The sequence below is a fragment of the Oncorhynchus mykiss genome, chromosome 2 (genome assembly GCF_057628025.1).
Source record: "Oncorhynchus mykiss isolate SJ-2025 chromosome 2, ASM5762802v1, whole genome shotgun sequence".
NCBI lineage: Eukaryota > Metazoa > Chordata > Actinopteri > Salmoniformes > Salmonidae > Oncorhynchus > Oncorhynchus mykiss.
The window spans coordinates 43,055,469-43,165,959 of record NC_143023.1 but is presented as its reverse complement, the minus strand read 5'-3'; the positions used below and the strand labels follow the sequence as shown (position 1 = coordinate 43,165,959).

Sequence of the window (110,491 nt, the reverse complement as noted above, 5' to 3'; positions counted from 1 at the left end):
GGTTTCATGTAATGGACATACACAAAATAGTCAATTGGTGAAGTGAAATGAAAAAAATGACTTGTTTCAAAAAATAAATACTAAATTTAAAAGTGGTGCGTGCATATGTATTCACCCCCTTTGCTAGGAAGCCCCTAAATCAGATCTGGTGCAAACAATTACCTTCAGAAGTCACATAATTAGTTAAATAAAGTCCACCTGTGTGCAAGTGTCACATGACCTCAGTATATATACACCTGTTCTGAAAGGTCCCAGAGTCTGCAACACCACTAAGCAAGTGGCACCATGAAGATCAAGGAGCTCTCCAAACAGGTGAGGTTTGGGTTATAAAAAAATATCAGAAACTTTAAACATCCCACAGAGCGCCACTAAATCCATGGTTTAAAAATGGAAAGAATATGGCACCACAACAAACCTGCCAAGAGAGGGCCGTCCACCAAAACTCAGGGACCAGGCAAGGAGGGCATTAAAGCATGTGGGAGACTCCCCAAACATGGTAGAAGGTACTCTGGTCAGATGAGACTAAAATTGAGTGTTTTGGCCATCAAGGAAAATACTGTCTGGCGCAAACCCAACACCTCACATCACCCCGAGAATTACCATCCCCACAGTAAAGCATGGTGGTGGCAGCATCATGCTGTGGGGATGTTTTTCATCTGCAGAGACTGAGATACTGGTCAGAATTGAAGGAATGTTGGATGGTGCTAAATACAAGGATATTCTTGAGGGAAACCTGTTTGTCTTCCAGAGATTTGAGACTGGGACGTAGGTTCACTTCCAGCAGGACAATGACTCTAAGCATACTGCTAAAGAAACACTTGAGTGGTTTAAAGTTGGAAAAAAATGTATTGGAATGGCCTAATCAAAGCCCAGACCTCAATTCAATTGAGAATCTGTGGTATGACTTAGATTGCTGTACACCAGCGGAACCCATCCAACTTGAAGGAGCTGGAGCAGTTTTGCCTTGAAGAATAGGCACAAATCCCAGTGGCTACCTGTGCAAAGTTTATAGAGACATACCCCAAGAGACTTGCAGCTGTAATTGCTGCAAAAGGTGGCTCTACAAAGTATTGACTTTGGGGGGGGGGGGGTGAATAGTTATGCACCCTCAAGTTTTTGGGGGGTCTTATTTCTTGTTACACAAGAGAAAATATTTCTTCAAAGTGGTAGGCATGTTGTGTAAATCAAATGATACTAACCCCCCCAAAAATTATTTCAGGTTGCAATGCAACAAAATTGGAAAAAATGACAAGGGGGGTGAATACTTTCGCAAGCCACTGTATATACACGGGGTACCAATACTGAGTCAATGTACCTGATAAACAGAGGCCAGTTTATTAGGTACACCACCCTGTTCACAAATGGTGAGTCACGTGACTGTGGCTTGCTATATAAAGCAGGCAGACAGGCATTGGGGTATTCAGTTACTGTTCGGTTGAACATTAGAATGGGCAAAATGAGCTTTTCACGCACGACAGTGTCTAGGGTTCACCAAGAATGGCGCGACAAACAAAAAAGTCTGTGGGCGCTAACAGCTCGTTGATGAGAGGTCAGAGGAGAATGGCAAGAATCTTGCAAGCTAACAGACGGAAACAAATAGGGAAATAACTGCGCCGTCCAACTGCAGTGTGCAGAACGCCATTTTGGAATGCGCAACTCATCGGCCCTTGTCACGTATGTATGGGCTATTGCAGCAGATGACCACACCGGGTTCCATTCCTTATCAGCTAAAAACAAGAAGAATAGTCTCCAGTAGGATGCGCGATTACCAACACTGGATAATTGAGGAGTAGAATCGCCTGGTCCGACAAATCCCGGTTCCTGTTGCGTCATGCTGATGAGAGTCAGGATTTGGCCACTCTTCCCTGGTGTCAACGGTACTGGCTGGTGGTGTAATGGTGTGGGGAATGTTTTTCTGTTTGCTCAATTGGTATCAAGGGACCTATGTTTCCATGCCCTGAAGAATTCAAGTTGTTCGGGAGACAAAGGGGGTCTGACCGAGTGCTTAATAAACTGGTCACTGAGTGCAGGTAGGGGTGAAGTGACTAGGCAATAGGTAGATAATAAACTAGCAGCAGCATATTTCATGAGGAAAAATAATTATTGCTAAAAGGTCAATGCAGATAGTCTAGGTAGCTATTTGGTTAACCATTTAGCAATCTTATGGCTTGGGGGTAGAAGCTGTTCAGGGTCCTATTAGTTTCAGACTTGGTGCATTGGTACCGCTTGCCATGCGGTAGCAGAGAGAACAGTATATGATTTTGGTGGCTGGAGTCGAGACAATTTTTCAGGCCTTCTGGCACAGCCTGGTATAGTGGTCCTGGATGGCAGGGAGCTCGGCCCCAGTGATGTACTGGGCCGTACTCACTACCCTCTGTAGTGCCTTGTGGTTAGATGCCAAGCATTTGCCATACCAGGGCTGTGATGCAGCCAGTCAAAATGGTCTCAATGGTGCAGATGTATAACTTTTTGAGATTCTGAGGGCCCTTGCTAAATCTTTTCAAACTCCTAAGGGGGAAGAGGCGTTGCCGCTTCTTCTTCATGACTATGTTGGTGTGTGTGGAACATTCCTTAGTGTTGTGGACACTGAGGAACTTGAAGCTCTTGACCAGCTCCACTACAGCCCTGTCGATGTGGATGGTGGTATGCCTGGCCCTCCGTTTCCTGTAGTCCACGATCAGCTCCATTGTCTTGCTGACATTGAGGGAGAGGTTGTTGTCCTGTCACCACAATGCCAGGTCACTGACCTCCTCCCTATTATAGTCTCGTAGTCGTCGGTGATCAGGCCTACCACCGTCATGTCATCAGCAAACTTAATGATGGTGTTGAAGTCGTGCAGCCACACAAATGGCAAATCCTAACTTCCATGGGTGAGGGAGCATGAACAGGGCGGGACAAAAGTTGGGGAAAGCTGAGTATGCAAATACTCTGCCACATCCTAACGCTGTTGACCAATCTAAGCTCATTATAGCTTCCCCACTACTAAGTGCCTGTTTAGCCAGTACATCAACTGCCTCATTCCCCTCCACCCCAAAATTGGCTGGGACCCAGCTCACCTGAGCCTTTATGATCTCTGCTTTTGTCACGAACGTCGTCTTGAAAATGACCGTACCGAGGTGCAGCGTTGTGAGCGTACATTTTACTTTATTATAAATGTCGCCAACAAACAAAGAAATAACAAAAACGAACGTGAAGCTTACTAGGGCTATACAGGCCACTAACAAAGACAACTACCCACAACTAAGGTGGCAAAACAGGCTGCCTAAGTATTATTCCCAAACAGAGACAACGATAGACAGCTGTCCCTGATTGAGAACCATATCTGACCAAAACATAGAAACAGAGCGAGCGTAGAGCCTGCACAACCCGTTCTGGCTGGATGGTTATCTTCGCCCGGCAAATGCGGGGCGCTGGCACAGGACGCACTGGGCTGTGCAGACGCACCAGAGACACAGTGCGCAGAGCCGGCGCAGGATATCCTGGGCCGAAGAGACGCACTGGAGGTCAGGCGCGCTGAGCTTGCACCATCCGTCCTGGTTGGATGCCCACTCTAGCCAGGCCGATGCGGGAACTGGAATGTAGCACACCGGGCTGTGAACGCGCACTGGAAACGCCGTAACACGGTGCCTGACCAGTACCACACTCCCTACAGTAAGCACGAGGAGTTGGCTCAGGTCTCCAACCTGACTCAGCCAAACTCCCCGTGTGACCCCCACAAAATATTTTGGGGGGCTGCCTCTCTGGCTTCCTCGTGTTTCGTGTCCATTCTCCGGTATCCCTCTTCGCACTGCTCAATTGAATCCCAGGCAGGCTCTGGCACTCTCCCTGGGTCGACCGACCACCTCTCTACCTCCTCCCAGGTTGACACTCGGTGTCTAATTTGATTTTAGCTCCTGGTGATGGGCTGGAGGTATGTTTGCAAATTAATTTGATTAAGCTATTAAGCCTATTCATTCCTTCTTGATGAAACATAAACAATGTTTTGTTTCTCTATAAAACGAGTCACCTAGCAATTTTATAAAGTTGTCTTTAGGTATCCAGCTAGATAAATTCCCAATCAATCAAACTCATGACTTGCAAGTAATTTCAGGCTATCAATCAAGTTAGAGTAGCTTGTCTAACTAGCTGGCAAGCCTGCTGGCAAGGTTGCTAGACTTTAGAAAAGCAGGCAATAACTACATGTTATTGGCACAAATTCCCCGATATCAGGGTACTCATGTCATAAGACATGCATTCCTTTAAATCTTTTACCCAGATTTTAGCAGAGAAACACCATTTACTTTATAAAAAATAAATGAATAAAAAACACTGGTCAGGAGGGTACAGACATCTCAAGCGGTATGATTCGATATGCAGAAAAGCTGTTTCAGGTGCTTCCCATTCTTAAGTTTTGTTCTTATTTTCGTTTTTTTGCACTAGTTTACAACAGCTGAAAAATACAATATTTTTGCATATTAAAAATATACACTGCTCAAAAAAATAAAGGGAACACTAAAATAACACATCCTAGATCTGAATGAATGAAATATTCTTATTAAATACTTTTTTCTTTACATAGTTGAATGTGCTGACAACAAAATCACACAAAAATTATCAATGGAAATCAAATTTATCAACCCATGGAGGTCTGGATTTGGAGTCAAATTGAAATTAAAGTGGAAAACCACACTACAGGCTGATCCAACTTTGATGTAATGTCCTTAACCTCTAGTGACACCCCATCCCGTGAACGGAACCGTTGTCATCATCTGACACTAATTAACATAACGCAACGGACATAAATCTTCCTAGAAAATCTTCCTATTCATGAAAATCACAACTGAAATATATTGGAACACAGCCTTTTGTTAATCACCCTGTCATCTCTGATTTTCAAAATATGCTTTACAGCCAAAGCTAGACAAGCATTTGTGTAAGTTTATCGATAGCCGAGCATAGCATTATGCCTTGCTAGCAGCAGGCAATCTTGTCACGAAAAGCAATCAAATTAAATCGTTTACCTTTGATGAACTTCAGATGTTTTCACTCACGAGACTCCCAGGTAGATGGCCAAAGTTAATTTTTTCCCAAAATATTATTTTTGTAGGCGAAATAGCTCCGTTTGGTCTTCACCTTTGGCTGAGAAATCGACCGGAAATTGCGGTCACGACAAAACATGGCAAACGTTTATAATCCAGCCTCAAGGTGTTTTTCAAATATCTATTCGCGATTGGAATAATGGCTACCTCTGTATTTTACACGAGAATTTCTCTGGGAGCAATGAAGCCGCCTACGGGTATTCTTCAACATAAATGCGTAAAACTACGTCACAATGCTGTAGACACCTTGGGGAATGCGTAGAATGCGTAATCTGGTTGATAGGGCATTCACAGCTTAATAGGGACGCATCGGAACGCAGGGCTTTTAAAAGATGAGTCACTTCCGGATTGGATTTTTCTCAGGCTTTCGCCTGTAACATCAGTTCTGTTTTGCTCACATACAATATTTTTACAGTTTTGGAAACTTTAGAGTGTTTTCTATCCTAAACTGTCAATTATATGCATATTCTAGCATCTTGTCCTGACAAAATATCCCGTTTTAATTTGGGAATGTTATTTTTCCAAAAATGAAAATACTGCCCCCTAGTACCAACAGGTTTTAAAACAAGTCCAAATGAGGCTCTGTAGTGTGTGTGGCCTCCACGTGCCTGTATGGCCTCCCTACAATGCCTGGGCATGCTCCTGATGAGATGGCGGATGGTCTCCTGAGGGATCTCCTCCCAGACCTGGACTAAATCATCCGCCAACTCCTGGACAGTCTGTGGTGCAATGCAGTGGATGGAGCGAGACATGATGTCCCAGATGTGCTCAATTGGATTCAGGTCTGGGGAACGGGCGGGCCAGTCCATAGCATCAATGCCTTCCTCTTGCAGGAACTGCTGACACACTCCAGCCACATGAGGTCTAGCATTGTCTTGCATTAGGAGGAACCCAGGGCCAACCGCACCAGCATATGGTCTCACAAGGGGTCTGAGGATCTCATCTTGGTACCTAATGGCAGTCAGGCTACCTCTGGCGAGCACATGGAGGGCTGCGGCCCCCCAAAGAAATGCCACCCCACACCATGACTGACCCACCGCCAAACCGGTCATGCTGGAGGATGTTGCAGGCAGCAGAACGTTCTCCACGGCGTCTCCAGATTGTCACGTCTGTCACGTGCTCAGTGTGAACCTGCTTTCATCTGTGAAGAGCACAGGGCGCCAGTGGCGAATTTGCCAATCTTGGTGTTCTCTGGCAAATGTCAAACGTCCTGCACGGTGTTGGACTGTAAGCACAACCCCCAACTGTGGACGTCGGGCCCTCATACCACCCTCATGGAGTCTGTTTCTGACCATTTGAGCAGACACATGCACATTTGTGGCCTGCTGGAGGTCATTTTGCAGGGCTCTGGCAGTGCTCCTCCTGCTCCTCCTTGCACAAAGGCGGAGGTAGCGGTCCTGTTGCCCTCCTACGGCCTCCTCCACGTCTCCTGATGTACTGGCCTGTCTCCTGGTAGCGCCTCCATGCTCTGGACACTACGCTGACAGACACAGCAAACCTTCTTGCCACATCTCGCATTGATGTGCCATCCTGGATGAGCTGCACTACCTGAGCCAGTGGGTGGTTTGTAGACTCCGTCTCATGCTACCACTAGAGTGAAAGCACCGCCAGCATTCAAATGTGACCAAAACATCATCCAGGAAGCATAGGAACTGAGAAGTGGTCTGTTGTCCCCACCTGCAGAACCACTCCTTTATTGGGGGTGTTTTGCTAAATGCCTATAATTTCCACCTGTTGTCTATTCCATTTGCACAACAGCATGTGAAATGTATTGTCAATCAGTGTTGCTTTCTAAGTGGACAGTATGATTTCACAGAGGTGTGATTGACTTGGAGTTACATTGTGTTGTTTAAGTGTTCCCTTTATTTTTTTGAGCAGTGTATTTCACAGTGGTTTAGATGGTACAATGATTATCTACACTTGTTGCTTGTTTTGTCACACACTGAAATTAGGCGAACTATTAGAATTTTAACAACCAGGAAATGGCAAAGCGATTCCTTCATATAGCACCTTCAATATTAATATTATACTCCCCTACTTCTTACTACATTTTAACACCACTTAATTTTCTTACGTCTGGAGTGACTGCTTGTTCTTTGATAGAGCAGTACCACTAGATGTCACTACTGATTCACATAGAGATAAGGGATGTTTGCACTTCTCATTTCTAGCTGCCTTGCTTGAAGTTTGTACTTCAGCATGGGTCTGTTCCCCTGCTCCTGCCTGTTTCTTGCTCCTGTTTTTCTAGTCCTTCTCGGTTTTTACCGTTCTGCCTGCCCTGAGACTGCCTGCCGTTCTGGACCCTTTGCCCTTTTTGGGCATATCCAAACATACCGATTGAGCTGTCTGTATCCTCCTGACTGGTGGTTCTTTTTAGCAGCTCTGCTAAAAATCTGGGTAAAAGATTGAAAATAATTTTAATCTTATTCAGTACATTTTGTAATTGCTTGCTTTTCTAGCAACCTTACCAGTAGGCATGCTAGCTAAGATTGTTAGACAATCTACTTTAACTTAATTGATTGTGCTGTTGTCTGTGGCCAGTAATGCTTGTACCATGTTTTGTGCTGCTGCCATATTGTGTTGCTACTATGCTGTGTTTTCACGTGTTCCTGCCATGCTATGTTGTCTTAGGCCTCTCTTTATGTAGTGTTGTGGTGTCTCTCTTGTCGTGATGTGTTTTTTCCTGTATTTTTATTTGATTTTTAATCCCAGCCCCCGTCCCTGCAGGAGGGCTTTTGGTAGGCCATCATTGTAAATAAGAATTTGTTCTTAACTGACTTGTCTAGTTAAAGGTTCAATAAAACCTCAAATAGCCTGAAATGGCATAAAGTCTAATCAGATCCAATTGTATATGTCACATGCGCCGAATACAACAGGTATAGATAGACCTTATAGTGAAATGCTTACTTTACAAGCCATTAACTTGTTATGGCTGCAATCCCGTTAACGAGATAAGTGTCATCAACAACCGCTGAATAGCATAGCGCTACATTCAATAAATATTACTACAAATATTTATATTCATGAAATCACAAGTGTAATATAGGAAAACGCAGCTTAGCCTTTTGTTAATCCACCTGTCATGTCATATTTTGAAATTATGCTTTACAGCGAAAGCAATCCAAGCGTTTGTGTAAGTTTATCGATCGCACGACAAAACATTAAGTACACTTAACATCAAGAAGCTTGGTCACAAATCAGAAAAGCAATCAAATTAATAGTTTACCTTTGATCTTCGGATGTTTTCACTCAAGAGACTCCCAGTTACACAATAAATGTTGCTTTTGTTCCATAAAGATTATTTTTATATCCAAAATACCTCCGTTTGTTTTTTGCGTTATGTTCAGAAATCCACAGGAAAGAGCGGTCACGACAACGCAGACGAAAATTCCAAATAGTTTCCATAATGTCCACAGAAACATGTCAAACTTTTTTTATAATCAATCCTCAGGTTGTTTTTAAAATATATAATCGATAATATATCAACTGCAAATGTCTTTCACAGTAGGAGAGGGAAAAACAATACCTATCCAAAGTATGTTGTGCGAGCAAAACTCATGTGACCACTTGACGCGATGTTATCTTTCTGGCTCATTTTTCAAAATAAAAGCCTGAAACTATGTCTGAAGACTGTTGACACCTTGAGGAAACGATAGGAAAAGGAATCTGGTTCAAATCCCTTTAAATCCAGCAAAGGGAGGCTATGGAACATGGAGTTTTCAAAATAGAAGCCACTTCCTGTTTTGATTTTCCTCAGGGTTTTGCCTGCAATATCAGTTCTGTTATACTCACAGACAATATTTTGACAGTTTTGGAAACTTTAGTGTTTTCTATCCAATACTAATAATAATATGCATATATTAGCAACTGAGACTGAGGAGCTGGCCGTTTACAATGGGCACCTTTTCATCCAATCTACTCAATACTGCCCCTGCAGCCATAAAAAGTTAACCTACAATGCAGCATTAAGAAAAAAAGAAATAGAAATATAACACAGAATTAGTAGCAACAATAAAATAACAGTAGTGAGGCCATATACAGTGGGTTCCGGTACAGAGTCAATGTGCGGGAGCACCGGTTAGTCGAGGTAATATGTCCTGTACATGTAGGTATAGGGAAAGTGACTATGCCTGGATAATAAACAGAGATTAGCAGCAGTGTAAAAATGGGGGATGGGGACAATACAAATAGTCAGGGTAGCCATTTGATTAACTGTTCAAGAGTCTTATGGCTTGAGGGTAGAAGCTGTTAAGAAGCCTTTTGGACCCAGACTTGGCCCTCCGGTACCACTTGCCATGCGGTGGCAGAGAGAACAGTCTATGACTATTGTGACTGGAGTCTTTGGCAATTTTTGGGGGCCTTCATCTGATATCGCCTGGTATAGAGGTCCTGGATGGCAGGAAGCTTGGCCCCAATGATGTACTGGGCCGTACGCACTGCCCTCTGTAGTGCCTTGCGGTCGGAGGCCGAGCAGATGCCATACCAGGCGGTGATGCAACCTGTCAGGATGCTCTCGATAGTTCAGCTCTAGAACTTTTAGAGGATCTGAGGACCCATGCCAAATCTTTTCAGTCTCCTGAGGGGGAATAGGTATTGCCGTGCCCTCTTCACGACTATCTTGGTGTGTTTGGACCATGATAGTTTGTTGGTGATGTGGACACAAAGGAACAATCACAGTCCACAATCATCTCCTTTGTCTTGATCACGTTGCGGGAGAGGTTGTAGCTAGTGAAAAGGTTGGGAGATGGGGAACCTAAAGTCAACTTCATAAAATGGCTAGGTGGCCAGTATGACAGAGAAACAACAGAACATTTTCGTCCAGCCCATCACCGCAGCTAAAATCAAATCAAACGATGTGTGTGTTTGTTCCTTTGTGCACCTTGGAAGGAACCACTTACTATGGAGAAGAGGGGATGGGTCTGCTGCCTGGTCCAGTCAGTGTGCCCCCTCCGCAAAATACAGCTGACAGATATTTTTATAAATAATTATGATAAAGCGTGGCCTTAAGTTGAGTAATTGAAGTAATGAATTTAAAATGAAAAATCTGAGGGGGCATGATGCCTCTGCAGACAGAGGTTATGAGTTCATCCCATAAGGCGCACAACCCGTCTCTTCAGCAGCAACACACCACACCGCAGCTGCCGACTTCAAATCAATAACAATGGAGTGTCTGCAAGTCAGGGAAAAGCAAGATAAGCAGTTTATACACTTAGCCCTCTGCTCTACCTTCTAGACAGAAGGGGGTGAGTCTGAATAGTCTTTCAGTCCTTGCTGTTGGTATTTTGTCTTTAATTAGCTACCACACCCCCATGCACAATTACTCATCTTTAATAAACTCCCCAGCCCAACATCCCCTGCTTCCCTATCGGTCTCTGAACTTTGACCTCCTCTGCACACTACCGTGGAGGAGGTAGCGAGTAATTCATAATCACTTCTTCCCTTCTATTTGGGACATGAAACCTACAAAATAGGGTGTCTCCAGATGTTTTGTGTGCAAGTCACTAAAGTATTCCCCTTTTTCCCTTTGATGTGCTCTGTCTGTTCGCAGTCTGTTTGAAGTGTAGATAATCCTACTGAAGTCTCTATGTAGATTTGTGAATGACCAAGAGTGGATGGATACAGTTGGGGACAACAGGGGTTGGGTGGGTAAGCAGTGGTGTGAAGTACTTAAGTAAAAACACTTTCAAGTACTACTTAAGAAGTTTTTGGGGGTATCGGTATCCATTTGCTATTTTATATTTTTGACATATTTTACTTCACTACATTCCTAAAGAAAATGTATGTACTTTTTTACTCCATATATTTTGCCTTGACACGCAAAAGTACTCGTTACATTTGGAATACTGAGCAGAACAGGAAAATTGTCTAATTCACACACTTATCAAGAGAACATCTCTGGTCATCCCTACTGCCTCTGTTCTGGTGGAATCACAAAACACGTGCTTTGTTTGTAAATTATGTCTGAGTATTGGCTTGAGCCTCTGGCTGTATGTAAATAAATAAAAACTAGAGAATGTGGCCATCTGCTTTGCTTAATATAAGGAATTAAAAATTATTGTTTACTTGTACTTTTACTTTTGATACTTAAGAATATTTAAAACCAAATACTTTGACTTTTACTCAAGTAGTATTTTACTGGGTGACTTTTGATTTTACTTGAGTCAATTTCTATGAAGGTATCTTTACTTTTACTCAAGTAGGACTATTGGGTACTTTTTCCACCACTGTGGGCAAATCAGTGCAGTCACTGCATTTATAAATGTATTTATAAATGATTGTCATATCAGATAATTGCTACAGTGATGGATGTGTTAATTTTTAGACAGAGTGATAAAGTACGATGCAGTATGAATGTGTTGACATAATAAAAACATAACTGGAGATGGCACCCAGCTCTTTACCCATAAACTATCAGAGATACTGAGATTTATTATTCTGTTCCTTAAATCTTGAAGGCTCTTTATGGCTCTGGGATGACAAGCATAATCTCCTTCTGACAAGTCAGATGAGGAGCACTAGTGACCTCTGCTCTACTGTGCCTCTGCACTTAGAAGACAAGCCATGAGGTTTCTCTTCTCGAAGTCAAACAGCCCAGCTCAGAGAGACACTTGCCGCTGTAGTAATTGCAAACAAGGCAGCTAGGAATGTGAAGTGCACACATCCTGTATCTCTGTGTGAATCAGTAGGGACAACTTGTGGTACTGCTCTATCCGAGAACAAGCAGTCACCCAGAGGTTGTAGGTAAATGAAGTGTTCAAATGTATTAAGAAGTAGGGGAGCCGAATATGAATAATTCAGATAAAATATTAACATGTCCTACCTCTAAACATAAACTGGCCGCATGCACAGATGATGGTTAGAAAGTAGGAGCAGGGTTTATTGGGAGCGTGACTGTGTCTCTAACCAGAGTCAAACGAGACACCACGGACTGGTGAAGTTATGTAATCCCTTTACCACCGACAATGCTTCTGTTTAGTGAGCTTGTATGGCAGTGCTGATATTGAGACTGTTATTGGTTCAAATCACATGGTAAGCCTATCAGTGCTTATAGGACCAGTACCACATCCTCTTCATGCACAACTTAATGAACCTCCAGATGAGCTTCAATGCCATACAACTCGCCTTCCGTGGCCTCCAACTTTTCTTAAATGCAAGTAAAACTAAACGCATGCTCTTTGATCCTGCCCGCCCGTCCAGCATCACTACTCTGGACGGTTCAGACTTAGAATATGTGGACAACTACAAATACCTAGGTGTCTGGTTAGACTGTAAACTCTCCTTCCAGAATCACATTAAACATCTCCAATCTAAAATGAAATCTAGAATCGGCTTCCTATTTTGCAACGAAGCATCCTTCACGCATGCTGCCAAACATACCCTCGTAAAACTGACCATCCTACCGATCCTCGACTTTGGCGATGTCATAAAATAGCCTCCAACACTCTACTCAACAAATATGTTGTTTACATACTCATCTCATATGTATATACTGTACTCGATACCATCTACTGTATCTTGCCTATGCTGCTCTGCACCATCACTCATTCATATATCCTTATGTACATATTCTTTATCCCCTTACACTGTGTACAAGACAGTAGTTTTGGAATTGTTAGTTAGATTACTTGTTATTACTGCATTGTTGGAACTAGAAGCACAAGCATTTCGCTACACTCGCATTAACATCTGCTAACCATGTGTATGTGACATAAAATTTGATTTGATAGACTGCATCATATCACAGTGCCATCCATTTTGTCACCAAAGCCCCATATACTACCCACCACTGCGACCTGTATGCTCTCGTTGGCTGGCCCTCACTTCATACTCGTCGCCAAACCCACTGGCTCCAGGTCATCTACAAGTCTCTGCTAGGTAAAGCCCCGCCTTATCTCAGCTCACTGGTCACCATAGCAGCACCCACCCGTAGCACGCGCTCCAGCAGGTATATCTCACTGGTCACCCCCAAAGATAATTCTTCTTTTGGCCGCCTCTCCTTCCAGTTCTCTGCTGCCAATGACTGGAACGAACTGCAAAAATCACTAAAGTTGGAGACTCTTACCTCCTTCACTAGCTTTAAGCACGGAGCAGCTCACAGATCACTGCACCTGTACATAGCTCATCTGTAAATAGCCCATCCAATCTACCTCATCCCCATACTGTACTTATTTATCTTGCTCCTTTGCACCCCTGTATCTCTACTTGCAAATTCATCTACTGCACATTTTACCATTCTAGTGTTTAATTGCTATATTGTAATTACTTCGCCACCATGGCCTATTTATTGCCTTACCTCTCTTATCCTACCTCATTTGCACATGCTGTATATAGATTTTTCTACTGTATTATTGATTGTATGTTTGTGTATTCCATGTGTAACTCTGTGTTGTTGTGTTGAACTGCTTTGCTTTATCTTGGCCAGGTCGCAGTTGCAAATGAGAACTTGTTCTCAACTGGCCTACCTGGTTAAATAAAGGTGAAATAAATAAAAAATAAAAAAAATTGAACAGAGGCGTGGCCCTAGGACCAAGTTTGGGAAACCCTGCACTAGAGTATCTCATGTCCTGTCTAGTCATCTCTGGTAACACTTTACTTGACACCCAGTGTCATAACACGTTAACACTGCATAACCATGTCATAATATGTAATAACAGCTGACATAACTTGTCATAACCTGTCATAATATGGTCATAACTGTCATGATCCATATATTTACTCCTGTTGTGACACGTGTTATTTTATGGCTGGTTATGAGGCCCACATAAGAGTGTCAAAACCCACATTTATTTATATTAGTTTTTTCCCTGCCAAGAAGTTTCCTTTCGTTTGAAAGTGTGTTTCTTAAATCATTTGTTGTTGTAATGAATTCTTCACTGTCCTGTTTTTTTTCATCATATTTTAAATACCTTTTAGAAAATACACTTCATGACACAGTCAAGAAGCATTATGACCATCCTGTTTCACTTTACTTTGACTAAGAAAATACAAGTTTAGTAAAAGATGTAACATTTGAAAATGTTTAAAACAGGACAAATCTAGGAAGATGTGACCCTTGAACAAGATGGCCGCATGAACTAAGAGCTTCGCACAAGTAGTTTCCAATTCTTAATCTTACCTCCAATTCAAGTTAACTCATTTAGCTTTAGTCAAAAAGTAATGGCGGCTACAAAAGGCGACCATTACAGGTGACATTTTTACTGAAGCATTAGCCACGGAAAAAGCCTCTAAGAAATAGCTAGCTTCAGAAAAAGCTAGTGCCAGGAGCAAGAGGACCCATCCCCCAAAAAATGTCAACCTCTAACTCTGTTGAAGACATCCTTTCTGAGCTGAGATCCCAACGTACAGAACTCACATCAAATTAGATTACACTAACTCTCAGCTCAGTGCAATAGGGGGCAAGGTGACAAACCTGGAATCCTATCCATAGAAAACTCACTGACAGACGCCATGGAAACAATAGCTATGCTAAAAAGAAATAGAGCATCTGGAAGAGAAAACAGAGGACCTGGAAAACAGGGGGCGAAGGAATAATTGTGTTCTATTAAATCTGGGCGAAAAATAAGAGGGGAACATGCCATTGTTCCGCTACCTGCAAGACAAACTTCCCGAGTGGCTCCGCCTGTAACGCTCGTCGTTGCATGCGCAGCGTGGTATAATCATGATAATTTATTTAAACTGAACACTGAGACAAAATGAAAATAAAAATGAAACCACGCCCTGGCCTAACCAAAATTGAGAATAAAACCCTCTCTATGGCCAGGGCGTGACACCACCTGTCGAGAGAGAGAGAAAGAGAGAGAGAGAGAGTAAGTAAATAAATAAATAAATAAATAAATAATTAAATAAATAAATACTCAAATATTTAGGGGATTCAAATACCCAAACAAGCTCAGGATTCTTCACCAAGGAGCTCTGCGACACTTCAAAACTCTCAAAGAGGCAAAACGTTTTTTGATGGACAATCCTGGTCACTGAGAAATGGACCAATGACTAAAAGCGGTTACTGTTATTACTAATGGAGGTAAGACAACATATAGCCGCCATCAAAAGACCCACCCGCCCCGCTAAATGTCGTTATAGCCGTCTAATTTATATTTATTATTTATTTCAACTGCACCCATGGTCCTGGTGAAGTTTGACAGACACAACACGGAAGCGCTATTGGACTCTGGAAGTATGGTTATGCTCGTAACCATGAGCCTGCTGAACCAGGAGAACGAAAGGGGTAGGGAGATGTCCATTTCCTGGCCTCACGGTGACATAAAGCGGTATCCAACAGTATGGACCACCATCGTGACACCACAAGGGAGCTGCCAGATGGTGGTGGGTGCCGTGCCAGAGTTGCCGGTACCTCTCCTAGTGGGACGCGATTATTCGCTGTTCGTGGCCCTATGGGGGCACGAGTTGAGGAAGAAGGTACGAGCCGGCCGAAGAAGAGAGCGGGGACGACCAATAGCCTGTGCGGCCCGGAAGCAACCAGTTAACCAGCATGGGTCTACGGCTCTAGAGTCGGAGGGGGCGCCGGAACCCGAACCCCCTTGGGGAACCCCTGCAGGAGGAGCCCATCCTCCCCCTCCTCGATTTGAGGGGCCAGTCGAGACCCCCGCTGAGGGCCAACTGAGGGGACAATTCGGGACGGCCCAGTGGGAGGTTCCGAACTTGAAAGCCGCCGCAGCCCAAGTGATAGCGGTGGATGGACAGCTACTTCCGGGGGTGAGTGACTGGCGATACCCCCATTTCAAAATCAAGAATAACCTTTTGTGTCAGGTGTCATGCCAACAGGGGGAACTTCGAGAGGTATTGTTGCTGCCACGACGGTACGTGGGAACCGTTCTTCAGCTGGCCCACACCCACCTGTTGGGGGAGCACCTGGGAATGGAGAAGACCCAGGAACGGATCGCCGCCCGGTTCCACTGGCCCGGGATGAGGATGGCTGTGGAAGACTACTGTCGCAGCTGCCGGGAGTGTCAACTCACGACCCCGAAAGCCCACTTCCGAAGCCCATTGGTCCCCCTACCAATCATCGGGGTGCCCTTTGAATGCATCGTCATGGACGTAGTGGGACCCCTGGTAAAAACGGCATGAGGACACCTGTACATCCTGGTGATAGTAGATTATGCCACCCGGTATCCCGAGGCCAATCCACTACGTGTGGTGGTATCCAAGGGAATCGCCCGGGAGCTGTTCTACCTATTTAGCTGGGTGGGCATCCCGAACGAGATCTTGACAGACCAAGGTACAGAGTTTATGTCCCGCCTCATGAAAGAGTTGTGTGCCCTCCTGCAGATCAAGCAGATCCGTACCTCCGTTTTTCACCCGCAGAAGGGTGGGCTCGTCGAGTGCTTTAATAAAATGCTCAAACAGATGCTGCGGAAGGTCATCAAGCAGGACAGGAAGAACTGGGACCAGCTACTACCCCACCTAATGTTCTCAATCTGAGAAGTACCCCATTCCTCCACTGGGTTTTCCCCGTTCGAACTCCTCTATGGGACGAGGTAAAGCGGCCTACTGGACCTCGCAAAGGAGGTGTGGTAAGCCCAACCGACCCCATTACACAGCGTGGTAGAGCACGAGGAGACGATAAGGGAGCGGATGACAGCCATATAGCCCTTCATGAGGGAACATATGGAGAAGGCCCAAGGCGCCCTAGCCCAGGTCTACAATCGGGAAGCCCAGCCCCGAGAATTCCAGATGCGAGACAGGGTGCTGGTCTTAATCCCCACGGCCGAAAGTAAGTTCCTGGCAACATGGCACGAGGTCGTCGAGAAGATGGGTCCTGTCAATTATCGCGTACGGCAACCAGGAAGATGGAAACCTCACACGTGAACCTGTTGAAGAAGTGGCACGAGAGGACAGCCAGTGGTGGTCCCGAGCTATGAGGACCTCGACCCGGCCCAGAAGCAAGAGCTCAGGGAGCTTGTCGATCGGAACACGACGGTGTTCTCCGAGAAGCTGGGCTGCGCGACCTTCATTGAACACCACATCCATACCCGGCCCGGCGAAACTGTAAGAAAGAGGCCATATCGGATTCTGGAGGCCCGAAGGAAGGCCGTGAAGCAGGAAGTGGAGGCTATGCTGAGGATGGGGGTTGTTGAAGAGTCCCACAGTGCATGGTGCAGCCCCATCATATTGGTGCCCAAACTGGACGGTAGCCTCCGCTTCTGTAAAGATTTCCGGAGGTGAACGGTATCAGCTTATTCGACGCATATCCCATGCCAAGGGTGGACGAGCTCATCGACCGATTGGGAAAGGCCCAGTACATCAGCACCCTTGACCTGACCAAAGGATATTGGCAGGTACCGTTGGCAGCCTCCTCCCGGGAGAAGACAGCGTTTTCGACACCAGATGGGTTGTATCAGTACCGGGTGCTCCCGTTCGGTATCCACGGAGCTCCGCCCACATTCCAACGGCTGATGAACGAAGTACTTCGACCCCACCAGCAGTACGCAGCGGCCTATTTGGATGACATCATCATCCACAGCCAAGGTTGGGAAGAGCACTTGAAGCACATCCAGACGGGGCTGGACACGCTCAGACAAGCCGGGTTGAACGCGAACCCCAAGAAGTGCAAACTAGGTTTCGACGAGGAGGAGTACCTGAGGTATTTGATCTGATGGGGGAACGTCAAGCCCCAGGAGAGGAAGGTTCATGCGGTTCGTGACTGGCCCGTTCCACTCACCAAGACACAGGTCAAGTCCTTCCTGGGACTGGGAGTATACTGTAGCCGATTTATCCCCAACTTTGCGGCTATAGCTTCCCCCCTCACCGATCTAACCAGGGCCCGCCTCCCAAAAACAGTGAAATGGACGAACGAGACAGAAGCGTCATTCAGCCGTCTGAAGGAAGCGCTGTGCTCCCAGGGGTGAAGCATGGAAACGCGGATGCCCTATCGAGAAGGGAGAGGGGGGGGGGGGGTTGTACAGCAGGTCACCATGTTGGTCTTGTCTTCATGGACAATTTGTCTAATACAAAAGATTTGTGTAGGAAAAGTACCAGTTTAAAGAACTTGTACTCTTTTAGATTCCATTTTAAGGTGTTAAGTCTCACAGAAGTCATTTCCCAGCAGGCACGCACCAATTTCTTCAAAACATAGTACATGTAGTACTCACAGAGAGTTGCCATCCCTTTGACTCAGGGAACAAATCAAGGAATATTTGCACAAATATTAAGAGAGGCAGAGGGTTGCAGGTTCAAATCTCTGTGCTATACTGGGGCTGACCATGTGCTCGTCTGTCTGTGTGTGTGTGTGTTATATTTGTCAACAGACTGCATACTAGATGCAGTACTGGTAAAGAATAGACTATTTGAAAAAGATAACACATTTTTTCACATCCACAAGAACCGTAGTATAAGTATATTATAATCCTATATAATCAGAAATGTTCAGAAGGGCGCCGAGACTCCTATGGTCATAAAATGCACATGTAAAACTGATTCAGATTTACACACATGCCTAGACAAAAAAACACACTCAACTCTTTTTCACTTTCATCATACTCTAGATGTGTGTGTGTTTGTGCGTGTGTGTGTGTTGTCGAGACACGTGGACCCCAGTATCTAAGTCTGACAGAGCTCATCACAGCCCACGCTGATGTTGATGACTGACAGCTGTATCCATGCAGCATTTCCATACACATTTGCCATATTTCCCTATCAGATAATTGACCATCCACTCATCGGCCATGCCCCGGTGGCTTTAACCAACACCTAAGCCACTTTATGGCATTAGTGATAAAATCCATCTTGATTAACCTGACTAATCTGAGTGTGTGGGGAGATTAATGCCGCAGTTCATTTGCATGAGTGAGTGCTCCCATTTGGCTATCTGCATAGCAGTGGTAAGGTTCCCCCCTTGGCTCCTGTGCCAGTCACTCACTGGGCACTGTGTGGGTGGCACAATGCACTGGGAGCACCAGTACCCTGAGGCAGGGAAGAGAGCTGTCGGTTTATCTGTGCATGGGCTAGTGCCAGCCATCACGGAACAAGAGACGAAGGGATATTTTTTTCTCTGGAATACACCAAGAATATTTTGATCAAATGTAATTCCAGAAACAGTTTAGCAACTTCTTTGACAGTGCAGTTGTCCAAACAATCATAACGTAATAGCTGGCAATGGTAGTAGAGATATTTCTGTTGGTCTGTAGCCTTCATTTTCAAAATACTGCTTCTGTATTGCATAAGATGTTTTGTATTGTACGTTGCTGACTTTGAGGTAGTGTGTCATAAGGGTTGGCTCGTGATTTACTGTGAGTATTGTACCTTGGCCTTAGCCTCACATCTATTGTCTGACTCTCTTCAACCCAATAACCATTTTTAGATGAAGTGTTCATCACTACCACATCCTTTAGATTAATTGATAGAATTGATTGGATAATTAAAAGTAGTAGGCTGCTCCAGCTGGAGACAAAAAATCCGATACATCAAAAAAACGTATTTCCATTCTGGTCTTCAATTTCCATTGGACCCCAGTTTATCTTGTTCAATGACTAATCAGATGAACGTAATACTCTCAGACATCAATAACGCATCATGTTCTTAAAACACATATTGCCTGACTCATTTATTGTACAGTGCCTTTGGAAAGTATTCAGACCCCTTGACTTATTCCATATTTTGTTACGTTACAGCATTATTCTACAGTGGATTAAATACAACATTTTCCTCAGCAATCTACACACAATACCCCATAATGACAAAGTGAAAACAAGTTTTTAGCAATTAAAATCTGCAGAGAAGAATGGGAGAAACTCCCCAAATACAGGTGTGCCAAGCTTGTAGCGTCATACCCAAAAAGACTCAATGCTGTAATCACTGCCAAATGTGCTTCAACAAAGTACTGAGTAAAGGCTCTGAATACATATGTAAATGCAATATCTTTTTTTTCTATATATAAATTAGCAAACATTTCTTAACTGTTTTTGCTTTGTCATTAAGGGTATTGTGTGAAAGCTTGATGAGGGGAAAAAAACTATTTAATACATTTTAGAATAAGACTGTAATGTAACAATGTGGAAAAAGTAGGCACTGTAGACTGAAGGCACTGTAGACCCACAACTGTGTATGATTGAAATTTTTACTCTGTGGCGCCTGTAATGCTCCGGGTGTCGTGGGTGTGGAGTCAAATGCAGGAGACAGAGAGTTCAATGCTGCGCGTCTTTTAATCGCACCAACGCATCTTGGAGGGATCCAAGATGTCCCCCACCGGCACCCAGCACCTCTCCTCCGGACCGTACCCCTCCCAGTCCACGAGGTACTGCAGGCCCCTCACCCGGCGTCTTGAGTCCAGAATGGCCCGGATCGTGTACGCCGGGGACCCCTCGATGTCCAGCGGGGGGGGGGGGGGGGGGGACCTCCGGTACCTCACTGTCCTGCAGGGGACCAGCTACCACCGGCCTGAGGAGAGACACATGAAACGAGGGGTTAATACGATAATAGGAACGGAGTTGTAATCGATAACACACCTCGTTTATCCTCCTCAGGACTTTAAAGGGCCCTACACACTGCGGACCCAGCTTCCGGCAGGGCAAGCGGAGAGGTAGGTTTCGGGTCGAGAGCCAGACCCTGTCCCCCGGTACAAACACGGGGGCCTCACTGCGGTGGCGGTCAGCACTCCTCTTCTGCCGTCCACTCGCTTGTCGTAGAGATTCCTGGACGGCCCTCCAGGTCTCCTTGGAGCGCTGTACCCATTCCTCCACCGCAGGAGCCTCGGTCTGGCTCGGATGCCATGGTGCCAGGACCGGCTGGTACCCCAACACACACTGAAAAGGGGACACGTTAGTAGAGGAGTGGCGTAGTAAGTTCTGAGCCATTTCAGCCCAGGGAATGTATCGTGCCCACTCCCCTGGCCGATTCTGGCAATACGACCGCAGAAACCTACCCACCTCCTGGTTCACTCTCTCCACCTGCCCATTACTCTCGGGGTGATAACCGGAGGTCAGGCTGACAGAGACCCCCAAACGTTCCATGAACGCACCCCGTAGTGCCGGAAGACATGGGTGAATAACGCCTCCGCAGTCTGTAGGGCTGTAGGGATACCGGGCAACAAGGGGACGGCATGACTTAGAGAACCGATCCACAATCACCAGAACCGTGGTGTTCCCCTGAGACGGCGGGAGATCGGTTAGGAAATCTATGGACAGATGTGACCATGGCCGCTGTGGAACAGGGAGGGGTTGTAGCTTCCCTCTAGGAAGGTGCCTAGGAGCCTTACTCTGAGCGCACACTGAACAGGAGGAGACATAACCCTTAACGTCCTTAGCCAACGTAGGCCACCAATACCTCCCCTGAAGGCTCCCCACTGTCCTCGTCACCCCAGGGTGACCCGAGGAGGGTAGGACGTGAGCCCACCGAATCAGTTTGTCCCGAACACCAAGCGGCACGTACCTTCGCCCCGCTGGACACTGAGGAGGCGCGGGTTCAGCCCGTAACGCCCGCTCGATGTCCGAGTCCACCTCCGATACCACTGGGGCTACCAGCTTCGAGGCGGGAAGGATGGGAGTAGGTTCGGTGGACCCATCCTCCGTGTCATAAAGGCGGGACAGTGCGTCAGCCTTCACGTTCTGGGAGCCCGGTCTATAAGACAAAGTAAATCGGAACCGGGTGAAGAACATGGCCCACCTTGCCTGACGTGGGTTAAGTCTCCTAGCTGCCCGAATATACTCCAGATTCTGGTGGTCGGTCCAGATGAGAAAGGGGTGTTTAGCCCCCTCAAGCCAGTGTCTCCACACCTTCAGAGCTCTAACCACCGCTAGCAACTCCCGGTCCCCCACATCATAGTTACGCTCCGCTGGGCTGAGCTTCCTTGAGAAGAAAGCGCAGGGGCGGAGTTTTGGTGGCGTACCCGAGCACTGTGATAGCACGGCACCCACCCCAGCCTCGGACGCGTCCACCTCCACTATGAATGCTAGAGAGGGGTCCGGATGCGCCAACACGGGCGCATCAGTAAACAGCGCCTTCAACTTGTTGAATGCTCCGTCCGCCTCTGCTGACCACTGCAAACGCACCGGGCCCCCCTTCAGCAGTGAGGTGATGGGAGCCGCTACCTGGCCAAAACCCCGGATAAACCTCCGGTAGTAGTTGGCAAAACCCAGAAACCGCTGCACCTCCTTTACCGTGGTCGGAGTCGGCCAATTACGCACGGCCCGAATGCGGTCACCCTCCATCACTACCCCCGAGGTGGAAATGCGATATCCCAGAAAAGAGAGAGGTAGGTTTCGGGTAGAGAACACGCATTTCTCAGCCTTGACGTATAGGTCATGCTCCAGCAGTCTACCAAGCACCTTGCGCACCAGAGACACATGAGCGGAGTCACATGTGAGTGGCCGAGTAGATCAGAATGTCATCGATATAAACCACCACTCCCTGCCCGCACAGGTCCCTGAGAATCTCGTCTACAAAGGATTGGAAAACGGCTGGAGCATTCTTTAACCCATACGGCATGACGAGGTACTCATAGTGGCCTGATGTAGTACTAAATGCGGTTTTCCACTCGTCTCCCTTCCGAATACGCACCAAACTATACGCGCTCCTGAGATCCAGTTTTGTGAAGAACTGCGCTCCGTGGAATGATTCCACCGCCGTAGCGATGAGGTAGAGGGTAACTATACCCCACTGTGATGGCGTTTAGACCTCTATAATCGATACACGGACGCAAGCCTCCCTCCTTTTTCCTCACAAAAAAGAAACTTGAGGAGACGGGTGAAATGGAGGACCGAATGTACCCCTGTCCCAGCGCCTCCGTGACATATGTCTCCATTGCCAACGTCTCCTCCTGGGACAGCGGGTACACGTGACTCTTGGGAAGCGCAGCGTCTACCTGGAGATCTATCGTACAATCCCTTCCCGGTCGATAAGGTGGTAATTTAGTCGCTTTCACTTTACTGAAAGCGATTGCCAAATCGGCATACTCGGGGGGAATGCACACCGTGGAACCCTAGTCTGGACTCTCCACCGACGTGGCACCGATGGAAACTCCCAAACACCTTCCAGAACACTCCTCTGACCACCCCTGGAGAACCCCCTGTCTCCACGAAATTTTAGGATTGTGCCGGGCCAGCCAGGGAGTCCCCAGCACCACTGGAAACGCAGGCGAATCAATAATAAAGAAACTGATACGCTCCCTATGATTCCCCTGCGTCACCATGTCCAGTGGGACCGTGGTCTCCCTGACCATCCCTGACCCTAATGGCCGGCTATCTAGGGAGTGCACGGGGAAAGGAGAATCTATCGGCACCAGCGGAACCCCTAACTTAAGGGCGAGTCCGCAATCCATAAAGTTCCCAGCTGCGCCTGAATCGACTAGCGCCCTATGCTGGGAAGAGGGAAAAAAGCGAAGGAAAAAAGTTAAGACAAACATGTGGCCAACAGGGGGTTCTGGGTGAGTTTGATGCTGACTCACCTGGGGTGACTGAGAAGCGTTCCGCCTGCCATCTCTACTCCCAGACGGACCCCCCCAGCACCGATCAGACGTGTGTCCTCTCCGACCACAGTTGGTGCAGGGAAGGCCTCCTCCTCCGGTACCCCTCGGCGCAGCCCCTCCCAACTCCATCGGAATGGGAGCGGAGGGGCTGGGTGGTGGAACGCACAGGACCCTCTCTGAACGCCCGCGGGCAGCCAGCAGATTATCCAGTCGAATGGACATGTCAATCAGCTGATCCAGTGACAGAGTGGTGTCCCGACACGCTAACTCCCGGCGGACGTCCTCTCGGAGACTACACCTGTAGTGGTCCATGAGGGCCCTGTTGTTCCACCCAGATCCGGCTGCCAAGGTCCGGAACTCCAGCGCGTAATCCTGGGCGCTCCTCCTCTCCTGCCTGAGGTGAAATAGTCGTTCTCCCGCTCTGGGTAGTGCTCCCGCGCTGAGTCTGGACCATTCCAGACCGCGTTCGCCCATTCCAGGGCACGACCCGTGAGGCAGGAGATGAGGACACTCACCCTCTCTGCTCCTGAGGGAGTGGGTCTGATGGTGGCCAGGTATAGCTCCAGCTGGAGCAGAAAGGGTGAAGCGACAGAAACCCCTGGCAACCCGCCGCCGCTCCATCATAAGCCCTTGGTAGCGTCCGGACTCCCCATCTCCCGACTCCGAGAGGAGTCGGGAGATGGGGAGTCCGGAACCGTGGGTGCCGAAGGTGGAGAGAGGAGCCCACTCCTCTCCCATCTGTCCATTCTCTCCATCACTTGATCCATCGCGGATCCGATCCGATGAAGGACGGTGGTGTGGTGGAGAACCCGTTCCTCCATCGATGGGAGAGGGTTGGCTGCTGCTCCTGCTGACTCCATTCAATTTGATAGGTGCGGGGTTCTGTAATGCTCCGGGTGTTTTGGGTGTGGAGTCAAATGCAGGAGACAGAGAGTTCAATGCTGCGCGTCTTTTAATCGCACCAACGCACCACACGGTGCTCACAAAAAAGTTACGTTCCCAAAACACAGGGAATCAAAATGTACAAATGGGGAAACAATCCCGACCGGACACTAACACGTGCCTATACCACAGAGCCGAAGGTTACATAGAAATAATCCCGCACAGCAACCAGGCGGGCCGGCTGTCTAATAAAGACAAACTAATTAAACATCCACAGGTGCTACCACTCAACATACAAGGAGGGGAAGGAAAAACAATCAGTGGCAGCTAATAGGCCGGTGACGACGAGCGCCGAGCGCCACCTGCCCGGGAAAGGGAAACACCCTCGGTCGGACTCGTGACAGCAGCGTGTGGCCTAGTGGTAACACTCACAGCAGTATTCAAACAGTACATGTTACAACTGCAATCTTCGGCACTGTCTATACTATAAATAGAGCTTGAGTAAATAAGTATCGTAAGGATGGTGGAATTCCATTCTTCTTTAAAAGAGAAAACAAATTAAATAATATTGTTCGGTCAACACACCATGGGGAATTAATTTGTTCTGTCAATCAATCCCGAATTGAGTCAATTGTCACCCAATGCACATCTGCTCCACCACCACAATCTGCCAACCCCCCTGTATTGGATAATGTTCCCCCTGATCATTGTTTCCACAGCACCCTGGCCTTCCCTTGCAGACTCCATGCAAAGCAGGCAATCAGGAGCCATCTCTTTCCTTTTCCACATGGTCTTCCACTCCCGCCCTCTCCTTCCCTCCTACCCTCCCCCTCAGGCTCTCGCCATATGTCAAACATCACTCAAAATATGACAGCAAAAGTACATGTCACACAACCAAATTGCATGTGGAAAGTGAATGCAACATGCTACAGGTGATAAGTACAGATGTTGTCTGCCCATTGACCTGCAGGCTGGAGGGTTGGTGAGTTGTGGTGGGGTGGAGTGAATATAGATTCCTATGATAATAGGAATCTCAAACCCTCTGAAGGAGTTGTGTAACATTGTAGCAGCAAGGGGCAGGACTTCCAGTGTGACATTATGGGGAAAGAGGACTATAAATTGAGGGCCACCTCTCAGGCACCTGCAAACAAACAAGCAAGCAGCAAAGCAGAAGACGGCTGGGATAATTTGCCAAAGTGCATTTAAGGATATTCTACTTCACCGTGAGTTCTACAAACAGACCAACAGCAACCATGTCAGCACACACCAGCCTGCTCCTTCTCATCACTGTGTGTGTGTCCATGCAGGAAGGTGAGTACTACAGCGCTATTACTATAATAAATTATCTTACGAATTGTTATGTCTTCCACAAGCAAAAATAGACTTAATCATGTCATTGAAGTATTGAAAAATAATGGTCAAGTGTCTTCCACTGATCATTTTTTGAATGCATAACTAAATATAAAAATATCATAAAAATATTACTTTGGAATGACACACTATATAAAAAATGATGTAATTGTATTGAGGTTCTGCATCAACAAAACACTGGCTGACTTTCTATTTAAACGAATGAATATCCCTATACAATGATGACATGGTGCAGCATTGACTACATGTTTTTATTGTCCAGAGCAATGTAAAGATTTACTCATAAGCACACTCATTATATTCAGTGACAAGATATGCAAAGCAACAAAGAGACGCGTTTCACCAAGCCCCGTTCCAACTGTTCCATCATCAATGAAGATTTATCGTTAACACATTAGGACCCGTGTTACATCTCACTTCAACCTTGCTGACTAGCTCAGGGGTACACATTCTCAAATGTTGATTCTCTGGAGAACCTCTTCATCTCACACAGCGAATGGATTATCTTGTGTTTGAGTGATCTTGGTTGTCAAAAGCACCTTAAACTTGAACTTGTGAGAGCATTACAATGTTTGTTTGCTGGTTGTAGACTTATCATTGTACAATCATAAAATACCAGAGGCTGTGTTTCTCCATATTCTGGTCATCTCTGTATCGGGACAAATGAGATGTACTGACTCCACTGAAACACTAGTACACATTCCCTTCCTATCGAGGGACCCACTTACTTACTTAAAACGGTCAAAAAGAGGTGAAGTCTCCTCCAGATGTCCGTTTGCCCTTCACTATTGGCATTGGCACTCCCTTCAGAATGTTTGAACAGACAGATAACAGAGATTACAGATGATTACTAGCTTTCCACAGAAAGGATTGATTAGACTGGTGTGATCGATCAAGGCAAATAGCGGAGTACCGGTAATAATTCATTTGTCTAGTGTCCATTTATGCTGGTGACAGGGTTGGGGAGTAAGGGATTACAAAAAACTGTAATCCGTTACATTACCAGCAAAAATATTGTAATCAGATTACAGATACTTTTGAAAAACTAGATGATTACTTTGAGAACTACTTTTAAATTCAGAAAGGATGTTTGCGGAAAAAAAATCTTTGACACTTCTCTGTTTTCTCAATGACATTCAAATCAGCATTGAAAAAAGGCACACGTTTAAGTTTGTTCCATCTGAGCGAGTCTGACCACAAGTCAAAGACCACTATGATGACACACCAAATGTGTTTGATGGATCGCGGGAAAAGAGCAGGAACAGGCTTTTGTAGGCTACAATCTAAGCTATTCTTTCCAATGGTGCGACTGCTGTCGGCATCCAAAGATTATCCAACTTGAATCAACGCTTGGAGGTAAGGATGACAGCAGTGGGTTAGTCTACAGTGATACAGATATCACTTATTATTGATATCTGCATTGATGTAATTGTGAATCACAGTTCTGCTCTCTCATTTAGCTTTTTGCGTGTTATGGATTGTGGTTGTTGTGGATGGCTGTTCACAAATCTAAAATGTGTATTTGAACCCAATAATGGTTGAATTCAAGAAGTTTAAGCTGCCTATCAATCATTGTTTTTGAAACCAGTGGACAACCAGTGAAAAATGCGCTCTTGCAACAGCTGCATAGTGCGGATCCAAGCCTATGGAATAAAAGTGGGGCTTTTATTGCTCAATCTAATTCAGGCTGATTAAAAAATAAATAAAATCCATAGGCCTAATGGACACATGCTCAAACTCACACACTTTTGATAGACTTATAGGGGCAATCTGTAGTTGCTACATCCATTTTTGGACATATAAATGATATATCTATCCATTTATTATTGAGGAATATAACTTATAAATGCCCCATGAGCTTAGTTCAAATGGCACACTCCATGAGAAACCAAAATATAAGCTTGTTTTTCTCCAATGTTTGTAAACATTATAAATGTAATCAAACACTGTATAGCCTCATAATATGGTTAAAACAATACTCTTGATATCATGGATGGTCAGTCCTTGCAACCACAGCTCTGTCTGTTAATCTGAGAGTGATTACATTTCTCCAGGCCCATCCCTCAGCTTTTTACCAAAACAGAAGGTGACCGTTTTGTTATTATTTCATCTGTGGATTTGCCCTTTAAACAGCTGCATATTATCAAGATATCGAAGTGTCACCAACAAAAAGGTCAACAATAGGCCTATAGAAAATGCAGCATATTGCATTCATTTTTCACATGTAAATAGCACTTTTCAGTAGCGCTCAAAACATGCCATTTAATGAGCGCAGCATTTACTTTTCAACTCGAATCAATGAGCCTAATCAGTCCTCCATGACAACAAAATCATAAACAACAGAGTAGGGCTGGCTAATACATCCTTAGTTCTGGGGTCATGCTCAGGTAAAACAATTTGGCTAATGAATACTTACCATGTTTCCAAGTCCTATTCTTGAAGATCAAGGGGTATAACATTTATTGGAATAACTGGAATTCTGAATGACTTTGGTTTTTAATGTAAAGACATAATTTAATCGTATTATTATTATTTGTAGCTGAAAGCAGAAGCCTACATAACAAACTCATAAAGTAAAATGTAACATCCCATATATGGCCAGCTATGTAAACTTTAACATTGATTTATCCTGCAATGGATGTCGTTCAATTGGTAACATACATTTTTGTCTTCTTTTAATGCCTCTTATGGGGAAAGTAATCTAAAAGTAATGGAATGTAATCAGAATGCGTTACTGAGTTTGGGTAATCCAAAAGTTATGTTACTGTATAACAATTTTGGGCAGGTAACTAGTAACTGTAAAGGATTACGTTTAGAAAGTAACCTACCCAACCCTGGCAGGTGGATTGTACGTTCTTGATGCTCCAGGATTGCTTTCTTAGCTATATCCTTCTGTCTGTCATGTAGGATTTGGACTTCCACTGTCAGAGAGGCCTAAGTCCAGTGATCTGGCTCCACCTCACAGAGTGCGGACCAAACGCTGTGCCTGCAACAACCAGCTGGACTCTGAATGCCACTACTTTTGCCATCTTGACATCATCTGGGTCAACACACCAAGGTGGGCAAACGCACATCACAGAAATATATGCATTCACAGAGAGAAACACATGCTCATACACTTACTTACACTACACACCATCAAAGACGTCAAACAAATACCTACTCAGCTTTGCAGACATATACTTGAGCAATTCACTTATGTGGGTCAATTACGTCACAGTGTGATGATATCAACATTAATATTTGCACCGTTTTTTTTTATTTTGGCTGTGTATCATTGGTATCAATATGACATTATTCTGGCAATCATCCCTGTCTTGCAACACTGCATTTTATTAATGCCAAGGAACAAAGTCTATAAACATTCTGGTTATATCTTGAGAGTGACTGAGCAAACAGATATTCCCTTTCTCTCTTTCCCTTTCTATAGTAAGACCACTGTTTACGGCTTGGGCAGCCCTCTGTCACGTCGCCGTAGGTCTGCCGGTCGCTGTGTGTGTGCCGACTCTGACGACCACACCTGCACCAGCTTCTGTCAAGACAGGTGAGTTGGGGTCAAAACAATGGCCAAGACACTATCACACACACCACCACCGCAGACAGACAGACAGACAGACAGATACTCAGAGACTGTGGAATGTTCTAGTTTTATTAGTTGGCCATTTGAGTACACAGAACAGGAGGGACTCTCTGTTGAAGCTCTTCAAGGTGTTGTCTGAGAGCATAGCTCACTTCTCTGGGATTCTATTATTAGCTTGAGGGAGTGTTGTTGTGTGTGTCACACAGGCGTTCCCTCTCGTGGTGGGATGTTACCAAGTGCCCGAAGGTGCAGTGTAATCCCAGGCTGTGTAATCCCCACTGCATGTTTTGATTGGCTCAAGGGACAGGGGAGTGAAGTGTCTAGGACTCTCAAGAATTGAAGGCTGAATTTGGGATTAATGGTTCCTAAGGATGATAGAGAAACAAATACAGGCACCTGGAGACACCCAGAGACTCAATGCACTCCTAATTTCTAGCGTGCAATCTGTAACGCTACACGCTTGGATAGAGCCGTTAGACATTATATTGTAAAGACATTATTGTTTGGTCTATGACCTTGATGTCAGTAAAACTTTTAGTGTACAATAAAGTTGTCTTTAGATTGCCAAATTGAAAAAAAAAAGAGGCAACAGTTCTTTACACACCTGATTCTTTGATCAAAGGTATTGTGAGAATTCACTGATCTGAGTTTGTTTGAAGGGTATCTACAGTGCCTTCAGAAAGTATTCATACCCCTTGACTTTTTCTATGTTTTGTTGTGTTACAGCCTGAATTCAAAATGGATTTAAAAAAAAATAATCACACATTACCCCATAATGACAAAGGAAAAACATGTTTTTAGAGAATTGTGCAAATTTATTGAAAATGAAATACAGAAATATATCATTTACATAAGTATTCACACCCCTGAGTCAATAGTTTGTAGAAGCACCTTTGGCAGCGATTACACCTCTGAGTCTTTCTGGGTAAGTCTCTAAGAGCTTTCCACACCTGGATTGTGCAACATTTGGCCAGTATTCTTGTCAAAATTCTGCAAACTCTGTCAAATTGGTTATTGATCATTGCTAGACAACCATTTTCAGGTCTTGCCATAGATTTTAAAGTAGATTTAAGTCTAAACGGTAACTTGTCTTCCCTGTCTTCTTAGTAACCAACTCCAGTGTAGAAATGGCCTTGTGTGTTCGGTTATTGTCCTGCTGAAAGGTGAATTAATCTCCCAGTGTCTGGTGGAAAGCAGACTGAACTAGGATTTCCTAAGATATTGCCTGCACTTAGCTCCGTTCCGTTTATTTTTTTATCCTGAAAAAGTCCCCAGTCCTTCAACGATAACAAGCATACCTATAACATGATACAACCACCAGTATGCTTAAAAATATGCAGAGCGGTGCTCATTAATGTGTTGTATGTTTGGAGCATATCCAATAACACTTTGTAGTCAGGACAAAAAGTGAATTGCTTTGCCAATTTTTTTTGCAGTATTACTTTAGTGCCTTGTTGCAAACAGGATGTATGTTCTGGAATATTTGTATTCTGTACAGGCTTCCTTCTTTTCCCTCTGTCAATTAGGTTAGTATTGTGGAGTAACTACAATGTTGTACATCCATCATCTGTTTTCTCCTATCACAGACTTTAAACTCTGTAACTGTTTTAAAGTCACCATTGGCCTCATGGTGAAATCCCTGCGCAGTTTCCCTCCTCTCCAGCAACTGAATTAGGAAAGATGCCTGTATCTTTGTAGTGACTGGGTGTGTTGACACACCATCCAAAGTGTAATTAATAACTTCACCATGCTCAAAGGGATATTCAATGTCTGCTTTTTATTTGTATTTTACCCATCTACCAAAAGGTGCCCTTCTTTGCGAGGCATTGGAAAACATCCCTGGTCTTTGTGGTTGAGTCTGTGTTTGAAATTCACTGCTCGACTGAGGGACCTTGGAATTATCTGTATGTGTTTGGTACAGAGATGAGGTAGTCATTCCTAAATCATGTTAAACACTATTATTGCACACACAGTGAGTCCATGCAACTTATTGTGACTTGTTAAGAACACTTTTCTTCCTGAACGTATTTAGGCTTGCCATAACAAAGGGGTTAAATACTTATTGACTCAACATTTAATCTTTTCATGTTTTATTAATTTGTAAAAATGTTCACTTCAACGTTATGGGATATTGTGTTCAGGTCTTGCTATAGATTTTCAAGTAGATTTAAATCTAAACGGTAACTTGGCCACATTCCCTGTCTTCTTTAGTAACCAACTCCAGTGTAGAAATGGCCTTGTGTTTTCGGTTATTCTCCTGCTGAAAGGTGAATTAATCTCCCAGTGTCTGGTGGAAAGCAGACTGAACTAGGATTTCCTCTAAGATTTTGCCTGCGCTTAGCTCTGTAGGCCAGTCTGCCCCCATCTCTCTCTCTTCTTGTGTACAGCTCAGATAACTCTTCACCCAGAGCTCAATTAAGAGCTCCCCAACCTTTTGACTTTCCTTAATGAGCTTGAAACAGCTGTTTGCTATTCTGGTTTTCAAATGAAGCATAGGCTGTACACAGAATTATTTCATATTGTACCACAAGATGACCGTTATTATTATGTTGCTGACCAGTGTCTCTTTCCTCCAAAGATCTATGGTCAGAGCCTCTGAGAGAGCCAGGGGATGGGCCTTTCCACCCAGGAAGGAAGCAGCCAGGGCCCCTGGGCTTAATGAGCGCTAAACGACATTGTGTGGCAGACAGTAAGGAGTGAAGAGCGAGTACCAGAACAAATGACACTCTAACATGGAGAGGAGCAGAACAAAGGGCTGCTGATAGAGAGATGTGTCACTTGCAGGAAGGCCACAGACCGGTGGGACTGCCTGTTTGTTTGTTGGTTTGCACCTATAAGGAGAGGTTGGAAAACAAAATGGGACAGAGGCCTGAAGACAGAGAATAGACACTAGATCCAAACCTTGAGGGATGGATCAGGCATGATACATACAGGGTATTTGTGCAGCAAAATGTTTGTTAGGGCCAGGAGGGACAAGGATGGTCCATGCTACTGGCAGACTCTGGCCAGGTAGCCGTAGAGGAAAGAACAGTTGATGTGTTTATGCTGGTTGTCTGTGCTCAAAACAGTGGCAGACACATTCTTTCCATCATGACCGCAATGAACAGGGAGAATATGACTGATACGATCATCAAAATTATGTATGAGATAGCCACTATGTTTTTCTCATTATTTTGCCAAACATATTTAATCTCTCCTTTATTTGATTTGTATAATAACAACATATTATGATTGCCATGCAGGTTATTCATCAAGGAAAATGACTGAGGTCATTTAAAGGTGCAATGTTTAGGATTATACACTGAGTGTACAAAACATTAAGAATACCTTCCTAATATTGAGTTGTAAAGTTGACTGGATGTCCTTTGGGTGGTGGACCATTCTTGATACACACGGGAAACTGTTGAGTGTGAAAATCCCAGCAGCGTCACAGTTCTTGACACAAACCGGTGAGCCTGGCACCTATTACCATACCCTGTTCAAAGGCACTTAAATCTTTTGTCTTGCCCATTTACCCTCTGATTGGCACACATACACAATCCATGTCTCAGATGTCTCGAGGCTTAAAAATCCTTCTTTAACCTGTCTCCTCCCCTTCATCTACACTGATTGAAGTGAATTTAACAAGTGACATCAATAAGGGATCATAGCTTTCACCTTGATTCACCTGGTCAGTTTATGCAATGGAAAGAGCAGGTGTCCTTAATGTTTTGTACACTCAGTGTATATTGAGTGGGTATGGTTGGGTGGGAGTAAAAAATACATAACATTGAAACATACGGTATATTGTTGTATTAAATTGATTTTGACCACTTCTGTATTGAGTGACTGTGTGAAGCAGTGTGTAATAATAATAATAATAATAATAATAATAATAATAATAATAATAATAAACAAATGAATAGTTGAATTATACAAAATACTTGCCAGACTCTCCTTATTTGACTGCGTTGACTAGATGATGAACTCTACGTTTACCTACAACACAGTGTAATAGTTCCATTATAAATATTCTGATGGGTCAAGGAGTGCAGGCGAAATGGAGTTGTCAGTCTTCTTTGGTTTATAACCCTGCAACAGAACATATTATAAAGGAAATGTCAAGGGACGAGGAATTGCACCCAAGTCATGTGGCCGATTCTCCTGTGTTATTGTTTTATGGTGCGATACAGAACACGTCTAGCCCATGGGATAAGAGACAGGAAGCATGTTCAGTAAAACAAGTTGCCTGGATTCTTCTTTTTTTTTCCTGGTGTATACTTAGATCAATAACTGGGACAGAAAGGGAAACACCTAATAAGCAATGACTGAGCACTTTGAATTTACGGAATCATATAAATCATTATCACTCCACATCATACTGTATGTATTGTTAATTCATGAGGTATGTGTGGAAAAGTAAAAGGTAACTTTAGAGTTGTGTGAAGAACTCCCTGCACTGCATGCAGGAATAGGTGAGATTGAATAGGCCATTTCTAAACTATGTAATGTACAGTATATGACTGTTCATTTGTCAGTGGTGTAGAACAACATTTTGAACTGACACCAAGCCACTGAATCTCACCAGAATGTGAAACGTTGAAAGGATACTATAGAAATGAGCTTATGATGTGACGCGTCTATAGTGAGGAAGAAAATGCTGTAATATTGAATTGTTACGTATATAAGGTACATTTTAGCTCTCCAACAGACCTATACATTATGATTCTCCATTCACTTTTACTAGGAAGCAAACTAATAACAATTTTGAAAAACTACTGTTTTGAAAAATACTCTCACATGCCACATGGAGCAAATAATTGAGAAATATGATTTTTCTGTTTGTGTATAGTATTTAACTTCTCCCAGTCTCTCAAGCCAATGCAAACACTGCTCTTAGTTCAAACGAAGGCCCAAGGAATTCAAAACCTCAAATTAATTAAAACAAAAAAAAGATTTCCCCTTCAAAAGCAGGCCAGAAGAACAGATATCACTTAGGTTCTGTCTAGCAACCGCGATGCATTGGCTGTTCAGATGTGTAGGAGACTCAGCATAGGAGAAAGGGTTAAATATCAGTGCTTGTGTGAATATGTATTTTGTCTTATGCAGCTGTATCGATTCAATTGGTGAATGAACTTGGTTTGTGCTTTATTAAGCGTCCGTGAGTTTTAATAGGTTAATTAGAACCTAACAATGGTCATATCGGTTCTACACAGAAAAACAGGATGCTTTCTCCCATTCCTTTTCATCCAAAGTTGAGGAGGGAGAAATTACAGGAAGTTGCAGGCTAGTTGTTGGTCAATGAGAGGAAGTGATATGAAGTAGCGGAGGGTTGATAATGAGGTGAGTAATGTTTTCTCCCTGTTTGGCTGTTGCCAAGGTGCACTTTTGTCATTACCCCAGTACGATCTGTAAGCAAAAGTACCCAACAATATTTATATATGAAAACAGCATGCCACTCAATGGGTATAGTTTATGTTAACCCACTTCTACATTCTATTCATTAGTAACAATGAACAGCTATACTGTGACCTTGTGAAGTGATTTCCTATGAGAACCTGCAGCATGGATTTAAAATCAGCTGGCAGCAGAATCTTGCATCTGTCTGTGCCTCTACTGGGCTGGCTAAACTTTATCCATGGTGCTGTAAGTCTCTAAAGGGCCTACTGTATAAGCCAGACTTCAAACTGCAGACGCTAACATCACTTTCATCCTTCCTGTGATCAGTTAGCCTAAACTGACAAGAGGAGATAATGCATTGATTGAAGACTATTCTAAGATATTGCGTTCTGATAGAAGTAAATTACTAGCTTCCCTCAAAAGTTACTGAGCTGACATTATTTCCAACATTTCGGTTTGAGGAGATATGTTGGTATAGTTGGTTCATGCTCTTTTGTTCACTTGATTTATTATTGCCACTAATATTGTGGCGAAATCTGCACGGAGCCTTCACCGTGCACTGCCACTTTAAGAGCGCATGAGCAGTAAGGAAGGAGGAAATAAAGAGAGCTCGTTCAGCTCTTTGGGGAGGGCCTCTTTGGTGGCGCGACAGTTTGATTGTGTGTGCTGTGCTGCAGAAGTTTTGTTTGTTTTCAGCGTGTGTAGTTTATAGAGTATTTGACTCAATCATCGGTGTAATCGCTCTAGGTCGTGGTTGTTTTCGTTTGGGACCGCACCCGTTATGGATCGCATGGATTAGTAGCAACATTGTTGCGAAGCTTTAACATGCAAACCAACAAACCATCGGACAGTCAGACAGTACACCTGCACGCCTGAAGACCACAGCTAAGATCTCTCTTGTTCTCTTTCTCTTTTTCTCTTCCCTCTATCGTTCCAGTGCTTTACCCTGCAACAGACTCTCTATTTTTCCAATGCACTTCCCATTGAGGTTCATTAGAGCTGGACTATTATTGCCCTGCCAGAAGTATTTGGACATTTTAGTTAAAAGGGAGGTTGTTTGCAAGTTGTGTATTGTTATGTGAACTGTATTGAGATGTACTAATGACATGTGGCCGAGAAGACTGTGGACATTTTTAAGGCCTTTGTTGTGTCGATGAACACCCCCCCCCCACACATTCATACCCTCTGCACTCATCCACTAGAAAGTAATACAGATTATTGCAAATCCTCTGACTGGGTTCGTTCTTGTATGAAGTTGCTGTTGAATTGCTCTGCCATTATTAGTATTATTGTATGAGGTATTCTTGTTGGGGTTACCCCTGTGCTGTGATGTGGGTTTTATATGATGTGTATTCTCTTTTCTCTCCACTGGCTATCTGGTAAACAGGCTACACTCTAGGCAGTCTCTTCTGCTGATGTGTGTGGGTCTGGTAGTGGTTCTCTCTATTCTACTCTTTTCCTTTCGGCATGGTTAATACCTGCCTGGCGCCCGAACAAAATCTTTTACCCCTCTCTAATAAATACCGCTACAATAATGTGTCACTCTTACATTCTACAACCTAATGTACCATCAAACCTAATGTTCAAGGAATTAATCAAAAAATGTATTATAATGTACTTGTTCAAGTATGTGCAAGAAATAAGGGTACATTATCACGTAAGTCATCCACTCTAGTATGTCAGTGCATTAGTAAATTAATGAATTATTGTGAATATGTAACTAGGGTACGAAAATCAAATGTAGCCTTGTTAAGGCTTGCAGTCGCTTACAACTACAGTGCATTAATAAATCAAGTGAAGTGTATGTAGTTTGTTCATTCTTCACAACTCATTTGATATTAGAGCCAAAATGATTCACATCACTGCAGACAGTGGGTCAGGAGGGCACACACAGGCTTGGAAAGTCTGTATAGTTCTGTAACTGATGATATAACAATTTGTCAGCATTCCAATTCCAAGCATTCCAATGAAGTAATGTCAGATGATCGTGTCAGATTGTCCTTTTCAAAGAGGTCTTTCATATCGGTTAGGAAATAAGGAGAAAATGTAAGATAATGTTTCATCATAACGTAGTCAGTCATCTCTTACAGAATGAGATTCTGAAAGAAATTGTGGCATGAAGGTTCATCATGGGTGTTAAGGTTTTCTTCCGGTGAAGGAGAGGAGGACCAAAATGCAGCGTGGTTATTTGTATACATCTTTAATAAAGATGAAAACACGAACAGTATACAAAAACAATAAACGTGAAAAACCTAAACAGCCTATCTGGTGCAAACAAACACAGAGACAGAAACAATCACCCACGAAACACTCAAAGAATATGGCTGCCTAAATATGGTTCCCAATCAGAGACAACGATAAACACCTGCCTCTGAGAACCACTTCAGGCAACCATAGACTTTTCTAGACAACCCCACTATACCACAATCCTAATACCTACAAAACCCCAAGACAAAACACACCACATAATTAACCCATGTCACACCCTGGCCTGACTAAAATAATAAAGAAAACACAAAATACTAAGACCAGGGCGTGACAGAACCCCTCCCCCCAAGGTGCGGACTCCCGGCCGTACACCTAAACCGATAGGGGTGGGCGTCTGTCCACGGTGGCGGCTCCGGCGCGGGACGTGGACCCCACTCCAACAAAGTCTTAGTCCACATGCATCGCGTCCTTAGATTGGCAACCCTCGCCACCGACCTCGGCTTAGTAACCCTAACCAAGGGCCCCACTGGACTGAGGGGTAGCTCGGGACTGAGGGGTAGCTCGGGACTGAGGGGTAGCTCGGGCAGGTAGATGGCTCTGGCAGATCCTGGCTGGCTGGCGGTTCCGACAGATCCTGGCAGCTCCGGCTGCTCCATGCAGGCTGGCGGCTCCGGCTGCTCCATGCAGGCTGGCGGCTCCGGCTGCTCCATGCAGGCTGGCGGCTCCGGCTGCTCCATGCAGGCTGGCGGCTCCGGCTGCTCCATGCAGGCTGGCGGCTCCTTGCAGACTGGCAGCTCCTTGCAGACTGGCAGCTCTGGCAGCGCTGGACAGGCGGGAGACTCCGACAGCGCTGAACAGGCGGGAGACTCCGACAGCGCTGTAGAGGAGGAAGGCTCTGGCAGACCTGGACAGGTGAGGCGCACTGTAGGCCTGATGCGTGGTGCTGGCACTGGTGGTACTGGGCCGAGGACACGCACAGGAAGCCTGGTGCGGGGAGCTGCCACCGGAGGGCTGGTGCGTGGAGGTGGTACTGGATAGACCGGACCGTGCAGGCGCACTGGAGCTCTTGAGCACCGAGCCTGCCCAACCTTACCTGGCTCGATGCCCACTCTAGCCCGGCCGATACGAGGAGCTGGTATGTACCGCACCGGGCTATGCACCCACACTGGAGACACCGTGCGCTCCACAGCATAACACGGTGCCTGCCCAGTCTCTCTAGCCCCCCGGTAAGCACAGGAAGTTGGCGCAGGTCTCCTACCTGGCATCGCCATACTCCTGTGAGCCCCCCCCCCCCCCAAGACATTTTTGGGGCTGACTCCCGGGCTTCCTTCCACGCCGCCGTGTTCGTCTCTCCAACTCCATTCTCATATAACCCTCCTCGCACTGCTCCAGCGAATCCCAGGCGGGCTCCAGCACTCTCCCTGGGTCGACCACCCACCTGTCTATCTCCTCCCAAGTCGTATAATCCAGACTTTGTTGCTCCTGCTGCCACTGCCTGTCACCACGCCGCTTGGTCCTGTTGTGGTGGGTGATTCTGTTAAGGTTTTCTTCCGGTGAAGGAGAGGAGGACCAAAATGCAGCGTGGTTATTTGTATACATCTTTAATAAAGATGAAAAAACCTAAACAGCCTATCTGGTGCAAACAGAGACAGGAACAATCACCCACGAAACACTCAAAGAATATGGCTGCCTAAATATGGTTCCCAATCAGAGACAACAATAAACACCCGCCTCTGATTAAGAACCACTTCAGGCAACCATAGACTTTTCTAGACAACCCCACTATACCACAATCCCAACACCTACAAAACCCCAAGACACAACACACCACATAATTAACCCATGTCACACCCTGGCCTGACCAAAATAATAAAGAAAACACAAAATACTAAGACCAGGGCGTGACAATGGGAAAATGATGAATGTTTCATGACTGCAATGATGAGATAGAAAACAGTGACAAACTATTGGTAATCATTTTAGATCCTCCAATATAATCTGGTTTCAAAGCTTGGATAAGGGAGCCTGCAGTAAAAGAAAATGGTGATGTTTTTGTAACAGCTTGTATACTGTTACATGCCAGCGTACATACAATATATGGACACACTAGTTTGCCTGACTCTGTGAGACTAGTATACAATTACACTCAGTATAGAGTGTACAGTTGGCTATCCATCTCCTATCCAACCCCATACAACCTTTGTAACTCTTTGCCTTTTACATGGTGGTCTCCAAAACAGGAAGGGCTGTTTCCTCAACAACCCAAACAAACAAAGTTACTTTTGCCCCCCGTTCTACTCCCCCGGATAAATGCCTCGCACTCCTATTGTCCCCGATTTGGCTGCTTTGCAAAGCGACCCCAATAACCCCGTAGAAAATCTTCTGTAGCTGCACAAGTGCACTTGATGTCCCTGTGACTGGGTTGACGTTGGCTGAATTATAGTAGGTAAGTCATCAGTGCAGAGTATTTAGAAAGGCGGTATCCAGTTGTTTGCTATGTCTTTCAGATGACTGTGTGATCTCGCTCTCTGTAACCAATGTGAGTAAGACCGAGAAAAGGCTTATAAAATTACAATAAAAATTCAAACCAGTTTAATTAACGCCCTTAACCCCCTACTGTATAATTTCTGTGTTTGACCTGATGGGGCATGTATAGGGGTCGCAATATGGTGATGACTCCACCCTGCTGTGTAATGGGCTCTCGGACACTTCTGCCACATCACTTACACAAATCTAGAACCTCCAGATATGCAAACACTAACTAGAAACCGATGTCCAATTCCAAACCAACCCTGCTCTAAAGTTTGATTTGTAATTGGGCACAAAATATTAATTAACAGGGAGAAGGGGTTTTAAAGACAAGTAAGGAAATGAACAGTCAATTTCAGTCAATATTTTATTACTTGCAATGAACATTCACAGCCAATTCATTCAAATATTCACCAGAAAGCAAACTCGGAAAAAATATACAAATATTTACAGTGCCTTGCGAAAGTATTCGGCCCCCTTGAACTTCGCGACCTTTTGCCACATTTCAGGCTTCAAACATAAAGATATAAAACTGTATTTTTTTGTGAAGAATCAACAACAAGTGGGACACAATCATGAAGTGGAACGACATTCATTGGATATTTCAAACTTTTTTAACAAATCAAAAACTGAAATTGGGCGTGCAAAATTATTCAGCCCCCTTAAGTTAATACTTTGTAGTGCCACCTTTTGCTGCGATTACAGCTGTAAGTCGCTTGGGGTATGTCTCTATCAGTTTTGCACATCGAGAGACTGAAATTTTTTCCCATTCCTCCTTGCAAAACAGCTCGAGCTCAGTGAGGTTGGATGGAGAGCATTTGTGAACAGCAGTTTTCAGTTCTTTCCACAGATTCTCGATTGGATTCAGGTCTGGACTTTGACTTGGCCATTCTAACACCTGCATATATTTATTTTTGAACCATTCCATTGTAGATTTTGCTTTATGTTTTAGATCATTGTCTTGTTGGAAGACAAATCTCCGTCCCAGTCGCAGGTCTTTTGCAGACTCCATCAGGTTTTCTTCCAGAATGGTCCTGTATTTGGCTCCATCCATCTTCCCATCAATTTTAACCATCTTCCCTGTCCCTGCTGAAGAAAAGCAGGCCCAAACCATGATGCTGCCACCACCATGTTTGACAGTGGGGATGGTGTGTTCAGCTGTGTTGCTTTTACGCCAAACATAACGTTTTACATTGTTGCCAAAAAGTTCAATTTTGGTTTCATCTGACCAGAGCACCTTCTTCCACATGTTTGGTGTGTCTCCCAGGTGGCTTCTGGCAAACTTTAAACAACACTTTTTATGGATATCTTTAAGAAATGGCTTTCTTCTTGCCACTCTTCCATAAAGGCCAGATTTGTGCAATATACGACTGATTGTTGTCCTATGGACAGAGTCTCCCACCTCAGCTGTAGATCTCTGCAGTTCATCCAGAGTGATCATGGGCCTCTTGGCTGCATCTCTGATCAGTCTTCTCCTTGTATGAGCTGAAAGTTTAGAGGGACGGCCAGGTCTTGGTAGATTTGCAGTGGTCTGATACTCCTTCCATTTCAATAGTATCGCTTGCACAGTGCTCCTTGGGATGTTTAAAGCTTGGGAAATATTTTTGTATCCAAATCCGGCTTTAAAACTTCTTCACAACAGTATCTCGGACCTGCCTGGTGTGTTCCTTGTTCTTCATGATGCTCTCTGCGCTTTTAACGGACCTCTGAGACTATCACAGTGCAGGTGCATTTATACGGAGACTTGATTACACACAGGTGGATTGTATTTATCATCATTAGTCATTTAGGTCAACATTGGATCATTCAGAGATCCTCACTGAACTTCTGGAGAGAGTTTGCTGCACTGAAAGTGAAGGGGCTGAATAATTTTGCACGCCCAATTTTTCAGTTTTTGATTTGTTAAAAAAGTTTGAAATATCCAATAAATGTCGTTCCACTTCATGATTGTGTCCCACTTGTTGTTGATTCTTCACAAAAAAATACAGTTTTATATCTTTATGTTTGAAGCCTGAAATGTGGCAAAAGGTCGCAAAGTTCAAGGGGGCCGAATACTTTCGCAAGGCACTGTACATGCTTGAAAACGTTACTTACAATACAAGACAGTTACCTGTGCTAAATACAGTTGAAATTGGAAGTTTACATACACTTAGGTTGGTGTAACGATTCTCGTTGGTGGAAGGAGAGGAGGACCAAAATGCAGCGTGGTAAGTGTTCGTCATATTTTAATTGAAAAACTGAACACTACACAAAATAACAATGAAGCGAAAACGAAACAGTTCTGCCAGGTGAACAGACACTAAACAGAAATTAATCACCCACAACCAAAATGGGGAAAACAGGCTACCTAAGTATGATTCTCAATCAGAGACAACGAACGACACCTGCCTCTGATTGAGAACCATACTAGGCCAAACACATAGAAATATAACAACATATAAAAAGGAACATAGACTACCCACCCCAACTCACACCCTGACCAACCTAACACAAAGACCTAAAGAAGGAACTAAGGTCAGAACGTGACAGTTGGAGTCATTAAAACTTGTTTTTCAACCACCACAAATTTCTTGTTAACAAACTATAGTTTTGACAAGTCAGTTAGGACATCTACTTTGTGCATGACACAAGTAATTTTTCCAACAATTGTTTACAGACAGATAATTTCACTTATAATTCACTGTATCACAATTCCAGTGGGTCAGAAGTTTACATACACTAAGTTGACTGTGCCTCTAAACAGCTTGGAAAATTCCAGAAAATTATGTCATGGCCTTAGAAGCTTCTGATAGGCTAATTGACATAATTGGAGTCAATTGGAGGTGTACCTGTGAATGGATTTCAAGGCCTACCTTAAAGTTCAGTGCCTCTTTGCTTGACATCATGGGAAAATCAAAAGAAATCAGCCAAGACCTCAGAAAAAAATTGTAGACCTCCACAAGTCTGGTTCATCTTTGGAAGCAATTACCAAACGCCTGAAGGTACCACGTTCATCTGTACAAACAATAATACGTAAGTATAAACACCACGCAGCCGTCATACTGCTCAGGAAGGAGACGCATTCTGTCTCCTAGAGATTAACGTATTTTGGTGCGAAAAGTGCAAATCAATCCCAGAACAACAGCAAAGGACCTTGTGAAGATGCTGGAGGAAACAGGTACAAAAGTATCTATATCCACAGTAAAACAAGTCCAATATCGACATAACCTGAAAGGCAGCTCAGCAAGGAAGAAGCCAATGCTCCAAATCCGCCATAAAAAAGCCAGACTACGGTTTGCAACTGCACATGGGGACAAAGATCGTACTTTTTGGAGCAATGTCCTCTGGTCTGATGAAACAAAAATAGAACTGTTTGGCCATAATGACCATCATTATGTTTGGAGGAAAAAGGGGGAGGCTTACAAGCCAAAGAACACCATCCCAACAGTGAAGCATGGGGGTGGCAGCATCATGTTGTGGGGGTGCTTTGCTGCAGGAGGGACTGGTGCACTTCACAAAATAAAATGGAATCATGAGGCAGGAAAATTATATTGAAGCAACATCTCAAGACGTCAGTCAGGAAGTTAAAGCTTGGTCGCAAATGGGTCTTCCAAATGGACAATGACCCCAAGCATACTTCCAAAGTTGTGGTAAAATGGCTTAAGGACAACAAAGTCAAGGTATTGGAGTGGCCATCACAAAGCCCTGACCTCAATCCTATAGAAAATTTGTGGGCAGAACTGAAAAAGCGTGTGCGAGCAAGAAGACCTACAAACCTGACTAAGTTACACCAGCTCTGTCAGGAGGAATCGGACAAAATTCACCCAACTTATTGTTGGAAGCTTGTGGAAGGCCACCCGAAACGTTTGACCCAAGTTTAAATGGTTTAAGGCAATGCTACCAAATACTAATTGAGTGTATGTAAACTTCTGACCCACTGGGAATGTGATGAAAGAAAGTAAAGCTGAAATAAATAATTCTGTCTACAATTATTCTTACATTTCACATTCTTAAAATAAGGTGGTGATCCTAACTGACTTAAGACAGGGAATTTTTACTCTGATTAAATGTCAGGACTTGTGAGAAACTGAGTTTAAATGTATTTGGCTAAGGTGTATGTAAACATCCGACTTCAAGTGTACTTGCCAACCAATTTACCAACTTTCACACTGCCAATGTCTGCAAGAAAACTCATATTTAAACAAATGAAAAACATTATTATTACAACATGATTAAAGTTATTTACAATAACATGCAAATGACAAGGCATGTAATGTTGTAAAATATCTATCGCCTTGAGATGGGGAGCCGGCCAAGGAGTGACAACAAGAGTGGGGAAAACAACAGACACAACAGATGACGGACAACGGACACCATGGACAGACAAATTCACAGACATTGATGACATGACAAAGAAGACACATGAAAATGATTGCTCCTGCACCAGCATAAGCGGTAGATTGGGATTTATCAGGGGTGCTGCATCAATTAAAAAATGATTCATATTTAAAATAAATGTCCAACAAATTAGTGAGCTCTGGCTTTATTACGCCTGTATGAGCAGAGAAAAATACTCCTCAGCAGAGCAGGGAGTAAAATACCCCCATGGATTTCTGATGGTATCGTGCCATAGAGGGTTCCTCACCTCTGCAGAGGGTTAAACCTTTTCCAATAGCAAACAGCCCAAAATCTGTGCCTCCTTTCTGCTGCTTGACAGCCGGCAATGTGTACAGTACCAGTCAAAAGTTTGGACACACCTACTCATTCAAGGGTTTTTCTGTATTTTTACTATTTTCTACATTGTACAATAATAGTGAAAACATCAAAACTATGAAATAACACATATCATGTAGTAACCCAAAAAATGTTTTACAAATCAAAATATATTTTAGATTCTTCAGAGTTGCCACCCTTTGCCTTGATGACAGCTTTGCAAACTCTTGACATTCTCTCAACCAGCTTCACCTGGAATGTTTTTTAAGAGTCTTGAAGGAGTTCCCACATATGCTGAGCACTTGTTGGCTGCTTTTCTTTCACTCTGCGGTCCAACTCATCCACAACCATCTCAATTGGGGTGAGGTCGGGTGATTGTGGATGCCAGGTCATCTGATGCAGAACTCCATCACTCTCCTTCTTGGTCAAATAGCCCTTACACAGCCTGAAGGTCATTGTCCTGTTGAAAAACAAATGATAGTCCCACTAAGCGCAAACCAGATGGGATGGCGTATCGCTGCAGAATGCTGTGGTAGCCATGCTGGTTAAGTGTGCCTTGAATTCTAAATAAATCCCAGTGTCACCAGCAAAGCACCCTCACACCTCCTCCTACACGGTGGGAACCACACATGTGGAGATTATCCGTTCATCTACTCCACATCTCTCAACGACACAGCAGTTGGAACCAAAAACCTCAAACTTGGACTCATCAGACCAAAGGACAGATTTCCACTGGTCTAATGTCAATTGCTCATGTTTCTTGGCCCAAGCAAGTCTCTTCTTATTATTGGTGTCCTTTAGTAGTGGTTTCTTTGCAGCAATCCGACTGTGAAGGCCTGATTCACGCAGTTGATGTTGAGATGTGTCTGTTACTGTCACGTCTGCTCCAGGGCCCCCTCTTTACACGCGTCAGAGCTTCATCGGACTCACCTGGACTCCATCACGTTATTAATTACCTCCCCTATATCTGTCACTTCCTCAGTTTCTTTCCCGAGTCAGCATTAATGTCGTTGTGTCCCTTGTCCCGACGCCGTTCGTGTTTTGTTTCCTGCCTGTTTATTCATTAAATATTCACTCCCTGTACTTGCTTCTCATCTCCCAGCGTCTGTCCTTACAGTTACTTGAACTCTGAAGCATTTATTTGGGCTGAAAATGAAGTTATCCTCTGCAGAGGTAACTCTGGGTCTTCCTTTCCTGTAGCGGTCCTCATGAGGGCCAGTTTCATCATAGCACTTGACGGTTTTTGTGACTACACTTTAAGAAACTTTCAAAGTTCTTAACTCTTTCCTTATTTACTGACCTTCATGTCTTAACCCTTTCACACGTACCATTCTACAGTGGTCCCTGAAGCGTACATCAATCACACCCGTGTGGTTTGAACGCTTATTTAGAACGGCAAGGTTCGAATGACGCAACAATCAGCATTTGAGCTGGCCACACTTTTTTCAGAAACTATTTACACAAACACAGTCCTTACAAAGTTATGTCCAGAATTGAGCAGTTTATTTTTGGATGCAATGTTCAGATAATCACAGAAGTATCTATTGCATAACACAATCATCCAAACCGTAAAAATGTAGGCTACATTTGTCCTAGCGCTAACTGAACACAAGCGGTCATATTTGCTAACTCTTGGCTGACATACACTACAATATGAATTAGCTAATAGCAATTACTATGTATAATTAATCACATCACGGGTGAGCTCACCATTGATCGAAATAAATGAGTAAAACACTATCTAGAAAACGAAAGTAATCCGACGATTATTAGTTTCAGCGCGCAATAGAAGACACGTTTGGTCTGTTTATAGTATGCATGTTGAAGGGGTGTTTCATCTACCATCGTTCATATCTCACCATTCACTTTCTGAAGTTCTCAAAAAATGTGTGAACCCTTACTCACCTCATTTTGTTATAGCATCTTTGGTCCCGACAGATGATTACGTGAAACCCAGATTGCATTGTATGTCGACAAACATGGCTCCACACATAGCTGGAATTAGTTTAGCTCATCATAATCAGTACAACCTTCAAAAACGTATTTTAAACATACTATTTGCCCATTACAATCTATGCAAGAATCGGAATGAATGATTTATCACTGGTAATTGAAAAACGCTAATAAAACAGTAAATATATCAATAATTACCACAAAACATTTTCTGATAGTGATTTATTGATACAAATGGCGCGTACAGGCAGTCAATCACGTAACCTCTCACTCCAACTCTCAACCATTCAGTGTTGTTGTTTATGTGTGTGGCTAGTGAGCTGTAGTTGTAGCATTAGCAATGTCTTTCAAAAAGGAGTCAACTTCTGGAGATGTAAAAAAATTCTGACAATGAGTCTGAAAGTCAGGTCGGTATTCGGACACGATTACTACAAGTTTACAGTAGATAGATGGCTAGACTAACGTATCTATCAAAACATTGTTAGCTGGCATGGCTAATTGAGTGACTGTCAGTGACTAACATAACAAGAGAAATACTGCTGATGCACATCCACATTTTGAAATTGCACCTACTATTCTATATATAAAGAATAAATTGAGAAATTACAATTGTTTTTGGGTCGGGGGACCCCTAGCGCTTCTAGGCGACCGCTTATGCTGCTTATGCCTGGAGCCAGCCCTGGTTGTCCTGCTATCCAGCTGCAGCCAGTGATTAAATCTCTGCAGCTGGCCTGGTCCCCGAACATAGACATTCCTGCCTAGATTATGACCTAATCCATTCTACTCGCTGCATACTATTATTGGTGCAAGTATGTAGGAGGACCACTGGAAGAAATAATGTCTCATAACATGCAAAGGCAACCTGATACAGCACAAGAACACCTGAAACAACCTATCACAACACATATCTGTCTCTTGCCTTCACTATGTTCTGATGTTTTTCTAACACCAGGGAACCAGATCATGTTTTGTTATGTTGGACAAAACATCTGGCTGCAGTGTTCCATCAACACCTCAGACAGAGTTCTGAAGAAATAAGAAATACAGTAGTGAGCCTAACTCTACTATACTGTACCTTAATGTTGCTGTTGTTAGGTAGAGAGAGGCGTGGGAATGTTATCAGAGCAAAGGGCACATGCTCATATCTAAGGAGGTGTAATACTGTCCAATGCCTGATTACTTTATAATGTCTCAATCTAAGAACAACCATCAAGCTGGAATCAGATTAATAGACTTAAAAACGCTTCTTCCTTGAGAAAGTTACATGGAAAAGTTGTTGACACATGATCGGGCAATGATTTAGTCAAGTGCATAACGGGTTTCAAAATACAAGAATATGTATTCAAAAAACATCCTCCATTTAGTTCTAGCTGTGGAGAACCTATTAGAGAGTACCAACGGAGTAGTACATTTCATCAGATGTGCATGTTGTAAAGATTAAAATATTTGTTTTCAGTAGTCATCATTGCATTCCTTTGTTAAACAAAAATCAATAATTTATTTTTAACCAAAGGAAAAACATGTCCACGTATGATCTGTTTTCAATTCAGTGTCCTACCATAAACCTTCCAATAAGACACATGGCATTTAGGCAAAAAATAATAATACATTAAATTGTGATTATGGAAAATTATGAGTTCTGTTATACCAAAAGATATTCCCTCTGAAATCTATTATGGCCAATAAAAACACTAGTGTATTTGTTCTGCCGCAGTTTCCAGCTGATCCAACACTTTGTTTCATACTCTGTTAGTCCTTCCTGCCTTGCCTTCCCTTCACATCACATGCCACTGGCACAAGATCATTCCTAGAGTATGACTACAACATCAAGAAAATAAGCAGCATGTTCAGGAGGCAGTAAACGATTTACTACAATTCAGCCACTAGATGAGGCTGTATGTCCAATGTAAATTGAAGTTGAAGCTTGCAGAGAGTTTACAGGCTTTAGCTATTCTGTAGCCTACTTGGTCGGATTCAATCCAATGTACCTTCAATCTAAAAATTCCCTTCAATATGATAAACTGACTTAATATATATTTGTTTTATTCATGGCAACAGTTAGGCTATTACAGTTGTTTTGAAACATTCTGTATATTTGTTACATATAAAACAAGAATACACTTGTTCGACATAAAGTAAGATTTATGCCTAAACCTGCACATACTTAGAAAAAGGGTTCAAAGCAGGTTCTGCAGTTGTCCCTGTAGGAGAATCCTTTTTTTTGGTTCAAGGTAGAACACGTTTAGTTCATAAAACGGTTCTACCTGATACCAAAAAGGGCTCTACCCAGCCCAAAAGGGGTTCTATCTGGAACCAAAAAAGTGTTATCCTACATGGACAGTCGTAGAACATCTTATGGTTCTAGTTAACCCCCTTTTCCCCCCATAAGAGTGTAGTACATCGAGAGCTTTGTCTTTTGCTAAAAAGATTTCAAGCTTGACTCATCAAAAGATCTTAAAACACATTTATCTTTAGAGTTGTCCATGCTCCAGTTGTGCTTAAGTTGCTCTGAAAGCTTATGAGATCAGTTACCAGCATATCTTGGGTCTTTTGTGATGATAAAAATATGAAAGTATTGAATTAAACATCACTGACACTGAAACAAAGAATACTGTCTTGTAACGTTCAGCTGCAATGCATTATTTCATTGAGGAACATCATAATGATTTTAGATTACGAAAACAGTTATAACAGTGCGCTTGGACTGTTTTCCTTACAATGCTTGCTGGGTATTGAAGTCTTTCTAATCCGAGGCAGATTCTATTTGCGACTACCATCCATATTAGGCCAATTGAGATGCCCTGCTTGCGGTTTTACACAAGAACTACTATTACCAAAATGCCCTCCGGGTTGTTTCCGGTCATTCCGGTAAAAAAAAGTTTCGATGGGAGCCTGGGAAAAAGTGATGAGGAAATGGCTGAGTAGCCTAGCTATATTAAATCGATTGTAACCGATTTCCAAACAAGAGGAGGGCAATTCATGAGTCAGGAGAGAAGGTATGTGAGATCTGAAGCAACATGGTAGAGTAAACAGAAATTGAATAATTTCCTGCAGAACACAATGAACGTGGTTTTAACTTGGCAATCACTAAGACACTGCCATTGAAAATATAGATTTGTAACAACTTTTTTCCAAATGTAATTTTTTATTAGTTTTCGTACATATTTATTTTGTTTTTACCGCTTAAATCAGTGACGGTGTATTGTCCACCTTGATCTCCATTGATGCTCTGTTGGCGTTCAAGCACAATGGATGCGAGTGATGATGCTCTCTAGATGTTATCAGTGGAATGGAGTGGTGATGTTACACTGGGTAGCAATTAGCAAACCTCTTTTTCCTACAAAGAGGTGAGCTACAGGCTGCGGTTTGATTTTTAGATATGTGATGACTGTCCTTCATCCCTGTGGGTTGACTACAACTGCGTAGTCTATTCAATTCGTTTTTTTGGCAATAATATGATAGGCTACAGTTGACGGAATAGCTAGTTGCTAAGTAGGCTACTTAATAGTTTGAAAACAGCCGCTATAGCTATCTATGCGATTGGTTTCCTGAAGGTCCATCATTTGTTCGATTTGCCCACTGTTCAGCCATAACCAACAGATAGAAATGTTGCTGCGGCTTTCTTTGATATGCACAATAGGCCAAACTGAGTCTACGAATAGACTATGCATTTTATTGAACACCCATTTGATTGTTTACCTGTTCCGTTATTCGCGGGAGAATGTGCTCTGCTAGTTGCCTTTACATGTTGCGCTGCAGCAAACCGCCAATCTTTCATGCATTATAACCAACAGTGTTATCGTTGCTTCAATGTTGCATTGTAACAATTCCACCCAACCGCAACAATGAGTACGTTTACATGCACACAATAATGCGATTATTGTGGATGATCAGATTCATGTAACATAGTTCGATTAAAACGTTTACATGCTTTGCAAGAATAACGATTTTCCTAATCCTGTTTACATGGACGCATCTGAAATCAGTCTACCAGACGGCACTAATACATGCAGAAAATCGCCAATCGAAATAAACGATCTACCACATCGAACATATTATTTTTGGGAAGCATATTTGATTCTGATTTTGGACATAAAGTTTGTATGCGAAAACTACTTCTAAAACGCATACATTCAGTTATTCAGAACTCACTACACTCGTGCCAAACATGCTGATGCTAGCACATGCGCAGATCAAATAGACCACTGGAACGCCAATTAAGGCGTTTAAGTGTCCTAATAATTCTAAATATTTCTCAGAAAACCAGGTGTTTTAATCGACGTATGTTTACACCGATTTTGACTTTACACAGTTTAAGATAAATATGTTTACATGACTATTGCATAATCTGCCTATTGCCATAATCATTAAGGCAGTTAACCCACTGTTCCTAGGCGTCAATGTAAATAAGAGTTTGTTGTTAACTGACTTGCCTAGTTAAATAAAATAAATACTATGTTTGGAAACCAAAATATGCGTCCAAACAGAGCAAGATAAACTACTGGGTCATTGTCGATTTGGTTTTGCGAATCGAGAGAGGAATATTAAGCATTCCTGTGACCTCAAGTTAGCTTGCATTGACTTGTTTATGCATGATTTATGTCTCTGTGCTAGAGCGAATATGGAGACATGATAGCCGAATATGGATACTACTTGTTCCTGCATCATCATGGCTCAGCTGTAGGATAGCTTATGCTAGCGCTTGCTTACGCGTAGATCACACCGACAGTGTTATTGCGCAAAATGGTATGCAGCATCGTCTGAATATGTGTGCAACAAAAGTTCAACATTCACCTTCTGGGGCAGACGGGTTCAGGGTCATGAAATATTGTGTGAATAAAGAGCGGGCGGGTTGAATAAAGAAAACAATACCTTAAATTCATAAATGTATAATTCTTGTGCAATTTATATTTATAGGCTACATTGAGGTTTTTCTTTCATTATTTTAGGCTAGATATTTGGTATTTGTGCTTAAACTTAAACTGTAGTGCCTAACCAGTGGTGGGAAAAGTACTCAATTGTCATACTTGAGTAAAAGTAAAGATACCTTAATAGAAAATTACTGATTGAGGTGCGTTTTCCGAGTCATATCTCGCGCCAGCTCCGCAGTGTCTTAATCTACATAGGAAGTCTCAGACCCAAGTGCAGCAGTAAGCAAGCGGGTCGGATCTGCTGGCTAAGTCTATTCCTGAATACCATGGGGTGTTCCACAAAATACTGATGAGAATAGATTGTTATGGTTCAAAAACTGAATGGGACATTTGATGGAGGATACATTTTCATGGAATGTATGAATATTTAAATTGTCATAATTTTATTCCCTTAACTAAAGGGGATTTGATGTTTTCAAGGTCATGATAAAGTAGAGTACATTGGCACATTGTGGTTGAGCAGATCAGTCTGTGTGAGGTAGGTGCCAGTGTTTTTGTAGTTAGGCTATGTTGAATGGAGTTACTTGCGGTTCTCTTAATGCTGGACAGTCAGTATGCAGTAATAACAAAGAAACCACGAACTCCGTGGTAATACAGTAGCAAAACACTGCTGCTTGTTTTGCCAATGTAGTCCTGTCTTACAGAGACTACTTCAAACAGGATAGTGCAGAGGTGTTGGATGCATAGTGTATCATTATATCAAATTAAATTAAATATTCTGTTGCATGCGCCATATACAACTGGTGCACAGTTAAACACAAATGAAAAAATACAATAAAATAGTTACACAAGGAATACAAAATGTGATACAGTGTATGTTTACAGGGTGTAAACTGTTAAATGAGCGCTGTTAAATTTCAGTGCTGTGGTACAGTATGTATGCATTACAAAAGTGTATATAACTCATTCACTCTTCCTAACTATTGTAAAAACCTGCAAGAGAGTGTTGACTGCAGAGTTCTGTGAAGGCTGCAAAATCAACAATTTGGAAGAAATCAAAAGTCTATAACTATAATATAAAAGCAACATGGAACAATTTCAAAGATTTTACTGAGTTACAGTTCACATAAGGAAATCAGTCACTTTAAATAAATACATTAGGCCTTAATAAACACAGCAAAAAAAGAAACATCCCTTTTTCAGACCCTGTCTTTCAAAGATATTTTGTAAAAATCCATATAATTTCACAGATCTTCATTGTAAAGGGTTTGAACACTGTTTCCCATGCTTGTTCAATGAACCATAAACAATTCATGAACATGCACCTGTGGAACGGTCGTTAAGACACTAACAGCTTACAGACGGTAGGCAATTAAGGTCAGTTATGAAAACGTAGGACACAAAAGAGGCCTTTCTGTGAGACGCCTAAGACAGCGCTACAGGGGGACAAGACGGACAGCTGATCATCCTCGCAGTGGCAGACCACATGTAACAACACCTGCACAGGATCGGTACATCCGAACATCACACCTGCGGGACAGGAACAGGATGGCAACAACCACTGCCCGAGTCACACCAGGAACGCACAATCCCTCCATGTCCGCAATACGCTGAGAGAGGCTGGATTGAGGGCTTGTAGGCCCGTTGTAAGGCAGGTTCCTACCAGACATCACCGGCAACAACGTTGCCTATGGGCACAAACCCACCGTCGCTGGACCAGACAGGACTGGCCAAAAGTGCTCTTCACTGACGAGTCGCGATTTTGTCTCACCAGGGGTGATGGTCGGATTCGCGTTTATCGTCAAAGGAATGAGCGTTACCCCGAGGGCTGTACGCAGGAGCGGGATCGAGGTGGAGGGTCCGTCATGGTCTGGGCCGGTGTGTCACAGCATCATCAGACTGAGCTTGTTGTCATTGCATGCAATCTCAACGCTGTGCGTTACAGGGAAGACATCCTCCCTCATGTGGTACCCTACCTGCAGGCTCATTCTGACATGACCCTCCAGCATGACAATGCCACCAGCCATCTGCTCATTCTGTGCGTGATGTCCTGCAAGACAGAAATGTCAGTGTTCTGCCATGGCCAGTGAAGAGCCCGGATCTCAATTCCATTGAGCACATGTGGAACCTGTTGGATCGGAGGGTGACATTCCCCCCCCAGATATGTCCGGGAACTTGCAGGTGCCTTGGTGGAAGAGTGGGGTAACATCTCACAGCAAGAACTGGCAAATCTGGTGCAGTCCATGAGGAGGAGATGGCACTGGAGGAGATGCACTACGGTACTTAATGCAGCTGGTGGCCACACCAGATACCGACTGTTACTTTTGATTTTGACCCCCCCTTTGTTCAGGGACACATTATTCCATTTCTGTTTGTCACATGTGTGTGGAACATGTTCAGTTTGTCTGTTGTTGAATCTTGTTATGTTCATACAAATATTTACACATGTTAAGTTTGAAAATGAACACAGTTGACTGTGTGAGGATGTTTCTTTTTTTGCTGAGTTTGTATGGATTTCACATGACTAGGAATTCAGATATGCATCTCTTGGTCACAGATACCTTAAAAGAAAAGGTAGGGGCGTGGATCGGAAAACCAGTCAGTATCTGGTGGGACCACCATTTTCCTCATGCAGCGCGACACATCTCACTTGCGTAGAGTTTCTCAAGCTGTTGATTGTGGCCTGTGAAATGTTGTCCCACTCTTCTTCAATGGCTGTACGAAGTTGCTGGATATTGGCGGAAATTGGAACGCGCTGTCATACAGGTCGATCCAGAGCATCCCAAACATGCTTAATGGGTGACATGTCTGGTGAGTATGCAGGCCATGGAAGAAGTGGGACTGTTTCAGCTTCCAGGAATTGTGTACAGATCCTTGCGACATGGGGCCATGCGTTATCATGCTGAAACATGAGGTGCTGGCGGCAGATGAATGGCACAACAATGGGCCTCAGTATCTCATCACGGAATCTCTGTGCATTCAAATTGCCATCGATAAAATGTAATTGTGTTCGTTGTCCATAGTTTATGCCTGCCCATACCATTACAATGCCAAAATGCAGTCAGATCAAGATCCTGGTGAGGACAATGAGCACACAGATGACAGTTTGTGCAGAAATTCTTTGATTGTGCAAACTCAGTTTCATCAGCTGTCTGGGTGGCTGGTCTAAGATGATCCTGCAGGAGAAGATGCTGGATGTGGAGATCCTGGGCTGGCATGGTTACACGTGGTCTGCGGTTGTGAGGCTGGTTGGACGTACTGCCAAATTCTCTAAAATGATGTTGGCTGCGGCATATGGTAGAGAAATTAACATTAAATTCTTTGGCAACCGCTCTGGTGGACATTCCTGCAGTCAACATGACAATTGCACGCTCCTTCTAATCATGAGACATCTGTGGCATTATGTTGTGTGACACAACTACACATTTTAGTGTCCTTTTATTGTCCCCAGCACAAGGTGCACCTGTGTAATGATCATGCTGTTCAATCAGCCTCTTGATTTGCCAAACCTTTCAGGTGGATGTATTATCTTGGCAAATGAGAAATGCTGATTAACAGGAATGTTAACAAATTTATAAACAACATTTAAGAGAAATAAGCTTTTTGTGCGTATGGACAATTTCTGTGATCTTTTATTTCGACTCATGAAACATGGGACCAACACTTTATATGTTGCGTTTTATATTTTTGTTCAGTATATTTCCCTCTTCAGTGCACATGATTTAATCCTTTTTCATCTTATCTAATTTTTTTTTAATTATATTTTTTTACCCCTTTTTTCTCCCCAATTTTGTGGTATCCAATTGGTAGTTATTCTTGTCCCATTGCCACGACTCCCGTATGGACTCGGGGGAGTGACAGCGCCACTCAGGAGGCACTTTTTCATATTTTCCACACCTGTTACTAGGTTACTAGTGGGTTCGTTCCTGTGTGTCTGTACTGTCTGTTTTAGCCACCTCCAATACCTGCCCCATAAAACTGTATCTCATTATCTGATGCTGACTATTTGTGGCCTGAGAGGTCTTGAAGTTCATTTGCCTGTCAGAGAAAACGCTGTCTCAGTGCTCTTGGAGTGCTCGCCACATCCTATTGGAATGCAATGTAATGGGTAATGGGCCATTATAAGCTGAGCAGGATGCTTAACCCATCAGCTGGGCATGATTCAGTTACACCAAAGAGGAGACGGGTCTCGACAAGCCACTTCAATAGCTCTCAGCCAGGGTTTCCGTTAGGAAAATGTTGCGCCGGACAACATAACCGGGAAGATTTTAATATACCGGCCATTTTGAGAAATGTACCTGACCCATATGCACTGGGTGCATAACCCATTAGGGTGTTCACACATGGTTCACATAATGACAGAAATCACATTTAGATTATGGTAATGCATCTTAACAGAACATGCAACTCATGTAATGAAGCAGCCAATAAAACGTCCTTTACAAAAATTGGCCACAATGCAATTAGCTGGAAAACCCCATTCTAAACGGCACACCAGGGAAAACCCCATTCTAAACAGCGCACCTGATAGCAGTTCCATGTGACACAGATGAAAATGTCTGTCAGAAACTTTGAAAGAGGGTGAATCTAAAGATACAACAACTCATGGGTTGCTAATATGAAAAGGATTGTGCCTTTAAATTGAAAACTAATAGAACTGGAGAGAAATGGCATAGTGGTTGGTCCAATGGGGAAGTAAATGGAAATACATTTGCCAAAATGAAATCATTTCTCCTGTCTATACAGGGGAGTGGCAAAAGGCATCGCTGATTTATTGAATTACAGCTGTCAGTAAAAAGCATCTCAAATATGTGTGAAGATAATGTGTCTTGATTATCATTTAAAATGTTGAGACAAGAAGGGTGTGGCGACGATATAGGCGTCTCTCCAGAATGGCTTAGCTGTATCCCGCCAATTCTTCGCATTCATTGTTTTATTGATTCTCCATTTACATATGTACCGTTAATCCCTGTCATTTGGTTGCATAAATTTGGTTGTCACTCTATAGCTAAAGAAGAAGCAAAATGGAAGAGTGATTGGGGAGGTTGTACAGTGCATTGGGAAATTATTCAGACCCTCTCCCTTTTTACATTTTTTTTTACGTGATAGCCTTATTTTAAAATAGATTAAATAATATTTTTTTCTCATCAGTCTACACACAATACCCCATAATGACAAAGCAAAAACATGTTCCCCAAAATTTTTGTAAATTTATAAACAAATAAATTACAGAAGTACGTAAGTACTTTTTGCTATGAGACTTAAAATTGAGCTCAGATGCATCCTGTTTCCATTGATCACCCTTGAGATGCTTCTACAACTTTATTGTACTACATCTGTGGTAAATTGAATTGATTGGACATGATTTGGATTGGCACCCACCTGTCTATACAAGGTCCCACAGTTGACAGTGCATGTCAGAGCAAAACCAAGCCATGACGTCGAAGGAATTGTCCATAGAGCTCAGAGACAGGATTGTGGTGAGGCACAGATCTGGGGAAGGGTACCAAAACATTTCTGCAGCATTGAAGCTCCCCAATAAAACAGTGGCCTCCATTCTTAAATGGAAGAAGTACAATGGTCACTCTGACAGAGCTCCAGAGTTCCTCTCTGGAGATGGGATAATCTTCCAGACGGAAGCCACTCCTCAGTAAAAGGCACATGACAGCTCGCTTGGAGTTTGCCAAAAGGCAACTAAAGGACTTTCAGACGTTGAGAAACAAGATTCTCTGGTCTAATGAAACCAAGATTGAACTCTGAATGTTGAGTAAACCTTGCACCATCCCTACTGTGAAGCATCAAGCTGTGGGGATGTTTTTCCGCGGCAGGGACTGGGAGACTAGTCAGGATCGAGGGAAAGATTAACGGAGGAAAGTACAGCGATCCTTGATAAAAACCTGCTTGAGTGCTCAGGTCCTAAAACTGGGGCGACAGTTCACCTTCCAACAGGAAAACAATCCTAAGCACACAGCCAAGGCAACGCAGGAGTGGCTTCGGGACAAGTCTCTGGATGTCCTTGAATGGCCCAGCCTGAGCCCGGACTTGAACTCGATCAAACATCTCTGGAGAGAACTGAAAATGGCTGTGCAGTGACGCTCCCCATCCATCCTGACAGAGCTTGAGAGGTTCTGCAGAGAAAAATGGGAGAAACTCCCCAAATACAGGTGTGCCAAGCTTGTAGCGTAATACCCAAGAAGACTCAAGGCTGTAATTGCTGCTAAAGGTGCTTCAACAAAGTACTGAGTAAATGGTTTGAATACTTATGTGAATGTGATATTTCAGTTCTGAATTTTTTATACATTTGCAAAATTTGCTTTGTCATTATGGGGTATTGTGTATAGATTGATGAGGACAAAAAAACAATTGAATACTTTTTAGAATAAGGGTGTCACGTAGTAAAATATGGTCAAGGGGTATCAATACTTTCCGAAAACACTGTTCTTTAATCATGGCTTAAGCAACAAAAGAGGGGTTATTATTCTTATTGGTAATCAGATTAGCTAATATCCATGTGACTATAGGAGATTCTCACGGGAGATGGATTATGTTAGATATATCAGTGGACAACCTCTATGCCCCAAATTTGTACAATTCATTATTCTTTGAGAGGAGACGATACAGAAATTGAAGGATTGTAAATGAACAAATTATAATGGTTGGAGTTTTTAATACGGTGATGAATTCAGTAATCGATAGAGCATGTCAAATTATCACCCACAAGCTCTTTCAACAACCGGGGAGAATATATCCTCTCTGGATCTAGTAGATATCGGGAGATTTAAAAGTCAGAGTCAATTAGATATACTTGGCGAAGAAGGGAGAAGGCGAGACTAATTTATTATTTTTTTATTTGCTTTTTTACTCAGTTCTAAGGTATCAAACTGTTATTGCTGAACATTTATGTTCAAAGTACTCTGTTATTACAATCCAACTTGTCAGTGAGGAATTCCCAAGTGGTCCAGGGTTTTGGAAGTTTAACCAATCCTTACCGGAGGATATGAATTTTATTCATAACAATTTTTTTTAAACATAAATTCATTTAACCACAATACAGACGCAGATGATCTGCATATTGTATGGGATGCCATCAAATGCGCTTTCAGTGGGCATGTGATAAAACATTCTTCTTGGAGAAAGAAAAGGTTTTTGCCAAGGAAAAGTTTTTAAACAGAGGAATTCTTTGCTCTAAACCAACAAATTGACAATTATTTTAAAGATTTAAATTACAACATTACAATTACTCAATGGAAAACAAAGAGAGTATGGTGGTACCATCTATACTGTAGGTGGTGAAAAAATATATACAGTGCCTTGCGAAAGTATTCGGCCCCCTTGAACTTTGCGACCTTTTGCCACATTTCAGGCTTCAAACATAAAGATATAAAACTGTATTTTTTTGTGAAGAATCAACAACAAGTGGGACACAATCATGAAGTGGAACGACATTTATTGGATATTTCAAACTTTTTTAACAAATCAAAAACTGAAAAATTGGGCGTGCAAAATTATTCAGCCCCTTTACTTTCAGTGCAGCAAACTCTCTCCAGAAGTTCAGTGAGGATCTCTGAATGATCCAATGTTGACCTAAATGACTAATGATGATAAATACAATCCACCTGTGTGTAATCAAGTCTCCGTATAAATGCACCTGCACTGTGATAGTCTCAGAGGTCCGTTAAAAACGCAGAGAGCATCATGAAGAACAAGGAACACACCAGGCAGGTCCGAGATACTGTTGTGAAGAAGTTTAAAGCCGGATTTGGATACAAAAAGATTTCCCAAGCTTTAAACATCCCAAGGAGCACTGTGCAAGCGATAATATTGAAATGGAAGGAGTATCAGACCACTGCAAATCTACCAAGATCTGGCCGTCCCTCTAAACTTTCAGCTCATACAAGGAGAAGACTGATCAGAGATGCAGCCAAGAGGCCCACGATCACTCTGGATGAACTGCAGAGGTCTACAGCTGAGGTGGGAGACTCTGTCCATAGGACAACAATCAGTCGTATATTGCACAAATCTGGCCTTTATGGAAGAGTGGCAAGAAGAAAGCCATTTCTTAAAGATATCCATAAAAAGTGTCGTTTAAAGTTTGCCACAAGCCACCTGGGAGACACACCAAACATGTGGAAGAAGGTGCTCTGGTCAGATGAAACCAAAATTGAACTTTTTGGCAACAATGCAAAACGTTATGTTTGGCGTAAAAGCAACACAGCTGAACACACCATCCCCACTGTCAAACATGGTGGTGGCAGCATCATGGTTTGGGTTTTTGATTTGTTAAAAAAGTTTGAAATATCCAATGAATGTCGTTCCACTTCATGATTGTGTCCCACTTGTTGTTGATTCTTCACAAAAAAATACAGTTTTATATCTTTATGTTTGAAGCCTGAAATGTGGCAAAAGGTCGCAAAGTTCAAGGGGGCCGAATACTTTCGCAAGGCACTGTATTTCATGCATTTACAGCAGAGAAATTTGCCTGAAAAAGAAATCAACTCATATTAGAGAATTGCATTATTAATAGAAGGAGCAAATTATTTCAAACAGTTGTTCAAACAGAAGCCAGCCCTACAATCTCACAAGCATTCACAGACAAGCATTTTGCTACACACCCAATAACATCTGCTAAATATGTGAATGGGACCAATACAATTTGATTTGAGATTTTCTTTTGTATTGAATATCCCCCGCCTGAAACGTATAGATGAGCAGCAGCTTTTAGGTGAAGGTTTGATCTAGGAGGAATTACAGAGGAGAGAGGAGGAATTACATTATGCCATTGAGTCATTCAAAATGGGAGAGTCCCCACTTTTAGATGAAATTCCAATTTGAGGTATGTAAAATGTTCTTCACAGAAACTAAGAAACCCTTACTATTCTTTCCATGCTATTATCCAATCCGGCACCCAACAGGAGACTCCTCACGTCACTTGGTTTTAATGTCCGTATACTGTCAATGTATTTCCTTGAGAGTTAGAAACTTCAAGTTGTAGAAACATCCCAAGGATGATCAATGGAAACAGAATGCACCTGAGCTCAAGTTCGAGTCTCATAGCAAAAGGTCTGAATACTTTTGTAAAAAAGGTATTTGTTTTTTTATTGGTAATACATTTGCAAAAATTCTAAAAAAAATATTTTTGCTTTTTCGTCATGGGGTATTGGGTGTAGATTGATGAGGAAAATATATTTTAGAATAAGGCTGTGACCTAACAAAATGTGTAAACAGTCAAGGGGTCTGAGTACTTTCCTAGTGTACTGTATATCCCAATCCAAACTGGATTTCAGCTAAATGTACTACATTTTCACACACAACCTCCTCCCTTTTCATCAACTTAAACATTTCTCTACCAAAATAGCATAATTTATTTTTAGCAATGCATCTCCATTACTTCAGGAAGCAATTCTATTCTCCCGAAAACCCTGAGGAAGTTCTTCAGCAACGTATTTAGTACAACACAAATATTAATGGCTAACCTCTTTTGTTGGCCATCTTATTGAAAAACACATTTTCTAAAGGGCATTGTGGACAAGGACAGAAAGTTGTTTGATTTTGTAATGATGTGTAAAACCTACGGGGATATATGTACAAATCATACATGTGCTCAATTAGTGTCTGCTATACCCCCCACATGGAAAGTTAACTTGTGCTTTCCTTTCTTCATCTTAACTGTATGCTGTCCTACTCTAAAAAACTATAAATGGATACAAAATGATAAGTTATATTTATCTGCAACGCCATAAAAATTAGGAAGATATCTTTGACAACCCAATACCATGGAAGCAGGTCTGAGCCTTTCAGTTAAATGTATTTTATAAAATTATGTCAACAAAGACAATGCTTTGTATTTGATTTATTGAGCAAGACTCGAAATGCAGATTCTGTCATAATGAGGAGGACATAATGCATTTGTATTGGTACTGTTTGACAGTAAGTTTATTCTGGCTACAGATTCAAGGCTGTAATAAACAGGCTCTCTAAGGTCAGGGCGTGACAAAGTGGGAGATGCTAAGCAATGGGTAGTATTGAGAAACTCTTTAGGCATATTTTTTGGACCAAGTCGACTAGAGTTCTATTGAACAATATTATTAATTAAAGCAAATATGTTTTTAAAATTGTCCAAATGCCATGGAATGTAAGCTAACAATGTTTTGTACTTATTTTTTGTATTAGGCTACACCATGGCATTGCTAATAACTGTTGTCCAAATGTGTTGTATCGTGTGTGTTTGTTTTGATATGTACATTGTCCTTAGTTCTTATGGTTGTCTTATCCTGTCATCATTTCTTTTTTAAATCTTTTAATTCATGTCATTTACCTTTCTCAATCTCAGAGTGGAAACGTTGTTTGCAGAGTTCACAACCTTGTGAGAAACATTGTCTTTTGTTTGGGGTGCTCCATATGAGCATGTGTCTGATTTCTCTTTCCTGATAATGTTGAGGTAGTGTGTGCGCACTTGAGCACGCATAGAAGTACCTGTCCTGCTGCACAGGAAAAGTAGGAAAGTGTTTATTATTATTTTTTTATATCCATTGCGAATTATAATATATTGAAACTATAGTTCCTCACAGTAAGCTATTTGAAAAAGGTTTTAAACAATTAAGTATGTTTTCAAAATGCATACTGCCTCCAGCTCACATTGCAAAGTGGTGGGTGATGCACTATTAGGCTGGTGCCTGCACTTGAATGGTAGGCGTGTTTAGAAAAACAAAATTGTAGCTCTTTTTAATTGTGCACTAAAACTGTTTTAAACATGCAATTTGCATTGGGATTTGTGGCGCAATGAATGGGCTTATAAAAGCACATTTTACTCTAGCAGCAATCAGCTGAGGAGCTGCAGGAGAAATCCCGCTCAAAATAGGCTCTGTATGCCTTGCGCATATGATAGTTGTTGGATAAATAAGATGCATGATGACTAATGAATGCACAGGCCAATATAATTACACTAAATTATTAAAATTAGCCTATAGACTGATAAGCATGACGGTGAAATGTATTTCCATGAACTGGTGTTTCCACCAATGAATTAAAACATTTTTTTATTGCCAATTGCCGGCTAACGGAAACCCTGTTGGTTAATGTACTCTGCCCTCTCCTCATTTTAGTCCACTAGTAGGATGGTAGGGTGGAGGGTGCGGAGACTGCGGACTCACTGACTTTAAACAGTGGAAGTGCATTTATGCACGAGGATGGAAATATGGGATGCAGAGAGCTTGGAAGATGGGTGTGTGAAAATACTGACCATGCAAAAGGTGTGGGTTCAAGCTAGATTACCTGACAGCTGTCCCTGCTGATACCTGACAGCTGTCCAAGCCAGCGATCTTGTCTATTGTATGTAATCAGGAACTTCACTTCCACACACCACATTGGGTGGAGTCCTTACTTCTGCCTTTAGGACAGAGGATATAAACACATTCTCATTGCTCATAGTTACCGAAGAACAGTGAGTTTCAAAGGTCCATTTGCACTAGCTTCCTGTTGAACAGTGCTCTAAAACAGGTGGAGAGATTTTTTAAAAGTTTTTCAGGGGATAGGAGCGTTTTGGGCTCCTTGGGAAAGTGGGCCACAAGTCCCTGCGGTGAGTGGTGCTATTCTGGGGTAGGCTCGGTGATGACGTGTAGCCGACCCGGATTGAGAACAGACTCCATCTTCTGTCCGTATCCGAGAGGGGGGGCTGGGGAGCGGTGCTGATCGGAGAGATTCGCACGAGAGGGACTAGAGAGGCTGTAAGTCTGCCACTGCGCACCCAGCTCCAAGACACCTTTGGCGGGGGAGAGATCTGGCATAAAGACCCTTCTGGAGCAGTGAGTATGGCACTGGGTCCACCTGCTTTAGGCTCTGGTTCTGGACAACTGCAGTGCTTACCTTCTAGATGTGTCGTGCTAGATGCATGCCATTAGCTGAGAGTGTTGTCTTGGTGAAGTGGTAGAGAACTGGGGATAACCATTTTTTCTTCACTGTATTGGTGGCTGTTTGTGCCCAAAACCCAAGCAGCCCTGCTGTGAGAGGAGGTGGGCTGCTATTAAAAGATCACATAACCAAGCCAGCTGCTCCCGTTTCCGCTCTCATCTTAATTGAATCATCGCTAGTGGAGTGCGCCAGCCAGTGAGAGTGCACTCTACAAATGATTATACAGTGGTCACTCTAGCAACAAATAGTTTGTGATTCCTCCTGACCAGTGCTTTCTGACCTTTGCTTTGTGATTCAATCGGCTACTCACCACGGTGGAAATCATTACGGTCTCTAATTAGTCAGGACTATCACTGACCAAGGTGTGTGCCAGGTCTTGCACCCTCCTGCTTGACAGTCAGTGTGAGGTGTTATGTGAGGTCAGGTGTTATCAGCTGTGGTCTGGACTGGAGACTGACATGTTATGATGTGTCAAAGGCAAGTGGAGTGTATATCTGGCATCGCTATGTTGGAAAGGTGAGTGATTTGAAGTCTCTGGACTGTTTGACTTTGACACAGTGAGACTTGTGGTGGTGCAGAAAAGCATTGATTGAGCACAGCGGTTTCGCCCAGCAGTGAGACGGTTAAAAACTCAAAAGGGAACTAGGCCATGTACATCCCTTTTTCACAAGCACCATCCAGAGGGTGTGCTGTGAGCATGAGAGGGAGAGAGAGCGAGGGAGGGAGAGAGCACATTTCTTTGTTTCAAATTACATGCAGTGATGCATTCAACGGCTGAGCATAAAGATGAGGGCATGACGAGATGTATAAGATCACAAACACACACACACCTTTCTAAGATCGGGAAATGCTTGCCACTCTACTCCAGACTCTGCTGTGACTCACCAAGCCGTGGTGCTAGGCGGGTTGGGAGTGACTACTTGTCTTTCAATGCTAAAAGTCCAGTACATTTAGCCCAGGCTCTGAACTCAAGGAAAGGATGGGGCTTATTTGGTGTCGCTGCCACTTGTTCAGTTGGGTTTCATTCCTTTACCCTTTTAGCTTTCTTTTGTGGTTAAAATGCAAAGCTTTGTTCCCACACTCATACAGCAAGAGAAACTCAGAAGTGGTGACGGTACTTCTGAAACAAAGCAATCAGTCATATTAAATGGTCGACTGATGATGGGAAGTGCGTTTGTGTGAGTGAGAGCAGTAGAACCCTGTGCATAGCTGAGTCCTAGATAGACTATTAGCCTAGGTAATGGCTGTGTGTGTCCGTGAGTGTGTCCATGCATTTATGATTGCGCGTGTGTCTGTGTGTAGTAGAGCAGTAGAACCCTGTGCATAGCTGAATCCTAGATAGACTATTAGCCTAGGTAATGGCTGTGTGTGTGCGTGAGTGTGTCCATGCATTTATGATTGCGCGTGTGTCTGTGTGTAGTAGAGCAGTAGAACCCTGTGCTTGGCTGTGTCCTGAACAGAATTATTACTTCATGGCAGGGCATTGTTTGGATGGTGTGTATTTCTAGCTCTGGTCAATGGGGCCTCTCAGGCCTCTCAATGGGGCCATCACATTGTTTTAACAGGCTTTTGCCCATGTAGTCATGGGTTAATAACACTGTTCATTAAAGAATAGTAATAGTCATTTGTAGGGCTGGGAATTGCCAGGGACCTCACGATATGATATTATTACGATACTTAGGTGCCAATACAATATGTATTGTGATTCTCATGATTTTATATGTATTGCAATTCAATACTGTGATTTTATTGCAATGTTCAATGTTATAAATATATTGCTCTCCATGTCTGCTGCAGAGACGAGAGCCATGAGAAGTTTTGATCAGTTATGGAAATAAAAGTGCTGAAAACAAATTGGCTCCCTATAAAAAGAAGAGCATTTCAAGCATTTCGCTACACTCGTATTAACATCTGCTAACCATGTGTATGTGACAAATAAAATTTGATTTGAGATTGAGAACAAGCTATGACGTTTTGGTGCAGGGAAAGCAAACTAGCACAAAAATGATACTGTGATATTGTCAAAATCATGTCATAACTTTTCTGGCCTTGCATTTATGGAAGTGTAAGTTGTTGTTAAATCATATATTAAGCATTAATCAGTTAAATTAGACATTGAACTTGAACCCTGTAAGAATCCTGGATCTAGCTGTCGGACAGTTTTTTTTTTATATAGAGATCTGAAAAATGCAGTCTAAGTAACATTTTGTGTCTCCTTATGTTACAGGGTGAAAACCGTTTTCATGAGCACACAAATCCAAAATGATGTATGCGATTGCAAAATCAAATGCTTCTAACCGAAAAATTAAGGCAGTGATACAATTTTAAAGACATTACAATACATTCATTACAGAATCCACAATACACTGTGTGCCCTCAGGCCCATACTCCATTACCACATATCTACAACGCAAAATCCATGTGTACGTGTGTGTATAGTGCGTATGTTACCGTGTGTGTGTGTATGCATGTGTGTGCCTATGTTTGTGTCACTTCAGTCCCTGCTTTTCCATAAGGTGTATTTTTATCTGGTTTTTAAATCTGATTCTACTGCTTTCATCAGTTACCTGTTGTGGAATAGAGTTCCATGTAGTGATGGCTCTATGTAGTACTGTGTGCCTCCCATAGTCTGTTCTGCTGCATTTCTTGTGGAGTATGCATGGGTGTCCGAGCTGTGTGATAGTATTTTAAACAGACAGCTGGGTACTTTCAGCTTGTCAACACCTCTTACAAAAACAAGTAATGAGGAAGTCAATCTCTCTTCCACTTTGAGCCATGAGAGATTGACATGCATGTCATTTAATTTTAGATCTCCATGTACTTTTAAGGGCCAGCCGTGCTGCCCTGTTCTGAGCCAACTGCAATTTTCCCAAGTCCCCCTTTGTGGCACCTGACCACACGACTGAACAGTAGTCCAGGTGCGACAAAACCAGGGCCTGTAGGACCTGCCTTGTTGATAGTGTTGTTAAGAAGGCAGAGCAGTGCTTTATTATGGACAGAATTCTCCCCATTTTAGCTACTGTTCTATCAATATGTTTTGACCATGACACCTCAACTTGCTCAATTTCAACATTATTCATTACGAGATGCAGTTGAGGTTCAGGGTTAGTAAATTATTTGTCCCAAATACAATGCTTTGTCCCAAATGCAAGTAACTTATTCCTTGCTACCCATTCTGAAACTACCAAGAACTCTTTGTTAAGTGTTGCAGTCATTTCAGTCACTCTAGTAGCGGACGTAAATAGTGATGAGTCATGTGCATACATAGACACACTGGCCATACTCAAAGCCAGTGGCATGTCTTTAGTAAAGATTGAAAAAAGCAAGGTGAAGCATGGTGAAGAAACGGGAGCTTTTTCACCTACAAAAATAATATTTTTGGAAAAAAGGAACATTTGCTATCTAACTGGGAGTCTCCTGAGTGAAAGCATCCAAAGTTCTTCAAAGGTAAATTATTTAATTTGGTTGCTTTTCTTATTTTTGTGAAAATGTTGCCTGCTGCCAGCAGAGCCTAGCATAGCATTATGCCATGATAAACTTACACAAATGCTTGTCTAGCGTCGGCTGTAATGCATATTTTGAAAATCTGAGATGACAGTGTTGTTAACAAAAGGCTAAGCTTGTGTTTGAATATATTTATTTCATTTCATTTGCGATTTTCATGAATAGGAAAAGTTTCTAGGGGCATTTATGTCCGTTATGCTAATGCATTTGAGGCTATGATTATGCTCCCGGATACGGGTTTGCTCGTCGCAACTGGTTAAAGAACACAATCTGTGTTCTGTTAGACAAGTAGCTCTTTATCCACATTATAGCAGGGGGTGAAAAGCCATAACACAAGTTTTTCTAGCAGCAGACTATGAATGTAATGTCAAAAGCCGCACCGAAGTCTAACAAGACAGGCCCCACAATCCTTTTATCAACAATTTCTCTCAGCCAATCATCAGTCATTTGTGTAAGTGCTGTGCTTGTTGAGTGTCCTTCCCTATATGCGTGCTTAAAGTCTGTCAATTTGTTTACTGTGGAATAGCATTGTATCTTTTCCAGAAGTTTACTAAAAGTTGGTAACAGGCTGATCGGTTGGTTATTTGAGCCAGTAAGGGGGGGCTTTACTATTATTGGGTAGGGGAATGACTTTAGCTTCCCTCCAGGCCTGAGGGCACACACTTTCTAGTAGGATTAAATTGAAAATGTGGCAAATAGGAGTGGCAATATCGTCTGCTATTATTCTCAGTAGTTTTCCATCCAGATTGTCAGACCCCGTTGGCTTGTCATTGTTGATAGACAACAATAATTTCTTCACCTTTTCCACACTGACTTTAAGGAATTCAAAAGTACAATTATTGTCTTTCATAATTTGGTCAGATATACTTGGTTGTGTAGTTTCAGAATTTGTTTCTGGCATGTCATCCCTAAGTTTGTTTATCTTGCCAATGAAAATGTAATTAAAGTAGTTGGCAATATCAGTGGGTTTTGTGATAAATGAGCCATATGATCAAATCAAATCAAATGTATTTATATAGCCCTTCTTACATCAGCTGATATATCAAAGTGCTGTACAGAAACCCAGACTAAAACCCAAAACAGCAAGCAATGCAGGTGTAGAAGCACGGTGGCTAGGAAAAACTCCCTAGAAAGGCCAAAACCTAGGAAGAAACCTAGAGCGGAACCAGGCTATGAGGGGTGGCCAGTCTTCTTCTGGCTGTGCCTGGTGGAGATGATAAAAACACATGGCCAAGATGTTAAAATGTTCGTAAATGACCAGCTTGGTCAAATAATTATAATCACAGTAGTTGTCGAGGGGCAGCAAGTCAGCACCTCAGGAGTAAATGTCAGTTGGCTTTTCATAGCCGATCATTAAGAGTATCTCTACCACTCCTGCTGTCTCTAGAGAGTTGACAACAGCAGGTCTGGGACAGGTAGCACATCCGGTGAACAGGTCAGGGTTCCATAGCCGCAGGCAGAACAGTTGAAACTGGAGCAGCAGCATGGCCAGGTGGACTGGGGACAGCAAGGAGTCATCATGCCAGGTAGTCCTGAGGCATGGTCCTAGGGCTCAGGTCTTCCGAGAGAAAGAGAGCATTAGAGAGAGCATACTTAAATTCACACAGGACACCGGATAAGACAGGAGAAGTACTCCAGATATAACAAACTGACCCTAGCCCCCCGATACATAAACTACTGCAGCATAAATACTGGAGGCTGAGACAGGAGGGGTCAGGAGACACTGTGGCCCCATCCGATGATACCCCCGGACAGGGCCAAACAGGAAGGATATAACCACACCCACTTTGCCAAAGCACAGCCCCCACACCACTAGAGGGATATCTTCAACCACCAACTTACCATCCTGAGACAAGGCCGAGTATAGCCCACAACGATCTCCGCCACGGCACAACCCAAAGGGGGGCGCCAAACCAGACAGGAAGATCACGTCAGTATCTCAACCCACTCAAGTGACGCACCCCTCCTAGGGACGGCATGAAAGAGCACCAGTAAGCCAGTGACTCAGCCCCTGTAATAGGGTTAGAGGCAGAGAATCCCAGTGGAGAGAGGGGAACCGGCCAGGCAGAGACAGCAAGGGCGGTTCGTTGCTCCAGAGCCTTTCCGTTCACCTTCACACTCCTAGGCCAGACGACACTCAATCATATGACCCACTGAAGAGATGAGTCTTCAGTAAAGACTTAAAGTTTGAGACCGAGTCTGCGTCTCTCACATGGGTAGGCAGACCATTCCATAAAAATGGAGCTCTATAGGAGAAAGCCTTGCCTCCAGCTGTTTGCTTAGAAATTCGAGGGACAATTAGGAGGCCTGCGTCTTGTGACCGTAGCGTACGTGTAGGTATGTACGGCAGGACCAAATCAGAAAGATGGGTAGGATCAAGCCCATGTAATGCTTTGTAGGTTAGCAGTAAAACCTTGAAATCAGCCCTTGCCTTAACAGGAAGCCAGTGTAGGGAGGCTAGCACTGGAGTAATATGATATTTTTTTTTGGTTCTAGTCAGGATTCTAGCATTGTTTATTTAGTGCTTTACCCGGGTAGCCAGAATGTAGAGCATTGCAGTAGTCTAACCTAGAAGTAACAAAAGTATGGATTAATTTTTCTGCATCATTTTTGGTCAACGTTTCTGATTTTGCAATGTTACATAGATGGAAAAAAGCTGTCCTTGAAACAGTCTTGATATGTTCGTCAAAAGAGAGATCAGGGTCCAGAGTAACGCCGAGGTCCTTCAGTTTTATTTGAGATGACTGTACAACCATCAAAATTAATTGTCAGATTGTACAGAAGATCTCTTTGTTTCTTGGGACCTAGAACAAGCATCTCTCTTTTGTCCGAGTTTAAAAGTAGAAGGTTTGCAGCCATCCTCTTCCTTATGTCTGAAACACAGGCTTCTAGCGAGGGCAATTTTGGGGCTTCACCATGTTTCATTGAAATGTGCAGCTGTGTGTCATCCGCATAGCAGTGAAAGTTAACATTATGTTTTCGAATGACATCCCCAAGAGGTAAAATATATAGTGAAAACAATAGTGGTCCTAAAACGGAACCTTGAGGAACACTGAAATGTACAATTGATTTGTCAGAGGACAAACCATTCACAGAGACAAACTGATATCTTTCCGACAGATAAGATCTAAACCAGGCCAGCACTTGTCCGTGTCGACCAATTTGGGTTTCCAATCTCTCCAAAAGAATGTGGTGATCGATGGTATCAAAAGCAGCACTAAGGTCTAGGAGCACGAGGACAGATGCAGAGCCTCAGTCTGATCCCATTAAAAAGGTAATTTTACCACCTTGACAAGTGCAGTCTCAGTGCTATGATGGGGTCTAAAACCAGACTGAAGCATTTCGTATACATTGTTTGTCTTCAGGAAGGCAGTGAGTTTCTGCGCAACAGCTTTTTCTAAAATGTTTGAGAGGAATGGAAGATTCGATATAGGCTGATAGTTTTTAAAAATATTTTCTGGGTCAAGGTTTGGCTTTTTCAAGAGTGGCTTTATTACTGCCACTTTTCGTGAGTTTGGTACACATCCGGTGGATAGAGAGCCGTTTATTATGTTCAACATATGAGGGCCAAGCACAGGAAGCAGCTCTTTCAGTAGTTTAGTTGAAATAGGGTCCAGTATGCAGCTTAAAGGTTTAGAGGCCATGATTATTTTCATCATTGTGTCAAGAGATATAGTACTAAAACACTTGAGTGTCTCCCTTGATCCTAGGTCCTGGCAGAGTTGTGCAGACTCAGGACAACTGAGCTTTGGAAGATTACGCAGATTTAAAGAAGAGTCCATCATTTGCTTTCTAATGATCATGATCTTTTCCTCAAAGAAGTTCATGAATTTATCACTGCTGAAGTGAAAGCCATCTTCACTTGGGGAATGCTGCTTTTTAGTTAGCTTTGCGACAGTAGGCAGCAGCAGCAGGCTCGTAAGCATTCATTTAAACAGCACTTTAGTGCGTTTTGCCAGCAGTTCTTCGCAAGCACAGCTCTGTTTATGACCTAATGGCTGATGTAACCGATGTGAAATGGCTAGCTAGTCAGCGGTGGTTCGCGCTAATAGCGTTTCAATGGTGATGTCTCTCACTCTGAATCCTGAAGTAGTTGTTCCCCATGCTCTGCAAGGGCCGCAGCTTTTGTGGAGCGATGGGTAACGATGCTTCGAGTGTGGCTGTTGTCGATGTGTTCCTGGTACGAGCCCAGGTAGGGGCGAGGAGAGGGACGGAAGCTATATTTTTACACTGGCAATACTATAGTGCCTATAAGAACATCCAGTAGTCAAAGGTATATGAAATACAAATGGTATAGAGAGAAATAGTCCTATAAATACTATATTAACTACAACCTAAAACCTCTTACCTTGGAATATTGAAGTCTCATGTTGAAAGGAACCACCAGCTTTCATATGTTCTCATGTTCTGAGCAAGGTACTCAAACGTTAGCTTTTTTACATAGCACATATTGCACTTTTACTTCTCCAACACTTTGTTTTTGCATTATTTAAACCAAATTGTTTAAACATGTTTCATGATTTATTTGGGGCTAAATGGATTTTTATTGGTGTATTATATTAAGTTAAAATAAGTGTTCATTCAGTATTGTTGTAAATGTCATTATTACAAATACATTTTTTTTTAATCGGCCGATTTAATCGGTATCTGCTTTATTTGGTCCTCCATTAATCGGTATCGGCGTTGAAAAATCATAATCGGTTTAATATTGTCCTCCTGGCTATGACACTGTCACACCGAGCTGCAGCTAGAGTCAGTGTGCGTGTGTGTGTTTCAGTCAAGATGGACTGTAAAGGAGCATGTCTTTTGGCTCTCTTTAATATTTAGTTACCACACACCACAATGTGTTTATTGCCAATTGTTTTTATTAACTATCTTAGAATTTAGATTTGGGTGTAAATCTGAAGAGGAAAAATGCAGTTTTCAAACAGTCGTTAAGTCCGTGTGTGTTTGGGTGTCATAACGATGCCATTACCCTTCTCCTCACTCTAAATCCTCTAAATATTTAAGTGTTGTTTTATGTGGAATGTCACTTGAGTTTATCGATCCCCATTAAAACTGGTTAAATGCTCTCCCCTCCCAGCTGTGTGTGACTGACTGTGTGTTTTGCTCTCTCTGGACAGCGGGACTGAGCCGAGAGGGCATCTCCAGGGAGGCCTGAAACCTCTCCCCACAGACCTACGTACTGCTGCTGAAGACCACCTCCTCCCAACACCAATGACCTTCTACAGTGTACATCTCTTCAGTTTTTACATAAATACTATTCATGAAAGTTGACCTTTTTGCCATTTTCCTCTGCAGGCTAATAAATAAAAATGTTGCCGCTTCTTTTTCAGGAATCGTTGACTGTTGCGCCTCAGACCTTGTAATGGAAAGTCGTGGTAAGTTTAGCTTCTTGTTCATTGTGGTTTGTGTAGTAGTGCAACATAGACCTGGGTGTGTTTATGGGGCAGTTTGTTTTTTGCTGCTAATCGGCGCACAGCAGACAGCTATGGCGCCCTCTGTAGGCTAGTGAGACAGGCTCCCTCCCTTTCTTGTTAGAACCAGTCTGTGTGTTGAGGTTCAGTTCCATCTGCCTGCTGAAGAGGCCTGGCCCAGTCTGTTTTCCAGGTCGACAGGTTCCGGGCTCATGCGGATTGGCCCAGCTCTCTGTCTCTCCCGCTCTCTGGAAGCCAGCCCATTTTGGAGGCTTTGTGGGGCAGTGAGAAAATGCCGTACAACTACAGACTCCATCTTTAGAAGCAGAGAGAGAGAAAGGGAAGAGGAAAAGGCTCATACCTAGTCAGTTGTAAAACTGAAATTTGTCTTCCGCATTTAACCCAAATGGAGGGCTGCCTTAATAGACATCTACTTCATCGGTGCCTGGGGAAGAATGGGGTTAACTGCCTTGCTCAGGGGCAGAACGACAGACTTTTTTACCTTGTCGGCTCTGGGATTCTTTAGCTGTGCTTGATTGAGCTTGCCTGGCACAATGGAACCAATAGAATAGTCCCCAAAGTGACAGCTTTGCAAACCTCGCACACCTGGCATTCCAGACAGGCTCAATCAAACGCAGCTAGGAAAAACTCCCTAGAAAGGCTAAAACCTAGGAAGAAACCTAGAGAGGAACCAGGCTATGAGGGGTGGCCAGTCCTCTTCTGTCTGTGCCGGGTGGAGCTAACAGAACATGGCCAAGATTTTCAAATGTTCATAAATGACCAGCATGGTCAAATAATAATAATCACAGTAGTTGTCGAGGGTGCAGCAAGTCAGCACCTCAGGAGTAAATGTCAGTTGGCTTTTAATAGCCGATCATTAAGAGTCTCTACCACTCCTACTGTCTCTAGAGAGTTGAAAACAGCAGGTCATGGACAGGTAGCAAGTCCGGTGAACAGGTCAGGATTCCATGGCCGTATTCCATTCCATATTGTGTAGAACAGATATGATTGTCTGTCAGATCATACCAGCTCAATTCACTCTAATCCTATCTGCGATGTCCAGAACGTTTCACATCACTGAATACACCCCACGTCCGTTCAGTGTCCTGTGTTGCATGTTGCATGTGACCCCAGGTAGTGGGTTTAAACATGCCCTTTGTTCTAACCAAAACAGCCTGGCTGGCTAGCCTTCCTCCTCTTCTGCCGATCTCTCTCTCTCTACCCTCTCCAATGAGAAGGAGTCGTTTGTGTTGGTCCCTTCACACTCCTTTCTCCCTCTGTATCTTGCCCAAACAGTTTGCACCTCTCCTTGGCAAACATAGGTTTCAAAGGCATGCTAATCCCTCGGAGCCTGTTCAGATTCTGATAAGGATCCAGGCCCAGGATGGACAGAAAACAGCAGCCAACCAGCCAGCGTTGAAAATTGAGAAATAGGGTCGTTCCACCTCAAAAAGCACAAGAAAGAATGTCACGGCAGATTTCCTCCTCTTCCTCTGAAGAGGTGAAACAAGGATCGGACCAATACGCAGCGTGGTAGGTGTCCATGGTTTTTAATAAGAAAAACTAAACATGAACACAAATACAAAATAAAAAAGTGAACTGGCAACGAAACAGCCCTGTGTGGTACAAACACTGACACAGGAAACAATCACCCACAAAATACCCAAAGAATATGGCAGCCTAAATATGGTTCCCAATCAGAGACAACGATAGACAGCTGCCACTAATTGAGAACCAATCTAGGCAACCATAGACATACAATTACCTAGAAAGGAAACAGCCCCATAAACTTACAAAACCCCTAGACAAGAAGAAACACATAAATCCCCCATGTCACACCCTGACCTAACCAAAATAATAAAGAAAACAAAGATAACTAAGGCCAGGGCGTGACAAAGAGGATTTCGACGACACCCACCATTTCAAATTGTTCTGAAATCTTTTCTGATCAGATTAGCATTCGTTCAAAATTATTTTGTCAAAATATAATTTGATCTCTGAGACAATAAACTGATTGATTGCACCCAAATTGTCCATTTTAAATGAGAGGATTCATATAATATTCAATAAAAATATAGTACATAACATTCCATTTGGACCCCAACAAAAAGCTTACAATGAGTAAGATTCCAACTGACCCCCCATGCCAATCCGTATCAGTTTTCTATGTTTACTGAACAAAAATATAAACGCAATAATTTCAATTTTATTGAGTAAAATCATTGAAATTGTTGCGTTTATTAGGAATTCAGTCAATTGAAATAAATAAATTAGGCCCAAATCTATGGATTTCACATGACTGGGTAGGGGTGCAGCCATGGGTGGGCCTGGGAAGGCATAGGCCCACACACTTTACCTAAAAAAAAAAAAATCCACTAATAACCCTGTCTTACTGTATGATTGCATATGAAAATCACAATGTATTTCACATTCATACAATAGAAACACTTTTATATACAAATACAAAAATAACTGAATGTTTTTCTACATACCACTACCAATAAAGAAAACTGACAACAATACATTCAGCTTTAAGATAGTGGCACCTCCGTAAAATCGTCTCTCTCTCAACTGGTTTACCAGCTCGTGAGCACAATTTTACACAAAACCAATAACATGTAAAACAAACTCAGTAATCCCTATCAAATGGATTCTTAATAAAATCTCCCAAACAAAATCGAGTACAAGTAAGCTACTCAGTAAAGTCTCTGACTTTTTACCTCAGCTAGCATCAAGCTAACATGTACTCTCGGGCATTGTAAATCACGTTCTTATCTCACTCAGTTCGACACAAAACCAACACAAAACCTTTCCTAAAGTGAATACCTTGACAAGGTTGTTAACTAGCATGTTATTACATGTTCTTTCAATATTAGAAAGTTTGGAAGTTCTGTTACATACCTGCAATAGTAAAAAGAACAGACACAAGTTTACATCTGCAATGTTCAGGAGCTTTCTTTATTCTGAAGAATGGTGCGCGCACTTGGCCAGAACTTGCTGTTTTTTCTACTACCACAGTGCAACAGCGCCATCTATTGGCCATCTGGACTACTAGCGCATGTAGAATCTACAAATTTAGATTAATTCAGACAAATACATAAACAAATTGGTTAAAAAATATATACGAAAGGGGTGTCTTGTTTTTAGTGACTTTGTTTTCAACCCATTACAGCAACAGTTCTGGTGGACATTCCTGCAGTCAGCATACCAATTGCACGCTCCCTCAAAATCTGTGGCATTGTGTTGTGTGACAAAACTGCACATTTTAGTGGCCTTTTATTGTCCCTAGCACAAGGTGCAACTGTGTAATGATCATGCTTTTTAATCAGCTTCTTAATATGTCGCACCTGTCAGGTGGATGGATTATCTTGACAAAGGTGAAATGCTCACTAACAAGGATGTACACACATTTGAGAGAAAGATTTTTCTGCGTGTGGAACATTTCTGGGATCTTTTCTTTCAGCTCATGAAACATGGGACCAACACTTTACATGTTGCGTTTATATTTTTGTTCGGTATAGTATGAAGCTGCAGCTCAGAGAATTGTTTCTTCATATCCTACGTAATGCATTCCCATGCTAAAAAGTTAGCATTTAAAACAGTGGCCAAGTAAACATGGGTGTCATGGCATGCAGAAATGACATGGAATGAACCAGTACCGTCTCAATGAAGTAGATAGTTGTAGCTCTGTCATGAGTGCTGACTGGAAGTGAATGTGAAGAAGGCTTTTGTGAAGCGTACGCGGCCATTTTTAATGGCTAGCCATTGTGCATTCATTTTTCACATTTACATTTTAGTCATGCTCTTGCTGCGGGCGATTCCCTGATCCACCTCTACGCAGACGACACCATTCTATATACTTCCGGCCCGTCCTTGGACACTGTGCTATCTAACCTCCAAACGAGCTTCAATGCCATACAACACTCCTTCCGTGGCCTCCAATTGCTCTTAAACGCTAGTAAAACCAAATGCATGCTTTTCAACCGTTCGCTGCCTGCACCCGCACGCCTGACTAGCATCACCACCCTGGATGGTTCCGACCTTGAATATGTGGACATCTATAAGTACCTAGGTGTCTGGCTAGACTGTAAACTCTCCTTCCAGACTCATATCAAACATCTCCAATCGAAAATCAAATCTATAGTCGGCTTTCTATTCCACAACAAAGCCTCCTTCACTCACGCCGCCAAACTTACCCTAGTAAAACTGACTATCCTACCGATCCTCGACTTCGGCGATGTCATCTACAAAATTGCTTCCAACACTCTACTCAGCAAACTGAATGCAGTTTATCACAGTGCCATCCGTTTTTCCACTAAAGCACCTTATACCACCCACCACTGCGACCTGTATGCTCTAGTCGGCTGGCCCTCGCTACATATTCGTCGCCAGACCCACTGGCTCCAGGTCATCTACAAGTCCATTCTAGGTAAAGCTCCGCCTTATCTCAGCTCACTGGTCACGATGGCAACACCCACCCGTAACACGCGCTCCAGCAGGTGTATCTCACTGATCATCCCTAAAGCCAACACCTCATTTGGCCGCCTTTCTTTCCAGCCTGTGACTGGAACGAATTGCAAAAATCGCTGAAGTTGGAGACTTTTATCTCCCTCACCAACTTCAAACATCTGCTATCTGAGCAGCTAACCGATCGCTGCAGCTGTACATAGTCTATCGGTAAATAGCCCACCCATTTTTACCTACCTCATCCCCATACTGTTTTTATTTATTTTATTTTATGCTCTTTTGCACACCAATATCTCTACCTGTACATGACCATCTGATCATTTATCACTCCAGTGTTAATCTGCAAAATTGTAATTATTCGCCTACCTCCTCATGCCTTTTGCACACAATGTATATAGACTCTCCTTTTTTCTACTGTATTATTGACTTGTTAATTGTTTACTCCATGTGTAACTCTGTGTTGTCTGTTCACACTGCTATGCTTTATCTTGGCCAGGTCGCAGTTGCAAATGAGAACTTGTTCTCAACTAGCCTACCTGGTTAAATAAAGGTGAAATCATTTTTTATTTTATTTTTATTTTTTTTAGCAGATGCTCTTATCCAGTGCAACATACAGGAGCCATTAGGGTTGTGCCTTACTCAAGGGCACGTCAACAGATGTTTCACCTAGTAAGCTCGGGGATTCAAACCAGCAACCTTTCTGCTCTTAACCGCTAGGCTAACTGCCACCCCATGACCACTTCAGCAGTACTAGCGACATCTCTGCTGATGGAATGATGTGTGGTCTCAGAGCAGACACTTCCTCCTCTCTCTATCTGAACTACATCTGCTTTGATAGAGGGCACAGATAGAAATAGATCTCTCCCAAAGGACAAGCTAGTAGCTTTGTAACTGCTCTGGTTTTCCGACTTTAAGCAATTTAATTTCTATGTCGGAAGTGAGTTAGAGAAGGTACCACTTTCTATATTTTTTTATTCTATTTTTCTCTCTCGGACCCCACTGCCCATCCTTTCAGTTCTCTGTGAATACTCACACCTCTCAGCCCTACTGGCAGAGTTGCTGTTAGGAGCCCCGTGTTCATGCTCTACATATACAGTGGGGAGAACAAGTATTTGAGACACTGCCGATTTTGAAGGTTTTCCCTACTTACAAAGCATGTAGAGGTCTGGAATTTATCATAGGTACACTTCAACTGTGAGAGACGGAATCTAAAACAAAAATCCAGAAAATCACATTGTATGATTTTTAAGTAATTCATTTGCATTTTATTGCATGACATAAGTATTTGATACATCAGAAAAGCAGAACTTAATATTTGGTACAGAAACCTTTGTTTGCAATTACAGAGATCATACGTTTCCTGTCATTCTTGACCAGGTTTGCACACACTGCAGCAGGGATTTTGGCCCACTCCTCCATACAGACCTTCTCCAGATCATTCAGGTTTCGGGGCTGTCGCTGGGCAATATGGACTTTCAGCTCCCTCCAAAGATTTTCTATTGGGTTCAGGTCTGGAGACTGGCTAGGCCACTCCAGGACCTTGAGATGCTTCTTACGGAGCCACTCCTTAGTTGCCCTGGCTGTGTGTTTTGGGTCGTTGTCATGCTGGAAGACCCAGCCACAACCCATCTTCAAGGCTCTTACTGAGGGAAGGAGGTTGTTGGCCAAGATCTCGCGATACATGGCCCCATCCATCTTCCCCTCAATACGGTGCAGTCGTCCTGTCCCCTTTGCAGAAAAGCATCCCCAAAGAATGATGTTTCCACCTCCATGCTTCATGGTTGGGATGGTGTTCTTGGGGTTGTACTCATCCTTCTTCTTCCTCCAAACACGGCGAGTGGAGTTTAGACCAAAAAGCTCAATTTTTGTCTCATGACCACATGACCTTCTCCCATTCCTCCTCTGGATCATCCAGATGGTCATTGGCAAACTTCAGACGGGCCTGGACATGCGCTGGCTTGAGCAGGGGGACCTTGCGTGCGCTGCAGGATTTTAATCCATGACGGCGTAGTGTGTTACTAATGGTTTTCTTTGAGACTGTGGTCCCAGCTCTCTTCAGGTCATTGACCAGGTCCTGTCGTGTAGTTCTGGGCTGATCCCTCACCTTCCTCATGATCATTGATGCGCCACGAGGTGAGATCTTGCATGGAGCCCCAGACCGAGGGTGATTGACCGTCACCTTGAACTTCTTCCATTTTCTAATAATTGCGCCAACAGTAGTTGCCTTCTCAACAAATTGCTTGCCTATTGTCCTGTAGCCCATCCCAGCCTTGTGCAGGTCTACCATTTTATCCCTGATGTCCTTACACAGCTCTCTAGTCTTGGCCATTGTGGAGAGGTTGGAGTCTGTTTGATTGAGTGTGTGGACAGGTGTCTTTTATACAGGTAACGGAGTTCAAACAGGTGCAGTTAATACAGGTAATGAGTGGAGAACAGGAGGGGTTCTTAAAGAAAAACTAACACGTCTGTGAGAGCCGGAATTCTTACTGGTTGGTAGGTGATCAAATACTTATGTCATGCAATAAAATGCAAATTAATTACTTAAAAATCATACAATGGGATTTTCTGGATTTTTGTTTTAGATTCCGTCTATCACAGTGTACCTATGATAAACATTACAGACCTCTACATGCTTTGTAAGTAGGAATACTGCTGATTTTGCAGGTTATCAAATACTTGTTCTCCCCACTGTATATGGTGGCTCCATAGAGACTATGAATACCTCTGTGGGTGTCATTATTTAACCTTTGACCTGGATCTGGCCACTGTCAGGCCACATGAGCAGTCAGAGCCCACCGCTGCTCAAGAAACTACTTTCGTTACTGCTGGTTTTGGTCTATTAAGCATCTGATTGCCCCATTCAAAGTGGAAAGAGATCCTGTGCAGAACTGTGGTGGGCATATATGAAGGGCTAAAGCCCGAGAGGTTAGCCAGAGAATGTTGGTCAATTCTCTTGTGGTAAATCCAATCTTCTCACTCACTCTAACACACACACACACACACACACACACTAAAATACAAACACATATTTATACACCACCAGTGCAGCTCAAAGGAATGATTGGCATCCGTCTGTGAATGCTGACCGGAAGGAGGGTCAGTGAGAAAGGGAGAGGGTGGGGAGCACTTCAAGGGAGCAGGGAGGGTAGGTCTTACGGAGACCGAAAGAGGGAGGGAGAGTGGGAGGATTAACCGAAAAAGGTAGAAGGGATAGAAAGTTGCAAAGAGTTGCTGGTGAAATAGACAGAAAGAGGAGTCTAGTGAACTTGGTTGAACAAGCTGTGGACCAGGTGTGCTCCTCCTCTGCCCAGCACGGAGTGCCTATTCCTGGGTAGAAAGAGCAAAACAGGCCCCTCTGGGGCTGGATCATGGGACAGAGCCTTCCTCTGGAGACCCCAGCTCAGGACCAACACATCCCCCGCAGCGGTGAGTTTCTAGCTTACTTACTCACTCACTCACTCAGTCACTCACATACACCTGCTCTATTATCAGTCTCACAAGTACACATTTATAAATAAACTCAAACACTTTTACTCACTTATAAAAAAATATCCTTAGTGATCAGTTTTTCAATTTCTTTTCAACATCTTGGGTGCTGAAAAAAGTTTGGAGGGCAGAGGAGAGGCGGGGCTGGAGATTGTGTAATCAACAATGTTGCACACTTTATTTATCTCTCTTTACCACAGGGAATGCTAAAAGTCACTGGGATCAGGTGGATGAATATCAGCTGTGTGTGTGTGCGTGCACCCACATTACTGAGTGCAGGATACCCTTCTGACATGCTGTATGCAAAACAAAAAGATTAGCCGCACAAACACGTCTCACTGTTTGCGGCAGAGGGATTACTGGAAATATGATTTTCTGTCTGAATGTGTAGAGTGTTATTATGTGCTTTTTTTTGGAGCCATACCATCCAGCATTCCCTCAGTATTGTTGTGGTATGTTATCCCATGGAGGTTAAGCCTACGAGGTTGGGTTGTCTTGCTAGGTTATTGTATTGAGATTAAGTTAGGCAACCAGCGAGTAATCGGCCTAGTGTGCCACTTGTGTAACAAGTTAAACAAGCACACCATGCAAAAAATGGACCAGCCCTTCTTGCATTTGAAATGCCAGATGGCCAGTTCGACCCTGTGTGTAGATACTAGTACACAAAACCAGGTTGAGAGATGGCTATCTTTTCAAACGAAAACTTTAGGTATTGGAATTACCTCTCTGTACCACCCACTAGTGACAAGTCAAAACTTATCTAGGCTCCATTTCAAAACATGGAAGGTGACTAGTTTAGGGTTGAGGAGGGAAAGGGAGGGTGGGCTTTCCTTGCGGAAGCAGACTCATATCTAAGTGATCAGGCTGCTCTAGGCAGTGGGCCTGCTGCTGAGGCCCTTTAATACAACACTATCTGTTCTCCACCACATGCTCACCTGACTGCTCCTGCTATGAGTCATGGGGCTGAGGCTAAACCTGGATCATAATTAGCTACAGTTTTTTACGCAAGATATGTGATAACTATGTTTCCATACTCAACGTTACAGCTTAGCTTATACAAAACTTTGCCATAGATTTTTCAAGTAACCTGCTCTTGGCAATACTATCTTCGTTCTCATGTCAGGTACAAGGTTATCTTCTAAATGTCCGTGTCCAGTTGCTGGTGGTTCTACAAAAAAATATATTAAAACCATGTTTTGTATCGAGCGGGAAATGCCTCTTGCATGTGTGTAGATCTTTGTTTTGCTCACACTGTGTAACTTGCTGTCATCTACTAGTAGAAACAACTAGTTCCTGCAAAGATGCTGGGAAATGCTAGATGTGCGTTGGCGAAGAGCCTCCCAGCACGGCACAAAAAATGGATTTAAATACTTTCTGATTTTTTTTCTCCAGATTTTTTGTAGAATCATCTGCAACTGGACACTCACATTTCTAAGAACATTTTTCCTAATGACCATTACTCAGGCCTCTTTCTTTTTGTGGTGGGAGACTTGGTGTGAGATGATGTGTAGTTCGAAAAAATAATATATGACAACTCTTTTTATTGACTCGAGTTATTATTCGTTTTTCTGAGTTACTCATTCATTTTTTGTCGTTATTTTGAACTGCTGGCCGCAATTAACTCTACAGCAGGATTAATACGTGCTTCTCCGGCTCCTGAAATGTGCGGCGACCAACAACTGTCTGTCATATATGCGCGCTGGAAAATAGATCATGCTGCAGGCAGCATAGAGAAGAAAAATACATGTTTAGAACTGATAACAGCCCCTGTGCAACAAACTCGAACTTGAGAACGAATCGTTTGGGGTGCTGCAGTTGGCGAACAATATTGTGCTTATCACCCTCACTGCAGTCAAGCAATGCATTCCGCCAAGAGCCGTTCACAATCTAGTCCGGTTGCGACCACAACTAGACCTCGTTTCAAGTGTATCAATAAATAATATAGTTTGTATTCCTAGAAATCTGGGCGTTACTGACTCTAAATAGTCAAGATTTGTTATTTTGACTAAACGAGTCAAAGATCATAGTCAGTAAAAATAGCTCAACTTCCCATCACTAGTCTGAGGTGTGGAATATGTTTTGACACCAGGTGTGGCTATTAGCATTGCTTTGAGGTCATCTCAGTCTGGCGGTTTCCACTAGATAGTAAAGCCACAATGTCGAAATTGGCTATATTGTAAAAATGGGAAATCACGTTTTAAGTAGATAAATTGTAGAAATAGGTGGAACTTATGACGTTGTGGCTGTGGTAACTGTTACAGGCTTTGGTTTTCGAGGTTGGTTCTATTTAGTTGTGAATGCGCACTGATTGGAATTATCCTAGTTGATCAGGATGTGTTTCACCTGTTGCCTCATTAGTCAGTTGTTAGTTTTAGGTGATATTTAAGAGCTACAGAGCCAATGCTTCAGTGGGCATCTCTTATGTGAAACAAAGCCTTTTATCATGTCTCACCTGTTTGTTTTGTGCCACATTTATTTGCACTCCCTTACCTAAGTTGGTGTGAGTTGTCTTTTCCTTTAGTTTGTCTGCTATCAGGCAAATCCGGTGGGTGTTTGTTTAGCCAGCACCCAGTCAGTAGGCACCCCCTTGGATGCCTTTTAAAACCCCACCTGTTTTGTTCTGGTTGTCAGAGGCTCATTTGGTAGTTCCCTATTTCTAATGAGCAGCAATTTTTTTTTTGGGGGGGGGGTGTAACATTACTAGTGACGACCAAGTCTGACCCTGTTTCCTTATTGGCAAGCTCTAGATGGGATGGATTCCTAATTGGACAGCACTGTCGTCTAGCCTGGTATCCTTGCTGTCACTGCATCATTCACTTTGAACCTTTCTTCCAGACCTCTCTAATGTCTGTTTTTACATAAAATCATTATACACAACACTTAAGGATTCTTCAAGAGGTCTGGGTGATTGATGATGATGGAGGGTTTATGGTATTGTTATACAACGGGTGGGTCTAATCTTTAATACTGATTGGTAAAAACCGCATTCCAGCCGGTGTCTATTCCACAAATTAGCACCGGCTAAATCTATGACGTTAAAATGCCTATTTACTCTGTTCCATCTGACTGCACAATCCACTGTCATCCCAGCCAAGTTATAAACTTGATCTCCATTATAAAAAGCATCTAGACATTATCTCAATTTTCTTTTACACTAACATTTAGTTTTCAACAGCAGAGATTTGTATAAACCTTATAGAACAAAGACTGAACAACTGGATAGCGTCTCTAGCAACCGAACCGATAGAACGAACGATCAGCCAGCTTGGGTAGCAACCCTAGATTTGTGTCAGGACTTTATCTTGTGGAAGAATGAAATGGTATGAATAAATTCATCAAAATAATGTTTTTAATGAAAATATGTCAATCATTATTTGAATATGTTGGTAACCCGTAGTATAAAAGTGATACTGCCCTTGAAACCGGTGTTTTGAAAGATATATTGGCACAATTTGCTAACACCCCTGCCAATATACCGCCTTCTCTGGCATTATCACTTAATATTATGTCCTGTGTGCTTTATAGCCGACAGTACAGGCTATCAGTTGAAACAGGCTCTCTGTTTCCATGTGAGTGGTGGAGGTTGACTTTGTTCTCTGTCACAGTTAGAATCAGGGTGGAGTACCGTTTCCTCCCTTGTTTCCCAGAACCCTCCCCCCTTTCCTCTGTCCGAGTCACACAGCTGCAGACAGCCTCCACACACCGGACCTCCACTCACTCTTCAGGCACGCTTTTGACAAGAAAATGGGTATAGGAAGGATCCATTTGGTCACCTTTCGGATCTCCGGGATAAGATCAACTGTATTTCCTGCTACCAGCTGAATGGAGTGAATGTGCTGCCGTGTGTTTCTGGTAGTATCAGTCAGTCAACCCACTGTGGATCTGGAGTGTGTCGGCCCAGCACAGCCATCATTTATCCTGCTTGAGGGGATTTTAACTGACCTGCCTGCCGTGCTCTCCTTGTCAGAGGCAAACCGTTCTGCCAGAGCCTGCTGTGCCTGTGTGTAGGAGAACCAAGGGAGTGTATGTGTTACAGACAACTGCGTTTAGCAACTCATTCTTTGGACATCGTGAACTGAATCCACTGGTTTTTGTAACTTCCCGAAGAGATGGCTGTACATGGTTTGGACCTGGCCTCTGGACTTTGATGTTTTGTCCGTATGTGGCTTAGTAGCCTTCTGTGGGTCTCTGCACTGTCACAGCCGACCCCCGCCCCTCCCTACCTAGTGTTTGAGTTTTTGAACACAACCTTCTGCTTCCTCATGGCATGCTGCCTCAAGTCCCACCACCATGGAAGCTGGACCCTGACCTCTCACCCAGGTGACTTGCTCTGTAATATAACTTCCATAACCCTGCTTTGGAGCCCATTTCCACCTTTTGACATGTTTCCTCTACCTCCACTTCTGGTGTTTTGAAGGAAGGTATTGTATAGTATTATTACATCTGCCCATCAGCAGCTGGCAAATATTATAGTGTTTTTTAAGCGTGCGTTGTTGTGTGAACCGAATTGCTGGGGCAATGTTATTGTCAGGACATCCTATGTTTGTGGGACTGGTTGGTTGTTTTGCCCCAGCCCTTCTACACTGTAAATATTAAATCTGCGGAATTAATACCTCAACCTTAGAGGAACCTGGCTCACAGAGATGTTCTGTGACAGGCCTTGTGAAGCTCAGCACCTTGTCAGTCAGCCTGTCAATCACCTGAGCTGTTACCATGGCAGCTGGATGTCTGTACGTGTCTCGGAGAGAGACTCACTCAGGCCAAAGAGAGAGTCCTACCTCCAAATAATGTTAAAGGTGTATGACTCCACATTGTTAGTGAAAAAGCATAAAGAGTGCAATGTGTGTCTGTGTGCTTCCACATAGCCTGTTGTTGTTGAAAGGCTTATAACAATATTCTCCCAGTAGGGAGGAATGTGAGACTCTTGATTGTGGGAAGCTATAGGCGGAGGCTAGTGCAAGAGGAACTCTCCCATCTCATAACTGTTGGTTACTTGGTTGTGAATGTGTGGAGGAGTACATGCGCTTTCACTATCACCCTGCCAAAGCACACACAGTCCCAGAGCTCTGAGCTAACGTTAATAACCTTCCTAATGAGCCTGGCACTCCCATGTTCTTTAATCACGGTGCATATGGGTGTCAGGCTAGCATAGCTAGGCTAATGTTCCTCTGCACTTTACTCTGTGTGCATATGGGTGTCAGTCTAGCTCAGTTAGGCTATAGGCTAATGTTCTAATACAACACTTTACTCAAGAGTGCATGGGCCAGGCTAAACAGCAGCTGGTGCACAAGGTTTTGCTCGCCTGAGTTAGAGCTCAGGTAGGCTACTGTAAAAAATGTCTGGGCAAGGGTTACCTCTGCTCTCTGTGCTGTTGTTATGTTGCAGATGCCCAGTTGTAGTTGTCATAGTTCAACAGTGTTTCTTGACTCTCTATTCTTGTCTCTCTGACGCCATTGCTCCAGTTGATGAAGTTGACCACCTGCACACCACGACGGAGGGAGATGGGGACAGCACCCCTCTCCCATTCAAGGGCAAGGGCAAGTTCTCTACCCTTGGCAAGATCTTCAAACCATGGAAGTGGAGGAAGAAGAAAAGCAGCGAGAAGTTTACGGAAACTTCAGAAGGTTTGTGTTATGGTTTCGTTGTGTTTGTTAGTTTTTATGTGTTGCATTCAGTCTTTATCAAATGCCTTTTCAGTGTGTTTTCCTGTCTCCTGGTGATATGGCCAATTTTCCAGTGTGTACAGTTCAGTCTGCTTTAACAAGACGATTGTTATAGTGGTTAGAATAATATGATTTTTATTTGAAGATCTGTAAACTTACATCTTTGACTTCTGGAACGTGAGATGACACTAAAATATGAAGTATTATCTTTGGTTTTATATGCTATCTGGAAGAAATCTGAAAAAAACCTCAGTGCATTAACGCACTGGCGTAAATTCTGTGTGTTGACGGCAGTTCTGGAGAGAAAGATGTCGATGAGACGACCGAGGCAGGAGCTTATAGAACAGGGAGTGCTGAAGGAGCTCCCGGAGAATGGTAAGAGTGCTGCCACTGGTGATGTCACTCACTCACCAGATCCCCACATGACTCAATCAGCCAGTTCCAGTTGGCTCACTTCCACTTCCCTTCCACTTACCCCTAAACTTTGAATGTTTGGCGAAAGATTGCGCCGGAGGGAGAAAGATGGCGCCGAAGGGTCTTATCGGCTCTTAACCAACCATGCTATTTTGTTTGTTTTTTCACGTTGTTCGTAACTGTTTTTTTAAAATATATTTTTACCCCTTTTTTCTCCCCAATTTCGTGGTATCCAATTGTTGTAGTAGCTACTATCTTGTCTCATCGCTACAACTCCCGTACGGGCTCGGGAGAGACGAAGGTTGAAAGTCATGCGTCCTCCGATACACAACCCAACCAGCCGCACTGCTTCTTAACACAGCGAGCATCCAACCCGGAAGCCAGCCGTACCAATGTGTCGGAGGCTACACCGTGCACCTGGCAACCTTGGTTAGCGCGCACTGCGCCCGGCCCGCCACAGGAGTCGCTGGTGCGCGATGAGACAAGGACATCCCCACCGACCAAGCCCTCCCTAACCCGGACGACGCTAGGCCAACTCCCGGTCGCGGCCGGTTACGACAGAGCCTGGGCGCGAACCCAGGGACTCTGATGGCACAGTTGGCGCTGCAGTACAGCGCCCTTAACCACTGCGCCACCCGGGAGGGTTCGTAACTTTTTTGTACATAATGTTGCTGCTACAGTCTCTTATAACCGAAAAGAGGACTGGGAATAGTCACCTCAAATTCGACGAGTCGGACTCGAGGGATATACTACGGACACCCGACCATGCCCAGATCCCCGTGATTCGCTGGAAAAGTAAACGTAGGTTTCACGGAAAGAAATCAGGATGCCTTGTGAGAATCAGGCGACTAGTGGCTAATCTGCCGTTGCCTTCCGTTCTGCTAGCTAACGTTCAATCGCTGGAAAATAAATGGGAGGAACTGAAAGCACGTATATCCTACCAACGGGACATTTAAAAACTGTAATATGTTTCACCGAGTCGTGGCTGAACGACGACATTAAGACCATTCAGCTGGCGGGTTATACACTATCGGCAGAACAGAACAGCAGCCTCTGATAAGACACAGGGTGTGGGCCTATGCATATTTGTAAATAATAGCTGGTGCACAATATCTAAGGAGGTCTCAGGGTTTTGCTCGCCTGTATCTCAGAGTTTTTATCTGTATTTTTTGTAGCTGTCTACATACCACCACAGGCCGAGGCTGGCACTAAAACTGCGCTCAATGAGCTGTATTCCGCCATAAGCAAACAGGAAAACACTCATCCAGAGACTGCACTCTTAGTGGCCAGGGACTTAAATCAGTTTTACCTCATTTCTATCAGCATGTTAAATGTGCAACCAGAGGGTAAATTCTAGACCACCTCTACCCCACACACAGAGAAGCGTACAAAGCTCGCCCTCCATTTGGCAAATAAGACCATAACTCTATCCTCCTGATTCCTGCTTACAAGTAAAAATTAAAGCTGGAGGCTCCAGTGACTGGGTCAAGAAAATAGTGGTCAGATGAAGCAGATGCTAAACTACAGGACTGGTTTGCTAGCACAGACTGGAATATGTTCCGGGATTCTTCAGATGGCATTGAGGAGTACACCACATCAGTCACTGGCTTCATCAATAAGTGCATAGAGGACGTCGTCCCCACAGTGACTGTACGTACATACCCCAACCAGAAGCCATGGATTACTGGCAACATTCGCACTGAGCTAAAGGGTAGAGTTGCCGCTTTAAAGGAGAGGGACTCTAACCCAGAAGCTTATAAGAAATCCCGCTATGCTCTCTGATGAACCATCAAACAGGCAAAGCGTCAATACAGGACTAAGATCGAATCATACTACACCGGCTCCAATGCTCGTCGGATGTGGCAGGGCTTGCAAACTATTACAGACTACAAAGGGAAGCACAGCCGAGAGCTGCCTGTGACACGAGCCTACCAGATGAGCTAAATAACTTCTATGCTCGCTACGAGGCAAATAACACTGAAACATGCATGAGAGCATCAGCTGTTCCGGATGACTGTGTGATCACGCTCTCCGCTGTTGTGAGTAAGACCTTTAAACAGGTCAACATTCACAAGGCCGCTGGGCCAAACGGATTACCAGGACGTGTACTCCGAGCATGCGCTGACCAACTGGCAAGTGTCTTCACTGACATTTTTAACCTCTCCCTGTCCAAGTCTGTAATACCAACATGTTTCAAGCAGACCACTGTAGTCCCTGTGCCCAAGGTAACCTGCCTAAATGACTACCGACCCGTAGCACTCACGTCTGTAGCCATGAAATGCTTTGAAAGGCTGGTCATGGCTCACATCAACACCATTATCCCAGAAGCCCTCGACCCACTCCAATTTGCATACTGCACCAACAGATCCACAGATTATGCAATATCTTTTGCACGCCACACTGCCCTTTCCCACCTGGACAAATGGAACACCTATGTTATTATCTATTCTTTAATAACTCTACCTACATGTACATAATAACCTCGACACCGGTAACCCCCCCCCCCCCCCCCCCCCGCACAATGACACATTGACTCTCTACCGGTGCCCCCTGAATATAGCCCCGCTATTGTTATTTACTGCTGCACTTTAATTATTTTTTATTCTTATCATTTCCTTTTTTAGGAATTTTCTTAAAACTGCATTGTTGGTTAAGGGCTTGTAAGTAAGCATTTCACTGTAAGGTCTACTACCCCTGTTGTATTCGGGCGCATGTGACAAATCAAATTGATTTGATATATGTAAAGTGTAAGCAACATGTTGGACGCTCCACCACTACCCTACATATACCTATCCAGACCCTTCAGATCTGCAAACATTTAAGGGTTAGGGCAGCCAAGGGGGAGGGAGCAAATTGGAAATGGCTTTATCTTTATCAGACCAAAGTCCAGGGCTATCACACCTACACAGACAGCATAGTCGATGACAATAACAGCTTCAAATTCAGGACATTCAATGGCAGTTGAAGAAAAGCAAATTCACTCTCATGCTCCCTTTCAAACAGTATAACTGTATATTTTGGGAAGAAAATGACATGGCGTTTTTCTTGAGCTGGGGAAAGTGGAACGAATTGCACCCTGCAGCGAAATAGCTTTGAAAGTCAGTGTGTTCTGTGCTCTTACTCTGCCGGCATCAGTGTTGCAGAGACCTGTTTATTAAACATATTTTACTCCATGGGCAGAGCTCTGTTCTGAAGGGGTTGGCAGTTAGGACACCTTTCTCAAACCTTACATTCTGAATAGGGCTGCGAAATCATATCCAGATGCACCGCGGGAACAAATCCAAAAGTCCATCCTGCCCTATTTCAACAAGCCAATTAAATTTGATACTCAAATATGCAGAACATTTTGAGTAGAGATGATGGCTTTGTTAGATTTCTGGCTAACCCCTCCCTCACACTTGGTTGGTGACTCAAAGTAGTGTAGTTTATAGATCTTCTCATGTGTGCTTGATGATTGTCACTGTATGGAAAGTCTCACTGCTTGTATCCATTTTTGTGACAGAAGGGGACGATCCTCACAGCCCCAAGCAGCCCTACGTGAAGAATGGCCACACCCTGCCCGTGGGTGGAGGTGGTGGAGGGGGAAGAGGGCAGGAGAACCAGACAAGACCCCCTTCAGACTCTGGGGTGAACCCCTCAGACTTTAAGATTAACCCAGCCTGGCTGCCCCAGCCAGAGGACCGCAGGGTCCGCTTCCCCCCGGATGTAGACCGCCATGGGGACCAGGGTGGCCCCAGAGGCTCCGGACATCAGGAGGAGGGCCAGCGAGGAGGTGGAGGACGGTCCCAGGGGGAGGGGAAGTCTAACATGGCCTGGCAGGGCCAGGTGATGGGCCAGGTGCAGGGGATGGGACAGGAGGAGGGTAGACGTGGGGGCAGACTACACCTTTCTGACGGAGACAAGCGGCCGGGCCTGCAGAAGGCGCCATCAGAGGACGGAAGGAGGAGTCGCCCCACTGAGACAGCATGGAAGCCCACCCTCCCCCGGCACGCGTCCGCAGAGGAGGGAAGGGCCCGTAGAGGTGAGCTATTAACACCGACACATTCTTTTACTTTTAGATTTGTATATATTGTTGTGAATTGTTAGATATTACTGCACTGTTGGTGCTAGGAACACAAGCATTTCGCTACACACGCAATAACATCTGCTAAATATGTGTATGCAACCAATCAAATTTGATTTGACACATACACACCCTTATTCTGTGGAGTAGGGTGAAGCTGTCCCTAGACACTGATCTAAGGTTTGTGTTTTTCCCCCTAATTGAAGATTTGAAAAGGATCAGCTGATCCTAGATCTTTGCATAAAGGCAACTTCTACCTGGAGCCTGGTTTTCTGACTGCCCCTCCCTCCCTCCCTCCTTCCAGTCAGTCTTCCTCCTCTTCAGTCCTCTGGTTTGGGCCCAGATATAGACAGGAGTCTCGGAGCCTCTTTGCTCCCCTGAGTCCTGCTCCAGCTATGCGTCTTATTCAGGAACAGAAGGGAATAGAAGGAATAGCTCATCGTCTCCTCCTTTCGTAATTAATGCGGCACTATCGTTTTAACCATTCCTGCCCTTAAAAGCTAATGCCTCTCAGCTCAACCGTAAACCTGCTGAAGAGCTAAAGCTAATTGATACAATTCCAGCTATTACACACTGAGCTAAATGGCATTTAGTGTCTGCTGTTTCTTTTAGATATTATGCTGTCCCTGATTTATCTTAATCTTCTCGCTTTCTCTTTCTCTCTCTCCCTCTATTGTCTCTTTTCTCTCTCACTTCTGACACTTCCATTTCATCCCTCTCCCCCTCTTCTTTTCTCCCCTTTTCTCTCTCCCTCCGTTTTCTCTGACCTACAGTGCCTTCAGAAAGTTTTCACACCCTTGACTTTTTCCACGTTAGTTGTTACAGGCAGAATTTTAAATTGATTCAATTTAGATTTTGTGTCAATGATCTACACACAATACCCCATAATGTCAAAGTGGAATTATGTTTTTAGAAGTGTTTACAAATTAATAATAAATGAAAAGCTGAACTCTTAAGTCAATAAATGTTCAACCCTTTTGTAATGGCAAGCTTAAATAAGTCACTACAAAGATACAGGCACCCTAACTCAGTTGCCAGAGAGAAAGGAAACTGTTACAGAGTTTAGAGTTTAATGGCTGTGATAGGAGATGAATGAGGATTGCTCAACAACATTGTAGTTACTCCACAATACTAACATAAATGACAGAATGCAAAGAAGGAAGCCTGTACAGGAAACCTGTAATCCAACACAACACACCACGGAGTACCACTCTTTATATTTTCAACCATGGTGGCTGGATCATGTTATGGGTATGCTTGCCATCGGCAAAGACTAGAGTTTTTTTTAGGATGAAAAGAAATGGAATAGAGTTAAGCACAGGCAAAGTCTTAGAGAAAAACTTGGTTTAGTCTGCTTTCCAACAGAAACTGGGAGATGTCGTTTCTTTGTCATCATTAAAGGTGAAGACTGTTATTTTATAAAATCAATTCTCTGTAATTATTATTACATGATTAAACTAATCATGTAAATTGTATTAACTAGGAAGTCAGGGCACCACGGAAAATCTTCAGATAACAAAGTTATAATTTTCAGAATATAACTCTTCAGATATTTTAATATCTGATCAATTAGTCTTCTATTAATGAATTATTCTTTACAGTCTCATCTGAACGTCGTAAATGGTTGGATATCTGCACAAACCCAGCCTGTACTATAAATCATCCATACACCAATTTGCTTAATTATTTATTTACTAACTAACTAAATAATCACAGAAATGCATAAACAAACAAACCGTAGATATTGGTTACTAACAATGATAGGGAAGATTCCCTAGTGGGCTAAACCGATATGACAGCTTGGTGGACAAAGGGAATTGGGTGTGGACTGAGAGAGCTGGAAAGACTAAATGGCTTCATTACACAGTCTATAATTATATACATTGAAATGCTAATCCTTCGCACATGAATGCTTACTCATTTAGGAATAATTGCAATCAATATATATTTACGCCCATATGTCGTTGTGATCTTCTCTTTTGGAATCATCAGTCTGTCTGTGGAAGAGTCAGTTCATCAGAGAGTCTCTGGTTACTCATGGTGGTAGCTCTATCGGCGGCTCCTGATAATGTCGGTTGTTATGGATACGTCAGGCGTCCATTGTTCTTAGAGTAGATGTTTCGGTGGTTGTCGGTATTCGCATCCCAAGTTTACATAATTTCGAGCTGGAGACTAGTAATTAGTATCTAAGATTTGCTCTTATTCTGTAGGGATTGATAGTCTCAGAGTTTAACCATTTCCAGGCATGTAGCCAATGCTCCACATGGTATGGTTTTCTAATCTTGGTACTCAAACCTGTGCCACCTCATCTTATACCGAGGTATGCGTGGTCTTCACTTTTCGCAATCAAAGCTCACACTGTGGGTTTGCTTAGTTTGAAAAAGATTTTCTTAGGAGGGGCTTTTATTCGTAACAGTAGAAAAGGCGGTTCCATGATGCCAGATCATGTCTTCGCTCACGGGGGCGTGGCCGCTGACTAGTTAAACTTTACAGGGAATACAATTCTATCAAAATGAAAGGTTAACATCACATGACATTATTTCACAAAGAGTTTCATCTTTACTCATCAAGATTTAGATGCAAACACCATCATTGAGAAATGTACGCATTCAGAGATATAGTTGTGTGTTTCCTGTCCTCTATGAAGTTACCAAATGAAACTCACTCAACATAACTGTCCTTTAAGTGTCCATTGACCCTTCCCACATTCTCACAAGTGGACATATAGTTTCATTTTCACATTTTGGGAATTTAGGAGTTCGGCCAAGTGAAATCCTTTGTTCACTCTGTGGTCTCTCTCTCTGCATGAAAAGGGGAAGAGAGTCTCCACCAGGAATTTACGACCTGAGATAATAGAACCTGGGTGTAGTAGAGAGTGAGAGAGGGGGAAGCCACTATCTACACCCAGAAAGGGCCACGTCATGACAGAGCCAAATTCACCTTTCAACAGGACAATTACCTAAAACACAAGGCCAAAATATACACTGGGGTTGCTTTCTAAGACAACATTGAATGTACAGTGCCTTGCGAAAGTATTTGGCCCCCTTGAACTTTGCTACCTTTTGCCACATTTCAGGCTTCAAACATAAAGATATAAAACTTTATTTTTTTGTGAAGAATCAACAACAAGTGGGACACAATCATGAAGTGGAACGACATTTATTGGATATTTCAAACTTTTTTAACAAATCAAAAACTGAAAAATTGGGCGTGCAAAATTATTCAGCCCCTTTACTTTCAGTGCAGCAAACTCTCTCCAGAAGTTCAGTGAGGATCTCTGAATGATCCAATGTTGACCTAAATGACTAATGATGATAAATACAATCCACCTGTGTGTAATCAAGTCTCCGTATAAATGCACCTGCACTGTGATAGTCTCAGAGGTCCTTTAAAAGCGCAGAGAGCATCATGAAGAACAAGGAACACACCAGGCAGGTCCGAGATACTGTTATGAAGAAGTTTAAAGCCGGATTTGGATACAAAAATATTTCCCAAGCTTTAAACATCCCAAGGAGCACTGTGCAAGCGATAATATTGAAATGGAAGGAGTATCAGACCACTGCAAATCTACCAAGACCTGGCCATCCCTCTAAACTTTCAGCTCAAACAAGTAGAAGACTGATCAGAGATGCAGCCAAGAGGCCCATGATCACTCTGGATGAACTGCAGAGATCTACAGCTGAGGTGGGAGACTCTGTCCATAGGACAACAATCAGTCGTATATTGCACAAATCTGGCCTTTATGGAAGAGTGGCAAGAAGAAAGCCATTTCTTAAAGATATCCATAAAAAGTGTTGTTTAAAGTTTGCCACAAGCCACCTGGGAGACACACCAAGCATGTGGAAGAAGGTGCTCTGGTCAGATGAAACCAAAATTGAACTTTTTGGCAACAATGCAAAACGTTATGTTTGGCGTAAAAGCAACACAGCTGAACACACCATCCCCACTGTCAAACATGGTGGTGGCAGCATCATGGTTTGGGCCTGCTTTTCTTCAGCAGGGACAGGGAAGATGGTTAAAATTGATGGGAAGATGGATGGAGCCAAATACAGGACCATTCTGGAAGAAAACCTGATGGAGTCTGCAAAAGACCTGAGACTGGGACGGAGATCTGTCTTCCAACAAGACAATGATCCAAAACATAAAGCAAAATCTACAATGGAATGGTTCAAAAATAAACATATCCAGGTGTTAGAATGGCCAAGTCAAAGTCCAGACCTGAATCCAATCGAGAATCTGTGGAAAGAACTGAAAACTGCTGTTCACAAATGCTCTCCATCCAACCTCACTGAGCTCGAGCTGTTTTGCAAGTAGGAATGGGGAAAAAATTCAGTCTCTCGATGTGCAAAACTGATAGAGACATACCCCAAGCGACTTACAGCTGTAATCGCAGCAAAAGGTGGCGCTACAAAGTATTAACTTAAGGGGGCTGAATAATTTTGCACGCCCAATTTTTCAGTTTTTGATTTGTTAAAAAAGTTTGAAATATCCAATAAATGTCGTTCCACTTCATGATTGTGTCCCACTTGTTGTTGATTCTTCACAAAAAAATACAGTTTTATATCTTTATGTTTGAAGCCTGAAATGTGGCAAAAGGTCGCAAAGTTCAAGGGGGCCGAATACTTTCGCAAGGCACTGTACCTGAGTGGCCTAGTTACAGTTTTGACTTAAATTGGCTCTATGGCAAGACTTGGAAATGGCTGTCTAGCAATGTTCAACTTGACAGAGCTTGAATATTTTTTTATAATATAGTATAATGGGCAAATATTGTCCCATCCAGGTGTGCTAAGCCCTTAAGAGTGTCAGAGCTGTAATTGCTGCCAAAGCTGATTCTAACATGTATTGACTCAAGGGGTTGAATTCTTATCTAATGAAGATATATTGCGGTTTTATTTTCATAAAAAATCATTTACTTTTTCTTCCACTTTGACATTGAGCATTTTGTGTAGATCATTGACAAAAAAGGACACATTTTAATCCCACTTTGTAACACAACTAAATTTGAAAAAAGTCAAGGAGTGTGAATACTTTCTGAAGGCACTGTGTTTCCTCTTTTCTCTGTGACATCAGCATGTGATAAAGACTTGTCTATAAATAAACTTCAGCTTTGAGAAATGGTGTGGGATAAGAAGCAGGGTGGAGGGTTAGGGGAATGGGGGAAGGGGTTTGGTAATTACAGCACTGTTTGTCTATACAGCTGATCCCCTGATAATGACACACACACACACTAGAGTGGCTGAGTGAATGGCACAAATTGTCTCAGTGCTCCAACCCAAGACTGAAACATTTATGTTTTTTAGGGAGATGCATAATGTGATGAGCTGGAAAATATACTATTATTGAAAGAAACAAACACGCTCCACGCTGTGTGTACTGTCTTTGACACAAATGCGCCCATGTGTCTCTCATGATGATGATTAGTGATTAAATGTATAGTGCTCTTTAACACATGTATGTTATGTAACATATTTTTTGTGTGCTGTGTGTTTTGCAGAATCAGATAGCCATTTTGTTCCTGACCCAGATTCGCTGCGGGATACTCTCCGAGAGTCACTGCCCCCCAAACAGTCCGTTATGCCCCCCAAGTGGCTGATGAGCTCCACCCCCGAGCCCGGCAGCGAACCGAACCCTGCAACCACATACTCTTCCTCCTCCTCTTCTTCCTCTGCAGTTGCAAAGCCTGCCCAAACTGTCTCCTCTGCAGGCGCCAACACCCAATCTTCAGCAATAGTGTCCCTTGCGCCATCCTCCACCCCCCAGGCGACCAAGCAGCCACCCCTCCCCCTGCCCAAGCCCGTCAACAGGGGCGTTAATGCTGCCATGTTGGGTGAGTAGTAGTACTAGTTGTGGTGGTTGTAGTAGTAGGGGCCTGTTTAATCACAGAATGGCAGAATTAGCCAATGAGATGCCCGGGGAGACCAGGTGCCGTTTGCATCGATGCACACACACATTCACTCACGTGCACGTGTGCACATGCACAATCAGTGGAGCTTCCACACGTAACTTTTAGTCACGTGTCATATGCATACATGTCTGCAGAAGACTCGTGGCACATGCATAGGGGTTACTACAAGGGACACGTGCACGTTGCACGCATTCTCACACACACACACACACACACTTTGCCACTCTCATCCTTATAATGATGTTATCTCTGCGGCTCCAGCAGCTGTTCCCCAGCCGATGACTTAATAAGACTGAACTATTTTAGACAGCAGCAGCAGAGCAGATTTTCCCTGGCATTGTACTCTCCCAGGACACCACTGACTCTGGTGGATCTGAGCCTGCTGCTGCTCAGCTCCATGCGAAGACAATATTGTTGTTTTTGTTGTTACCAGGGGCGTTTCTCGTCAGGAGAGTCTGACTTTATTCACTGTTGTTCTCTTTGAGATCTGATACGCCTATTACCTTAGGACTGTTTTAAACACATTAGGTTGGTTGGTTTAGCCTGGAGCTAGTAGGCTTGGAAGTCATTTGCCGTGCACTCGTTTTGTCACCTATTCGCCATCTATAGTCTGTCAAGCTATTTCATATGTACGTTCTAGAATGTGTGTAGACATTTCAGCTGTCATATGTCTTATGTAAACAATTCCGATGTATTAAACCATGTCGGAAATGTTAACAAATGGGGCATAGAATGGGGCTTTTCATGATGTAGTCATGTAGCAGGAAGGAGAAATGGCATTAAGAAGTTGCTTCGCTGATAAACTTTCTGCATTCTAATTTGGTACAATTACAATACGTTCAGTTATTGTCTACAATACATTTTAGCCAGTGCATTTTGTTAGGTAATGTTCAAACCAAGGTGTTCATAAACTACTGGGAAAACTTGTAGATCTAAAATCTCATCCGGCATGGTACTGAATATGCAATCATTGCTTCCCCAGCAGTTGTTGAAACATATCAAACTGTATATGAATGCTAGCTGAGCCTGTAGTGACTGTTTTCAAAGGTATTTCAAAGGTATTCCACTAGTTAGTTAGGAATATTCCTAACAGTTAGCTAGGTACAGAGTGATTACTTCCAATGGCTAGGAGTTTTGATTTCCTCTTCACTTTCCCCACTTGGTGCCCCTCTCACAGCCCAGACAAGCCTCTCAGACACTTAGCGTAACACTCTAATTACACAGACCCTCTTGTTCTGGGTGCTGGTAGTGCGTTCAGTGTAAGCATATCCACCTTGGTCGTGTCCATTAGACACCACACGTTTAAAAAAAAAAAACAGGAAGGACTACCTGGACTGTTTTTAAAATGATGTGCTACGGTGTGCCCTAATGAACATTACCCTAGTGTATGTGTAGTTAAGGTGACCAGATATTGGAAATGAAAATCTGGGATTTTTTTACACGGGGCTAGTTGTGCAAAAATGTAGAAAAAGCAATGTCATGGAACTATAGTTAACTATCAAATGTCGATATATTCCATTCAAATACCTGTATTAATTATAACACAGAAATTGATTACCGCTCCACAGTTTTCTTAGGCTAGCCATTTTAGAATCACCTGTTTAGTAGCATGGGCCCTCATTTATCAATGTTGTGTACGAACAGAAATGTTCGTAAAACATGCGTGTGGGATTCAACAATTTGTACTTACAGTTGAAGTCGGAAGTTTGCATACACTTAGGTTGGAGTCATTAAAACTTGTGTTTCAAACACTCCAAAAATGTCTTATTAACAAACTATAGTTTTGTGCATGACACAAGTAATTTTTCCAACAATTGTTTACAGACAGATTATTTCACTTATAATTCACTGTATCACAATTCCAGTGGATCAGAAATGTACATACACTAAGTTAACTGTGCCTTTAAACAGCTTGGAAAATTCCAGAAGATTATGTAATGACTTTAGAAGCTTCTGATAGGCCAATTGACATAATTTGAGTCAATTGGAGGTGTACCTATGGATGTATTTCAAGGCCCACCTTCAAACGCAGTGCCTCTTTGTTTGACATCATGGGAAATCAAAATAAATCAGCCAAGACCTTAGGAAAACAAATTGTAGACCTCCACAAGTCTGGTTCATCCTTGGGAGTAATTTCCAAATGCCTGAAGGTACCACTTTCATCTGTACAAACAATAGTACGCAAGTATAAACACCATGGGACCACCCAGCCGTTTACCGCTCAGGAAGGAGACATGTTCTGTCTCCTAGAGATAAACGTACTTTGGTGCGAAAAGTGTAAATCAATCCCAGAACAACAGCAATGGACCTTGTGAAGATGCTGGAGGAAACTAGTACAAAAGTATCTATAGTATCTAAAAATATATATAGCCACAGTAAAATGAGTCCTATATCGACATAACCTGAAAGGCTGCTCAGCAAGGAAGAAGCCACTGCTCCAAAACCGCCATAAAAAGCCAGACTACGGTTTGCAACTGCAAATGGGGACAAAGATGGTACTTTTGGGAGAAATGTCCTCTGGTCTGATGAAACAAAAATAGAACTGTTTGGCCATAATGACCATCGTTATGTTTGGAGTAAAAAGGGGGAGGCTTGCAAGCTGAAGAACACTATCCCAACCGTGAAGCATGGGGGTGGCAGCATCATGTTGTGGGGGTGCTTTGCTGCAGGAGGGACTGGTGCACTTCACAAAATAGATGGCATCATGAGGCAGGAAAACTATGTGGATATATTGAAACAACATCTCAAGACATCAGTCAGGAAGTTAAAGCTTGGTCGCAAATGGGTCTTCCAAATGGACGATGACCCCAAACATACTTCCAAAGTTGTGGCAAAATGGCTTAAGGACAACAAAGTCAAGGTATTGGAGTGACCATCACGAAACCCTGACCTCAATCCCATAGAAAATTTGTGGGCAGAACTGAAAAAGCGTGTGCGAGCAAGGGGGCCTACAAACCTGACTCAGTCACACCAGCTCTGTCAGGAGGAATGGGACAAAATCCACCCATCTTATTGTGGGAAGCTTGTGGAAGTCTACCCAAAACATTTGACCCAAGTTAAACTATTTAAAGGCAACGCTACCAAATACTAATTGAGTGTATGTAAACTTCTGACCCACTGGGAATGTGATGAAAGAAATAAAAGCTGAAATAAATAATTATCTCTTACTATTATTCTGACAATCTGACATGATATACTTGAGAATGTGCGTAAATTTAAGCACACCTCTGACCATGCGTACACAGCACCTTGTGGTAGAAAAGTCAAACTGCTAATGGAATACCATCTACCAAAATGGTGGAGAAAGGATTGACATACTGGACCAAATCATAAACTATGAAGAAAAAAGATAATACATGAATAGTTCATTCATGTATTTATTTTATAGACACTTCAGCTACTAATAGTTTTCTCAGGGTGCTATCGAATTCATCAACATGAAACCATTTCAGCCTAATTGAATAATAAAGTCAGTTAGAAAGAGAGTTGAATGTAAGGTTGAAGGCAATTCAGTTAAACCAGTTAAATAACATAAAAGGCAACACTGAGGAATTGTGACTTGTCCAAAATAGCAAATCTTGCATTGCTGGAGGAACTGGCACAAGCTGCATTACGCAGGGAGCATGTTTTCAATGAGTGTGCAGTTTTTTTTGTTTGTTGCTGAGAGCGACGCTTGGCTTATAAGTAGATTTCATTTTCCAAGGCATATTTTATTGTATCTCTGCAACCAACTCTCGCCAGTATTAGAAAGGGAGACGAAACGCACCAATGCCATCCCAGTGCGTGCCCAAGTCCTCTCCACCCTGGGATTTTTGGCCACTGGAACATTCCAACGGGATATTGCGGATCGGTCTGGCATTTCACAACCAACCATGAGCCAATTATTGCCTGCAGTCCATCGCGGCATTATTTAATTGACCCCACAATACATACAGTTTCCGTACACTGCTGTGCAACAGGACAGAGTGAAAAGGGATTTCCATGCCATAGCTGGATTTCACAATGTCATTGGAGCAATTGGCTGCACCCACATCGCAATCGAAGCATCATCATTGAGCAAATTTAACTTCATCAACAGAAAAAGTTTCCATTCTGTCAATGTGCAGATCATCTGTGATTCACATTTGGCTTTGTTGAATGTAGTGGCCAAATGGCCAGGTGAGACACATGATTCATTCATTGTGCAGAACAGTTCATTCTGCCTTAACCTCCAGGAAGGAGCTGTTGGGGATGGATGGCTTATTGGTAAGTGACTTATGTTTTATTTGCCATGTTAGACCTCTACTGGGAAACAATATCTGAATGTTGTGTTCATAATTGCAGGAGTCTGGGGTTACCCATTAAAAACATGGCTGATGACTCCCCTCACAAACCCCTCAAACCAACAAGAGGCAAGGTACAACCAAGCCCACGTACACAGAAGAACAGTAGAGCGCACCATAGGCCTGCTGAAAGGCCGTTGGCTGTACTTATCTGGGACAGGAGGCACACTGTAATTTGCCACTGAAATGACTTGCCTTCAAATGCCATTACGCGAATGTAATACAATGTGCAAATTCCTTTTTAGGTTTGCTACATTGTCAAGGATTGCAGTGTGCTCCACAATATTGCAATCAAAATTGGTATTACACTGAATGATCCACCTAGACTCGATCCCATGATCCCACTTGAGCCCATGCCTGACGGAGTGTTTCCCACCACCCATAGATAGCTCTGGCACTGAGGACAAGAGTCAATATCACACAACAGTTTTAGGTATCTGTTCTTCCAAATATTGTAATCAAATCGTCAAGGAAAACACATTTACATTGCACCAGTATTTGTCTCTAAGGCTGTTGCATACATACTCCATCTACTGTTTGAATCTAAGAATTGGTTTATCGATCTCGTTGTTTCAGGACTGCGTCAGTCAAAATATGCAGCGCAGCTGAAGCGCTTGCCAAAGAGGACACCCTTCTTGTGGGCCTGGGGATGGCTGAGGAGTCAGAAAAATCACCGACATCTGTAAAGATTTAATGTTTTGTAATTCTGGTTATATTAATTTTGTTACATTTAGTTTGTTATATTTATTGTCAAGAAAAAATATTTAGATGTGGTCCATGTCTGAATATGGTTGCGAAAATAAAGCTTGACTTACCAGCAGTTGGTGTGTCTGGTATTCATTCAGGGTCTGGGAGAAGATCCTCAGTATCACCATCACAAATGATGCCAGACACTGAGGTCTCTCCAATTATGCTGCCAATGCGCTGGTCCATAGCAGACAGTGAAGAGTCACTCTACCCTTCTTACACTTACAGTGCCTTGCGAAAGTATTCGGCCCCCTTGAACTTTGCAACCTTTTGCCACATTTCAGGCTTCAAACATAAAGATATAAAACTGTATTTTTTTGTGAAGAATCAACAACAAGTGGGACACAATCATGAAGTGGAACGACATTTATTGGATATTTCAAAATTTTTTAACAAATCAAAAACTGAAAAATTGGGCGTGCAAAATGATTCAGCCCCTTTACTTTCAGTGCAGCAAACTCTCTCCAGAAGTTCAGTGAGGATCTCTGAATGATCCAATGTTGACCTAAATGACTAATGATGATAAATACAATCCACCTGTGTGTAATCAAGTCTCCGTATAAATGCACCTGCACTGTGATAGTCTCAGAGGTCCGTTAAAAGCGCAGAGAGCATCATGAAGAACAAGGAACACACCAGGCAGGTCCGAGATACTGTTGGGAAGAAGTTTAAAGCCGGATTTGGATACAAAAAGATTTCCCAAGCTTTAAACATCCCAAGGATCACTGTGCAAGAGATAATATTGAAATGGAAGGAGTATCAGACCACTGCAAATCTACCAAGACCTAGCCGTCCCTCTAAACTTTCAGCTCATACAAGGAGAAGACTGATCAGAGATGCAGCCAAGAGGCCCATGATCACTCTGATGAACTGCAGAGATCTACAGCTGAGGTGGGAGACTCTGTCCATAGGACAACAATCAGTCGTATATTGCACAAATCTGGCCTTTATGGAAGAGTGGCAAGAAGAAAGCCATTTCTTAAAGATATCCATAAAAAGTGTCGTTTAAAGTTTGCCACAAGCCACCTGGGAGACACACCAAACATGTGGAAGAAGGTGCTCTGGTCAGATGAAACCAAAATTGAACTTTTTGGCAACAATGCAAAACGTTATGTTTGGCGTAAAAGCAACACAGCTGAACACACCATCCCCACTGTCAAACATGGTAGTGGCAGCATCATGGTTTGGGCCTGCTTTTCTTCAGCAGGGACAGGGAAGATGTTTAAAATTGATGGGAAGATGGATGGAGCCAAATACAGGACCATTCTGGAAGAATGGACTCCTGATGGAGTCTGCAAAAGACCTGAGACTGGGACGGAGATTTGTCTTCCAACAAGACAATGATCCAAAACATAAAGCAAAATCTACAATGGAATGGTTCAAAAATAAACATATCCAGGTGTTAGAATGGCCAAGTCAAAGTCCAGACCTGAATCCAATCGAGAATCTGTGGAAAGAACTGAAAACTGCTGTTCACAAATGCTCTCCATCCAACCTCACTGAGCTCGAGCTGTTTTGCAAGGAGGAATGGGAAAGAATTTCAGTCTCTCGATGTGCAAAACTGATAGAGACATACCCCAAGCGACTTACAGCTGTAATCGCAGCAAAAGGTGGCGCTACAAAGTATTAACTTAAGGGGGCTGAATAATTTTGCACGCCCAATTTTTCAGTTTTTGATTTGTTAAAAAAGTTTGAAATATCCAATAAATGTCGTTCCACTTCATGATTGTGTCCCACTTGGTGTTGATTCTTCACAAAAAAATACAGTTTTATATCTTTATGTTTGAAGCCTGAAATGTGGCAAAAGGTCGCAAAGTTCAAGGGGGCCGAATACTTTCGCAAGGCACTGTATATCTTCCACTTCGGTGATGAAAAGTTATATTTCTGCAGTTTTCTTTGTGTTCTTTGATTTCTCTATGTTGGCGGACAAAAATGAGTGACATTTCTTGCAGATTTGAAGGGAAGGTTTGTGACCATAAGTGGTTATTTAGGGCGGTTCTTTATGTAAATGAGACTTCACGTGCACTAGCACAGTGTTTTAGAACGTGTCTGATTTATCAAGGCAAAATACTTTCTGGTGTCTGTAAATCAAGCATACGAACAATTGATAAATACCAACTTTTTGGGGATTTGTACGAGATAATTTAGAAGCTTTTCTACGCAACATTGATAAATGAGGGCCCTGGTGGGCATGGTTGTTCATGCGGTGGTGACATGTTTGTATCAATGATCAAACGTTCTCATAAATGGTCAAACAAGTTTGGTACAGGGATAGACAATTTGTTACATGCAAATTTGACTGGATACAGCATTTTATTATTGAAATATCAACCTAAATGTAACTTCACAGTTGCATCTTTCTTTCTGAGGGATAATCGTGGATATTTTCATGGGGCAGCTCTAGCCGGGGACAGGCCACTAAAGTTGGGGACTGTCCCTGTAAATCAGGGACGTCTGGTCACCCTATACACACTGTATACATTCAGCCAGCCTATATGAGAGCTGAAGGCCTGCGTGTCATACCTCTCGTCCCCCGCCAGCCTCCACTCTACAGGGGGGTGTGAACCAGAATGACTCCCAACTGCCCCTCTACTGGTCATGCTGGAAACGCGAGGGCGACTATGACGTCTACCTGTCCCTCCCGGTCTACCTGTGTCGGCGGGACGGCAGAGGCCTGCGGTCAGGTAAAACAAAGGATGCCCACCAATGCCCCTCTTCCTTCTCTGGCATCGCCGCAGCAATGGTGCCCACCCTGTCTCTCTAACGTCTTCCCGAGCCTGCGTTGTGTGTGTGGCAGTATGCCCCTCCCCCTGTTAACGTCAATCTTCTGGTCATCATATTGCATCATCCTGACTTGAAATGCCTCATGCCAAATGCTACCTGGATGCTACTGCTGGACTAACCTATAACGGCCTGGATTGAGTGCTCTCTTATGCTCATGCCACGTTAGGCTGCATGCACGCAACAAGGTTGAATGAGAGTGAGGTGTGAGTGTAAGTGGGTTTAAGTGGGTGTATGTGGGTGTCTGAGCACCATATGTGTACAACCACCTCTGGCATGTGAATGGGGGAGTAACTGAGTGTCTCCCATGATGGCTAGCTGTGGCTGCGCAGCGCAGACCAGGCTGCCCCATAAAGGCTAATCCACACATCTGCTCTGGAGCAAGAAAGGAGAGAAGGGCAGATGAAGGGATTGACTCTGTTTAAAGCAGATGTTATAGTTCAATCCAGTCTACTGCATGCTTTATGTCTGGCACTTTAATTGGTCAGCTGCTGTGATCTATTGTACTCCAATGCAGTATGTGTCCATGGCTTTGTATTTTAATGCTATTTCATGTTAACACATCCGTCAGCAACTGCATCAAGCTTACATATTTAAAGGTTTGCATGCAATTGCAAAATGTCTATTCCAGCTTGGTTGAACAGGGTTTTTTCATAATTCTCAGTTCAGAGATGCTAAGAAGCGATGGATGCATACTGGCCAAATCGATTTGTGTATGGTCTGTGTGTGTTCTAGAGCATGTGTACTTATTCAAACCCTCACTGTAACCTTGATTGCCACATGCACCCGTTTGTAATGTAAGACCCTGTCGGATGCACTCATGTGACCTGGGTTTGTGGATCTATGCATTCATGTGCACTCACCCATGTTACTTGGGCTCGATCTTACATGTAAATGGAGACGTAAACAAGCATGTGCACTCACTTGATCCGCAGTTGAAAGCCCAGATTTAGGTTAATAAAGTAAGTGAACATGTGTTTTTATCAGTGTGTGTGACACCTTCAATATACTGTGTTTCTCAATCCCACAGGCAACCTCACCCAGACCGGTACCAGCCTTGTGCCAACTAAGCCCTCTCCACCGATGCCCCCCAAGAGGACCACCCCTGTCACAAAGCGCAACCCAGAGGACCCCTCTGCATCCACCCAGTCGGTCCCCACCCCCTCCCCCTCACTGCTTTCTCCTGAGGACCATCATAACCACTCAGTCGGCTTCCAGATGCCTCCCCCGTCCCCGCCCTTACCCAACTACATCCCCCCTTCTCCCCCCCGCCAGCATCTGCACACGCACTACCTCCACCACCAGCACTCCTACCAACATCCCATCCCCCAGCCCTTGCTCTTTGACACCCCCAGCCCCACCAGTGAGCCCCCCCAGCGTCCAGCCCCCGTCCCCCTGCACATCATGATCCAGAGGGCCCTGTCCAGCCCCGGCCAGGCCCAGCCACATCCCGACGGCTCCCAGCGTTCAGCCCACGCCCTGCTCTTTGAGACGCCGCCCGAGTACCAGGGGGACCGCGGCCGGCCCCTAGCCGTCAGCATCCAGCCTCTGAAACTGTGAGTCCAGTGGATATTTCATCAATGTTCTAGACTTGAGTAAAACACACACCTCAAACATTAGGTGTAAATTTGGCAAGATCTTGTCTAGGACTTATGAATGAATCTAGCCACACAATCTTTCTGTGATACCAATTATTTATTATCAGCTCCGTCAATAATATGTGACTGGCAGCTTTTCCTATTTCTGTTGAAAACTCATCTGATCTCCATTTCTCTCTCTCTCTCCCTCCTCTCTCTATCAGGGCTGAGGATGACTACTCTGAGGAGGAGGATGATGATGATGAAGAGGAGGAGTACGATGGGGAGCTTCCCCAGCCAGAGCTGGAGCCACGGAGCAGGAGGTGCATGGTGGGAGAGCCCAGCATCAACGTCATCCCCGAGGGGCCCAACAGCAGTGAGGAGGAGGAGGACGAGGAGGAGGAAAAAGAAGAGCAGGACCTGCAAAGGGAAGACAGCGACTCGGACGGGCCAGTGCTATATAAAGATGAAAATTCAGACGAGGATGAGGAAGATGAGCCTCCACCCAGTATGTATCTCTGTCCCACTTGAATTTGGTTACGGATAAACATTTATACTCAGATACAGCAGCGTCTTTAAAATACTGTAAAAATAAGTATGCCACCTAGCAGACTCGTGGCATATTAGAAGTTACCTACAGTAGCGTGAGCGCATACTTTTTTGTATGTGACTATAATACCTGCGGAAATGTATCCCCGATTTGGCATTGTTAGCACTGCACTCTTACCAGTTGAGCCACACAGGATATCCATATACAGTACCAGTCAAAAGTTTGGACACACCTACAGTGGTTGCTCCACTAAAAGTTTTGCGATTATTAAAAGTTTTGCGATTAGAGGTAATTTGTTTTTTAGTACGGTACCCTGCGTCACTACTTCATTGCTCCAGACCAGCGCAAGGGGGAGTTAGAGCACTGATTATGCTTTTGGGTCCTACTGTGTCTCTAACTGACAATGAATGGGTGACATAAACCTAAATAGAAAACTATAATTGTGCACGACTTCAATATTACTTACTAAAAGTGTTGTTACACTAAGGTTTTTATTATTTTATTTTGTTAGGATTATTTTGCTTTTACTGTAGTGCTGTAGCCCACTCCCGACCGGTCACGTTGTACAGCGCCTAAGTGGCGCAACGGTCTAAGACACTGCATAACAGTGCATGCTGTGCTTCTACAGATGCTGATTCAATACCCGTGCTGGCCTCGAGTGGGAGACCCATGAGATAGATGACTGTAGGTTTTTGGTTTCTCTCCCTCTAAAAACAGAAATAAATCATTCTAAATCATTCTAATTCTAAATAACAAACTGGCTTTATTTACAAATTAGTAACAATGTCTCTCCCCATGAGATCGTCAAGGCAAAGAGTGGCTTCTTTGAAGAATCTCAAACATAAAATATATTTTGTTTTGTTTAACACTTTCTTTTTGGTTACTACATGGTTCCATATGTGTTATTTTTTATTTTTTTAGTTTTGATGTCTTTACTATTATTCTACAATGTAGAAAATAGTACAACATAAATAAAAAACCTTGGATGAGTTGGTGTGTTCAAACTTTGGTCTTGTATTGTATATCTTTCTATACCTGACTACATCTCTCTGTGGTTCTTGTTCAGGTGCTTTGGCCAGCAGGGTCAGAAGGAAAGACACGTTAGCTTTGAAACTGAGTAACCGACACGCCCCAGAGAAACATGCTCGAGAGGACAAGTCCAGCAGTCACACCGAACGACGCACTCCGGGACACACACCAGGTCACACACACCAAGGGTCAACAGGGCTGACATGGCAGAGCAGGGAGCAATGGGAGGCCATACGCACACAAATAGGCTCTGCACTCACAAGGTAATAGATAAAGCCACACAGTCTCGCTATCATTTTCTTCTCGCTCTTTCCTCTTCTCTCCACACATACACACACCAAATCTAACACAAGGTTGATGTGAACTTCTATCCTCTAGGCGTCTCAGCCAGAGACCCAGTGCAGAGGAGCTGGAGCAGAGAAACATCCTTCAACGTAAGTCTTTCCTACTCCCCATCACAATTTTTCTGACAGGTGAAAGCTTTGTGGTGGAGGCATGGAGCGCTTGCCTTCACCCGTCCGATCATGTCTAATCAGAGAACTAAAAGGAAGGGAGGAAGGAATAATGCACTTTTCTGGAATTAGAATGGGGCCTAGGTTTTCACCTAATCACAGCTCAATCCCCACTGGTATTTCTCTTTTGGTAAGGATTCTTGTTATTTATATAAACGAGGCCACATTCCAAGAGCATGAGGCCACTTCTTATCAACGTGGATTAGATGTATTTTATTTTATCTCAGTCGGTGTATTTGTACCTAGTACCTTTATTAAATCCCATTGGAAAATCCTATTTTTGTGAAATAGACAGCAATTGCACAATTTGGTTAATGTCTGTACAGGGTTCTAAACATTAGTTTGACTCTCTCTCTCTCCTTTTCAGCCAAGAACCAGGTAGACAGGCAGGCGGAGGTCCGAGAGATCAAACGTAGACTCACCAGGAAGGTAAGACCAGTGACACACACACGCACTACTGTTACCTGTAATAATATATTTCTCTCATTTAACAGAACATTTACGCACAGAGGATTAACGAGTGAATTGTTATAAAACAAGCTGAGAGAAGGTAGTCTTCTTCAAGGGAGACTGGCAATGATGCCCTTTATCTACTTCCCCAGATTCAGATGAACATGTGGATACCATTTTGGCTTTCAAAACTACTTCTAACTTCCTTCATACAGAACACAAATTCATCTGACTCTGGGGAAGTAGATAAAGGGCGTCATCCCTTTAAACTCTTCATTTAACTCCTCCTCTAGCTGAGTGAGAGGCCCACGGTTGCTGAACTACAGGCCAGAAAGATCCTGCGCTTCCACGAGTATGTGGAGGTCACCACAGCCAATGATTACGATCGGCGAGCAGACAAGCCCTGGACCAAGCTAACACCCGCCGACAAGGTACAATCAGCTGTCAGTCATAGCTCCCTAAAGCCCACGGCTTGAAATGCACTTACTTATTGACACCAGTATATCTTATTGCCCAGTAATGGAAGTATATATTTCTGTATTTACTTTAGCAGTTAGACGCTGTCTTATGCAAGTCTTAATTGTATTAACTTTTCCACCTTCGTCCAGGCTGCCATTCGGAAGGAGCTCAATGACTTTAAGAGCTCTGAAATGGAGGTTCATGAAGACAGTAGGATCTATACAAGGTACTTCCTCAGCCTATGGACAACATGAAGTTATTTACACAATTACATAATATAGATCTTGCATTAACATACCAAGACATTTGTTTCGATCCCTTTAATTGGCTGCTCTTACAGCCTTGGAAAATACATTTTTGATATGTTGAGTTGTCGTGATTGATCAAATTATCATTGATGTCCTTTTCTTTAGGTTCCACCGGCCTTAGCATCCACCCCATACTGGAAAACACTTACTTAACCAGTGGCCGGCAGAGTCTCTGGAGAGGAGTTGCGGGGTCTCGGTGTTCCTAAACAGACTTCCCTTTTATGTTGCTGAATGTACTGTACAGATCATCAAGGAAGGCCCTGGAATTGACTGAACGGAAAACAGGGGGACTGAGGACCAGATGCAGTATTTCTATCAGACAATAGGGGGTACCAAGTGCCAACAAAGTGAAGAGGTGGCAGAGGGGCTTGACCGAGAGGGCTGACTGGGAGCCACTCTGCCGATGTGTGTTATCCTTCAGGGTTCCACTGACAACGACCTTTTGCCACCTATTTCGATGTTGCCTTTTTTCTGATTTTACTCTGTATGGCACAGTTAACCCATGTTGCAGAGATGTAAATGTAATAACATTACAGTAAAAATAGTCCTAATAATGACAGCTACAATAATAAACACATTAATAATAAATGTTAGAGACGAAGCTGCAGAAAGAGAATGAGGAGGAAGACGACTGTGGGATTTGCCATTCTCCTAACTGGAAAAGCTCTGGGATTTTTGTGCACTTCTGTATAGATTTCTGTGATTTCTTAGACTGAAACTTGAGAGTTCTAATAATGACAACTGTAATGCATAATATTTTGATCACATCAGAAATTACTGCTTTTATTTGAACCTGTGTGCATTTTTACATTTTAATCATTTAGCAGACACTCATCTAGAGTGACTTACAGGAGCAATTAGGGTTAAGTGCCTTGCTCAAGGGCACAGCGGCAGATTTGTCACCTAGTCCGCTTGGGGATTCGATCAGCGAACTTTCGGTTACTGGCCCAACGTTCTTAACAGCTAGCCTGCCTTGCCTGTAGTTATATTTGGCTGTGACATGGGGTGAGCATTTGAGCTTTAACTAGTCATAGGAAAGAACACAATGAGGAGGTAGTTGGTGTGCTATTCTTTTTAAAATTTGTTTCGTCATTTTTTGCCAGACTCTGATCCCCATGCTGACGGTAGAATGCTGTTTTCATATCACAGATTTCTTAATTTCGCTGCATGAGCCAACACACAGTGCAATTATTGAATCAACACTTTTTTTTTATTTACGCTTTTTTATTTGTGTTTTTTTGTACTTCTCTACATAGGTCAAACCATGCAATGCTGCAAATAATAGCTGTTTTAAAATGCTAAGATTATGATGATGGCATCTTAAATAAAACAAACGTTTAAATGTTACATTCTGTAAAGATTTGTATCAGTGCGGTTGGCATAGATCAGGATTTAATGAAAAAAAACTTTTTTATCTGGAGAAATGTTACACGCGTTGTATTCTGGCCAGTAGATTACAGAGTCCTTTAATGTACAGATGCATTTAGGTTACTGTATATATTGTTCTTCCTTATTATTTGAAAATAAATGTTAACTATAATAGTATTATAGGTTGCTATTTTTCTAAGCACAAAATATTACTGTATGATTAAACACTACAACAATGGGAATCTTTAAGTGTTCAGTTTAACTTAGTTTTTTTACGAAATGTGGAATTTTAGTGACTGCCTGTAAATAGTCACCTATAATTAAAAACCTTAAATCACTCTGAGTCTTTCACTCTTTGAGTCCCACTTCCCATCTTCAATTGTGAAGATCCAGCTAAATCCTGTAATTCCAAATGAATGGGACAATATCTCTCATTCATCTGGGATTCAGGCATATAGCTGAATCACAAGAACCGACAAGTGGATCTAGACTAGTTAATATTTAAAAATAATAATAATAATTTCTGGGTAACTAGTACCTTACTGTAGTAGATTTCCATTAAAATTGTTTTAAAAAATACATTTTTAGCAAAACAATATTT

The 110,491-nt window shown here is 43.1% G+C and overlaps 2 protein-coding genes and 1 long non-coding RNA gene across 16 annotated transcripts; 2 read left to right on the top strand and 1 right to left on the bottom strand.

The window, feature by feature from the left end:
* Nucleotides 1–25,370: 25,370 nt before the first annotated feature.
* On the top strand, nucleotides 25,371–33,249 carry LOC110490298 (endothelin-1). Its single transcript, XM_021563612.3, has 4 exons — nucleotides 25,371–25,689; nucleotides 28,657–28,807; nucleotides 29,180–29,293; nucleotides 31,908–33,249. The coding sequence occupies exons 1-4, from the start codon at nucleotides 25,632–25,634 to the stop codon at nucleotides 31,996–31,998; spliced, it is 414 nt and encodes a 137-aa protein (XP_021419287.1). The 5' UTR covers nucleotides 25,371–25,631; the 3' UTR covers nucleotides 31,999–33,249.
* Nucleotides 33,250–44,185: 10,936 nt separating this feature from the next.
* LOC149985109 (uncharacterized) lies at nucleotides 44,186–46,149 on the bottom strand. Its single transcript, XR_016486761.1, has 2 exons — nucleotides 46,043–46,149; nucleotides 44,186–44,597 (listed from the first exon to the last, which is right to left on the bottom strand). It is a non-coding gene; the product is annotated as an uncharacterized LOC149985109 (long non-coding RNA).
* A 2,734-nt stretch (nucleotides 46,150–48,883) lies between these two features.
* LOC110490292 (phosphatase and actin regulator 4B) lies at nucleotides 48,884–110,228 on the top strand. Of its 14 annotated transcripts, none has more exons than XM_036949331.2 (16): nucleotides 48,900–49,086; nucleotides 71,496–71,604; nucleotides 71,709–71,753; nucleotides 85,205–85,366; nucleotides 85,700–85,780; nucleotides 89,322–89,840; nucleotides 95,377–95,709; nucleotides 103,397–103,540; nucleotides 104,668–105,193; nucleotides 105,439–105,722; nucleotides 106,831–107,056; nucleotides 107,172–107,227; nucleotides 107,673–107,734; nucleotides 108,049–108,186; nucleotides 108,364–108,440; nucleotides 108,628–110,228. In XM_036949331.2, the coding sequence occupies exons 3-16, from the start codon at nucleotides 71,741–71,743 to the stop codon at nucleotides 108,641–108,643; spliced, it is 2,637 nt and encodes an 878-aa protein (XP_036805226.2). In that variant the 5' UTR covers nucleotides 48,900–49,086; nucleotides 71,496–71,604; nucleotides 71,709–71,740; the 3' UTR covers nucleotides 108,644–110,228. The 14 variants fall into 14 exon arrangements, with proteins under 14 accessions (XP_090056456.1, XP_036805226.2, XP_090056446.1 ...); XM_090200305.1 differs by lacking the exon at nucleotides 48,900–49,086 and adding an exon at nucleotides 62,385–62,762; XM_090200330.1 differs by lacking the exon at nucleotides 103,397–103,540 and having other exon boundaries at nucleotides 48,884–49,086.
* The last annotated feature ends 263 nt before the right edge of the window (nucleotides 110,229–110,491 follow it).

What these genes read in the sequence shown, in the direction of transcription:
- LOC110490298 (XM_021563612.3), top strand. Translation starts at nt 25,632, where the DNA reads ATGTCAGCACACACCAGCCTGCTCCTTCTCATCACTGTGTGTGTGTCC. An exon ending in ATCTGGGTCAACACACCAAG is followed by an intron (nt 28,808 to 29,179) that starts GTGGGCAAACGC and finishes CCCTTTCTATAG; the next exon opens with TAAGACCACTGTTTACGGCT. An exon ending in ACCAGCTTCTGTCAAGACAG is followed by an intron (nt 29,294 to 31,907) that starts GTGAGTTGGGGT and finishes TTTCCTCCAAAG; the next exon opens with ATCTATGGTCAGAGCCTCTG.
- LOC110490292 (XM_036949324.2), top strand. Translation starts at nt 83,903, where the DNA reads ATGTGGCTTAGTAGCCTTCTGTGGGTCTCTGCACTGTCACAGCCGACC. An exon ending in GAAGGAGCTCCCGGAGAATG is followed by an intron (nt 85,781 to 89,321) that starts GTAAGAGTGCTG and finishes TTTTTGTGACAG; the next exon opens with AAGGGGACGATCCTCACAGC. An exon ending in CGGCAGAGGCCTGCGGTCAG is followed by an intron (nt 103,541 to 104,667) that starts GTAAAACAAAGG and finishes TCAATCCCACAG; the next exon opens with GCAACCTCACCCAGACCGGT.